General features: G+C 42.6%; 6 protein-coding genes across 8 annotated transcripts; 4 read left to right on the top strand and 2 right to left on the bottom strand.

Moving 5' to 3' along the window:
- Positions 1 to 12,285: 12,285 nt before the first annotated feature.
- Positions 12,286 to 17,181, top strand: LOC124005148 (histone H4 transcription factor). Its single transcript, XM_046314133.1, has 9 exons — positions 12,286 to 12,930; positions 13,151 to 13,377; positions 13,642 to 13,753; positions 14,000 to 14,152; positions 14,279 to 14,356; positions 14,473 to 14,593; positions 14,820 to 14,958; positions 15,192 to 15,316; positions 15,561 to 17,181. Exons 1-9 carry the CDS (start codon positions 12,765 to 12,767, stop codon positions 15,895 to 15,897), a joined length of 1,458 nt encoding a protein of 485 aa, XP_046170089.1. The 5' UTR covers positions 12,286 to 12,764; the 3' UTR covers positions 15,898 to 17,181.
- Positions 17,182 to 17,319: 138 nt separating this feature from the next.
- On the top strand, positions 17,320 to 22,461 carry si:ch211-117m20.4. 2 transcript variants are annotated; one of them, XM_046314153.1, is made up of 5 exons: positions 17,320 to 18,177; positions 18,415 to 18,579; positions 19,199 to 19,366; positions 19,691 to 19,894; positions 20,202 to 22,461. In XM_046314153.1, the coding sequence occupies exons 1-5, from the start codon at positions 18,093 to 18,095 to the stop codon at positions 20,213 to 20,215; spliced, it is 636 nt and encodes a 211-aa protein (XP_046170109.1). In that variant the 5' UTR covers positions 17,320 to 18,092; the 3' UTR covers positions 20,216 to 22,461. The 2 variants fall into 2 exon arrangements, with proteins under 2 accessions (XP_046170109.1, XP_046170102.1); XM_046314146.1 differs by having other exon boundaries at positions 17,320 to 18,183.
- Positions 22,462 to 29,249: 6,788 nt separating this feature from the next.
- On the top strand, positions 29,250 to 81,241 carry abcg4a (ATP-binding cassette, sub-family G (WHITE), member 4a). Of its 2 annotated transcripts, XM_046314071.1 has the most exons (15): positions 29,250 to 29,862; positions 35,964 to 36,210; positions 55,929 to 56,046; positions 56,271 to 56,403; positions 56,779 to 56,829; positions 73,073 to 73,218; positions 73,377 to 73,500; positions 74,631 to 74,745; positions 74,931 to 75,076; positions 75,298 to 75,405; positions 76,254 to 76,422; positions 76,654 to 76,754; positions 76,960 to 77,118; positions 77,314 to 77,432; positions 77,689 to 81,241. In XM_046314071.1, exons 1-15 carry the CDS (start codon positions 29,815 to 29,817, stop codon positions 77,912 to 77,914), a joined length of 2,010 nt encoding a protein of 669 aa, XP_046170027.1. In that variant the 5' UTR covers positions 29,250 to 29,814; the 3' UTR covers positions 77,915 to 81,241. The 2 variants fall into 2 exon arrangements, with proteins under 2 accessions (XP_046170027.1, XP_046170036.1); XM_046314080.1 differs by lacking the exon at positions 35,964 to 36,210.
- A 7,438-nt stretch (positions 81,242 to 88,679) lies between these two features.
- On the top strand, positions 88,680 to 91,377 carry atp5l (ATP synthase, H+ transporting, mitochondrial F0 complex, subunit g). The gene is made up of 3 exons (XM_046314121.1): positions 88,680 to 88,838; positions 90,748 to 90,908; positions 91,200 to 91,377. The coding sequence occupies exons 1-3, from the start codon at positions 88,787 to 88,789 to the stop codon at positions 91,296 to 91,298; spliced, it is 312 nt and encodes a 103-aa protein (XP_046170077.1). The 5' UTR covers positions 88,680 to 88,786; the 3' UTR covers positions 91,299 to 91,377.
- An 852-nt stretch (positions 91,378 to 92,229) lies between these two features.
- Positions 92,230 to 94,862, bottom strand: ift22 (intraflagellar transport 22 homolog (Chlamydomonas)). The gene is given in 6 exon segments (XM_046314108.1): positions 92,230 to 92,729; positions 93,306 to 93,508; positions 93,729 to 93,818; positions 93,944 to 93,972; positions 93,974 to 94,027; positions 94,319 to 94,862. Coding segments are annotated over 6 exon segments (564 nt in total). The 5' UTR covers positions 94,358 to 94,862; the 3' UTR covers positions 92,230 to 92,580.
- Positions 94,863 to 103,023: 8,161 nt separating this feature from the next.
- On the bottom strand, positions 103,024 to 110,275 carry ftr82 (finTRIM family, member 82). The gene is made up of 7 exons (XM_046314094.1): positions 109,427 to 110,275; positions 107,202 to 107,297; positions 106,663 to 106,896; positions 106,239 to 106,398; positions 104,340 to 104,390; positions 104,110 to 104,178; positions 103,024 to 103,921 (listed from the first exon to the last, which is right to left on the bottom strand). Exons 1-7 carry the CDS (start codon positions 110,018 to 110,020, stop codon positions 103,401 to 103,403), a joined length of 1,725 nt encoding a protein of 574 aa, XP_046170050.1. The 5' UTR covers positions 110,021 to 110,275; the 3' UTR covers positions 103,024 to 103,400.
- Between the last annotated feature and the right edge of the window lie 5,710 nt (positions 110,276 to 115,985).

Raw genomic sequence — 115,985 nt, 5'->3', positions numbered from 1 at the left:
GTAGAAGTCCGTGGCCTTGTTTGAGTGGTAAGCCTGAAGCAACCGACTGCAGATGAAAGTCAAGGAGTGAAGTTGGTGGAGATGCATCTACCACAGCCAAAAGTCATACTGTGGTTTTCCAACAGCAAGGCCCAGTGCAACATGGCAGTGTTGCTATTGTTTACACAAGTTTTTCTTTGTAATGTCTAAATAAAATAAGTCTCCAACCCCCATATCACACAGTCATAAACTGTAAATATACAGTGCATTAGGAAAGTGTTCAGGCACCTCAACTTTTTCCACATTTTGTTATGTTACGCCTTATTCTAAAATGGATTAAAATGTTTTTTTTCTCCCTCATCAATCTACACACAATACCCCATAATGACAAAGAAAAAATAATACATTTTTGCACACTTATTTAAAAAATATATATAATTAATCACATTTACATAAGTATTCAGATGCTTTACGCAATACTTTGTTGAGACAACTTTGGCAGTGATTACAGCCTCAAGTCTTCTTGGGTATGACGCTCTAGCTCTGCCAGGTTGGATGGGGAGTGTCGCTACGGAACTATTTTCAGGTCTTTCCATGTTCGATCGGGTTCAAGTCCGGGCTCTGGGTGGGCCACTCAAGGACGTTCGGAGACTTGTCCTGAAGCCACTTCTGTGTTCTGCGTTTCTCATGGTCTGAGAGTCCTTTAGGTGCCTTTTGGCACTAGTCCTGATTGATGGAGTGCTGCAGAGATGGTTGAAGGCTCTGTCATCTCCACAGATGAACTATTGAGCTCTGTCAGAGGGACCATCGGTTTTGATCATCTCCCTGACCAAATCAAATTTTATTGGTCACATACACATGGTTAGCAGATGTTATTGCGAGAGTACCAGAGTCGGCCCTAAGCAAAATTCTACTAAGAGGCCCTCCTACCTGACCCGGGAGCCATGTAAGCAATTTGCCATTGCCACACAGTCACACCTGACACCCCAGTGCTCCCTCCTTTAAAACAGTTTGCTCCATCTGTCGGTCTAAGAATAAGTAGACCTATACAGAACGAGTTATAAACAAACAATATTTATTGAATATAATATTTTCTATACTATCTTTAGATGTCAGCAGCTTACCAACCTGCATACCACTGCTGGCTTGCTTCTGAAGCTAAGCAGGGTTGATCCTGGTCAGTCCCTGGATGGGAGACCATGTGGTGTTGGAGGGCCGGTAGGCGGCACTCTTTCCTCTGGTCTAAATTCTTTTGATCCCAGGGCAGTGATTGGGGATGCTGTCCTATGAAGGGTGCAGTCTTTCAGATGGGATGTTAAAACAGGTGTCCTGACTCACTGAGGTCATTAAAGATCCCATGGCACTTATCGTAGGGGTGTTAACCCCGGTGTTCTGGCTAAATTCCCAATCTGGCCCTCAAACCATCACGGTCACCTAATAATCCCCAGTTTACAATTGGCTCATTCAACCCCCTCCTCTCCCCTGTAACTATTCCCCAGGTCGTTGCTGTAAATGAGGTGTTCTCAGTCAACTTACCTGGTAAAAAAATAAAGATAAGTGAATATTAACATAAATAAGAAATTGTAGAAAATGTAGAAAATAATTCAATGTACCACTGAGCTTTTGCCTGGTAATTAGTCCAGTCCTCATAATATTAGCTTTTACTATACAATGTAAAGATAAGCCTATAGGCTATGGCTGCAGCTAAATGTCTCAAAAAAGTCAAATCAAACCTATACAGCTGTGTGATTAACTTTGGTTCCCTCTACAGCCTAAGCATGATCAGCTTCAGCACGGGCACCAGTCTATCTGGACTGTCTGGAAGAAATTGAGAAAGTATGTCACATAGTTAAGCAGTCATTTACATAAATGCACTTCTGACATACAATCTTAAAATGTTACTAAGTGTGTAAACATTTGAATGTTTGAATTCAAATCTTACCATCAAAATATTTCTATTCTTTCTTGAGGTAAAATCATCAATGAAGTCATCATAGGACATGTGTTTCCCCACGTTCCTGTGACATGGAAGACCTCAGGTAGCTTTTGATGATCTTTCATTTGGAAAAGCTCCTCTCTGCCGATGCTACTGTTACTGGTAGGGTGACTGCAATTCTTAGGGCCCTCCAAAGGTTAGGATAGAGTTCCTCCAGGTTTTTCTCACAGAGAAAGGAAAGCAGCTCAAAGGCAGTCATCTTATCTGATGGCAGATCAGGTAAATTCTGAATCTCGTGTGCCAGATCCATTCCACTGATGTCACAGTCATTTCTGAAGGTTAGAGTGTTTTCAACTTCCATGCAGTGAGCCTTTAAAGATTCACTGGACATCTGAAGCAGTGCTGATGTTCAGCAGCACTCCGTATTTGGTTTTCTCCTGGTTGAATGTTTCAAATCTCTCATCCATGGATGTCACAGCAGAGTCGACAACAATGTTGAAGTACTTGACTTAATAAACGTTTTTCAGTGCGTCAGTCACTGGTTCATCATGAGCCTCTTGCTGTTTCTCAGTCTCTTCTCTTTCAGAACAGCCTCAACATTAATTTCTTCACAAATGCTTTTGGCTGTTGTCTGGGCCATACGTACCAGTTTCCTGGTATGTATGTAGTGAGGGAGACATTTGCATTTGAGATTAAATTCACTATGATATCTAACTGCATTGAGGCGGATTGGAGGAGCTTGTTCACCTTGTTTGTCATTGTCAGTATCTCACACCATAACGACACAGCAAATCAAGAAGCGGTAGGACCCAACTTCCTCTGCAAGTGCTTGTGCCTCCACTTTGGCCATAGGATCGTTGATCGTCTGTCTGGCTTCCAGTAATGCCTCCCGAACCTCAGAAGCCTGATACCTGATTGCATGAACACTTCGGAACCTACTCTCCCATCTTGTGTCACTCCATGACTTCACGGTTATGTTCAAGAGTTTCTTCAAAACACTCCATATTTGTGTGCCAGCTGAAAATAAGGTGAAGTGCTATGCACATGCCCAAAAAACCCAACTGCATCTTTTGAAGATTTGGCAGCATCTGAAATGACAAGGTTTAGAGTATACGCTCCACATGGGATGAACACAGCTCTGGGATTTTGTTTTTCAGCAGTCTGGCTTGTACTCCTTGTTCTTGCCCTTCATGCAGGCCCCATTATCATAAGATTACCCTCTGCAATCTTCAAATGGAATCTTCAGCTCGTTCAGCTTATCTAAGATGACAGTGAACAGATTCAGGCCTGTTGTAACCTCAACATTCACAAAGCCAAGGAAGTGCTCCTTGATCTCTGGCTTTCCCTTTAAAGCCACGCTTCTCAGAATAATGGACATTTGCTCCTGGTGACTAATGTCAGGTGTACAGTCCAAGATAATGGAGAAAAACTTTGAGTCACTATTGCTTCCAGAATCTTGTCACTCACAATCAGCTCATTCTGTGCACACTTCCCAAAGTAATGAGCATGTTTCTCACCATCTTTAATTTTGCTGAGATGATTTTCCATAACGGGGTAAAATTTTGCCAGTAATTCAACCACTTTTAGGAAGTTTCCATGATCTGGTTGGAAGAGTTTGTCTGATGAACCCCTGAATGCTAGGTTTCTTTCAGCCAGAGACTGGGTGATACTTATTAAACTTATTAAACATCCCGCCATCTCTTTCTTTCAGCCTCCAAAATTGTCATTTGTATCTGGACAAGAGCCTGTCCCCGACTTAGGTGCCAATCAAGTTTTCTCCACTTAATCATATTGTTTGTGTCTTCAGGACTACCCTCATGATGTTTCAGAATGCAGTTGATATTTGACCAGTCATTCACACCTTACTTTATTATTTTGTGGTCTTTTGTAGAAAAGAGCTTACAGCAAAAACGATACTCAGCGTTGTTTAGGATTGAGTATGAAAGCCAACTCCTGGTAATCTTTTCCCCATTTGACACCTGTCTCTGTAATAAGCCTGAAGGAAACCTCTTCTAGACTTGTCTTTCGGGTAAGAAAAATCCAGTCCTGGTTTGACTGGACCTCTGCGCACTAACTCAGTCCTCATAAAGTCTGTTAAGACTGGGGGCCAATCTGCTGAGTCATTTGGTGGAGCAGCAACTGTTATATTAGAGTCTGATCTACTTGTATCTGATGCTGGCTGTACACCTCTGGTTGTGCTAGTACTGGCTGAGGCTGCCTGTACTTCACCTGGGTCTGTGTTAGTACTTGCTGAATATGGCTGTATTGGGTCTGTGTTAGTATTTGCTGAAGCCAGCCATACTGGGTTTGTGTTAGTACTGGCTGAGGCTGATTGTGGATTAACTGAGTTTGTTCTCATACTGGCTGATGATCCAGCATCTCCTCTACTGACAAATTTAAGCATAGCACCTGTAAATTATAGACAACAATACTACTATTAATTCAATCAGCTGCATCAGACCCATTCAAACTGGCTCCACCAGATTTCCTTCTATACATTTTCAAATATAAAATACTATTTACACTATGGCTTAGCTGAATACTTGATGATTATTATTTACTGATAAATGTGCATCCATATTGCCCAGTATGCCCAGCGAATCAAGAAATTGAATTCAATGTATAAATCAATAGTCAATGTCAATCCATTGCTTTCCATCTTGCATTAGTTCGGAGCTGTAACTAAACCTTGAGTGAGAGACAAGATAATCATTGTCATGTTTTAAATTGATGTGCGCCTATGAGGAGTGCCATCTTTTCCGGAGCTGCAGTTTATAAAACACTGTTATCAAATGTAGGCACAAAGTCACAGAACACAGCCCTGGAAGTGGCTGGCAAGCAAGACAGACAGACCAATAGATGCACTGCCGAGCTAGGTTAGCAAGACAGACAGACAGACAGACAGACAGACAGACAGACAGACAGACAGACAGACAGACAGACAGACAGACAGACAGACAGACAGACAGACAGACAGACAGACAGACAGACAGACAGACAGACAGACAGACAGACAGACAGACAGACAGACAGACAGACAGACAGACAGACAGACAGACAGACAGACAGACAGACAGACAGACAGACAATACACTGCAAGCTAGCACATCAACTTAACGTTACTATTATTTGCTGATATCAAACTTGGAGAGGAGAGAACACAAGTTTAACTGATTGCTGTTCCCGCAATTCACTCATGTTTTTTTTCTCACTTTTTGTAACCAGAAGGATAGCTCCGCTTCATCCTCTCATCGAAGTTGTAAACATTGACTTGAGCGATGAAGACTGAGAATACAACCCTACAGCTACACTGTGAAGTACAAAGCCGGTAAAGACAACCCCTTCGACTACATGTCAAGGCATCCCATCGCAAAGGTAACCCCACAAAGAACCTCTCACATGGCAGGAATATGTGAACGTTATCATTGACAACACAGTTCCCAAAGTTATGACTTTAGAAAAGGTGAAAGAAGAAACAAAGAAAAGGCTTAGCTCACCACATGACACACAAGATGCTGATTTCCAAACATTAAAAGCACTCTTTCGCATGAAACATGAACTAACAATCAATACATAAGCAAACGTCATTCTGAGAGGAACACTGCTCGTTCTTCCAATCTCTCTCCAAGAAAAAACAATCAACCTAGCTCACACAGGACATCTAGGCATTGTCAAAACAAAACAGCTACTGAGAGAGAAGGTTTGGTTTCCAGTCATAGATGACATGTTGGAAAAAGCTATTCCACACTGCATTCCATGTCAAGCTGCCACTGTAGAAAAATCATATTGAACCACTGTCTATGTCAAAACTACCCAAAGGTCCATGGCTAGAAGTATCAGTCAATTTCTGCGGTCCTTTCCCATCCGGTGACTACCTACTTGTAGTTGTCGACGAATACTCAAGGTGTCTGGAAATTGAAATCGTAAAGTCCATATCTGCCAAACTTCCCAAACCTGACAAAGTTTTCTCCTCATTTGGTGTACCTGAGATTGTTAAAACGGACAATGGACCAACCTTCAATGGACAGTCTTTTCACCATCGTGAAGGCGCACACCTGTTACCATCTATGCATGTTCAGACTCACCTGGACTCCATCACCGCCTTGATTACCGTCCCTATATATGTCACTCCCTTTGGTTCTTTCCCCAGGCATTATTGTTTCTGTGTCTTGTCTGTGTACTGTTATTGTTTCTTGTTTTGCATTACGCTGTGTTTATTTATTAAAACAATCACTCCCTGAACTTGCTTCCCAATTCTCAGCGCACACGGTTACAGAATAACGCCTCACCTAAGAGAAGCATCAGGGGAGTGGTTTTTGTTGATATTGTGTCCATGGGAATGACTTCGGGTCCGGGAGCCACTAGAGGCTCCCCTGCCTCCACCAGCTAGTAAGGCTCTCATGCCTCACCCGGATCGCCAGGCTCCCCCGCCTCAGCCGGTCTGTCAGGTTCCTGCCCCCCAGCCGGCGACAGGTTCCCGCGCATTAGCAGGAGTGACCAATCCGCTCCTGATCCCCGGGATTGTCCCTTTGGTTGGAGTCCTGCGGCTGGAGCCAAACGCGGCATCTCAGCCGGATTGCTAAGTTTTCCGCACCTCAGCAAAGGTGACCGGTCCGCTCCTGATCCCTGGGATTGTCATTTTGGTCGGTGTCGGGCCTAGGTCACCAGGCTGCTCGTTATGGCGCACACCAGTCACCATCGTTAGACTCACCTGGACTCCATCACCTCTCTGATTACCTTCCCTATATACTGTATGTCACTCCCTTTGGTTTCTTTCCCAGGCATTATTGTTTGTGTTTCTTGTATGTGTGCTGTTAGTGTACCTTGTTTTGTATTATGTTGCGTTTATTTATTAAAACACTCACTCTCTGAACTTGTTTCCCGAGTCTCAGCGCACATCGTTACACATATCTGCCCACTCATTGGCTAGAATGGTCCTATCTGATCTCGTCTCTATCCTCCTTCCCGCCTGCCTTCCATAATTGAGGACATTTATTTCCATTGTAAGAGCGGTCACTTGACTATCTTGTCAATGTAATAGATCATCTTTGGTGACACTCCAGCTTAACTCATCCTCTACATTTACTGAATTGGTTGAACAGTGCAGAAGAGAATCTCCCCTGACAGTTCTTTTTCTCTAGTCAGGATCAGAAAGAAAGACGTGCTACGTTAGGTTAATTGGACAGAAAGCGCACTGGCAGAAAGTGATGTTGCCGGGTTTTCAGGGAAATAGTATTTTCAACTTCCGTTTTGGAACTCTGCTGAGACGTCTTTCTATGCCTGCTATGTTAGGTTACTGACTATGAACAGTACTGTCACAGAACAATGAGCCAGATATTTCAACGGATGTATAAGTGTGAAGCATCCAGTTGTTGTTTCCACTAACTACCAAATATGGTGATGAGAGGAAGCCCAGTGGCCGGCAGTGGGAGAAGATGGAGATTGATTTTGGTCAACTTTATGCAAATATTTTCATCAATGAAACATTTTATCTCAACACAGTTTTCTGTTCCCAAACTCAAATCGGTTACGAACAGAGTGGACAGTTCATAGATTTGACCTTTTTCCAAAGTTGTAAAAAACTACGTTGTTTAGGAATGCAAGGGCAAATTTAGTTATTGCACATGCTCACTTCACAGAGTAGGCGTTCCCTAACGACAATAAGGAAATACATGCTAGAACCGCCAATAGGATCTCGCTAGCTCGTGCTTGGCTCTGCCCCCCTCCTTGCTTGTTCTACCCAATATGAATCCATCTTGGGTTAGTTATAAAAATATTTGGTACTGTCTTTGGAAATACTGTATATAATGACGAGATGGTTTTGACTCTGCCCTAATATAGTTTGGGCTTTGGGACATTGGGAGTCATTGTCCGAAAGGCAGACAGGCAGGTGGTCCCAATAGGGTCTGTCTCCAGCAGATACGGTCTCATGCCACAGACACTGTGAGACATGAGCTCAGACAGGTCGAATTGTGCCAGAGAGGATGGCGCGTCACCGCCACCAACAGCATGGTTGGTGAAATTACATTTAGAATTAGAGTCTAAGTGATCTTGATTTGATGTATTAGAATCCCCATTAGAGACAGCTAGTCTTACTGGGGTCCGACACATAACGAAAATACTTTACAATTGGCCTATTTCAGAATGTTAAAATGTAGTGTGTGTGCATCTATCAATTACACATACATGTCAGTACATACAAACAACAAGTAGGTCACATGGGGGAGAGGAGTTGTGCCGTGAGGTGTTGCTTTATTTGTTTTTTTAAAACCAGGTTTGCTGTTCACTTGCACTACATAAGATGGAAAAGAGTTCCATGCACTCATGACTCTTTATAATACTGTACATTTCCTTGAATTTGTTCTGAACCTGAGGACTGTGAAAAGACCCCTGGTGGCCTGTCTGATAAAATATAAAACTAGAGTCTGCAGGACTTGCATTGTGGAGTGTGTGGAGTCAAAAAAGCAGAGCCTCTCTTTATTACCGACAGACCTCTCCCCATCTTTACAATCATTGAATCGACAGTATATGTTTTGACCATGACAGTTTTCAATCTAAGGTAAAACCAAGTAATTGAGTCTCCTCAACTTGTTCAACAACCACACCATTCATTACCAGATTCAGCTGAAGTCTAGAACTTAGGGATTGATTTGCTCTTAGTTTTAGAGATGTTCAGGACCAGTTTATTACTGGCCACCCATTCCAAAACAGCTTGCAACTCTTTGTTAAGGGTTTAAATGACTTCATTAGCTGTGGTTGCTGATGTGTATACGGTATACGGCATACATGAACACACATGCTATGTTTAATGCCAGTGGCAGGTCATTGGTTAAAAAAAAATAGAAAAGATTAGATGGCCTAGAGAGCTGCCATGCTACCGCATCACTCTTTACATGTTTGACATTAGAGAAGCTTCAATGAATGAAAACTGAGTTCTATTAGATAGATAGCTCTGAATCCACGATCTAACAGTACAGCTCCCACAATCTTCTTATTATCAAAATGTTCAACCAATCATCAGTCATTTGTGTCATTGCAGTACATGTTGAGTGCGCTTCTCTATAAGCATGCTGACTCTGTTGTTAATTTGTTTACAGAGAAATAGCATTGAATTTGGTCAAACACCATTTTTTCGAACATTTTGCTAAGCGCTGGCATCAAGCTGATATGTCCACTGTTAGAACCAGTAAAGGCCGCTTTAACACTTTTGTTGGGTAGCCAAATTACCTGCCTGGATATAGCCACTATATTGTGATCACTACATTCAATTTGTATGGATACAGCTTCAGAATAAAGTTCTACAGTACATGTGGATGATCTTGTTCCTGTAGTGTTGTAAACATCCTAGTTAGGTTTATTAATAACCTGAACCAGATTACAGGCACTGGTTACAGTGAGAAGCTTCCTCTTGAGTGCACAGCTTGATGAAAATCAGTCAATATTCAGGTTCGCAAGAAAGTAGACCTCCCTGTTTGCATCACATACACTATCAAACATTTCACACATATTATTTAGATGCTGACTGTTAGCACTTGGTATTCTATAGCAACATCCAAAAGCCAAGGCTTTCGATGTGCCAGGTGAACCTGAAAACAAGACTTCAATAATACTTGACATAAGATCTTCTCTAAGCATTACAGGGATATGGCTCTGAATATATATACAGCAACTCCTCCCCCATAAGCATTTCTGTCTCTTCTACAGAAGGGTTAGACAGGAATGTGTTACTACTGCTGTATTATCAAATGAATTATCAAAGTGAGTCTGAGAAATGGCAAATATATGAAGGATTTCATGAACCTTATTTCTAATGCTAAGTACAGTTAAAGGTGGTCTTCTTCGGCTTGCAAGCCTCCCCCTTTTTCCTCCAAACATAACAATGATCATTATGGCCAAACAGTTCTATTTCTGTTTCATCAGACCAGAGGACGATCTTTGTCCCCATGTGCAGTTGCTAACCGTAGTCTGGCTTTTCTATGGCGATTTTGAAGCAGTGGCTTCTTCCTTGCTGAGCGGCCTTTCAGGTTATGTGGATATAGGACTCGTTTTACTGTGGATATAGATACTTTTGTACCTGTTTCCTCCAGCATCTTCACAAGGTCTTTTGCTGTTGTAGGATTGATTTTCACTCATCTCTAGGAGACAGAACGCATCTCCTTCCTGAGCGGTATGACCGCTGCATTGTCCCGTAGTTTTTATACTTGCGTACTATTGTTTGTACAGATGAACGTGGTACCTTCAGGCGTTTGGAAATTGCTTCCAAGGATGAACCAGACTTGTGGAGGTCTACCATTTTTTTCTGTCTTGGCTGATTTATTTTGATTCCCCCATGATGTCAAGCAAAGAGGCACTGCGTTTGAAGGTAGGCCTTGAAATGCATCCACAGGTACACCTCCAATTGACTCAAATGATGTCAGAAACTTCTAAAGCCATGACATCATTTTCTGGAATTTTCCAATCTGTTTAAAGGCACAGTCAACTTAGTGTATGTAAACTTCTGACCTACTGGAATTGTGATACAGTGAATTATAAGTTAAATAATCTGTCTGTAAACAATTGTTGGAAAAATTACTTGTGTCATGCACAAAGTAGATGTCCAAAACTGTAGTTTGTTAACAAGAAATTGTGGTGAAAAACTAGTTTTACTGTCTCCAACCTAAGTGTATATAAAATTGCGACTTCAACTGTACATACATCCCTGGCAAAATTTCCACTGCATTTCAGCCCTGCCACAAAAGGACCAGCTGACATCATGTCAGGGATTCTCTCGTTAATACAGGTGTGAGTGTTGATGAGGACAAGGCTGGAGATCACTCTGTCATGCTGATTGAGTTCAAATAACAGACTGGAAGCTTAAAAAGGAGGGTGGTGCTTGGAATCATTGTTATTCCTCTGTCAATGATGGTTACCTGCAAGGAAACACGTACCGTCATCATTGCTTTGCACAAAAAGGGCTTCACAGGCAAGGATATTGCTGCCAGTTTGATTGCACCTAAATCAACCATTTATCGGATCATCAAGAACTTCAAGGAGAGTGGTTCAATTGTTGTGAAGAAGGCTTCAGGGCGCCCAAGAAAGTCCAGCAAGTGCCAGGACCGTCTGCGGGATCGGGGCACCACCAGTACAGAGCTTGCTCAGGAATGGCAGCAGGCAGGTGTGAGTGCATCGCAACGCACAGTGAGGTGAAGACTTTTGGAGGATGGCCTGGTGTCAAGAAGGGCTGCAAAGAAGCCACTTCTCTCCAGGAAAAACATCAGGGACAGACTGATATTCTGAAAAAGGTACAGGGATTGGACTGCTGAGGACTGGGGTAAAGTAATTTTCTCTGATGAATCCCCTTTCCAATTGTTTGGGGCATCCAGAAAAAAGCTTGTCCGTAGAAGACAAGGTGACTGCTACCATCAGTCCTGTGTCATGCCAACAGTAAAACATCCTGAGACCATTCATGTGTGGGGTTGCTTCTCAGCCAAGTGAGTGGGCTCACTCACAATTTTGCCTAAGAACACAGCCATGAATAAAGAATGGTACCAACACATCCTCTGAGAGCAACTTCACCCAACCATCCAGGAACAGTTTGTAGATGAATAATGCCTTTTCCAGCATGATGGAGCACCTTGCCATATGGCAAAAATGATAACTAAGTAGCTCGGCGAACGAAACATCGATATTTTGGGTCCATGGCCAGGAAACTCCCCAGACCTTAATCCCATTGAGAACTTGTGGTCAATCCTCAAGAGGCAGGTGGACAAACAAAACCCCACATATTCTGACAAACTCCAAGCATTGATTATGCAAGAATGGGCTGCCATCAGTCAGGATGTGGCCCAGAAGTTAATTGACAGCATGCCAGGGTGGATTGCAGAGGTCTTGAAAAAGAAGGGTCAACACTGCAATTATTGACTCGTTGCATCAACTTCATGTAATTGTCAATAAAAGCCTTTGACACTTATGAAATGTTTGTAATTATACTTCAGTATTCCATAGTAACACCTGACAAAATATCTAAAGATACTGAAGCAGCGCACTTTGTGGAAATTCATATTTGTAATAATTCTCAAAACTTTTGGCCACAACTGTAGTGTCCCCATGACACTGAGCACTGAGCCAATCATGGCGCAACGCTCCGTATTTTCTGCTGGCTTGCCCCACCACCACAGAAAGCACAGAGCTTGGCTGAAACACCTGCATTTTGGAGCTGCCTTACTCAAGAAAACAAAAATGGCTTTATTAACTCAATGAAATATATTATTTTTTACATGGTTTCCAAACTGATATGTGACATGTATTAATGGCCCCCCAAAATATTTTATTGCTTAAAATGACCTGCCCTGAATGATGGGTCGCCACTGAGTTGGGGAGGAAACGGGACTGAAGGGGTGTAGTGGAACAGAACTAATGAAGAGAATGTAATGTAGTTAGGCCTTGACTGGCCTTACACTCCAGTACAGTAGCTGGCGATGTATGCACCTTGAAGGTAGAATGCGACCCGCCAACCCAATTCCAACGAAGAAGAAGGTGAAGATTTCTGATAGGAGCTCATTGCGAAACATTTGTCCAACAACATCCAGGTTGGGTAGTTCAATTGTATATTTGGTTATTCTTTCTAGTCTAAATAATTGAGCAATTCTGTTTTCGATTTTTCATTAAAACATTTTCTTGCTAGCTACATTACTTTTCAACACGACATTATAACGTTGTTGTCACACGTGGATACTACTGCCGTGAGTTAGCTCATTTGCTAATTCCTAGCTTGGCTACCATTTGTTACCAAGGATATTTTCGTTTTCATAGAAGGTTAGCTTTTTGCGTTAGACACGATCGTTCATGTGAACGTATAGTGTGAGATTCGATGCCTCCTGCAAGCAAACGGGCGAGAAAAGAGGACTCACTGCTGGAGTTGGCGTGTGAGTGGGGGTCCTGCCAAGAGTCGTTCGATCGGATGCAGGAGTTCTGCGAGCATGTGGAGGGTCACCTCAAGGCGCTGGACATAGAGGACGGGGGAAATTACTCATTTGGTGAGCGGGCAAGGGGAGCATGGATTACTCTCTTTTCACAGCCACTCAGTACCTCCGACGTGGAGTGACGCTCTGTGTGAGAGATGCAATGCATAAGAGAGGAAAAGTCTAACCTTAATTTTTATTTGAGATAAAAGTAGCTATCAAAGGCTATTGTGGAACAATAGTTGTATGTTGTACAATGCCATATGCATGTATCTTGTTCGTTTTATGTCACTAGAGGAGCACAGCTGTCTATGGAAAGATTGTGGGTTCTGCTCTGTGGAGAGTGCCGAGGAGTTTAAGCGCCACGTCTATTTCCACTGTTACCACACCAAGCTGAAGCAGTGGGGTCAGGGGGTACTCAAGGCCCAGCCCAGCATCGGCACCTGCACCATTGGCCTCCACAACCGCAACATCGTGCCTGACATCACAGACAACTTCATCTGCCAGTGGGAGCAATGTGAGGTGAGACACTGTTAGTGTGGGTTATATCTAGCTTAGATGTGAAGCTTGTGGACAGACAGACATGGCATTAAGCCGGGCATAGACCAGGGACGTGAACAGTCGGGCACGAAACACACACTACTCTTTCATTTAGATGGGCTCAAATCTATTCAAGTGGACCGGTTTAAGCATATCAGTTTAAGTGGTGAAGTTTTCACACATTTGTTGGTCTTAATAAGTTCATTACTATGAGAGTAACATGTTTTTGTGTGTGTGCGTTTGCAGCAACCCTCCCTTGCCAACCCAGAGTGGTTCTACCGCCATGTGGAGATGCACAGTATGTGTATGGATGTACCCTCTACTGATAAGGAGCTCTTGGTGCACTGTGGCTGGAAGGGTGAGTCCACTGACCCCTGTAAAAATGGCAGCAGTGATTAACACAGGCTAGTTTCCAACTTTTCATGGAGAAGTAGAGGTGTTTGTGTGTTTCAGTTGAAGGATGTGGGGTTTTTGATTATTTTGGAATTGAGGGTGGATAAAATAGGTCAAATCAGGTTATTACTGATGTCATGTGACCTGGAACCAGAGTGTAACTGCTACTGAGAGTATCACCTGTACTTGTTTTCCCCTGACTTTTCTCCAGACTGCGAGGCCACTTTTAAAGGGCGTTTTAAGCTGCGGGAACACCTGCGGAGCCACACTGGGGAGAAGGTGGTGGCCTGCCCAATCTGTGGAGGGATGTTTGCCAACAACACCAAGTTCTTTGACCACATCAGACGGCAGACCACCATCGAGGGTGAGAGGGGAAGGTCAGGGGTGGATTGGATTAATGCCGTTGCTAACATTGTGGAGTATAACACAGTAACACATTTACTTAAGGACTGACTATAACTGTGTGTCTGTGGTCCCTTGTCTCTCCTAGGTCAGAGGTTCCAGTGCTCCCACTGCTCCAAACGCTTTGCAACAGAGAGACTACTGAGGGACCACATGAGGAATCATGGTCAGTCCCTTGAACCCCCTTTGTATTTCTATTACACGTTGCTGTCGTTTGATGCCCAGTAATACTGTGCTCTGATCTGTATCTTTTTTTCCTTCTCTCTCCTTCTCTGCTGTTAGTAAATCACTACAAGTGTCCATTGTGTGACATGACCTGCCCATCCCCCTCATCACTGCGGAACCACATAAAGTTCCGCCATAGCAACGAGAAGCCTTACAGCTGTGAATACTGCGAGTACAGGTAGGTTAATAAATTTGGCAAATAGTTAGGTAATGCCCAGGACTCCCGGTCAGTAATATAAGCCAACACCATCGATTTCTGACAGAGATCATGTCCATACTCAATCAATATTATGAAAGTGAATTATATCGAAGGAGTACCTGTTTAGTGTGTGCAAGTGTTAACGATAGTATGGGCAAAACCCATCCTAACCCGTCTTTCCTGTGGTGTGTGTATCTCTCCTCAGCTGTAAGAACCTGATCGACCTTCGTAAACACCTAGACACCCACAGCACTGAGCCGGCCTACCGCTGTGACTTCACCAACTGTGACTACACCACACGCTCACTGCACTCCATCAAGAACCACTACAAGAAAGTACATGAGGTGAGTTAGGGATATTTACAAATGTTTATCCTTTTTACACTGCTGCACTGTGCTGGGCTGGCCTGGTCATGCGTCCATCACAGTTGGTGGAAATGTGCTGAAAAGGACAATATGAAGCCAGCCCGGTACGGTTTGTGTCAGCCATGAAAAAACAACTCTATTAATTGTGATCCATTCCAAAACTATGCGTGACCTATTTTCTGAGATGTTTGCTTTTTGTGTTGACGACTCAGGGAGATTTTGTGGCTCGCTACAAGTGTCATGTCTGTGAGCAGTGCTTCACGAGGGGAAACAACCTCACTGCCCACCTCCGCAAGAAGCACCAGTTCAAATGGCCCCCTGGACACCCCCGATTCAGGTACCAACATAGCAAGCGTAACATTTATAGCCAGCATACTAGGACAACCAATTCTAAAGTGCATGTGGTTGAGATTGCATCTAACAGCATGTTTATGTGGAGGTGGTTTGTATTAACAAGGCCTCATTCAATGCAAGTAGTTTGACTCCAGAATCATTACTAGGTGAATGAGAAAGTCTTGAGCATCGTTTGGGCATCATTTTGGTCTTGTGGCTAACACCTCCGTCTTCCTTCTCTCTCCCAGGTATAGGGAGCATGAGGATGGCTTCATGCGTCTGCAGCTGATCCGCTATGAGAGTGTGGAGCTGACCGAGCAACTGATGAGAGAGAGACCGGAGGGCCACGAGGGGGAGGGGGAGGATGCTGCCCGGACAGATATCCTGGGGCCTGGGGAGGATGCCAGGGTAGTAGCACACTCCACGGAGGTACAGGTGGAGCTGAGAGGGGTGCTGTTGGAGGGGGAGCAGGAGGAGGGTGTGTTCTATGATTTGACTGGGGGGGACTCGTCTCAGGTAGGGGAGGACACTGTGATCCTGCAGCTACAGGACACTGCTCAGCAGCTGGTCATGCAGGTGGTATAACCACTACAACCCCTCACATAGACATGCTGCTCATCTAATCGCTTGTTCCTCTGAGATACTGAGCAGTGACACAGCACAGAGGCACCAGGACTAAGGGAAGGATGGGAGAGCTTTACCGTTTTTTTTAGCATGCCTGTCTACTGAGTATGAGGAGGGAGAACTCTTCAAGGATTCACATAGTATTGATTGAAGTGAACAGTGGCTCCTAAATATTGGAATTTAACCAGCAGGACTGGCCTTACCTGCCCTCACTGCAGGGCCCACACTCCTCATAGCACTCTGTCAGAAGATATGGAGTTGATATTGTGGATGTGATTTCTTGGACTGAAGAGTTGTTTTCCAACGTCTGATCCGCCATTGTTGGAGACCAGGACAGTTGCTATGTTTTGCATTATGAACAACTTTGAGCTGAGCTGAATGTACTTCATAGGTGTATACTATAAAGCAGGATCAATGAGTTAGCCAGCTGACTAAGTAGTCTTATATAACTTGTTATATTTTTGGGGGGTGTTGAAATGTGTTGGTCTAAAGAAGTCAGCATGCTTCAGTTCGGCTGGCACCTATGAGTGTGCTCGCATACACCCTTAAATGACCTTTGCTTGAAAAGTTAGAAAAAAAGCGACAATAGTACTGTTTGTCTAATCAGAATTAATCTAAGATGACTCAAGAAATCTGTAATTAATCTTGATGTTTTTGACGAAGATATCTTCGTCGTGCAATTTTATATCTAAGATATTTGGTGAAGTATTTTTCAAAGGAAAAAATGTACTTGAAAATGAGTCGTCTCTCGTTGAATGACAACAGACTATTCAAGAATCCATACTGTTGACCAGTCACAGACAAAGGGGTGTCAACTTCGGCTCCGAACTTCGGCTTGCCTCCAAAACGTCACAAAATGTCATCTTAATATATGCATAAACTCTGCCAAATTGTTTTGGCTGGGAAGCATGAGGACGCCTTTAATTCAGTGTTTTCCAACTCCAGTCCTCGAATACACCCAAACAACGCACAATTTTGTTGCTCTGGAGAATTTAATCTAATTCAACTCATTGAGGGTTTGATGATTAGTTGAATCGGGTGTGCTTGTCCAGGGCTACAACAAAAATGTGTTGAATACAATTGATTCAAGTTAAAAATAAAATAAGCAGAAAATGAATAGTTATTGCTGGTTGTTTATCTAAGTTAGCTGGCTAACTCATTGACCCTGATTTTATTATACCCCTCAGCTGTTTGATTTGACATTTTGTTTTTTGGTCCTGGGCAATAAACAGATTGTGCTTTTTATTGGCTTGTATCGTATTTTGCATTGCTGTCACTCACCTTTTTAGAGTGTGTATATTTAATTTGATGCACATTTCAGAACATTGCATGTAGATGTGAACTGATGATTCTCTATCAAGTGAAGCAGAACGTTGTGTATAATACTTATCTATATTTTTCACTTAATTATCCCACAGAAATGGATTTTCTGCGTGTGCGTGCCTGTGTGTGCATGGTGTGAAAGAGAGCATTCTCTGGCCTAGAATCTAATCCACTTAGTGGTGCTCTTTGCATCCGGCTTGTTGCCCGTCAGACACTTCCTCCAATGATGGACAAGACTGGCAGACACAGAGAGGCTACGTACAGGACTGAAATAGGATGTTGAGGCTCTTGATTGTTGCCACTATTCAATGGCAGAGCTGGAATCAATACTTTTTGCTCTAATCGTGCAGCTATTGCAATGCACTCAAGAAAGCCATTCTTATAACAATATCTTGTTATTTCTCGCCTCCTTTTCTTATACACTACAATTGCATATCCATGCAAAACTGTATAATGTACATGAATATATCTGCAACTCATTCTATGGCTCTGTGTAAGCACAGCACATAGTATTATATCTGTGGTAGTAGTGGATGGGTTGTTGTTAGCTGTGTTTAAAAGATTAACCAGTCCTAGGAGCTTAGTGTTAGCAGCACTCACTGTGCTCTGCTTCCTTACTCTGTCGCTATCTCTGGACCCTACTGTAGATAGAGTTCATGCAGAACACCTGAAGACTTCTTGGCATGCTTCTGTGCCTTTTTTATGGAGATTTAAATGGGAGTTTGAAGAGAAACTCCTTAACATCCATGCATGCTTTTTCTTTGGTTCAGAACTGAGGTGTTTACCTCTCCTGCTTGTAGAGACTGCTACTGAGGGACAGAAGACAGGCAACCATGAGACTGTACTCAATGCTGCTTCTGCTCCTGGGGTCCTCACACGGGGTATTCGCACAGCTGCCTGAGTTAATGGAGGAGGAAGGTAGCGGTAAGATAATTTACTAGAACAGTATTACTCGTGATGGTTATTGAATGAAAGTGCATAACTTTCGCGAGGTTTACCCTTGGTTCAGTACATTTGAGTCATTTAGCGGTTTGTCTTATCCAAAGTGACTTAAATCAGCTCCAGGATGTATGTAATCTGATGAAATTGAAATGATTCATTCAGATTTGACAGGCAACTTAGTGTATATTATCTGATGGAACTGATCTGATTCAGCTGTGACAGAGGTGGCTCCAGAGCCAGAACCTGTGGATGACACCTACTGGTCAGGCACAGCACCCATCTGTATGGGAGGTTGTAAGGGGAGACACCAGGAACTGAAGAAGGATCGCTGTGGGGACTCTGACTGCTGCTGGTTTGGCTATAAATCGCTCTGCAGAGGTACCACTCCCACATGTAACCTTTATCTGCTGTACCCTGCTCTCTCACTGTAGTGTAGCACATTCATCATAATTACATAAAAATGATATCAAATTGTATTTTCCTTAACAACAGGAAATTAATTAATTTGTCAGTACACTGAAATGTATCAAACTAAAATTGGAAATACATTGTACTATCTTTATCTTCTCATACAGTATATTAGTCATTATTCTCTACTTTGCGCATGTTCTGTTTGTCCTGTTTGCTCTTGTTCTATAGTGTTTGTCCTGTTTGCTCTTGTTCTATAGTGTTTGTCCTGTTTGCTCTTGTTCTATAGTGTTTGTCCTGTTTGCTCTTGTTCTATAGTGTTTGTCCTGTTTGCTCTTGTTCTATAGTGTTTGTCCTGTTTGCTCTTGTTCTATAGTGTTTGTCCTGTTTGCTCTTGTTCTATGGTGTTTGTCCTGTTTGCTCTTGTTCTATAGTGTTTGTCCTGTTTGCTCTTGTTCTATGGTGTTTGTCCTGTTTGCTCTTGTTCTATGGTGTTTGTCCTGTTTGCTCTTGTTCTATGGTGTTTGTCCTGTTTGTTTGTCCTGTTTGCTCTTGTTCTATGGTGTTTGTTCTGTCCTGTGTGATTCAGTGAACTGTGGGAGGCCTGATGTGGACTATAATGGGATGGTGTACGGGAACGACTGGTGGGTGGGCTCAGTTGTCCGGTATGCCTGTCGCTCTGGCTTCCTATTGGTGGGGGACCCTGCCCGAGCCTGCCAGTCCAATGGAGGCTGGACCCCCAAACCCTCCTGTCTCAGTGAGTTGCCCATTTTGTTCAATAGTGATCAAAGACCCAACTAATTTGTCACTACTCCCTGTAGGTGTAAAGAAGTAGCGTTCGATGTCATTGTGTGAATGTAGCCAGCTCACAGTAGTCTCAGTGAGTAGCCTGTTTGTTCATACAGGCTTATTGATCACCATTAATTTTGCCTTAACACCTCAGGGAACACATTTTAGTACACTCACTATCGTACTATATTAAGTCCTTTACCTTTCTTTCCTTCTCTCACATACGCCTCATGTCTCTGCTCCTCCACACCCCATCCCCTCTACCCCTGTCCCCCCTCTCTCCCTGGGCCAGGGGTGTGTCGTCAGGGCCGTGTGGAGATCACTGAGAAGGAGCTAGAAACAGCTACCTGCTCCTCCACCTGTCCTCTTAAGTCCTACATGGGGCCTCTTAAGCAGGGCTGCTATGGCATTGACAACTGCAGAAAGATGAATCCTGACTGGAAGCGCTGGTTCACCCGCTGTGACACGTGCCTGTGTGATTGTCACATCGCCTGTGGTAAGTAGTAAACTTTTACGCCCTTGAGTGGTACAGTCCATTGACTGATGATAGCTAAATAACTGGGTATGTCAACTAGCAGGCAATGAAGTTAAACCAGATTAGCTCGTTTCAATGAATGGGTGGAATGGGTGTGAGTTTGTTGAGTTCTTGAAAAATGTGTACTCTAGAGTGTGGTTAATAATTTGTTCACAACGTGTTTATTAAATTTGATATCCAACTGAAGGTAACCCATTCATATTTCACAAGTTCTAAAATCTTTGGCCCACACAACAAACACTTCCCCACAATGTATTTTATCTTTAAGTATCTTTAGGTTAAAAGACGGACAAATTCCACTATTGAGTGACTAGAATATGTATTCCAAAACCATCGCAAGGATATCGGTGAACAGCCTAACATCACAGATCCTCATTGGAATCTCAATCGGAATGCTTGAATCCTCGTCGGACTATTGCTGCTTCATCTGCTGTCAAAAAGAGGATCAAAGGGAAACCTAGCGAGACATCTCTGTGGAACTAACAACAGTCTGTTGTGAGAGACTGCGGTCCTAACCTCAACAACCTCATAGGGTTAACGTATAGAACACAGTGGAGGTAAAGACACTACTTTTCCTCAGTTTCCTAAATAAACTCCCTGACTACATAAAGTACTCATCATGCAGCGTATATTAACAGTTTTGACGATAGAGGGGGAGGCCTCTCCTAGTGTAGAGGTTCTGTTGGGATTAACAAGTTGTCCTTTAGCTCAACCTGCTCATTCAATCTGTCCTGGAACCTAGAATGAGCTAGTTGTTGAGCTGAGACCTTAATCTTGTTACCCACCGCAGCCCAGAGGAGAGTAGAGGTGTCGGTGGAAGTCAGAGAGGAGGACCAGGTTAACTATCTAACAGCATGTTTACTGTACTGCATGTGGGGATAGCTTGGAATAACATAATATGCAATGTGTATTTCTAAATGGATGGGGATATACAATATTAACGAAGTGTGTCTTCATTTATCCTTATGTTACAGCCATTGGATGGACTGTTGTATTGCTTAAGAGTTACCCAGATGTAGATGGTTGTCCAAAGTCAAAGGTGCTTCCTCACTAACAATGTTAGTTGTTGATGATTTGTCATTGTCTTATAAATCCAACTCTGTGTTTAGACCATAGGGATCTAGATTAATTCTATTTTGAATCCATTCTATTTAATTATATTTGTTTTAGATCAAGAGCTGAGCCTCAGGATATGTTTGTTTTCTTTGCGTTTGTAGCAGCCAACTCCTGCAATGAAATGAACATGACCAAGTCAAACATTATTTTGTCTTAGTAATGCTATTCTAACAACTGCTTATTACACACAGAATGGAATAGTGTTGTACATACTGGGAGAACAGAAGAATAAGAGATGATTCATAAGCACTGTTTTAGACCCGCAAGAACCTGCATCCATCCTGGTCTGAACCACAGAGGACTCTGACAGTAGCTCCCAGGAGGTCTGATTGGCCTCATTTCCAGCCACTCAATTCACACGCTTCCAGGTGCAGCCCAAAGTCTGGGTAACTGTTTCTCTGTGAACCTATTAAATGGAGAGCAACAAGTGTAAGTTCATCATGCACAACAAGGCAGGATAGGCTATGATGACTGACCATACCGTACAACATTTTGATAAGAGAAATTGACTTTGATTTCTGGAAGTATGTCATTGTAAAATGTATAGAATTAAGCCTGAAAATGTATGATTATACAAGAGATTACATAGACTTCTCTGTCAAATAAAATGTATTTAAATTTGTGTTTAGTGTTAATAATGATGCTAATACTGACCAATGTTCCTTACTTAAAGTCGTGGTCTGGGTCCTCCAGTCTCCTCATGGGCCCCAATAGTACTCCCCCTTCCACTACCGAGCTGGAGTAGACCTGACTGACCAACCAATTCTCCATTGGACAGCTCACTCTCACACAGACAGCCTGATAGGCACTGCCACCCTCACTGGACCTACAAGATGCAACAAGAACCCAAGATAATGAAGGCTTATTATGACCCTTCAAGCGGGTATGTACTCTCTTTAGTGTTCAATATGAAACTATGATAACCGTAAATTAAAAGACAGGTAATAGCATTATGTAGTATTAGTGACAGTTTAATGTGTACGCTGACATTTACTTTCATATTCAATCAACCGACATGAGCGATACTGTTTGCAGGCCATGACCTACAGCAACACAATATATAGATGTGAATGTGGCACTTTAGCTGTAATATGTCAGAGCACCCAATAAATATAATTGGAACTCACCTCCCTGTGCGAGTGTCCCCAGTATCAACAGCTGCAGAAGAGCCACAGAGAGGAGAGTTGTAAGTCCTGGTGCCATTATGATGATACTACCTGCGTCTCAAATCCAGGTGTCTCTTGCTCTGTCACACACACGAGCACTTCTTCAACTGTACTTCTTATTTATCCATTCAGCAAAAGGCATTGTGGAATAAGGTCAGCACGCTCTTTAAGAACTCACGCGTATGACAAATCAACACTGCACCTTTTTATTTATTTTACCAGGCAAGTCAGTTAAGAACAAATTCTTATTTTCAATGACTGCCTAGGAACAGTGGGTTAACTGCCTGTTCAGGGGCAGAACGACAGATTTGTACCTTTTCAGCTCGGGGGTTTGAACTTGCAACCTTCCGGTTACAAGTCGAATGCTCTAACCACTAGGCTACCCTGCCGCCTAAGAAAATGGCTTTTCTTTCAAATGTTCCCTTTTGCTCCATTTAAGAACTTTTTTCACAAGGCCAAGCATATTGTGAATAGAAAGTGATGTGTTAGCTTGTCATTGATATAATAAAGCAGAAAGCTGCATTGACGTTGAGTAATGATCTATCTTCGCCCTCTGACCCTGTGTTCCCTCAGGTGGCATGGTGAAATATGAGGTGAATACAATATAAAGAGCCTGGAGACAGTGGACACTAAGTGGACTTAATCCTTCCTCAGATATAACCTCGGGGAGCTTTATGCTCTATTCTAATGCATTAATATCCTTATTTAAATTAGCAGTTTTCTGAAGGCTTTGCAATGACTGTATTGTTGAAACATGTTTTTCTGCAGCTTTCCAGAATCCAGAGTTTCAATACTGGCCAAAACATGATATATTATTGTTAAAGGTTTTCCTAGCATTGCTGTGTTGTGCTCAATGTCAACCATCTCAAAATAACCCATGACTGTGTTAATATCTATAATAACCACATGGTGTTGCTGCAGTCCCAACACCAAAACATGAAATGCTTGGAAACTGGTGCAACACAGTTTCTTAGTTATTTTTTATCGCTTGGTACCATTTTCACAAGTATGTGGTGAATTTTCAAAACTCTTAGGACAAAACTCCAAACGTATAACATTTGTAACGCAGCCAGTCTTATGTTCAAAAGCTTTCATTGTGCATTCATTTTTGGGGGGAGACATACCACACAACCATTGAGCCACAATATAATCCTACTGTGAAATACATTGGTTTAATCACCAAAACACAACATAATGACTAATTATTTTAACAACCATTATGTAGTATGCTACAGTACTGTAAATTACACTACGTTACACTGTTTTCATATTAGGCAATGTACTTGCACTGCCCATTTTAAAATTGACTGAACATCACATTTCCATTTCTATCCCAGGGGTGATCATTGAAGACATCTTTCACAATGTAATCAAATGAAATACAATGTTTAGCAGGTGCTAGTTTGCATCAAACCTGTTTTGATCATCCTCATTTTTCATGCACCTGGGGAAAAACCTTTTGGCATGGTGACTCCAAGCCTCACATAGGTCTGGGTGAAAATCATTGCATGCCTCATCCATGGCCTGAAGGAGAGTGGTACGCTTATGGGGATGGCAGTCATATATCTATATTGTATTTTACATTATTGTATGGTACTTATGTATTGGGGTCACATACCAAAATGTGGAGTGTTGTCACTTTGGATAAAAGTGTCTGTTACGTAAATGGAATATATTGTATTATGGTATTCGAGTACTGTATTGGCCAATGCAATTTTAGTAAAGTGGTGTGACCCCCCCCCAATTAAAAAAAACACCCCATCAGCTTAATTTTGGATACATGAAAACCTATATGATATTGAGTTGCACCCCCTTTTGCCTTCAGAACAGTTTCAATCCTTTGGGCATGGACTCTACAAGGTGTCAAGCGTTCCACAGGGATGCCGGCCCATGTTGACTCCAATCCTTCCCACAGTTGTCAAGTTGGCTGCGTGTCCTTTGTGTGATGGACCATTCTTGATACACACAGGAAACTGTTGAGCGTGAATCCTAGCAGCGTTGCAGTTTTTGACATACTCCAAACCAGTGCGCCTGGTACTTACTACCATACCCCGTTCGAAGGCACTAAGTATCCAGACCCATTGAATTTTCCACATTTTCTTAAGTTACAGCCTTATTCCAAAATGTATTCTTTTTTTCGTCCTCAGCAATCTACACACAAGACCCCATTATGACAAAGTGAAAACAGGTTTTTAGACATTTTTGCTAAATTATTTTAAAAATGTAAATACCTTAAGTATTTAGACCCTTTGCTATGAGACTTAAAATTGAGCTCGGGTGCATCCTGTTTCCATTGATCATCCTTGATGTTTCTACAACTTGATTGGAGTCCACCTGTGGTAAATTCAATTGATTGGACATGGTTTTGAAAGGCACACATCTGTCTATAAGGTTGACTGTGCATGTCAGAGCAAAAACCAAGCCATGGGGTAGATGGAATTGTCTGTAGAGCACCAAGAAAGGATTGTGTCGAGGCACTTATCTGGGGAAGGGTACCAAAACATTTCTGTAGCATTGAATGTCCCCAAGAACAGTGGCATCCATCATTCTTAATTGGAAGAAGTTTTGAACCACCAAGACTCTTCCTAGAGCTAGCTGCCCAGCCAAACTGAGCAATCGGGAGAGACGGTCAGGGAGGACAAGCATCTCTGCATCACTCCACCAATCAGGCCTTTATGGTAGAGTGGCCAGACTGAAACCACTCCTCAGTAAAAGGCACGTGACAAACCGCTTGGAGTTTTCCAAAAGGCACCTAGACTCAGATCATGAGAAACAAGATTCTCTACTCTGATTGAACTCTTTGGCCTGAATTCCAAGCGTCACATCTGGAGGAAACCTGGCACCATCCCTACGGGGAAGTTTTTCAGGGACTGGGCGACTAGTCAGGATCGAAGAAAAGTTGAATGGAGCAAAGTACAGAGCGATCCTTGATGACAACCTGCTCCAAAGAGCTCAGGACCTCAGACTGGGGTGAAGGTTCACCTTCCAACAGGACAATGACGCTAAGCACACAGCCAAGACAACACAGGAGTGGCTGCGGGACAAGTCTCTGAATGTCCTTGAGTGGCCCAGCCAGAGCCCGGACTTGAACCCGATAGAACAGCTCTGTAGAGACCTGAAAATAGCTGTGCTTCAATGCTCCCCATCAAACCTGACAGAGCTTGAGAGGATCTGCAGAGAAGAATGGGAGAAACTCCCTCAAATACAGGTGTGCCAAGCTTGTAGTGTCATACCCAAGCACGAACCACTGCTTTTAATCAGGGCAAGGTGACCGGGAAACATGACCGAATACAAACAGTGTAACTATTCCCTCCGCAAGGCAATCAAACAAGCTAAGCGTCAGTATAGAGACAAAGTAGAGTCGCAATTCAACGGCTCAGACACGAGAGGTATGTGGCAGGGTCTACAGTCAATCACGGATTACAAAAAGAAAACCAGCCCAGGATGTCTTTCTCCCAGGCAGACTAAATCACTTTTTTCCCGCTTTGAAGACAATACAGTGCCCCTGACACGGCCCGCTACCAAAACATGCGGACTCTCCTTCACTGCAGCTGAAGTGAGTAAAACATTTAAACGTGTCAACCCTCGCAAGGCTGCAGGCCCAGACGGCATCCCCAGCCACGCCCTCAGAGCATGCGCAGACCAGCTGGCTGGTGTGTTTGCGGACATATTCAATCAATCCTTATCCCAGTCTGCTGTTCCCACATGCTTCAAGAGGGCCACCATTGTTCATGTTCCCAAGAAAGCTAAGGTAACTGAGCTAAACAACTTTTGCAAAATTTTGCACGCCCAATTTTTCAGTTTTTGATTTGTTTAAAAAGTTTGAAATATCCAATAAATGTCTTTCCACTTCATGATTGTGTCCCACTTGTTGTTGATTCTTCACAAAAAAATACAGTTTTATATCTTTGTTTGAAGCCTGAAATGTGGCAAAAGGTTGCAAAGTTCAAGGGGGCCGAATACTTTCGCAAGGCACTGTACCTGCCCTCCAGGACACCTACACCACCCGATGTTACAGGAAGGCCATAAAGATCATCAAGGACAACAACCACCCGAGCCACTGCCTGTTCACCCCGCTATCATCCAGAAGGTGAGGTCAGTACATGTGCATCAAAGCTGGGACCGAGAGACTGAAAAACAGCTTCTATCTCAAGGCCATCAGACTGTTAAACAGCCACCACTAACATTGAGTGGCTGCTGCCAACACACTGACTCAACTCCAGCCACTTTAATAATGGGAATTGATGGAAATTGATGTAAAATATATCACTAGCCACTTTAAACAATCCTACTTAATGTAATGTTTACATACCCTACATTATTCATCTCATATGTATATACTGTACTCTATCATCTACTGCATCTTTATGTAATACATGTATTACTAGCCACTTTAAACTGTCACTTTGTTTACATACCCTACATTACTCATCTCATATGTATATACTGTACTCGATACCATCTACTGCATCTTGCCTATGCCGTTCTGTACCATCACTCATTCATATATCTTTATGTACATATTCTTATCCCTTTACACTTGTGTGTATAAGGTAGTAGTTTTGTAATTGTTAGGTTAGATTACTCGTTGGTTATTACTGCATTGTCAGAACTAGAAGCACAAGCATTTCTCTACACTCGCATTAACATCTGCTAACCATGTGTATGTGACAATTTTTTTTTTTTTGACTCAAGGCTGTAATCGCTGGCAAAGTTGCTTCAACAAATTACTGAATAAAGGGTCTGAATACTTATGTAAATGTGATATTTACGTTTATTTCTTTATAAATTTGCAAAACAAAATTAATCCTGTTTTTCCTTTGTCATTATGGGATATTGTGTGTAGATTGAGGGGGAAAAAGACAATTTCATAAATTTTAGAACAAGGCTGTAACCTACCAAAATGTGGGAAAAGTCAAGGGGTTCGAATACTTTCCGAAGGCACTGTAAGTGTTTTGTCTTGCCCATTCAACCTCTGAGTAGCGCACATATGCAATCCATGTCTCCATTGTCTCCAGGTTTAAAAATCTTTATTTAACCGGTCTCCTTCCCTTCATCTACACTGATTTTTGAAGTGGATGTAGGTGACATCAATAAGGGATCATAGCTTTTACCTGATCAGTCATATAAATAACACTGTCTTTTGAACAGTGCAACTGCTGTAACATCAGCTAATCTGTGTACGCAACCAATAAACTTTTATTTGATTTGTTACATACAGTACATCTGTTGTATATAGTATATCTTGTCTATCAGTTTTTTTTTAACTTACTGTGAAGTAAAGTCATAATCATAGAAGTACATTCAAGTACGTGTATATATTTTTCATGTTTCTATGTCAGACATTTTCATTATTTAGCTCTCAATCTGTAGAAATATGTACATGTAAAATCTGTAGGTTTACCAAAAGTTTAAGTGATCATAATAATATATAATAATATATGCCATTTAGCAGACGCTTTTATCCAAAGCGACTTACAGTCATGTGTGCATACATTCTACGTATGGGTGGTCCCGGGGATCGAACCCACTAACCTGGCGTTACAAGCGCCATGCTCTACCAACTGAGCTACAGAAGGACCAGAAGGATCATCAATTAAGGGCAGTCAGATTAAGTAATGGTGAAATGTCTTAACAAAAGAGAGAATCATATCAAAAGTAATATGAGCATTGCATTGTGAAAGGCAATTACTTCATATTAACATGTATTGCAATATCAAACATGTATTTCTAGATAACACTGATTAGGTTTGGTGAAAAAAAACGGATTTAGTGTAATGTCCTTAGTCAATTTATACTGTCCTTCGTTTCAAAACAATTGCCTTTTTGATCATCTGTTTTGAGCTTTGTACTAAGAGTTTTGACAATGTACCACATACTTGTGAAAATTGCACCAACGCCATAAAAAAACGGTATTATGAAATCGTTCCTATGCTAATGTAAGGAGTGCATCTTTATAGGTCAGCTGTCCCATATGAATATATTCATCTTAGACCAATTACTGACTTTATCTATGATGCACAAAGTCACAGCAAATTACACCAGAAGAGGGCCTAGTATTTTCTTCAACAGAAATGTCTAGAATGGTTATTCATTGTATTTATATTTTCTTATTTAATTATAGGGCTATTGTACGGAATAACTGCAATTGCAGCCATTACTCTTATAATTGGACTTAGTGGACCATCACAATTATCATTGTGTAACTATCTTTTTAAACAGGCTAACCATTTAAAGACGAATAAGACCGTATCTTTGCAAGCATCCACACGCGTAAAGTACTTTATCCCCGCTCAAGACGAGCATGACATAATTGCTTATTTATGGTACTTTATGAGGTAGGCTAATATTCAACGTTGGCTGGCGAAAAATAAACAGACCAAATATGTTTTGGTTTCTTCCCACGGAGTGATTTTTAGGGCGTTATTTGAACGGGAGTAACCCCGACTGTTTCACCGAAAATAACCCGGGCACTGCAGCATCAGCACCAGACAGATGCGCAGGTGCGGTCTTTAAAGAGACCGCGCGCGGATAAATTCACATCGGTGGGTGCATTCGATAGCCTACAACCTACGTTTGTATTGCTTACATCACTAAGATGAAATAAACAAACAATGGATTGGTGTATCGACTTTTCAATCTGATTTTTTTTGTAGCTATGGGCATAGGCTACGACGTGGTCGTCAATGCTTACAGGCTTTGTGCCAAATCATTGCAAATCGTTATGCCCAATAAGGAATAGTAAAAATAGTGCGATACATTTTTGTAATTGCACAAATATTCAAGTATTATTGTGCTGTGTAATATGTTAATCGCATTTCTAAACTACTGTTGGCACCCCATAATACAACTTTGTGTGGGGTTTATCAAAGCTTTTTGATTTCATTCAGGTGAAAACCCATAAGCCCGATCCATATGTGTCCTACACATCAAACACAATAATCACATCATCATGGCTCTTTAATGCATTCAGCCTGGGCTTCCTATGGACTATCTCCTCGCAAAACCTGCCAGTAAACGCCCTGAAACACAGACCGACGGGCGTGCCAGAGAGGCACTGACCGGCAAGATAACGGTACTGCGTGCTATTGAGCTACTGCAGCAAGCCAGAAGAGGACGTGGAGACTAGACGGAGGAAAGACAATATAATCAACACCGCGGCAAGGACGTTTGTGAAATAGGTATTCTGGATACGGGAATTAACTAAGTAAAACGCATCTGATTTAGCCTATAATCTGTCAGAAATCGAACGCACTCCTGACTGATTGACTAAAGATGTTGAATTATTAATCTCTGACAATCATCATACCACACTTGTTCCGGCCAGAAGGGGGATTTGATCATTTCGACAATAATTGCGGTAGATATTGTGTGCAGGACGTTATGTAGCCTAGCAAGCACCTAGTGATCTTTTTTTGGGTGGGAAAACATCGTTTCCTCATCATTCTCCATCGCGCCGTAACCGAACCGAACATTCATGGAGCCTGGCACACAGTGACGATCTTTGCCTGGCACGGGACTGACTCGTTGGGCACCATCTCTTGTTGCTGGGTCTGCTGTTTCATTGTAAAGGGATGAACTGAGCAGTGCTCTTCATAAATGGGAACGGAGTGCTCTATTGTTGGTCAAGTCAACACTCAAGAAAAAGTATGTTGGATTAATTAATGCATCATTTGTAAATGTTTCATAATGTGAAGAATTTAAAATGAGCTGTTTATATTTGTGTTTATTGTGTTTATGCTTGCATGTAGGCCTGTGTGTGTTCGTGGCATAGCAATCTATTTCAGATAATGCATGTATTAGTGATGTAATGCATGGAACAGCATGGGACAACCTCTCTTCTTTCACTCCATCCACCCTCCTGCCAAACACCTCAGGATTGTACAGTATGTTCATATTAGCCCATGTACAGCACAACCATATTTAGGTTTAGCCTTTTGTTCTTGTGGAGAGGTAGAGAGCTCAAAGAACACAGATTCAATAGATGGTTTAATGTTTACATCATCATGGGGAACATAGTAACAGGTGCCTCTGAAAGAGAGAACCTGTGCCACTTCTCTAGGCTAATACCAAGTAATTACTCATTAGGACAGACAAGCACTGGATTCCTTACTGCCAGCAATGTATCAGCTAAGGCTACAGACGAAAGACATTAACCATATGTCTTTAGATGTGACACCTTATTACCTCCCGATTCCATCACGTGGCCAGGCGGCAGGGCAATGCATGAGAGAGGTAAGAACAGGGCAGCCTTAATCTCACAGAGAGAGACCCCATTATGGTCTGCCAGGCTGCGTCCATAATGGCACCCTATTCCTTTTATAGTGCACTACTTGGGAAAGGGTGCCATTTGGGATAAACAGGTTCTGTTGGGATGAACCCGTTATGGTTCGTTGGGGTTCTGCAGAGCATAATGTGATAATAGGGTTCTGATTTTTAAAAAAGTTGTACACTATATAGGAAACATGGATACAAATTGTTTTGTAAAAATGCTGAGTCCATTGGTTTGTCAGGGATCTGTATAGGTCTTAAAGCAGTGTGCTAGTGGTCGGTCGGCTTCTAGGGCCTGAAGCAGTGTTCTAATGGTTGGTCGAGTTCTAGGGCTTAAAGCAGGGTTCTGTCGGTTGGGTTCTAGTGCTTAAAGCAGCGTGTTAATGGTCAGTCGGGTTCTAGGGCTTAAAGCAGTGTTCTACTGGTCGGTCGAGTTCTAGGGCTTAAAGCAGTGTTCTAATGGTCGGTGGAGTTCTAGGGCTTAAAGCAGTGTGCTAGTGGTCGGACGGGTTATAGTGCTTAAAGCAGTGTGCTAATTGAAGTTCACTAATGGAATGTCAATCAATAGAGGCCATGGTCAGTTCGTTTTCTCCTTTTCCTCAATCTAGGATGTAAGGTTTGAGCCATGCCAAACATAATTGATACTTTACAGTAGGCCTATAACAGCACCACACAATGCAGATTGGAGTTTTCTTTATTCCATCTGTTTTAAGGGCAACTCTACCTTCAGGGAAGAAACTGATGTGATACAGTGTTGATTCCTTGCAGTTTTGCTGTGAGATATGTTAGCTTTAATTAGACTTGGTCTATGTAGCTGATGCTACATCGTATCATTGTACACTGCTGCACTGCTGTGTATCATTTCAACTACAGTTGAAGTCGGATGTTTACATACACTTAGGTTGGAGTCATTAAAACTTTAAAACTCCACAAATTTCTTGTTAAACTATAGTTTTGGCAAGTCGGTTAGGACATCCACTTTGTGCATGACAGAAGTAATTTTTCCAACAATTGTTTACAGACAGATTATTTCATTTATAATTCACTGTATCACAATTCCAGTGGGTCAGAAGTTTACATACACTAAGTGGACTGTGCCTTTAAACAGCTTGGAAAATTCCAGAAAAAGATAGGCTTTAGAAGCTTATGATAGGCTAATTGACATAATGTGAGTCAATTTGGGGTTTACCTGTGGATGTATTTCAAGGTCTACCTTCAAACTCAGTGCCTCTTTGCGTGACATCATGGGAAAATCAAAAGAAATCAGCAAAGACCACAGAAAAAACATTGTAGACCTCCACAAGTCTGGATCATTCTTGGGAGCAATTTCCAAACACCTGAAGGTACACATTCATCTGTACAAACAATAGTACACAAGTATAAACACCATGGTGCGAAAAGTGCAAATCAATTCCAGAACAACAGCAAAGGACCTTGTGAAGATGCTGGAGGAAACAGGTACAAAAGTATCTACAGACTTCAACTCTATGTGGCAGCTTAGGCCTATGCGACTTTCTATTGACTTGATACAAAATAACACACTTCAAACTACCTCTAATATCTTGACAAGTATACGTCCATTGCTTGTAATTGTGCTTTCTCCCACTGCTACTTATTATAAAGCTCTTTGTGGATAAATCAAGCTGTCTGAAGCTAGGCAGTCATAAGGGGCTGAAGCCAGCCGCACCTACAGTATACTCTGATGACTCACTGACTGGGCCTTTACATATTGTAACAGGACTAGGTGTTGAGCAAAAAATTGCTGCATTTCTACCTCCTAACCCATTGAGACAGAAACCTGAACCTGCAGAAAGACGGTACTTTACAGGTAAAGCCCCATGTCTGCATTCGGAAAGTATTCTGCATTCGGAAAGACTCCTTGACTTTTTCCAACTTTTGTTATGTTACAGCCTTATTCTAAAATTAATAAAATATTTTTTACCCCTCATCAATCAATACACAATACCCCATAATGACAAAGCGAAAATTGATTTTTTTATTTTTTTTTGCAAATTTATTAAAAATAAAAAACCTTATTTACATAACTATTCAGACACTTTGCTATGAGACTCGAAATTGAGTTCAGGTGCATCCTGTTTCTTTTGATCATCTTTGACATGTTTCTACAACGTGATTGGAGTCCACCTGTGGTAAATTAAATTGATTGGGCATGATTTGGAAAGGCTGTCGATATAAGGTCCCACAGTTGACAGTGCACGTCAGAGCTAAAACCGAGCCATGAATTCAAAGGAATTGCCCATAGCTCTCCAACACATTATTGCATCGAGGCCCAGATCTGGGGAAGGGTACCAAAACATTTCTGCAGCATTGAACGTCCCCAAGAACACAGTGGCCTCCATCATTCTTAAATGGAAGAAGTTTGGAACCACCAATACTCTTCCTAGAGCTGACTGCCTGGCCAAACTGAGCAATCGTTGAAGAAGGGCCTAGGTCAGGGAGTTGACCAAGAACCCAATGGTCACTCTGACAGAACTCCAGAGCTCCTCTGTGGAGATGGGAGAAACTTCCCGAAGGACAACCATCTCTGCAGCACTCCACCAATCAGACCTTTATGGTAGAGTGACCAGATGGAAGCCACTCCTCAGTAAAAGGCACATGACAGCCGGCTTGGAGTTTGCCAAAAGGCACCGAAAGGACTGTCGGACCATGAGAAACAAGATTCTCTGGTTTGATGAAACCAAGATTGAACTCTTTCGCCTGAATGTGAAGCGTCACATCTGGAGGAAACCTGGCACCATCCCTACGGTGAAGCATGGTGGTGGCAGCATCATGTTGTGGGGATTTTTTTTGACGGCAGGGATTGGGAGACTAGTCAGGATCGAGTGAAAGATGAACGGAGCAAAGTACAGAGAGATACTTTATGAAAACCTTCACCAGAGAGCTCAGGACCTCAGACTGGGGTGAAGGTTCACCTTCCAACAGGGCAACGATCCTAAGCACACGGTCAAGGCAACGCAGGAGTGGCTTTGGGACAAGTCTCAATGTCCTTGAATGGCCAAGCACGAGCCTGGACTTGAACTTGAGCGAACATCTCTGGAGAGACTTGAAAATAGCTGTGCAGCGACGCTCCCCATCCAACCTGACATATTTTGAGAGGATCTGCAGAGAAGAACGGGAGAAACTCCCCAAATACAAGCTTGTAGCGTCATACCCAAGAAGACACAAGGCTGTAATCGCTGCCAAAGGGGCTTCAAAAAAGTACTAAGTAAAGGGTCTGAATACTTATGTAAATGTGATATTTCCACTTTTATTAGTAATACAGTTTAAACATTTCAAAAAGCCTGTTTTTGAGTCGTCATTATGGGGTATTGTGTGTAGATTGATGAGGGGGAAAAAACGATTTAATCCATTTTAGAATAAGCCTGTAACATAAATTGTGGAAACAGTCAAGGGGTCTGAGTACTTTCCGAATGCACTGTAGTGTACTGTATATTATGACTGCCTAGCTATGAGCTTCAGACAGCTTGAGTAGAACGTTCAGTCAGGAGTCAGTCTTCCAAAAAAACATTAACAAAAATATTGTGACAATGTGCAACCCATATATAGTGTTGGTGTTGCTCTGCCTGCCTGCCTTTCATGCTGTAGTAGGGAAACCAAGTCCCCCCTAGAATAATTAATTGGAGCTAGAATCAATAGAGCAGGTTTGATATGCGAGTTGCAAAACAAGGGAAGCAGAACAAAACAGACAGGTGTCGTGTTCCAACCAACCTTCGATAGGAAGGACTCAGATTTTGTACCCCAGAAAAGTTTTATTTTTGTGGTGTGGTAAGCGTAGGTGTACAGGTAGTATAAAGTGTGTGTGTGAAAGCTAATGTGAAATATTGGTGTATTTCCTCTTAATTGGCTTGTGTGGTGCTACGTGTCTCCTCCACGTTGCCCAGGCCAGAGTGAGTGGGGAGTCAGGATTTGAGCAGTGGGGGAGGGGGGATACTCCATGTAGGCCAGGAGGTTTCTCGTGAATTAGCCATTTCAGCACTATAAGGCTCTGCTAGTCTGTAACCAAATCCTCCACTCCTCGTACCGTCCGGGAATAAGATCCCCCCATATCCAGCCTGTCTATGCTGTAGACCTAATAAAACCTCTTACAACGTTATACAACTAGACCAAATCTGTGTCCCAAATGGACCCCTATTCCCTATAGGCCTCTGGTAAAAGTAGTGCACTATATAGGGAATAGGGTGTGATTTGGGACGTCTATAGCCCTAATCACATTAACACCGCCAAAACCGTCGGACCTCTAAGAGCTTGTCTAGCATGTCTGCAATCACTACAACACTGTTTCCACTGTCTCATCATCGCTGTTCACAGCTTTATATAGAGCAACACCATCCCTACATTACAAACTGATTGTCCAGGTCATGTCCTTATGGAGTAGGCCTGGCAGAGTTTGTTTTTGACAGTCAATCAATGTCAGTTTGTCACGTCATCATTCACTCAATTGCTTGATAATCTATCCCTTTCATTACATTTCAATACTCAAACCTCCAAGCCCATGGCAGAGAATTGGGTTTATTTATATCCCATGGTATGATAACATAACATGGATCTATTCTGCCCCATTTGCTTTGGGATTTAACAGAATATCCAGCAAACCAAAATTGTTTCTGTGAAAGTTCACAGAACATTTGGTAGGTCGCAGCAAATGTTCTCATAACACATATACTGTCCTGTCATGCTTATGACTATAGACTATTAGTATAGAACATTTGTCTGGTGTTGCAAGAACTTTCCTAGAACCCATTTAATCTGTTCTTTAAAGGTTACCAGAATGTTTCATTAGGTTGTTGGAACAGTCTGGTGAGAACATTGTGGGGACATCCTTGAAGGCATGTTCCCAAAATACAAATACTGTCCAGTTGTGTGGATGATTCTACATTGTTTCTTCTATAGTGTAAAAAATAGTCACCTGATGTTGCAAGAACATTCCTGGAACACATTTCTTCTGTCTTTTGTGTTTTTGGAACATATATTTTGGGATCTCCATTCTGGGAATGTTCTTGCAACAAGAGATGAATGTTTTATACAAACGTTGTATAATCATCAGCATGACTGGATAGTTTTTGGTTTAAGAGAACATTTTCCGCAACCTCACAAATGTTCTGGGAACTTTCACAGAACCAATTTTGGTTTGCTGAGGAAACATGACTGTTACTATATTTTCTGGAAACCTAATAGCTTTTGGGGAATGTTCTGTGGTGGTTGTTACAGATGTTGTGCACAACATTTTAGTGAATGTTAGGAGAATATTCCAAGAATATTTCCTAATGTTAGATAAAACTCTAACTAGAACTTAATGGGAATTTTAGGCAATGTTCTGGGAATGTTCCCAGTTTGCTGGGTAACCTACTTGTAGAATCTCATCTCATATACACACTCATCACAATAATAACATGTGTAATAATTACATGATATCTGTAGTATTAAAGTAACTGACAGTTCCACCCCCTTTTTTCCAGTCTGTTAGTATGGCTGAGAGGACGTTAGAGACGTCTGTCTCTGTCAGCATCCCCATGGAGGAGACCAAACTCCCTGGGGGTGTGGGTGTGCCCACGGAGGCCCCGCTGCTCACCCACCTAAAGAAAGTGGAGAACCACATTACGGAGGCCCAGCGATTCTCCCACCTGCCTCGGCGCTCTGCTGTGGACATAGAGTTCACTGAGCTGTCGTACACCATCAGAGAGGGCCCCTGCTGGAGGAGGAGAGGTACTGCAGCCCACACACCACCCAGACATTATGCACCACCCCTACACCACACATACTAAAGATAGATAGGTAGCTGAGCTATACATCCACCCATACACCACCCCTACAAAAACAATACAACAGGGTCATATTTGTTAGGGCGCACTGTAGCAAAATGTCTTCCAGACTCTTATTGGACAAATTCAGATAGTCCCTCCCTGTTTCAGTTAGTTTTCTTTCATTTGATCCCTAATGAACATGACCCTGATAACATCACAGAGCATGATGGCCAAGTAATGAGAATATTTATTTGGTGATGGCTGTATATATCATATAGATTAATTTATGTATCTACAGTTGAAGTCTAAAGTCTAAAAGTCTAAAGATTGCATACACTTTAGCTTAATACATTTAAACTCAGTTTTTCACAATTCCTGACATTTAATCCTAGTGAAAAATCTATTTTATGTCAGTTAGGATCACCACTTTATTTTAAGAATGTCAGAATAATAGTAGAGAGATTTTTTTATTTCAGCTTTCATCACATTCCCAGTGGGTCAAAAGTTTACATACACTCAATTAGCATTTGGTAGCATTATCTTTAAATTGTTTAATGTGGGTCAAACGTTTTGGTGTAGCCTTCCACAAGCTTCCCACAATAAGTTGGGTGAATTTTGGCTCATTCTTCCTGACAGAGCTGGTGTAATTGAGTCAGGTTTGTAGACCTCCTTGCTCACACACGCCTTTTCAGTTCTGCCCACAAATGTTCTTTGGGATTGAGGTCAGGTCTTTGTGATGGCCACTCCAATACCTTGACTTTGTTGTCCTTAAGCCATTTTGCCACAACTTTGGAAGTATGCTTGGGGTCATTGTCCATCTGGAAGACCCATTTGCGACCAAGCTTTAACTTCCTGACTCTTGAGATGTTGCTTCAATTTTCCTGCCTCATGATACCATCTATTTTGTGAAGTGCACCAGCCCCTCCTGCAGCAATGCACCCCCACAACATGATGCTGCCACCCCCATGCTTCACGGTTGGGATGGTGTTCTTCGGCTTGCAAGCCTACCCATTTTCCCCCCAAACATAACGATGGTCATTATGGCCAAACAGGTCTATTTTTGTTTCATCTGACCAGAGGACATTTCTCCAAAAAGTACGATCTTTGTCCCCATGTGCAGTTGCAAACCTTAGTCTGGCTTTTTTATGACAGTTTTGGAGCAGTGGCTTCTTCCTTGCTGAGCGGCCTTTCAGGTTATGTCGATATAGGACTCGTTTTTACTGTGGATATGGATAACTTTGTACCTGTTTCCTCCAGCATCTTCACAAGGTCCTTAGCTGTTGTTCTGGGATTGATTTGCACTTTTCACAACAAAGTATGTTCATCTCTAGGGACAGAACGTGTCTCCTTCCTGAGCGGTATGACGGCTGCGTGGTCCCATGGTGTTTATACTTGCGTACTGTTTGTACAGATGAACGTGGTACCTTCAGGCGTTTGGAAATTACTCCCAAGGATGAACTTGTAGAGGTCAACAATTTTTTTCGAGTTCTTTGCTGATTTCTTTTGATTTCCCCATGATGTCAAGCAAAGAGTCACTGAGTTTGAAGGTAGGCCTTGAAATGCATCCACAGGTACACCTTCAATTGACTGAAATTATGTCAATTAGAATATCAGAAGCTTTTAAAGACATGACATAATTTTCTGGAATTTTCCAAGCTGTTTAAAGGCACATTCAACTTAGTGTATGTAAACTTCTGACCCCCTGGAATTGTGGTACAGTGAATTATAAGACCTTACCATACCTATCTTGGTAGATTTTCTTACTCCTTGAACTCTTCTTATTCTCTCTGTGTGTCTGGAGTATCCAGCTTGAAGGACCAATTGCCAGGCTGTATATTTGTGCTGTGTTCAGCAAAGTTTAGACACAATAAATAATTTACACTAGCAGCCTGCCCTCCAACCCATCTCACGATGTACGATACACCCAGGTTATGGGCTACACCAGGCAGACAGACAGGCCCAATATACGATTGATCTGCTCATTAAATATTAATGGCATTTAAACCCACCAGCCTGATTAATGAGCAACTTCGGAGCCTTGGAGTCTCCAGAATGACACAAAATGGTTCTGGTTGGCCATACCTCTCTGTCACGACAACGTCCTCCTTAGACCACACCCCTACACCATGTCTTTGTGTCCTCTACAGGTTCTTCATTTATGGGCTACATGGCGCATAATAATACAGTATGTCTGATTCTGTCATACATCCTATCTTTCTACTGTTCTTTATCTCATGTTCTATTGATGTCCATTATGGGTGTTGGGTAGATGTGTATTCCACTGTGTTTGTAGAGGGGCTCTGTGCATTCCACTCGTAGATAGCACAACCACAATCATTGAACATGAAGCATGGTGTTGCAGTAAGTCAGATCCACATTCCATCACTGCTGTTGTTGGTCTTATGTTATTGATGTCCATTAGGGACATTGTGGTGGAAGTGGTCCAGTACCTTCATGTCTAGTAGTAATGATAGTAGAGACAAAAGGGGCAGACAGTAATGGAAATACATGGTCAGACTGGGAGACAGTATGTGTATGCGTGTGTGTGCGTATGTATGTATAGAGCCTGCATGTGCACATTCGAATGAGCATGTGTGCGTATGCGCCTGTGTCTGGGTCCAAATGGGAAATGGGGTAGAGAGAGAGATTCCTGACTGAAGGCTGGTCTGATCGATAACTAACCCCTTTGTTCATGCATTGAATTGAAATGTTGTTACATCAGCATTCTCTATTCAATCAGTGTTTTTTACCCACTGTTTTGTTGTTCAACTCTGCATGTAGCTAACCTCTCCTAGCCTTTCCCTGTTATCCATATACACATGTAAAGGTATGTCTGTGGTCTGTGCCCTTATTTATATGTGTAGCTACATGTATTGTAGCCTGTCCCAGTATTGTATGAAGAAGTGGTGTCTGTCTCCCATAGAGGCTGTTATTCAGTTCATTGAGAGACTATTTACCCCTTCAGTAACATAGATATGCATAGATATAGATATGCATAGGTGGATGCCTAAGATAAGATCATGACTGTGTTGTCCCTGTGGGGAAATACAGGAGGGTGTGCATACATAATCAAAACACAATCAAGCATAGACAAGGATATATACAGGCAATACATACAGGTTGAAAATGTGCAGTTCACGAGCGATCAATGATTAATCTGTAAATGTTTTACACTATACACATCAGTACATGCCACAAAAGCAACTGAAGGCCAGCCAACTGGTTCTACTAGTGGTTTTTAATATAGGATTGTACAGTATTGTATGGAGAAGCTGAGTCTCTCATATAAAAGCTGAATACTGTACGTTATTCAGTTCACACAGAGACTATTTTGAGTCTGACTGACTGAAACCTTCCTGGCATTAGCCCTATTTAACCCTTCACTGCCTCGTATCTCTCTCACAGACTCACTGCATCCCTAGAAGGCTCTAATAACAGATGACTTCTGAGATTCAGCTGAGAGAGAACTCGGAACATGAAGGTTGAAAAGGAGCCGTAATATCTGATGTTTTTTGTAGTTCACATGAAGAGGAACAGGATGCATAAGGAGAGTCAATCAGTGAGTGCAACATTGCTTTGATTGGTCGGCTCTCGCATGGAGTAAAGACCCAGAGATGTGAGGGTCAGGTGGGGCATGGCAGCCACCCCTTCTCATTCATTTTCATAGTCGCCATCCCTGTGATGCCCATTTATGCCTGGGAGGATGGATGAGGATAAATAAGATTACGGATGACGTAACGTCAGTTCAGGCACAGTGTGTGTGTGTGAGAGTCATTTCAAGCTGAGGAGAGGGGGTGGATGGCGTTCTGAACAGGAGAGCCTAGAATGGGTCCTGTCCCCCCCCCCAGGTGTCTGGAGCTCTTCCTTCTGTCATTTCCTGCTATCTGGTCCACACACGCATACACACACCTGGTCATTTCTACACTCCTCACATCCCACAACGGCTCTGCTTCATTCACAAGGCGTGTGGAATTTCAGCTTGTAGGTAACTACTGGCACTAAATCATCTAGACATATTGAGTACGGTTACATGCACACAATAATACTATTATTAGTCAGATTAATATAATAGTTTTGTTTCAAACAGTTAAATGCTTTGCAACGAGAACGACTTCCCTAATAATCCTGTTTACAGTATATGGACACCTCTGAAATCAGGCTTGCTTGGACTGAAGACTGTGATGCACTATGATCTCCTGTGCTGTACCACAGAGAGACTGAAAGTTCCAGACTACCCTGAGCCCATAGCCACATGAGAGCAGTGTAAGGGAGGCAGAAGAAGGGTGTGTGGGTGCGTATGTGCCCACGCATGTGTCTGTGTTTGTGCATGTGTCTGTGTCTCTGTGTCTTGCTGCGTGAATGGGCAAGAGTCTTACCGTATGTGACATAAACAATATGGAGGAAAGTTCTCACCTCTTTCTATGACACAGCAGACAATGTCAGGGTGAATAACCACATCAGTATGCGACATCAGCAACACAGAGTTAGACACTCCACCCGCAGCAGTAGGCTAGATCATTAGTATGCGCTACACGCAGAGGAAGAGCTATTTTTCTGACAGGGGGCTGCTCCCCTGTCTGTCTGTGGTGTATCCAATGGATGTAATACACTGCAGGGGAGGGGGAGGAGGGGTGAGGATGGGTATGGCAGCCATTAGACATCAGGAGGAATGAAGGGGGGATGAAGAAGTGTGTGTGTGTGTGTATGTATGTATGTGGTGAAGGTGACCTGTAATATTGCCAGAGGGTTTCAGTCACAGTCAGACTCTAAATAATCTCTGTGAACTGAATAACCTATTCAGCTTCTAAATGAGAGACACAGCTTCTCCATACAATACTGGGATACAATACTATACAATACTATACAATACTGTATTAAAAGACAGCAGGCTGGTATTCAGTTGATATTGTAGTTGACAGAGTGTACTGATGTTTACTGTATAGTGTACAGATTAATTGTTGATTATGAACTGCCCTTTTTCTACCTGTATGTATTGGCTGTATACAGTGCACTTGGAAAGTATTCAGACCCCTTCACTTTTTCCACATATTGTTTTGTTACAGCCTTATTCTAAAATGGATTAATGTAACGTTGATGCAGGGAGTCAGGAAGCAGGTGCAGTTAGTGAGTTTAATATTAACGAACATAGAACGATAGAAAACAAGAGAAACATCTGACAGGAAACAACCAATAGTGCCTGATAACTGATAACAAAAGAGTGCTCTATAAAGGGTAAGTAATGAGGGAGTAATGAAGTCCAGGTGTGACTGGTGATGAGACGCAGGTGTGCGTAAAGATGGATGGCCAGGACCGGTGGTTAGTAGACCGGCGACGTCGAGAGGGAGAGCAGGAGTAGATGGCGAAGGTGGAATTCTCGGATGATGTTGGGATCTAGAATGTCGTCCACCGGAACTCAGCACCCCTCCCACGACATTGGGAGTCCAGGAGTGATCTGACAGCAGAGGCAGGGCTCCCCTTGATGTCCAAGGGAAGCGGAGGGGTGTCGTGGGGGACGGCATCAGCCAGGACACCAGGAACCACTGGCTTAAGGAGGGAAACATGAAAAGATCCGGTAGTTAGTGGGGAGTTGTAATCTGTAAATTACCTCGTTGACCCTCCGGAGGACCTTGAAAGGCCCCGGGGACTCTGCCCCGCTTCTTACAGGACACGCGGAGCGGGAGGTTCCTGGACAACAACCACCTGAGCTACTGCCTGTTCACACCGCTATCATCCAGAAGGCAAGATCAGTACAGGTGCATCAAAGCTGGGACTGAGAGAAAGAGAAACAGCTTCTATCTCAAGGCCATCAAACTGCTAAACAGCAATCATTAACTCAGAGAGGCTGCTGCCCACATGGAGACCCAATCACTGGGCTCTTTAATAAATGGATCATTAGTCACTTTAAACAATGCCACTCTAAATAATGCCACTTTAATAATGTCTACATATCTTACATTACTCATATCACATGTGCAGTGGGGCAAATAAGTATTTAGTCAGCCACCAATTGTGCAAGTTCTCCCACTTAAAAAGATGAGAGAGGCCTGTAATTTTCATCATTGGTACAGTTCAACTATGACAGACAAAATGAGAAACAAAATCCAGAAGATCACATTGTAGAATTTGTTATGAATTTATTTGCAAATTATGGTGGAAAATAAGTATTTGGTCACCTACAAACAAGCAAGATTTCTGGCTCTCACAGACCTGTAACTTCTTATTTAAGAGGCTCCCCTGTCCTCCACTCGTTACCTGTATTAATGGCACCTGTTTGAACTTGTTATCAGTATAAAAGACACCTGTCCACAACCTCAAACAGTCACACTCCAAACTCCACTATGGCCAAGACCAAAGAGCTGTCAAAGGATACCAGAAACAAAATTGTAGACCTGCACCAGGCTGGGAAGAGTGAATATGCTATAGGTAAGCAGCTTGGTTTGAAGAAATCAATTGTGGGAGCTATTATTAGGAAATGGAAGACATACAAGACCACTGATAATCAGAAAATCAAGACCGCTGATAATCTCCCTCGATCTGGGGCTCCAAGCAAGATCTCACCCCGTGGGGTCAAAATGATCACAAGAACGGTGAGCAAAAATCCCAGAACCACATGGGGGGACCTAGTGAATGACCTGCAGAGAGCTGGGACTAAAGTCACAAAGCTTACCATCAGTAACACACTACGCCGCCAGGGACTCAAATCCTGCAGTGCCAGATGTGTCCCCCTGCTTAAGCCAGTACATATCCAGGCCAGTCTGAAGTTTGCTAGAGAGCATTTGGATGATCCAGAAGAAGATTGGGAGAATGTCATATAGCTTTGGGGCTGTTATTCTGCAAAGGGACCAGGATGACTGATCCGTGTAAAGGAAAGAATGAATGGGGCCATGTATCGTGAGATTTTGAGTGAAAACCTCCTTCCATCAGCAAGGGCATTGAAGATGAAACATGGCTGGGTCTTTCAGCATGACAGCATGACAGCATGACAGTGAACCCTTGATGGCGTAGCAGTAAGACGTCTTGTCGTGTCGTGTCCCTTGTATATATCGTTTTTTCCATTTTTACATATTTTTCTTCGCATATCTTTTAAAACATTTTGCTAAACCTCAACTTCTAAATACTCTCCTGCAACCTGCCTCACCCAATGTAGCTATTTTTCCTAAAGTATTTATATTTACTTCGGATCCGGAACCCCTCAACTGAAGCTAGCCAGCTAACTACCAGCTATCAGTCAGCAAAACATTGCTAGCAGTCTTCAGCTAACCGGTCATCAGCTAACCTTTAGCTCGGAAAGCTCTCGCCAGTTCAAACAACACGACTCTAACCAGAGCATAACGGAACATTTTCAGCTGGATCTTCACAACTAGCTATCTAGCTAACCGCAACCCCGGATGATTACTCCTGGCTAGCGTTTCCACCCATTTAGCTTGAAGCTAGCCCGGCCAGAGCTCCTGTGCTACCACCGTAGCATACTCCTGGGCTACAATATCCGGACCCAAGACCGGTCTATCGATGTCACCGCATGAAGAGGAATAAACAGACTCACCCCATCGCGACGTCCCCCAAAGGCTAACTCTCTAGCCCTTGCTATCTCCTTGCCTGCTAATTCGGCCTGCTAACTGCTAGCTTGTTTAGCCCCGGTCCGCTAACTGCTACCTTGTTTAGCCCCGGCCTACTAACTGTTAGCTTGTTAGCACAGGCCTGCTAACCGTCTGAATCGCCGCGTCCCAAACACTCACTCATATTTACTTTCTATCTCTTTTCGATTTTTAATTTGTTTATACCTTCCGGTAACCTGCCTCACCCAATGGGATACGGAATCGCTATTATTTTTAATTTTTAGAACACACGCAAGAACCTCCAGAAGCTAACTAGCTACAAGCTATTTAGTCATTGTTCGTTTTTTTTAACCTGGATAACACTCGCCAGTCCAGCTTCCCTGCCCCATCCACCGCTGCCCCCTGGACACTGATCACTTGGCTACATAGCTGATGCATGCTGGACTGTCCATTAATCACTTTATACCATTCTGCTTGTTTATGTTTTATCTGTCGGCCCCAGCCGCACTCAGGCTCTGTGTGTAGTTAATCCGACCCTCCCTGCCTAGTCAACGCCATTTTACCTGCTGTTGTTGTGCTAGCTGATTAGCTGTTGTTGTCTCACCTACTGTTTTAGCTAGCTCTCCCAATTCAACACCTGTGATTACTGTATGCCTCGCTGTATGTCTCTCTCAAATGTCAATATGCCTTGTATACTGTTGTTCAGGTTAGTTATCATTGTTTTAGTTTACAACGGAGCCCCTAGTTCCACTCTTCATACCCCTGATACCTCCTTTGTCCCAACTCCCACACATGCGGTGACCTCACCCATTACAACCAGCATGTCCAGAGATACAACCTCTCTCATCATCACCCAGTGCCTGGGCTTACCTCCCCTGTACCCGCACCCCACCATACCCCTGTCTGCGCATTATGCCCTGAATATATTCTACCATGCCCTGAAACCTGGTCCTCTTATTCTCTGTCCCCAACTCTCTAGGCGACCAGTTTTGATAGCCTTTAGCCGCACCCTCATACTACTCCTCCTCTGTTCCGCGGGTGATGTGGAGGTAAACCCAGGCCCTGCATGTCCCCAGGCACCCTCATTTGTTGACTTCTGTGATCGAAAAAGCCTTGGTTTCATGCATGTCAACATCAGAAGCCTCCTCCCTAAGTTTGTTTTACTCACTGCTTTAGCACACTCTGCTAACCCTGATGAGATTTCCATACCCAACTATAACATCTTCCGTCAAGATAGAACTGCCAAAGGGGGAGGAGTTGCAGTCTACTGCAGAGATAGCCTGCAAAGTAATGTCATACTTTCCAGGTCCATACCCAAACAGTTCGAACTACTAATTTTGAAAATGACTCTCTCCAGAAATAAGTCTCTCACTGTTGCCGCCTGCTACCGACCCCCCTCAGCTCCCAGCTGTGCCCTGGACACCATTTGTGAATTGATCGCCCCCCATCTAGCTTCAGAGTTTGTTCTGTTAGGTGACCTAAACTGGGATATGCTTAACACCCCGGCAGTCCTACAATCTAAGCTAGATGCCCTCAATCTCACACAAATCATCAAGGAACCCACCAGGTACAACCCTAAATCTGTAAACAAGGGCACCCTCATAGACGTCATCCTGACCAACTGGCCCTCCAAATACACCTCCGCTGTCTTCAACCAGGATCTCAGTGACCTCATCCCGTCAGTTGAAGATGCCTGGTCATTCTTTAAAAGTAACTTCCTCACCATTTTAGATAAGCATGCTCCGTTCAAAAAATGCAGAACAGATATAGCCCTTGGTTCACTCCAGACCTGACTGCCCTCGACCAGCACAAAAACATCCTGTGGCGGACTGCAATAGCATCGAATAGTCCCCGCGATATGCAACTGTTCAGGGAAGTCAGGAACCAATACACGCAGTCAGTCAGGAAAGCTAAGGCCAGCTTCTTCAGGCAGAAGTTTGCATCCTGTAGCTCCAACTCCAAAAAGTTCTGGGACACTGTGAAGTCCATGGAGAACAAGAGCACCTCCTCCCAGCTGCCCACTGCACTGAGGCTAGGTAACACGGTCACCACTGATAAATCCATGATTATTGAAAACTTCAACAAGCATTTCTCAACGGCTGGCCATGCCTTCCACCTGGCTACTCCAACCTCGGCCAACAGCTCCGCCCCCCCCGCAGCTACTCGCCCAAGCCTCTCCAGGTTCTCCTTTACCCAAATCCAGATAGCTGATGTTCTGATAGAGCTGCAAAACCTGGACCCGTACAAATCAGCTGGGCTTGACAATCTGGACCCTCTATTTCTGAAACTATCCGCCGCCATTGCCGCAACCCATATTACCAGCCTGTTCAACCTCTCTTTCATATCGTCTGAGATCCCCAAGGATTGGAAAGCTGCCGCAGTCATACCCCTCTTCAAAGGGGGAGACACCCTGGACCCAAACTGTTACAGACCTATATCCATCCTGCCCTGCCTATCTAAGGTCTTCGAAAGCCAAGTCAACAAACAGGTCACTGACCATCTCGAATCCCACCCCACCTTCTCCGCTGTGCAATCTGGTTTCTGAGCCGGTCACGGGTGCACCTCAGCCACGCTCAAGGTACTAAACGATATCATAACCGCCATCGATAAAAGACAGTACTGTGCAGCCGTCTTCATCGACCTTGCCAAGGCTATCGACTCTGTCAATCACCATATTCTTATTGGCAGACTCAGTAGCCTCGGTTTTTCGGATGACTGCCTTGCCTGGTTCACCAATTACTTTGCAGACAGAGTTCAGTGTGTCAAATCGTAGGGCATGCTGTCCGGTCCTCTGGCAGTCTCCATGGGGGTGCCACAGGGTTCAATTCTCAGGCCGACTCTTTTCTCTGTATATATCAATGATGTTGCTCTTGCTGCGGGCGATTCCCTGATCCACCTCTACGCAGACGACACCATTCTATATACTTCCGGCCCGTCCTTGGACACTGTGCTATCTAACCTCCAAACGAGCTTCAATGCCATACAACACTCCTCCCATGGCCTCCAACTGCTCTTAAACGCTAGTAAAACCAAATGCATGCTTTTCAACCGTTTGTTGCCTGCACCCGCATGCCTGACCAGCATCACCACCCTGGATGGTTCCGACCTTGAATATGTGGACATCTATAAGTACCTAGGTGTCTGGCTAGACTGTAAACTTTCCTTCCAGACTCATATCAAACATCTCCAATCGAAAATCAAGAGTCGGCTTTCTATTCCGCAACAAAGCCTCTTTCACTCACGCCGCCAAACTTACCCTAGTAAAACTGACTATCCTACCGATCCCCGACTTCGGCGATGTCATCTACAAAATTGCTTCCAACACTCTACTCAGCAAACTGGATGCAGTTTATCACAGTGCCATCCGTTCTGTCACTAAAGCACCTTATACCACCCACCACTGCGACTTGTATGCTCTAGTCGGCTGGCCGTTGCTACATATTCGTCGCCAGACCCACTGGCTCCATGTCATCTACAAGTCCATGCTAGGTAAAGCTCCGCCTTATCTCAGTTCAATGGTCACGATCGCAACACCCATCCGTAGCACGCGCTCCAGCAGGTGTATCTCACTGATCATCCCTAAAGCCAACACCTCATTTGGCCGCCTCTCGTTCCAGTTCTCTGCTGCCTGTGACTGGAACGAATTGCAAAAATCACTGAAGTTGGAGACTTTTATCTCCCTCACCAACTTCAAATATCTGCTATTTGAGCAGCTTACCGATCGCTGCAGCTGTACATAGTCTATTGGTAAATAGCCCACCCATTTTCACCTACCTCATCCCCATACTGTTTTTATTTATTTACTTTTCTGCTCTTTTGCACACCAATATCTCTACCTGTACATGACCATCTGATCATTTATCACTCCAGTGTTAATCTGCAAAATTGTAATTATTCACCTACCTCCTCATGCCTTTTGCACACAATGTATATAGACTCCCCTTTTTTTATCTTTTTTTTCCTACTGTGTTATTGACTTGTTAATTGTTTACTCCATTTGTAACTGTGTTGTCTGTTCACACTGCTATGCTTTATCTTGGCCAGGTCGCAGTTGCAAATGCGAACTTGTTCTCAACTAGCCTACCTGGTTAAATAAAGGTGAAATAAAAAAATGACAATGATCCCAAACACACCACCCGGGTAACGAAGGAGTGGCCTCGTAAGAAGCATTTCAAGGTCCTGGAGTGGCCTAGCCAGTCTCCAGATCTCAACCCCATAGAAAATCTTTCGAGGGAGTTGAAAGTCCGTGTTGCCCAGCAACAGAGATCTGCATGGAGGAATGGGCTAAAATACCAGCAACAGTGTGTGAAAGCCTTGTGAAGACTTACAGAAAACCTTTGACCTCTGTTATTGCCAACAAAGGGAATATAACAAAGTATTCAGATAAACTTTTGTTATTGACCAAATGCTTATTTTCCACCATAATTTGCAAATAAATTCATTAAAAATCCTACAATGTGATTTTCTGGAGAAAAAAAAATCTCATTTTGTCTGTCATAGTTGAAGTGTACCTATGATGAAAATTACAGGCCTCTCTCATCTTTTTAAGTGGGAGAATTGCACAATTGGTGGCTGACTAAATACTTTTTTGCCCCACTGTATATACTGTATTTTATACCATCTACTGCACCTTGCCTATGCCACTCAACCATCGCTCATCTATATACTTATATGTACATATTCTCATTCACCCCTTTCGATTTGTGTGTATTAGATAGTTGTTGGGAATTGTTAGATATTACTGCACTGTTGGAACTAGAAGCACCAGCATTTTGCTACACTCGCATTAACATCTGATAACCATGTGTAGTTGACCAATAGAATTGTGTTTTATTTGGTGGAGAGCCAGACGCGATCACCAGGATGGAACCAGGGAGCCTCACTGTGGTGGTGATCCCTTGCTCTTTCTGATGGAGGACGGCATGCTGTCTCACGTGGGCACTGTTCCATACCTCTTCTGCATGCCATAACCACTCGTCCACCGCAGGAACTTCGGTCTGGCTCGGAGTCCACGGAGCCAGGGCTGGCTGATAACCCAGAACACACTGGAAAGGAGTCAGCCCGGTGGAGGAATGTTATAATTAATTCAAATCAAACCAAATCAAATGTATTTATATAGCCCTTCGTACATCAGCTGATATCTCAAAGTGCTGTACAGAAACCCAGCCTAAAACCCCAAACAGCAGGCAGTGCAGGTGACTAGGAAAAACTCCCTAGAAAAGGCCAAAACCTAGGAAGAAACCTAGAGAGGAACCAGGCTATGTGGGGTGGCCAGTCAAATCAAATCAAATCAAATTTATTTATATAGCCCTTCGTACATCAGCTGATATCTCAAAGTGCTGTACAGAAACCCAGCCTAAAACCCCAAACAGCAAACAATGCAGGTGTAAAAGCACGGTGGCTAGGAAAAACTCCCTAGAAAGGCCAAAACCTAGGAAGAAACCTAGAGAGGAACCGGGCTATGTGGGGTGGCCAGTCCTCTTCTGGCTGTGCCGGGTAGAGATTATAACAGAACATGACCAAGATGTTCAAATGTTCATAAATGACCAGCATGGTCAAATAATAATAAGGCAGAACAGTTGAAACTGGAGCAGCAGCACAGTCAGGTGGACTGGGGACAGCAAGGAGCCATCATGTCAGGTAGTCCTGGGGCACGGTCCTAGGGCTCAGGTCCTCCGAGAGAGAGAAAGAAAGAGAGAATTAGAGAGAGCATATGTGGGGTGGCCAGTCCTCTTCTGGCTGTGCCGGGTGGAGATTATAACAGAACGTGGCCAAGATGTTCAAATGTTCATAAATGACCAGCATGGTTGAATAATAGTAAGGCAGAACAGTTGAAACTGGAGCAGGAGCATGGCCAGGTGGACTGGGGACAGCAAGGAGTCCTCATGTCAGGTAGTCCTGGGACATGGTCCTAGGGCCCAGGCCAGTTGAAACTGGAGCAGCAGCATGGCCAGGTGGACTGGGGACAGCAAGGAGTCATCATGTCAGGTAGTCCTGGGGCATGGTTCTAGGGCTCAGGTCCTCCGAGAGAGAGAAAGAAAGAGAGAAGGAGAGAATTAGAGAACGCACACTTAGATTTACACAGGACACCGAATAGGACAGGAGAAGTACTCCAGATAAACAAACTGACCCTAGCCCCCCGACACATAAACTACTGCAGCATAAATACTGGAGGCTGAGACAGGAGGGGTCAGGAGACACTGTGGCCCCATCCGAGGACACCCCGGACAGGGCCAAACAGGAAGGATATAACCCCACCCACTTTGCCAAAGCACAGCCCCCACACCACTAGAGGGAAATCTTCAACCACCAACTTACCATCCTGAGACAAGGCCGAGTATAGCCCACAAAGATCTCCGACACGGTACAACCCAAGGGGGGAACCCAGACAGGCCGACCACAACAGTGAATCAACCCACCCAGGTGACGCATCCCCCCAGGGACGGCACGAGAGAGCCCCAGCAAGCCAGTGACTCAGCCCCGTAACAGGGTTAGAGGCAGAGAATCCCAGTGGAAAAAGGGGAACCGGCCAGGCAGAGACAGCAAGGGCGGTTCGTTGCTCCAGAGCCTTTCCGTTCACCTTCCCACTCCTGGGCCAGACTACACTCAATCATATGACCCACTGAAGAGATGAGTCTTCAGTAAAGACTTAAAGGTTGAGACCGAGTTTGCGTCTCTGACATGGGTAGGCAGACCGTTCCATAAAAATGGAGCTCTATAGGAGAAAGCCCTGCCTCCAGCTGTTTGCTTAGAAATTCTAGGGACAATTAGGAGGCCTGCGTCTTGTGACCGTAGCGTACGTATAGGTATGTACGGCAGGACCAAATCAGAGAGGTAGGTAGGAGCAAGCCCATGTAATGCTTTGTAGGTTAGCAGTAAAACCTTGAAATCAGCCCTTGCTTTGACAGGAAGCCAGTGTAGAGAGGCTAGCACTGGAGTAATATGATCAAATTTTTTGGTTCTAGTCAGGATTCTAGCAGCCGTATTTAGCACTAACTGAAGTTTATTTAGTGCTTTATCCGGGTAGCCGGAAAATAGAGCATTGCAGTAGTCTAACCTAGAAGTGACAAAAGCATGGATTAATTTTTCTGCATCATTTTTGGACAGAAAGTTTCTGATTTTTGCAATGTTACGTAGATGGAAAAAAGCTGTCCTCGAAATGGTCTTGATATGTTCTTCAAAAGAGAGATCAGGGTCCAGAGTAACGCCGAGGTCCTTCACAGTTTTATTTGAGACGACTGTACAACCATTAAGATTAATTGTCAGATTCAACAGAAGATCTCTTTGTTTCTTGGGACCTAGAACAAGCATCTCTGTCCTGGCTGTGCTGGGTGGAGATTATAACAGAACATGGCCAAGATGTTCAAATGTTCATAAATTACTAGCATGGTCAAATAATAATAAGGCAGAACAGTTGAAACTGGAGCAGCAGCACGGCCAGGTGGACTGAGGACAGCAAGGAGTCATCATGTCAGGTAGTCCTGAGGCATGGTCCTAGGGCTCAGGTCCTCCGAGAGAGAGAAAGAGAAAGCGAGAAAGAGAGAATTAGAGAGAGCACACTTAAATTCACACAGGACACCGAATAGGACAGGAGAAGGACTCCAGATATAACAAACTGACCCTAGCCCCCCGACACATAAACTACTGCAGCATAAATACTGGAGGCTGAGACAGGAGGGGTCAGGAGACACTGTGGACCCATCCGAGGACACCCCCGGACAGGGCCAAACAGGAAGGACATAACCGCACCCACTTTGCCAAAGCACAGCCCCCACACCACTAGAGGGATATCTTCAACCACCAACTTACCATCCTGAGTCAAGGCCGAGTATAGCCCACAAAGATCTCCTCCACGGCACAACCCAAGGGGTTAAATTCTGGGCGTATCATTCCAAGCAAGGAACGGGCCCACTCCTACTGCTGGTCCTGGCAGTGAATCATCAGGAACCTCCCCAGCTCCTGGTTAATCCGCTCCATCTGCCCATTAGATTGAGACCGGTACCCGGAGGTGAGGCTGACCGTGACCCCCAGCTTCTCCATGAAAGCACTCCATACATGGGATGTGAATTGAGGGCCATGATTGAAGACGATATTCCCCGGAAGGCCATAGTGCTGGAAGACCTGCTGGAACAGTGCCTTGACGACCTAGAGAGTGGTAGGGTGACCAGAGAGAGGGATGAAACGGCATGATTTTGAGAATCTGTCCATAACCACCAAAATGAGGAGAGGAGGGGAGATCAGTGACAAAATAGAAAGATGAGACCAGGGAAGGTGAAAGACTTTACCTGCTGAAGCGTGCCAAGGAGATTTAAATTGTGTACACACTGAACATGAGTTGACACAGCATCGTCCTGCGCCAAAGTGGGCCACCAGTATTTCTTAGAAAGGTATTGAGTGGTGCTGGTGATACCTGGGTGTCCAATGGTGAGGGATATGTGTGTCGATCTCTGACCCCAATGGGGGCGTAGATGCGCTCTGGAAGGCAGGTGGCAGGAGTGGGTTCCCTCTCCAGAGGCTGTTGAATGTCCATATCTACGTCCCAAAACACGTGGCCATTGATACGGGAGGATTGATTGATGGGCTGGCAGACACTCATAGGGCCCTCCACCGACGTTGAACCACAGAGTGCGGAAAAGCAGGTCCTCCGGCATCCTGGACCCCAGGCGTCAATCCTCCTCTCTGACCAGGAGAGGGTGGGATTATGGAGTTGGATCCACGGAAGGCGAAGGATGACGTTGTGCACAGGTGCGGAGGTGATGAGGAAAGAAAGGCTTTCCTGGTGCTTGGGTCTCACTGTGAGGGTGAGTGAAGCTGTGATGTGCGTAATAGTGTTGGGTCCCAATGGTCGCATGTCCAACGCTTGGACTGGAAATGGAAAGGAGACCTTGTATCAGGTGTTGTGCAGGTAGGAGGCAAGGGCCTGGTCAATAAAATTCCCTGCTGCATGGGAATGTACTAGAGCTGAAGAAACAATAGAGGAGGGACAGCCAGCTAGTGAAATTGATACAAAAAAAGGTTTGCCGCAAAGTGATGGAGTACTCATGCCTAACCCAGGAGACGGATAATCACAGGGCCGTCCCTCTGCTCTCGTGGATTCCGGGTTGAGACGTACCGGACACCGTAGAAGCTGGTTCCCCTCCTGGCCACAATAAGGACATAACCCTAAATGTCTCTGATGGCGTTGCTCAGCCGCGGGGAGGCGTGTGGCCCCTACCTACATGGGTTCAGGCTCTGACTCCGAACGGTCAACGAAGGAGGGAGAGAGGCGATGGGGGTGCCAACGCTCGCGAAGAAGGTTAGTTTGTCGTCTTAGCCCGCCAAATTCGTCTGGACCTCTTCATGCAATCCTCTTCTGAATTGGGTGCAGAGCGCTGGCTCATTCTATGCGCTGCATGCTGCCACTGTCCAAAAGGTGAGCATGTACTGCGCTGTGGTCATCCTGCTGTAGTTAGCATAGGTGCTCCCCCTCCTCTCTGCCCTCCAGTGGATGGTCGAAGACCCCCTGTGAACAGAGCCATGAACCCCTCTTAGGATCCCAGCTCCTCCTTTCTCCCAGATGGCCATAGTCCACTCCAATGTCTGTCCGGTCAGCAGGAAAATAACCGTGGCAACCTTGGACCTCTCCGTGGTGGGGGCTCCCATCTGATGAGTGGAATAGAGGGAAGGGACAAACGGGCATCGCTGACCTGGGCGGACTGTTGGATGGGCTGGGGTGCAGGCTCACTGGGTCGACTTGTCCTCCGCTTGTTTGAGGTGGCGCCCCTAGTGAATTGTCGAGACGTTGAAGAATGTGCAGGACCTCATCCAGTTGTGCCAGCTGGTCATGATGTTGGTAAAGTAGGTGTCCCTGTTCGCTGACCATTTGGGAGATGTCGTCATTAACTGCTGCTTCCATTTGGTGAGGCATTATTCTGTAATGTTGACGCAGGGAGTCAGGAATCAGGTGCAGTTAGTGAGTTTAATATTAACGAACATAGAACGATACAAGACAAACATCCGACAAAAAAACATAATCAATACTGCCTAACCAAAACTGATAACAAAAGAGAGCTATATAAAGGATAAGTAATCAGGGAGTAATGAAGTCCAGGTGGACTTTTTTAACTAAGTATGTGACTTCTGAAAGTAATTGGTTGCACCAGATCTTATTTAGGGGCTTCATAGCAAAGGGGGGGTGAATACATATGCATGCACCACTTTTCAGTTGTTGTTTTTTTTTTGTATTTTGTGAAACAATTTTTTTTTTTTTTCACTTCACAAATTTGGACTATCTTGTGTATGTTCATTACATGGAATCCAAATAAAAATCTTTTTAAATTACAGGTTGTAAATGCAACAAAATCGGAAAAACGCCAAGGGGGATGAATACTTTTGCAAGGCACTGTGTATTTAATAAACGACAATAAAAGGCGATCATAGCTTTCGCCTAGATTCATTTGGTCAGTCTGTCATGGAAAGAGCAGGTGTTCTTTAGCTATTTGGGTCAGGGTTTTATCACTACTTTTCCATCAGAGCAAGGAATGCATATTGCATCTATGCCAATGTATTGTGCTGATATGTAACTCTTCCCCAGCAAGAAAAAAACGAATTGTCGCTCAAACAGAAAGGGGAACTAACAGAGTCACTGAAAACAACCAAAACAAAACAGGTGGGGTTTTAGGAGGGGTTCTAAAAGACACTCACAGGGGTGTCCACTGAAAGTTGACTAGCAACAACAACTGGGACCAGAAAGACACCCACCATTAGCACCCACTAAATTTGACCAAGAAGAGGCAAACAAAACAAAAAAAACACATCAAACTTAAGACAGGAAGCAAACCAAAAAGTGGAGCAAAACAGAAACAGGGAAGATCAGACAAAGGATTGTCTGTCTAGAAATCAATTAGGGAGAGCAAACTAAAAGGTGTTAAACCTCCACATCTCTCAAGACAACAGGAGCCCTGGGACAGCACAGGTAAAACACCTTCCCACTAATGAGATGACAAACGAGCGCCGGTGTAACACATACTGACTAACGAGGTGAAACCAATCTGTGTGCCCCATGTGCTAACGTCCAACCTCTAAATATAAATGGAAAAACTGTAACTGTGACCAATGTTATGTGAACAAGCACTCTGTATATTGTATTTTGTTGTGTTTTTGTTATAGATGCTCAGTGTGAGAGGGCTCCACAATGCTGTATAGACTGATGACAGACATACCTTGTGTACTACTGTTGCTCTCTGAATTAATGTAATGCTCTCTCAATGTATGTTGCTAGTGAGAGAGTTCCAGAACAGTATAGGCAGTGAAACTGACAGACAGCCATATACCTGCTTTAATGCACTCTGTGGCACCGTTGGCCAAAGCTCTGGGGATGTAATATTCCTCGCTCTTCATCGATCCATCTCTCTATCCCCCCTTTCAATCTCCCTGTCTGTTCCAGTCTTAATCCTGATGTCTCCTCCCATACCTCTCCTTATTGGTTTTAATCACCCTCTGTCTCCCTCCCCTCCTTTTCTATCCCCTTATCCCTTTTACATTTCACTGTTTCCATCCCTCCCTCTCAACCTTTCACTTGTTTACCATCTGATCACCTCTCTTTTATTAAACCCCATGCCCTCGGGTGTGTATGAACATTTCTAAAGCATAAATCACAGTCCACAGAATGCTGAGACGGGAGAGTTTGGGATGCACAGCCCGAACGCGCGCCTTCCCAATTTTCCCAACCAACGCGGTTCCGTGTATGCATCCTCTATTCATTGGAATGTGTTGACAGTTTAAGAAATAGGTTGGGCAACGCTGAGAATTCGAAAGTATGAAAGCCAACGGTCCAACATTCTAGAACATTGACGTGCGTAGGCGTACACAATTTGGACTGATTGACACTCATGGTAGAACTTCGATCCCTCAACACAGATACACATGAGAAGGATAGTTTTAAACAAGCTTTATCCTGTGAGTTTCCAATCCTGACAGACTGCGAATGTGTGGATCATCCCAGACCTGCGGTTAAGAGTCGGTATGGATTGTGAGAGTGTTGCATAGTGTTGCTTTGTTTCTTGTCCCTCAGGTTGCAAAAGCCCTGCTCAAGTGTTTGGAGCCTGTTGTTGTTGTTTACTGACTGTTGTGTTTCCCGTCCCAGGTTACAAGGCCCTGTTAAAGTGTCTGTCAGGAAGGTTCTGTAGCAGGGAGCTCATCGGCATCATGGGGCCGTCAGGGGCTGGCAAGTCCACTCTGATGAACATCCTGGCTGGGTACAGGTGAGACGGGTCAGAATGGGCTTGGTCCAGGTGAGAACAGATGGGGGGGAACTGTTACATAGCAGTCCTACACTACTGTACTGAGATAGGAAACCATGGACTTTCTCTGATCTGAGAAAGTGGCCAAGATGCAGGAAGACCATATTGAATAAAACAGTCTCTGATCACTCAGATCAGATGCCAGTGTCACTCATTTACTGTCTGTTTCTATGTTTGTGTAACAGAGAGACGGGGATGAAGGGTCAGATCCTGGTGAACGGGCGGCCGAGGGATTTGCGTAGCTTCAGGAAGATGTCTTGTTACATCATGCAGGACGACATGCTGCTGCCAAACCTCACCACGCGGGAGGCCATGATGGTGAGGTCACCTTGCTTGTTAGACATGTTGATGGTGAGATCACCACAGAGATGATGGTGAGGTCATAGTTAGTTATGCTGCTGCCATACCTCACCACACAGGAGGTCATGATGGTGAGCTCACCCTTCTGTTAGACATGTAGGCCATGATGGTGATGTCACCTCACATATGTAGGCTATGATGATGAGATCACAGTTAAACATGCTGCTGCCATGCCACACCACGCGGGAGGCCATGATGGTGAGTTAACCTTATTAATTCCATGGAGACCATGATGGTGAGGTCACTGTTAGATGAATAGATAATGTTGTTGGATAAGGTGGTTGGCATGGACCTGACCCTTCATTTTCTCATGTTATGTCTCTCTTATATTAGGTGGCTGCCAATCTGAAGATGAAAGAGAGCATGGAAGTGAAAAAGGAATTGGTGAGTTTGACTTAATATACTGTAGTGGGATAATATTTGATATATAATATTATAAATACCTCACATCAAATAAAATGTTGTCACATGCGCCGAATACAACAGCTGTAGACCTTACCGTGAAATGCTTACTTACAAGCCCTTAACCAACAATACAGTTCAAGAAATAGAGTTAAGAAAATATTTACTAAATAAACTAATGTAAAAAATAAAATAAAAAGTAACACAATAAGATAACAATACCGAGGCTATATACAGGGTGTACCGGTACTGAGCCAGTGCGCGGGGGTACAGGTTAGTCGAGGTAATTTAGGTAGGGGTAAAGTAACTATGGATAGATAATCAACAGCAAGTAGCAGCTGTGTAAAAACAAAGGGGGAGGTCAATGTAAATAATCTGGGTGGCCATTCGATTTATTGTTCAGCAGGCTTATGGCTGTTAAAACCTTTCTAGGGCAGCTCGACAACATTCCGCTGAAAAGGAGAAATTATTATTCTTTTTTTTTTAAATATGTACCTTTCACACATTAACAAGTCCAATGCAGCAAATGAAAGATAAACATCTTGTTAATCTACCCATCACGATTTCAAAAATGCTTCACAGCGAAAGCACAACATATGATTATGTTAGGTCATAGCCAAGTCAAAAAAACCCACAGCCATTTTTCCAGCCAAAGATAGGAGTCACAAAAAGCAGAATGTAGATAAAATGCATCACTAACCTTTGATGATCTTCACCAGATGACACTCATAGGACATCATGTTACAGAATACATGTATGTTTTGTTCGATAATGTGCATATTTATATCCAAAAATCTCAGTTTACATTGGCGCGTTACGTACAGTAATGTTTTGATAACAAAACATCCAGTGATTTTGCAGAAATACTCATAATAAACATTGATAAAAGATACAACTGTTATTCACAGAATTAAAGTTAGACTTCTCCTTAATGCAACCTCTGTGTCAGATTTTTAAAAAACTTTATGGAAAAAGCATAATCTAAGAACGGCGCTCAAACGGCGCTCAAAACAGCCAGAGGAATATCCGTCATTTTGGAGTCAACAAAGTTAGAAATAACACCATAAATATTAAATTACCTTTGATGATCAGAAGGCACTCCCAGGAATCCCAGTTCGACAATAAATGACATCATTTATGTCCAAATAGCCACTTGTTGTTAACGCGTTCAGCCCAGTAATCCATCTTCATGAGGCGCAGACAATTCGTCCAGACAAAAACTTGAAAAGTTCCGTTTACAGTCCTTTAGAAACATGTCAAACGATATATGGAATCAATCTTTAGGATGTTTTTAACATCTTTAGGATGTTTTTAACATAAGAGGTAACTCTGTCGGGAGCGTGCGTCATGAGACCAAGGCACTCTGCCAGACCACTAACTCAAAGAGGTCTCATGAGCCCCTCCTTTAAAGTAGAATCCTCATTCAAGTTTCTAAAGACGGTTGACATCTAGTGGAAGCCATAGGAAGTGCAACTTTATCCATATCTCAATGTGTACTCGGTAGGCCAAGCTTTGAAAAACTACAAACCTCAGATGTCCCACTTCCTGGTTGGATTTTTCTCAGGTTTTCTCCTGCCATATGAGTTATCTTATACTCACATACATCATTCAAACAGTTTTTGAAACTTCAGAGTGATTTCTATCCAATACCAACAATAATATGCATATGTTAGCATCTGGAACAGAGTAGGAGGCAGTTCACTCTGGGCATGCTATTCATCCAAAAGTGAAAATGCTGCCCCCTATCCCAAAAAGGTTTTAAAGAGCCTTTTGGACCTAGACTTGATGGTCTGGTGAAATTTAGGTCCTGGATGGCAGGAAACTTGGCCCCAGTGATGTACTGGGGCTTACGCACTACCCTCTGTAGCGCCTTACGGTCGGATACTGAACAGTTGCCATACCAGACGGTGATGCAACCGGTCAGGATGCTCTCGATGGTGCAGCTGTACAACTTTTTGAGGATCTGGGGTACCATGCCAAACCTTTTTACAACTGTCTTGGTGTGTTTGGACCATGATAATTTGTTGGTGATTTCATCATGTGACTCATGATAAGACTGTGCAATTGTCCTATTAAAAGGTGTATCTGACTCCATAAAGATTATTTAACAATATGCAAGAGACAATAGCTGAGTTGCAGTAACAGAAAGGTCAATAAATGTATTTAATTACTTTGTAAAAGGGATGATAACATTATACAAAGCATAAGATTAAGTCACAAAGCATTAACAAGCATTACAAGGCATTATTCTAGACATGATCAGAGAGATAGGGAGAAATAAACAAAGAAACCATGTCTTGTGCCATTGCCGAGAGAGAGAGAAATTCACCACAGATGGTCAGGAACAAATAAGAGAGACAGACAATGAATCTAAAATATTTTATAAGCATCTGAGTTGTTAGGATTCAAAAATGGAGTTATAAAATGGAGTTTGTTGATCAATAGTATTACTGCAAAGTTAAACTCCAAAGATATCAGACCTACAGGATGCAACCTCTGCTTCTCAGAGATGAGACAATAGGGGTTGGAGAGATAACGAGGCACCCTTAACCTGTTAGAGACACCAGTTCCCATTTGGACACGGGCCCCCACCCCCCCAGCTGGAATGTGGCGCAGGGAACGCAGGAAATATTCCTAAAAATATTTAACCTCCACACATTAACAAGTAAAATAGCTCAAATGAAAGATAAACGAGTTGTTTATCTAGCCAGCAAGTCAGATTTCTAAAATGTTTTACAGCGAAAACATAGCACATATTTATGTCAAACCACCACCGCAGACATAGCTCATTAGCATAGCCAAGTAGGAAAAAATATGCAATCAACAAACGCAGGATTAAAAGAAAAATCATTTCACTAACCTTTTGAAATCTTCATCAGATGACAGTAATATAACATGTTACACAGTACATTCATTTTCAATAAATTGCTATATATATCCATAAATCTCTGTTTACAATGATGCATCGTTCAAAAAAATGCTACCCAAATGTCCTGAGAAATGACGATAGCCCCGGCAGATAACGTCAGCTAACAAGGAATACACATCATAAACTTTGACTAAATATGCATGTTTTACATATGTATAGCAAGATACACTTCTTCTAAATGCAATTGCATTGTTACATTTCATTTTAACGTTACATTTTGCATTCACTAGACTATAATATGGAGTCGGCGCTCCCACAGTAGCATCATGACTCCTTTATCTTGGAGTCGACAGAAACCCAAAATTAATACATTAAATATTCCCTTACCTTTGTTGTTCTTCCATCAAACGACCTGGAAGGGATTATACTTACCAAACCAGCATTTAGTTTTCAAGTCTACGTCTTTCGGTTCTCAAAATACCCACATTTCGGTCGAAATTTACACAAAATTGATGTAGTTGCGCACCAAAACGTTGAAATTATATATTATATGTCTAGTTAACTTGTCAAACTAACTTCATAATCAAGCTTTAACATGTTATAAAGGTGTACAGCAATTTTGAGAACAAACAGAAACACAGGCACCGTTCAATCGATCTTGGAAGAAAGAGAGCACTTTACCACTAAGCACAGAAAAGTGACAGCTGTTTTTGATTGACTGGGAGCATACCGCGTGCTCAAACTCTCGCGAGCGGGCGATTCTCACAATGACAAGCCCCATTGAAAGCTGAGATCACGCTGAACACGTGGAGACTGTTCTGGGAGCGGTAACTGTTTGTGGAGGGTGTCTGTGATGACGTGAAAGGTGGCATAAGTTTTCTGATGAGAAGAGATAGTTTGGGAGAATGCATATTTTGAGAGTTCTGCTTTACACAGAGACACAATTTAAACGGTTTTAAAAGCTTTAGAGTGTTTTCTATTCAATAATATTTTTTATTTGCATATATTAGCAACTTTTGACAAAAAAAATTATGTTTACCATGGGCACGCAATTACTCCAGCGGGGGCAGTAGACAGCCCTATCCCTAAGAGGTTTTAAGACAACACAGAGGAAATTCTTGTCTATAGTTGATAAGAAGAGCCACTACGGGGGCTGGGCTGCCCTACATAATGTAGTTAGGTAACACCTTTCCTGCAAGCAAGCTAGAAAGTGTTATTCTTTGAAAGATCAAAACACAGAAATGAAGGTACATCACAGATTAATCCACATAATCCAAATTAACATAAGAGTCTTTATCTGTTTGGATTGGTCAATAGAAAATGCAGATGTATTTTTATCAAATCAGTCAGATTAATATAAAATATATCAAAGATCACTGTATCATAAAATACAGTATTTTAAATTAAAACACTCAAATTCTCCTCCCTTTGTGAGAAAATAGATTCACCTTGAAAATGAGAAAATAAACAATAGAACCATAATTTTCAAATAATCAAGAACAATTATTGAAGTTAAATCAAGACAACTGTCAAGCAACTGGTTTCACAAACAATTTGTGACCGACTGGCTCGATTTGGTCTTATGTAGCAAAATTTGAAATAGTGTTTTCTTTACATTGGATAAAAGTAGAGACTCAGAGCTAGAAAATGTTATATCATACACTACCGTTGAGGAACAATGGGTAAGTCATTCTGCTTTGAAAGTTGATCAACTTGTAACCTCACTTTTGAGAAAATGGCCTTTGAACGTTTTGGTACCGACTGGAGAGCTCTTATTTGTCTACACCCATTCAGCATCACACCCTTTTAAGCTTTAGCCCCACCCATCCATCTCTTTTAAGGGGGCGGCAGGATAGCCTAGTGGTTAGAGCGTTGGACTAGTAACCGGAAGGTTGCAAGTTCAAATCCCCGAGCTGACAAGGTACAAATCTGTCGGTCTGCCCCTGAACAGGCAGTTGACCCACTGTTCCTAGGCTGTCATTGAAAAAATATAATTTATTCTTAACTGACTTGCCTAGTTAACCTCTAGCGACGAGCAATCCCGTATCCGGGAGCGTAATCATAGCCATAACGCATAGCACATTAATTACCATAACGCAATGAAAATCGCAAATGAAATGAAATAAATATATTCAAACACAAGCTTAGCCTTTTGTTAACTGTCATCTCAGATTTTCAAAATATGCGTTACAGCCAACGCTAGACAAGAATTTGTGTAAGTTTAGCATGGCATAATGCTGTGCTGGCAGCAGGCAACATTTTCACAAAAATAAGAAAAGCAACCAAATTAAATCATTTACCTTTGAAGAACTTCAAATGCTTTCACTCAGGAGACTCCCAGTTAGATAGCAAATGTTCCTTTTGTCCAAAAAGAATATTTTTGTAGGCGAAAAACGTCACGTTTGTTCATCCTGCTTGGGTGAGAAATTGACAGAAAAATATTTCAACTATAATGCATTAGCATAACGCAACTTTTTCTATTCATGAAAATCGCAAATGAAATGAAATAAATATATTGAAACACAAGCTTAGCCTTTTGTTAACAACACTGTCATCAGATTTTCAAAATATGCTTTTCAACCAAAGCTACACAATCATTTGTGTAAGAGTATTGATAGCCTAGCATAGCATTAAGCCTAGCATTCAGCAGGCAATAGTTTCACAAAAACAAGAAAAGCATTCAAATAAAATCATTTACCTTTGAAGAACTTCGGATGATTTCAATGACGAGACTCAGTTAGATAGCAAATGTTCATTTTTTCCAAAAAGATTGTCTGTGTTGGCGAAATAGCTCCGTTTTGTTCATCACGTTTGGCTAAGAAAAAGACCGGAAAATGCAGTCACTACAACGCCAAACTTTTTTCCAAATTAGCTCCATAATATCGTCAGAAACATGGCAAACGTTGTTTAGAATCAACCCTCAAGGTGTTTTTCACATATCTATTCGATAATATATCGGTTGTGACAGTTGGTTTCTCAGAAGCGAACGGAAAAATACTGCAGCTGGAGATTACGCAATAATTACAATGGAGGACACCAAGCGACCACCTGGTAGATGTAGTCTCTTTTGGTCAGTCTTCCAATGATATGCCTATAAATATGTCACAATGCTGTCGACACCTTGGGGAAGCGACAGAAAGCCTAAGCTCATTCGTGGCCCATTCACAGCCATATAAGGAGTCATTGGCATGAGGTGGTTTCAAAAAATGCGGCACTTCCTGATTGGATTTTTATCTGGGTTTCGCCTGTAACATCAGTTCTGTAGCACTCACAGACAATATCTTTGCAGTTTTGGAAACGTCAGAGTGTTTTCTTTCCAAAGCTGTCAATTATATGCATAGTCGAGCATCTTTTCGTGACAAAATATCTTGTTTAAAACGGGAACGTTTTTCATCCAAAAATTAAAATAGCGCCCCCTATATCCAAGAAGTTAAATAAAGATAAAAAATACAATTAAGGATTCATATGTGAGGCTTCACTAAAGAAACAAAGATTTTAAGACTAAAGGCTGGTTCATACTACGGGTACCTACGGAGCTGTGAGGGGAACGGCACCTCAGTACCTCCAGGCTCTGATCAGGCCCTACACCCAAACAAGGGCACTGCGTTCATCCACCTCTGGCCTGCTCGCCTCCCTACCACTGAGGAAGTACAGTTCCCGCTCAGCCCAGTCAAAACTGTTCGCTGCTCTGGCCCCCCAATGGTGGAACAAACTCCCTCACGACGCCAGGACAGCGGAGTCAATCACCACCTTCCGGAGACACCTGAAACCCCACCTCTTTAAGGAATACCTAGGATAGGATAAAGTAATCCTTCTCACCCCCCCTCCCCTTAAAAGATTTAGATGCACTATTGTAAAGTGGCTGTTCCACTGGATGTCATAAGGTGAATGCACCAATTTGTAAGTCGCTCTGGATAAGAGCATCTGCTAAATGACTTAAATGTAAATGTAAATGGGTAAATTGAATCTGGAGTGCCTGTGTGAGCTCTGGGCTTTTGTAAATTCAGAGCGTTTCGCTCTCGGGGAGCACACTGAACGCTCTGGCCGAAAAGTAGGGTTGATCCAAGCGATCTGACCTAACAGCAGTCAAGTACCCAAGCTAAATGGCTAACATTGGTTGGCTTGCGAACTACAAATGAGAGGACAGCTCACACTGACCATTTCACTCACCCTAGCAGAGCTGGTTAGGCTGTTATTTTGTTATTCAGAGTGTTGGTGACTGTAACTGTGCTGCTGGCAACAATATAATTAAGCTTTTTTTGCCAATGTTTACAGACACCGGCCAAATTCAACGGGTGTTTAGCCTTCGTAAATTCTTCAGTTATTCTGCACCATGGCTCACTCAGACGAGAATACTCTGAAATCAGAGTAGATAGCCAGAGCAAATTTACCAGCTATGTCTATCAACATTTGACACAGTGACATCATAAACATTCTATTGAAATAGTTACTTGCATAGAGAAGTCTTTTTTTTGTAGTCTGCTTGCTAAACAATGAACCATAATCCCAACTCATAACGTACTACCCTGCATGGATCTGCAGGTAGCTAACCAACCAGATTCAATGTTAGCTAGCTAATGGCTCTGCGATATGTCTCTGCGATATGAATCATATTACTACACATGTTATGCAGGTGAATGAGGACCCAAAAGCGACTTGGCGAAAACAGAGTTTTTAATCCAGTAAAGTTACTTTACAAACAAAAGGCATAATACTACTCGTAATGACGAGAACAGACTGGAGACTTGATCAAGAACTGCAGGTTGCCTCGGGAAGGCACTTGAACGTAGCAGACTCAGACACCTGCTCACCACGCAGCATCTGAGGGAAACACGACACGACAGGGCAATACATAGACACAGCACGGTGAATAATAGACAAGGATCCGACAGGACAGGAACGGAAAACAAGGGAAGAAATAGGGACTCTAATCAGGGGAAAAGATAAGGAACAGGTGTGGGAAGACTAAATGATTGATTAGGGGAATAGGAACAGCTGGGAGCAGGAACGGAACGATAGAGAGAAGAGAGAGCGAGAGAGTGAGAGAGGGAGAGTGTCATGTTTTGTCATTTATTATCTTGTCTTGTCCCTGTGCTTCCCATTCTATTCGTTTCCCTCTGCTGGTCTTATTAGGTTCTTTCCCTCTTTCTATCCCTCTCTCTCCCCTCCCTCTCTCACTCTCTCGCTCTCTCTTCTCTCTATCGTTCCGTTCCTGCTCCCAGCTGTTCCTATTCCCCTAATCAATCATTTAGTCTTCCCACACCTGTTCCCGATCCTTTCCCCTGATTAGAGTCCCTATTTCTTCCTTTGTGTTCCGTTCCTGTCCTGTCGGTTCCTTGTCTAGAATTCACCGTGCTGTGTTTGTGTATCGCCCTGTCGTGTCGTGTTTTCCTCAGATGCTGCGTGGTGAGCAGGTGTCTGAGTCTGTCTGGTTCAAGTGCCTTCCCGAGGCAACCTGCTGTTCACCTGCTGTTCAAGATCGAGTCTCCAGTTTGTCCTCGTCATTTCGAGTGAAAGTTGTGTTTTTTTGTTTGTAATTACTTTACTGGATTAAAGACTCTGTTTTCGCCAAGTCGCTTTTGGGTCCTCTTTCACCTGCATGACAGAGAGGGAGAGAGAGGGATAGAAAGAGGGAAAGAACCTAATAAGACCAGCAGAGGGAAACGAATAGAAGGGGAAGCACAGGGACAAGACATGATAATCAATGACAAAACATGACAGTACCCCCACTCACCGAGCGCCTCCTGGCGCACTCGAGGAGGAATCCTGGCGGCAACGGAGGAAATCATCAATAAGTGAACGGTCCAGCACGTCCCGAGACGGAACCCAACTCCTCTCCTCAGGACCGTAACCCTCCCAATCCACTAAGTATTGGTGACCCCGTCCCGAGAACGCATGTCCATGATCTTACGTACCTTGTAAATAGGTGCGCTCGACAAGGACGGGGGAGGGGGAGGGAAGACGAACGGGGGTGCGAAGAAAGGGCTTGACACAGGAGACATGGAAGACAGGATGGACGCGACGAAGATGTCGCGGAAGAAGCAGTCGCACAGCGACAGGATTGACGACCTGGAAGACACGGAACGGACCAATGAACCGCGGAGTCAACTTACGAGAAGCTGTCGTAAGAGGAAGGTTGCGAGTGGAAAGCCACACTCTCTGGCCGCAACAATACCTTGGACTCTTAATCCTGCGTTTATTGGCGGCTCTCACAGTCTGTGCCCTGTAACGGCAAAGTGCAGACCTCACCCTCCTCCAGGTGCGCTCACAACGTTGGACAAACGCTTGAGCGGAGGAACGCTGGACTCGGCAAGCTGGGATGAGAACAGAGGAGGCTGGTAACCCAGACTACTCTGAAACGGAGATAACCCGGTAGCAGACGAAGGAAGCGAGTTGTGAGCGTATTCTGCCCAGGGGAGCTGTTCTGCCCAAGACGCAGGGTTTCTGAAAGAAAGGCTGCGTAGTATGCGACCAATCGTCTGATTGGCCCTCTCTGCTTGACCGTTAGACTGGGGATGAAACCCGGAAGAGAGACTGACGGACGCACCAATCAAACGACAGAACTCCCTCCAAAACTGTGACGTGAATTGCGGGCCTCTGTCTGAAACGGCGTCTAACGGGAGGCCATGAATTCTGAACACATTCTCGATGATGATTTGTGCCGTCTCCTTAGCGGAAGGAAGTTTAGCGAGGGAATGAAATGTGCCGCCTTAGAGAACCTATCGACAACCGTAAGAATCACAGTCTTCCCCGCAGACAAAGGCAGACCGGTAATGAAGTCTAGGGCGATGTGAGACCATGGTCGAGAAGGAATGGGAGCGGTCTGAGACGACCGGCAGGAGGAGAGTTACCCGACTTAGTCTGCGCGCAGTCCGAACAAGCAGCCACGAAACGGCGCGTGTCACGCTCCTGAGTCGGCCACCAAAGCGCTGGCGAATAGACGCAAGAGTGCCTCGAACACCGGGATGACCAGCTAACTTGGCAGAGTGAGCCCACTGAAGAACAGCCAGACGAGTGGAAACAGGAACGAAAAGGAGGTTACTAGGACAAGCGCGGCGACGCAGTGTGCGTGAGTGCTTGCTTAACCTGTCTTTCAATTCCCCAGACTGTCAACCCGACAACACGCCCATAAGGAAGAATCCCCTCGGGATCAGTAGAAGCCACAGAAGAACTAAACAGACGGGATAAGGCATCAGGCTTGGTGTTTTTGCTACCCGGACGGTAAGAAATCACAAACTCGAAACGAGCGAAAAACAACGCCCAACGAGCTTGACGGGCATTAAGTCGTTTGGCAGAACGGATGTACTCAAGGTTCTTATGGTCTGTCCAAACGACAAAAGGAACGGTCGCCCCCTCCAACCACTGTCGCCATTCGCCTAGGGCTAAGCGGATGGCGAGCAGTTCACGGTTACCCACATCATAGTTGCGCTCAGATGGCGACAGGCGATGAGAAAAATAAGCGCAAGGATGAACCTTATCGTCAGACTGGAAGCGCTGGGATAGAATGGCTCCCACGCCTACCTCTGAAGCGTCAACCTCGACAATGAATTGTCTAGTGACGTCAGGAGTAACGAGGATAGGAGCGGACGTAAAACGTTCTTTTAGAAGATCAAAAGCTCCCTGGGCGGAACCGGACCACTTAAAACACGTCTTGACAGAAGTAAGAGCTGTGAGAGGGGCAGCAACTTGACCGAAATTACGAATGAAACGCCGATAGAAATTAGCGAAACCTAAAAAGCGCTGCAACTCGACACGTGACCTTGGAACGGGCCAATCACTGACAGCTTGGACCTTAGCGGAATCCATCTGAATGCCTTCAGCGGAAATAACGGAACCGAGAAAAGTAACGGAGGAGACATGAAAAGAGCACTTCTCAGCCTTTACGTAGAGACAATTCTCTAAAAGGCGCTGTAGAACACGTCGAACGTGCTGAACATGAATCTCGAGTGACGGTGAAAAAATCAGGATATCGTCAAGATAGACAAAAACAAAGATGTTCAGCATGTCTCTCAGAACATCATTAACTAATGCCTGAAAAACAGCTGGCGCATTGGCGAGACCAAACGGCAGAACCCGGTACTCAAAATGCCCTAACGGAGTGTTAAACGCCGTTTTCCACTCGTCCCCCTCTCTGATGCGCACGAGATGGTAAGCGTTACGAAGGTCCAACTTAGTAAAGCACCTGGCTCCCTGCAGAATCTCGAAGGCTGATGACATAAGGGAAGCGGATAACGATTCTTAACCGTTATGTCATTCAGCCCTCGATAATCCACGCAGGGGCGCAGAGTACCGTCCTTCTTCTTAACAAAAAGAACCCCGCCCCGGCCGGAGAGGAAGAAGGCACTATGGTACCGGCGTCAAGAGACACAGATAAATAATCCTCGAGAGCCTTACGTTCGGGAGCCGACAGAGAGTATAGTCTACCCCGAGGAGGAGTGGACCCCGGAAGGAGATCAATACTACAATCGTACGACCGGTGAGGAGGAAGGGAGTTGGCTCGGGACCGACTGAAGACCGTGCGCAGATCATGATATTCCTCCGGCACTCCTGTCAAATCGCCAGGTTCCTCCTGAGAAGTGGGGACAGAAGAAATGGGAGGGATGGCAGACATTAAACACTTCACATGACAAGAAACGTTCCAGGATAGGATAGAATTACTAGACCAATTAATAGAAGGATTATGACATACTAGCCAGGGATGACCCAAAACAACAGGTGTAAAAGGTGAACGAAAAATCAAAAAAGAAATAGTCTCACTGTGGTTACCAGATACTGTGAGAGTTAAAGGTAGTGTCTCAAATCTGATACTGGGAAGATGACTACCATCTAAGGCAAACATGGGCGTAGGCTTGTCTAACTGTCTGAAAGGAATGTCATGTTTCCGAGCCCATGCTTCGTCCATGAAACAACCCTCAGCCCCAGAGTCAATCAAGGCACTGCATGTAGCACCCGAACCGGTCCAGCGTAGATGGACCGACATAGTAGTACAGGATCTAGATGAAGAGACCTGAGTAGTAGCGCTCACCAGTAGCCCTCCGCTTACTGATGAGCTCTGGCCTTTACTGGACATGAATTGACAAAATGTCCATCAAATCCGCAATAGAGGCACAGGCGGTTGGTGATCCTCCGTTCCCTCTCCTTGGTCGAGATGCGAATACCTCCCAGCTGCATGGGCTCAGTCTCTGAGCCAGAGGAGGGAGATGGTTGCGATGCGGAGCAGGAAACACCGTTGACGCGAGCTCTCTTCCACGAGCTTGGTGACGAAGATCTACCCGTCGTTCTATGCGGATGGCGAGAGCAATCAAAGAGTCCACACTGGAAGGAACCTCCCGAGAGAGAATCTCATCTTTGACCACTGCGTGGAGTCCCTCCAGAAAACGAGCGAGCAGCGCCGGCTCGTTCCAGTCACTAGAGGCAGCAAGAGTGCGAAACTCTATAGAGTAATCCGTTATGGATCGATCACCTTGGCATAGGGAAGCCAGGGCCCTAGAAGCCTCCCTACCAAAAACTGAACGGTCAAAAACCCGAATCATCTCCTCTTTAAAGTTCTGGTAATTGTTAGAACAATCAGCCCTTGCCTCCCAGATAGCTGTGCCCCACTCTCGAGCCCGGCCAGTAAGGAGTGAAATGACGTAAGCAACCCGAGCTCTCTCGCTAGAGTATGTGTTGGGTTGGAGAGAGAACACAATATCACACTGGGTGAGAAAGGAGCGGCACTCCGTGGGCTGCCCGGAGTAGCAAGGTGGGTTATTAACCCTAGGTTCCGGAGGCTCGGCAGGCAAGGAAGTAACAGGTGGCACGAGACGAAGACTCTGGAACTGTCCAGAGAGGTCGGAAACCTGAGCGGCCAGGTTCTCCACGGCATGGCGAGCAGCAGACAATTCCTGCTCGTGTCTGCCGAGCATGGCTCCTTGGATCTCGACGGCAGTGTTACGAGCATCTGTAGTCGCTGGGTCCATTCCTTGGTCGGATCCTTCTGTTATGCAGGTGAATGAGGACCCAAAAGCGACTTGGCGAAAACAGAGTTTTTAATCCAGTAAAGTTACTTTACAAACAAAAGGCATAATACTACTCGTAATGACGAGAACAGACTGGAGACTTGATCAAGAACTGCAGGTTGCCTCGGGAAGGCACTTGAACGTAGCAGACTCAGACACCTGCTCACCACGCAGCATCTGAGGGAAACACGACACGACAGGGCAATACATAGACACAGCACGGTGAATAATAGACAAGGATCCGACAGGACAGGAACGGAAAACAAGGGAAGAAATAGGGACTCTAATCAGGGGAAAAGATAAGGAACAGGTGTGGGAAGACTAAATGATTGATTAGGGGAATAGGAACAGCTGGGAGCAGGAACGGAACGATAGAGAGAAGAGAGAGCGAGAGAGTGAGAGAGGGAGGGGGAGAGAGAGGGATAGAAAGAGGGAAAGAACCTAATAAGACCAGCAGAGGGAAACGAATAGAAGGGGAAGCACAGGGACAAGACATGATAATCAATGACAAAACATGACAACACAGATCAAACATGTAAAGTTAGCTAGCCAGCCAGCTAACGTACGCTTGCTAGCTAACAGTACACATTAGCTTGAAATGAAAATGAATTTCTGACAAAATTAGAAATGGGTAATATCTAAAAATGCTATCTGAAAATAGCTAGCTAGACTCTCTTTACCTGTTTACATGTATGGACACTTCTCCCTCTCTGTCACGGATTCCATGGTTGCCCTTAGTTTGAAGATGTAATCTGGAGCCTTCTATGTGTTCTCTTTTCGACTCTGTCTGCATATTTGCAATCAAACGGCAGAATTTTCTCCGTCTCCTTAGCTATCATGCTCTAATTCCACTGACTTCAAAACTCAGTTCTCCAGAAAGTGGAGAGCAACACTTATGCAGTTCTACTATATGATATATATATTTTTAAAGCAGTGTTACAAAGGATTACCTACACGTACTGACCAGCTCATATAATACACAGAAGCGTGCTACATGGCAGACTCATCTGGGGGCATTTCCAGCCCACTCATTATCTCAGCCAATCATGGCTAGCAGGAAGGTTGCTGAATTTTGCCATGGCTAAACCAACTAGGCTCGTAATTTAACTGATTTATTCGTATTTACAGATGTTATATAAGTTAGTTTTTAAGGCACATGAAAGTTCACATGTTCCAAAAGGCATTTCTGCCAAAAAAAAACATTTACGTTCAAATGGTGCTCCTGTGAAGTAGTGACACGTGCCTAGTTTCACATTTAGAGTCACATTTGAAAATTAAATGTGTTAACATCTCAGTTTATAGCACCCAACATTAGCATACCAATGGTGAAATTTCTAAGGCCATTTTGTGAGAAACAAAGCAATGACTTTTCATCGCACACACACATAACGCATAGGAAAACAAACTAAAACAAACTATTCTTTGGGTCTTAACAGTAGCCATTACATTTTGTCTATCACTCTGTATACATCAAATAAAGCAGATTCACAAAAGTAACCTTTATATCCATCTCAAATGGATATAGAAATGATTGAGTTGCAAAGGAAGATATTATTAACACATCATCGTCAAATAATCAGCATCCAACATTTTACGAGAAAGCTCCAAATCTAACCTATGCTGAAAGTAGAATCTAGATGGTCTACCAAACCCCAAATCCCAACATTTCTGCATCGTATTACTACTTCTGTGACAAGAGTTACAAAACCTAACACAGCATTGGGCCAGTAACCGAAATGATGCTGGAACGAGTCCCCGAGCTGATAAGGTAAAAATATGTTCTGTCCCTGAGCAAGGCAGTTAACCCACTGTTCCCCGGGCATCGAAGACGTGGATGTTGATTAAGGCAGCCCCCCGCACTTCTCTGATTCAGAGGGGTTGGGTTAAATGCAGAAGACACATTTCAGTTGAATACATTGTTGGACAACTGACTAGGTATCTCCCTTTCCCTAGTTGGTACTACTCTGAGGGCCGGCAGGCTGTCTAAAATGTGCAGGAGGATTTCCTCTGCCTACGTTCCAACAGCACCTGACCATACGCCCTTCCCTTTTACAGAAATCACAATAAAACTTTGTGGGCTGTTTAGGATTAACCTCTGTACCTGTCCCAGTTACTGCAGTGGAAGATATTTAAGTAGCTTGGTCCCCTCACACACCAGAGAGCAGCATGGATGCACACACCACACCCGTAGGTTGGACTGTATCCGAAACAGGCAAATCACTTAGGTGCCTATTGTGCTCTGTTATAATGAATCTCTCTGTATGTCAAGTAGAAATTACATGCCTGGAGTTCTGATTGCAAGTGCTCTATTTTGAGCTCTTATGTCCTCTGGGACTTCACAGTGGTATCATAGTTTGCTGTTTTCCCAAGTAAAAATTCAACAAGCTCTAGAATTAACATCTTAGATTTGTTCTTATTTATGCCAATATATTTCATGTTTTTCATGGTTCGGGCTAGGCCCCTGGGTTCCAGGGAAGGGAAATCTTAACACTACAGCATACACTTACATTTTAGACGATTCTGTGCTTCCAACTTTGTGGTAACAGTTTGGGGAAGGCCCTTTCCTGTTTCAGCAGGACAATGCCCCTGTGCACAAAGCGAGGTCCATAAAGAAATAGTTTCTCGAGATCGTTGTGGAAGAACTTGACAGGCCTGCACAGACGCCAACCTCATCGAACAACTTTGGGATGAATTGGAACGCCGACTGCGAGCCAGGCCTAATCGCACAACAATGCCCGACCTTATGAATGCTCTTGTGGCTGAATAGAAGCAAGTCCCAGCAGCAATGTTCCAACATCTAGTGGAAAGCCTTTCCAGAAGAGTGGAGGCTTATATCAGCCCATGATTTTGGAATGAGAAGTTTGATGAGCAGGTGTCCACACACATGTCACCATTTACTGTAGTGGGGTAATATTGTGTGTGTTTTTAATTACTTTGGAAAAGGAATTATAACATTATTCTAGGCATGATCAGAGAGTGAGGGAGAAATAATGCCATGGCCCGTAGCTCATGGAAGAGACATAGAGAGAGAGAGAATGTGTGTGTCACCACAGTTGGTCTGGAACAAATAAGAGAGACAGACAATGAATGAGTTGTTGACCAATACTATTACTTAAACTCCAATCAGATATCAGACCTACAGGATGCAACTCCTGCTTCTCAGAGGTGAGACAATGGGTTGATAAGAAGAGTCACTTTGGGGGCCGGGCTGCTCTACAATACTGTATATACTGTACATATAACATCCCAGGTTTACAGGGCAACACCATATCAACTAGAAAGACATTGCCTGGAAATCATAACGTTCAAATGTTTATAGTAGTGTATGTTTATGTGTCTCTCTGTGTCTGGCCACCAGGTAGACGAGATCCTGACGGCCCTGGGACTGCAGGAGTGTGCCCAGACCCGCACCATCTCTCTGTCTGGTGGGCAGTGCAAGAGACTGGCCATTGCCCAAGAGCTGGTCAACAATCCCCCTGTCATGTTCTTTGATGAGCCTACCAGGTAGGTACACACCTGGTATACTGACACACCTGGTACACACAGACACAGAGGAAATACTGCCTAACAATGATGTTGGGTGGGAATCTGCTTTGTTGCTGTGCTGCGTAAAAGGAATAGTCACCAAGCACAAGCTAACGTTTGTCATCTCTCTCTCTCAGTGGTCTGGACAGCGCATCCTGTTTCCAGGTGGTCTCTCTCATGAAGTCCTTGGCTCAGGGAGGGAGGACAATCATCTGCACCATCCACCAGCCCAGCGCCAAGCTCTTTGAGATGTTTGATAAGGTAACTAAATTCAAGCTTTTATGCCATTTAACAGTATGTATGGTATTGTACAGTATCTAGGACTGACTGTCATTAGCCTAATCATTATTTTAACTGTCGTAATGAAAGTGAGGTCTATACTGTTGGTTATGATGTCCGTAGCCTGCTGGTTTTCTGTTCTACCTGATAATTAATTGCACACACCTGGTGTCCCAGGTCTAAATCAGTCTCTGATTAGAGGGGAACAATGAAAAAAAAATGCAGTGGAGCTGGCTTCAAGGTCTAGAGTTGAGTTTGAAGGCTCTAGACCATATTTCGAGCTCAGTTGTTATGTCAAAGCATTAGCATGCATAATACATATAATATAGTTCCTGTAGGTTCATGCTCTACAACATCCGCAGAGTACGACCCTGCCTCACACAGGAAGCGGCGCAGGTCCTAATCCAGGCACTTGTCATCTCCCGTCTGGATTACTGCAACTCGCTGTTGGCTGGGCTCCCTGCCTGTGCCATTAAACCCCTACAACTCATCCAGAACGCCACAGCCCGACTAGTGTTCAACCTTCCCAAGTTCTCTCACGTCACCCCGCTCCTCCGCTCTCTCCACTGGCTTCCAGTTGAAGCTCGCATCCGCTACAAGACCATGGTGCTTGCCTACGGAGCTGTGAGGGGAACGGCACCTCAGTACCTCCAGGCTCTGATCAGGCCCTACACCCAAATAAGGGCACTGCGTTCATCCACCTCTGGCCTGCTCGCTCCCTACCACTGAGGAAGTACAGTTCCCGCTCAGCTCAGTCAAAACTGTTCGCTGCTCTGGCTCCCCAATGGTGGAACAAACTCCCTCATGACTCAATCACCACCTTCCGGAGACACCTGAAACCCCACCTCTTTAAGGAATACCTAGGATAGGATAAAGTAATCCTTCAAAATATTTAGATCTATTGTAAAGTGGTTGTTCCACTGGATGTCATAAGGTGAATGCACCAATTTGTAAGTCGCTCTGGATAAGAGCGTCTGCTAAATGACTTAAATGTAATGTAAATGTAAATGTAATACATAAAGGCATTAGCCATGTATAATTCAGAGACTGATATTACATCAGGCAAAGATATGTAAATAATACTGTGAATGTCTCTGTGTTTGCTTCTTTAGCTTTACATCCTCAGTCAGGGCCAGTGTATATACCATGGCACTGTCCCTTACCTCATCCCTTACCTGAAGAACCTGGGCCTTCACTGTCCTACCTACCACAACCCTGCAGACTTCAGTAAGTCAGCATAAGATCCTGTGTGTGTGTGTGCGTGCGTGCGTGCGTGCATCCTTGCGTGCGTGCATGAGTGTGACAATGCAAATATTTTTCAAGGTCCTTTTTAGTGGATCAAGGTTCTTCTTCTTAGTTCACTAACTCTGTCCTTTGTTCTTTGTTTTTCCCTCTGTGTCCCCTGTCTCTAGTTATTGAGGTGGCCTCTGGGGAGTATGGGGACCTGAACTCGGTGCTATTTGAGGCTGTGCAGGGAGGACTCTGCTCAGAAGAGGGCAAGAAGAACTCCAGCGACAAGAGTGACCCAGCCTCATCTGGCCACTCTAACAGTCACAGTGTGAGTGTGGCACAACTGACCGATATGAATCACTCACCATCACAGTCCCACACTGGCCTGCAGCACACAGTCATGCAGCGTGATGAGATCACTCAGGAGTCACTCACTCAGTCAATACCCATACGTTTTTACCTATTCACTCATTGCATGTCTTTTCAACTCCAACTGTGTAAGGGATCTAATTGTGTCCTATGTCCTGTCCTCTCTATGTCTGTCCACAGGATACACAGTACACAGGAACGATGGAGAAACACAGCTTTGCCACCAGTACCTGGTCACAGTTCTGCGTTCTGTTCAGAAGAACACTATTAACGATATGCAGGGATACGGTAAACAATTCACATAATAATAATAATAATAATCTTAATATTGACTTGCATTGTGTGTGTCTGAAATGAATTAGTAAACTTAAAAATAAAATGAACGGGTGAATCAATACATTGTGTGGGTGAGTGAACAGCAAGTACAAGTAGGCCATAATGATCATCAAGGACAACAACCACCCGAGCCACTGCCTGTTCACCCCGCTATCATCCAGAAGGCGAGGTCAGTACAGGTGCATCAAAGCAGCGACTGAGAGACTGAAAAGGCCATCACTGTTAAACATCCACCACTAACATTGAGTGGCTGCTGCCAACATACTGACTCAACTCCAGCCACTTTAGTAATGGAAAAATGGATGTAAAAAATGTATCACTAGCCACTTTAAACAATGCCACTTAATATAATGTTTACATACCCTACATTACTCATCTCATATACTGTACTCTATACCATCTACTGCATCTTGCCATCTTTATGTAATACATGTACCACTAGCCACTTTAAACAATACCACTTTTATATGTTTACATATCCTACATTACTCATCTCATATGTATATACTGTACTCAATACCATCTACTGCATCTTGCCTATGCCGTTCTGTACCATCACTCATTCATATATCTTTATGTACATATTGTTCATCCCTTTACCCTTGTGTGTATAAGGTAGTTGTTGTGAAATTGTTAGGTTAGATTACTCGTTGGTTATTATTGCATTGTCGGAACTAGAAGCACAAGCATTTCGCTACACTCGCATTAACATCTGCTAACCATGTGTATGTGACAAATAACATTTGATTTGATTATGTTGCGTACTAAATTGAGGCATGCTTTTCTGTGTGTGTTCGCAGGTGTTAACCCACCTCAGAGTGATGTCCCACATATGTATAGGAATTCTGATTGGTCTGCTCTATCTCAACATTGGCAATGATGCCAGCAAGGTCTTCAACAACACGGGCTTCCTCTTCTTCTCCATGCTCTTCCTCATGTTCGCTGCCCTGATGCCCACCGTCCTCACCTGTAAGAGACAGCGAGAACATAGGGAGGGTGGAACAATGTTACCTTGTGAACATGTTCTTGCAATCTGGTCTCAGATCTGTTTGTGCTGTCTTGCCTAATGTTCCCATGGTCTACTTTATGATGTGTCCATATGAGTTGGTAAGACAGCACAAACAGATCTGAGACCACACTAGTTGTTGTACTGTTAACAAGAAATGTATTGTACTCATACGCGGTTTATGTGTTTCACAGTTCCTCTGGAGATGTCAGTGTTTCTGAGGGAACATCTCAACTACTGGTACAGCCTGAAAGCCTACTTCCTGGCCAAAACCATGGCGGACATACCCTTCCAGGTGAGCTGTGTGGCTAAGTTGACTTTGATTTATTTTTCTTTACAAAACAGCAAGAGAAAAGACTACTATATGGTCGCTTCCTTAGGGCATGAGACAACTACATTCAATCTATCTCTGTATGTGTATCTCTCTTGCTCCCTCACTCTCTTTACCACTCTCCCCTCCCTGCCTTTGTTTTTATGTCTCCCCTCTCCCTTCCCCCCAGGTGATCTGTCCCATCATGTACTGCAGTATAGTGTACTGGATGACAGAGCAGCCTCCTGAGGCAGTGCGGTACCTGCTCTTCATGGCCTTGTCCACCTCTACAGCCCTGGTAGCCCAGTCCCTAGGCCTCCTCATTGGGGCCGCCTCCACCTCCTTACAGGTACTGTGGGTCAGCCGTTTACAGACCGGTACTACCACGCACAACCAATTGGCCTGCGCAGCACAGCAGATATCCCTGTTTTATCATTTCAAAATGATATAGCAGTCTGCTCCTGCACACTGACTCACTCACTTTCCCACTCTTCAGAGGAGTTGTGGTGTTGTTTTGTGAATAACTGAACTTCCCTCTCTCCAGGTGGCGACCTTTGTGGGCCCAGTCACAGCCATCCCAGTGCTCCTGTTCTCTGGATTCTTTGTCAACTTTGACACCATCCCCAAGTACCTGCAATGGAGCTCCTATGTGTCCTATGTCAGGTGAGTCTGCTTTGTTGGAGCTATAAAATCCTTTGCATCCTTTAATTTGCTACCTTCGTGCTCAAGTGCAGGACATTCAATTAACCGATTAGAGAATATCATAATGTGTTGAGAGGATATTATGCTGTGTCTTCCAGCTTGGGTTATGTGGAATGCTCCCCAACAATCTGGTAAACCTGCTCATTATGTTACTCTGTGCAAGGTGTAAGTGTTTGTATTACTCATCCAACTTCTCCTTCTCCACTTCTCCTACCAGGTATGGCTTTGAGGGGGTGATTCTGTCCATCTATGGGATGAATCGTTCGGAGCTGGAGTGTCCTGGGGTGGTGTGTAAGTTCCAGAAGCCCGAGGAGGTTCTACAGCTACTGGACGTGGAGGATGCTAAGCTCTATGTGGACTTCCTGGTTCTGGGTGTGTTCTTCCTGGTCCTTAGACTGGCTACATACCTGGTGCTCAAATACAAAGTCATAGCAGAGCGATAAGACACATTACATTACATTTTTTTTGGAAGGTTTTATCTTTTTATTAAAAAAGGACAATAACTTAAGACCACAAATTATAGTTTCCCCTCCCTTACTATAAGTCATTTTAGTTTAAAATGTCCTTACAGTAATCCAATTTGTTTACAGTATTTAACCTTTATTATCCAACAATACTGTGTAAAAGAACTATACACAAACAAACAGATACCCAATATAGTAACTACAGTATAAAGCATGTGTCTCTATGGAATGAAGAGGAGATGTACAGTAGCTGGTGGGGGACAATCCCAACAGCCCACACTGCACTGCATCCAAGAGCTCAACTCCTGTCCTATTTACGAAGGATAAGGATACACAAACCTCTTGGTCTGAGATGGGACAGGACTGTGTCAGTTTGTTTCCACCCACAAGGCTACACTTCTCCTGTCCTTATACATTTCTACTGAAACCCAAAGACATAATATATGACATCCCAAAGGACAATTGCACAAATACTGTGCCCGGACAAAAAGGTTGAAATATGGACATGTGGTGAACATGAGACATGAGAAGAGGACTTCAGGGCTGGGGGAGGTCTGGACTAAAGAAACTTCTCTGAAAATATCCCTCCCTCTCCTTTGGCTGTTTGCAATGGAACTGAGTCCCACTGGATCACAGAATTGGTCTTGGAATAGAGTTCCAGGGGTTTCAAATCACTGGAAAGTGTTCTCTCTAAAAGAGTATACACCAGAGATGGCGGAAAGACAGCCAGATCCATAACAATATGTCGTCATTTGTCTCCATTTCCTGTGATGTCATAGTCTTCCCATGATCTTTTGGGTAAGCCCACCACCCTGACTATTCTGGATGTGGACCACAGAATATGGCAGGTTTCATTTGGTCAATTAAATCAAAGATGGATGGACATAAGTGGACTTGAGAATGTGAACTCCCTGACAGGGTAGTATGCAAGACTGTGCACACTTTTGGAGAAGTGGTGAGATTCTGGACACAGACCCATAATCAGAATGCATTTCAGATGAGGAGAGTGAGAGAGGGTGTGGGTCTACTTCCCAAACATTGACACTCAACATTATGTTTCTATTGTAACCATGCTGTGTTGTAGTTGATTGGGAGAACATTCCAGAACTGGACTCTAAAACATAGTGGATCTTCACAGACATTTTACTGGACTGCAGCCCCCTCAATAGAAGATAATACAGTGTTTTTCTTGACATGAGGGGGACTTGATGGCTGAACTTAAGGAGTGACTTATTTTTTGTTTGTTTGTGTAATTGCAATAGCCAACTCTGTGGTAGACAATGTGTGCTTTCCTGCAAATCAAATGGTGTCACCATTTGGACCCAAGACAAAAAGTGTAAACTGCTTGTTTTTGCTTGTTAAAAAGAATGTCGAATCCTTCTCTTCTAGAGAAATTCAATTACTGTTCTATTCTGTTGTTTTGCATTCTGGCAGTCTGACAGGCACATGTGTGTTGTGAAAACCATTGTTGCTAGGTACTTGAGATAATGGCTGGGCAGTTTTTGTGCCTCTGCACTGGAATGGTCTGAGCTCTGTTCGCTTCAATGCACATTATTTGCACATAGACCATGTGCTAACACTCATACACAGACATAGATACACACACACACATGCACAACCATACACACAGCTATGTTTAGCCAAGCTTCTCTGTGTCACAAGGCAATGCAAATCTTTTTTTCCAATAGACTATATTGCTATGGAAAGATTTCTGACTCAAACTATGCTACGTCGTAATCCTCATTATAATTGGCACAATGGATTTATAACACCACCATGTCCTGTGTATTCAGAACTTGTAATAATAATGTCAGTATATAATCAAATGATTGTACAGTGAGTATGTTATGCTGTAAAGAAAATGTACAAATGCACTTTTTGATGTATGTTTATTGCTTCTTTTTTTGTATTTTATTTTATTTTTATATATCCATGTGAAAAGTGCTGCTTGAAGGGGTCAGCAACTAATTGTTGCATGATGATTTGTGGAAGGAAATAATGAACTATAAAATTTGAAACATTATATAGAGGAATGGTGACCCACTAAAGTATTATCTTATTCCCTCCCCAAATATTTACCCAAGTTGGTACCAGAGTTTTACTTGTTCTTTCTTTTTGACATTTACTCTGGATACCCATGATTCCTTGACAGTGATGGTGTACATTCTAAAGCAGGGATACAAAGATGTGAACTAGACAGCAGACACAGAAGTCTGAGGCTGTCTGAATAGTACTTACCGATATTGTAATTTCTGTTTAAAAAAAATACCAGGATGTTATTATACCTAGTTTCAAGTCCATTGTGCAGTATTCTATTATAGAGGGAGAGCCAGTTGAATAGAAATGTATGTGCTGTAACCAACTCTTCAATCATTGCCATGCGATGATACATTATGTTTGGCATGACAAGAAAGAAGAGTTGGCTACCTCACATACAGTATGGGACCAGGCTACAAGTGTGGTTGGGGAGCTGTATGTGAATTCAGCCTTAAAACAGGATTAGAATGATAATGTATATTTAGTCTCTGTTCCTGTGGCTTAGTCTTAGTCTCTTAATAAAGGAAGACAACAGAACAGATTGTCTTGAATCTCTTACAAATAGCAATAGTCTCTCTGCTTTGTCAGTCTTACCTAATTCCAATCAAATCAAATTTTATTTGTCACATACACACAATTTCTCCTCCTCAGATATTTTTTAGTGCTCATGTTATGTCTCTGACCTGCTTAGTTGTTTTTCTGTATGGAAAAAGATGCACATCCAACGTCTTTGTACAAGAGCTGGATATCCCCCCCCAAAATATGTTCTGCAAATGATAGAGAATTCTTTGCTGTAGCCTATCCATGCTATGTGTGCAATACCCATCCAAGGGCATTTTATCTCTTTGCAGACTGATTTTAGGGCGAGAAGAATGTGACGTGCCACTGTGGCTCAGCCAGAAAATCTATCATGTTATGTTTGCATTGTGTTAAGCTCCGCATATGACACGTTTTGGGAAATGCCAGTCAGTGCAGAACTTTGCACTGTATTCATGCATGGCTAATGATGATCATTGATTATCCTTCGGAGTGTTGCACTAGTATGATGGGCAATGATGCTGCTGGATATTGATTATTTATAGTGGAATAACAGACCGTTTACACCACCAAAACTTATTTTTGTCTTACTATAATGTCTTATCTTGTGTTTATTTGGTTTGTTTATCATTCTGTGATGTAATTGTTCTATCAACTTCAACAATGCAAGTTCTGTGTACTGAACGCAGTTCAGAAGATTACAATAAAGACAATTATTTATAACCTGTTCCAAGATAAGATTTGTTTGAATATTAATGTTTTGGTGAGTTGTTTTTTAATTTTTTATCAGAGGATATATATAAATGTCCGATCTAATATAGGAAAGAAAATGTGACGCCATTCTTTCACAAGAAATTCCATAATTTGGTATTTTGTTGATGGTAGTAGAAAACGCTATCTGAGGCACCGCACCAGAATCTCCCAATCGGGTTCAGATCTGGTGACTGACAAACACACACCGTCACACAACCCTTTACACACTCTATGTCCCTTTGAGACCCTTCTTTCAAAGTGGCTGAGATCTCTTATTCTATCCATGGTAGCCAAAATAATGGGAAACTGGGCCTTTCTATACATGACCCTAAGCATGATGGAATGTTAATTGCTTAATTAACTCAAACCACACCTGTGTGGAAGCACCTGCTTTCAGTATACTTTGTATCCTTAAATTTACTCAACTGTTTCCTTTATTTTGGCAGATGCCGGTATGTCTTTGAACTACTGATGTCATCATCCTCAGCATCAGACGACAGCAGTTTGTGGGTAAGGGAGCCCCCTGCTGCCACCGGAAATGTATTTCAAGCAACAACCTTGTCTGATCAACAGCTGTTGATGGAACACTAGCCTATATACAGTTGAAGTTCGAAGTTTACATACACTTAGGTTGGAGTCATAAAATCTTGTTTTTCAACCACTCCAAAAATGTCTTGTTAACAAACTACAGTTTTGGCAAGTCGGTTAGGACATCTACTTTGTGCATGACACAAGTAATGTTTCCAACAATTATTTACAGATTATTTCACTTATAATTCACTGTATCACAATTCCAGAGGGTCAGAAGATTACATACACTATGTTGACTGTGCCTTTAAACAGCTTGGAAAAATCCAGAAAATTATGTCATGGCTTTAAAGCTTGTGTTAGGCTAATTGACATCATTTGAGTCAATTGGAGGTGTACCTGTGGATGTATTTCAAGGCCTACCTTCGAACTCAGTGCCTCTTTACTTGACATCATGGGAAAATCAAAAGAAATCAGCCAAGACCTCAGAAAAAAATTGTAGACCTCCACAAGTCTGGTTCATCCTTGGGAGCAATTTCCAAACACCTGAAGGTACCACGCTCATCTGTACAAACAATAGTACGCAAGTATAAACACCATGGGACCACACCGCTCAGGAAGGAGACACGTTCTGTCTCCTAGAGATTAATGTACTTTGGTGCGAAAAGTGCAAATCAATCCCAGAACAGCAGGACCTTGTGAAGATATCCTTCCTGTTTGGCCCTGTCCGGGGGTGTCCCCGGATGGGGCCACAGTGTCTCCTGACCCCTCCTGTCTCAGCCTCCAGTATTTATGCTGCAGTAGTTTATGTGTCGGGGGGCTAGGGTCAGTTTGTTTATCTGGAGTACTTCTCCTGTCCTATTCGGTGTCCTGTGTGAATCTAAGTGTGCGTTCTCTAATTCTCTCCTTCTCTCTTTCTTTCTCTCTCTCGGAGGACCTGAGCCCTAGGACCATGCCCCAGGACTACCTGACATGATGACTCCTTGCTGTCCCCAGTCCACCTGGCCATGCTGCTGCTCCAGTTTCAACTGGCCTGGGCCCTAGGACCATGTCCCAGGACTACCTGACATGAGGACTCCTTGCTGTCCCCAGTCCACCTGGCCATGCTCCTGCTCCAGTTTCAACTGTTCTGCCTTACTATTATTCAACCATGCTGGTCATTTATGAACATTTGAACATCTTGGCCACGTTCTGTTATAATCTCCACCCGGCACAGCCAGAAGAGGACTGGCCACCCCACATATGCTCTCTCTAATTCTCTCTTTCTTTCTCTCTCTCGGAGGACCTGAGCCCTAGGACCGTGCCCCAGGACTACCTGACATGATGGCTCCTTGCTGTCCCCAGTCCACCTGACTGTGCTGCTGCTCCAGTTTCAACTGTTCTGCCTTATTATTATTTGACCATGCTGGTCATTTATGAACATTTGAACATCTTGGTCATGTTCTGTTATAATCTCTACCCGGCACAGCCAGAAGAGGACTGGCCACCCCACATAGCCCGGTTCCTCTCTAGGTTTCTTCCTAGGTTTTGGCCTTTCTAGGGAGTTTTTCCTAGCCACCGTGCTTTTACACCTGCATTGTTTGCTGTTTGGGGTTTTAGGCTGGGTTTCTGTACAGCACTTTGAGATATCAGCTGATGTACGAAGGGCTATATAAATAAATTTGATTTGATTTGATTTGAAGATGCTCGAGGAAACCGGTACAAAAGTATCTACATCCACAGTTAAACAAGTCCTATAGCGACATAACCTGAAAGGCCGCTCAGCAAGGAAGAAGCCACTGCTCCAAAACCGCCATAAAAAAGCCAGACTACGGTTTGCCACTGCACATGGGGACTATTACGAATCCCTTTGGTCCGGCAGTCTAAGGTGGATGGTAACGAGACCCATAACATAACTCATATAGTAGTGAAAAAGTACAGTGCCTTGCGAAAGTATTCGGCCCCCTTGAAATTTGCGACCTTTTACCACATTTCAGGCTTCAAACATAAATATATAAAACTGTATTTTTTTGTGAAGAATCAGCAACAAGTGGGACACAATCATGAAGTGGAACGACATTTATTGGATATTTCAAACTTTTTTAACAAATCAAAAACTGAAAAATTGGGCGTGCAAATTTATTCAGCCCCTTTACTTTCAGTGCAGCAAACTCTCTCCAGAAGTTCAGTGAGGATCTCTGAATGACCTAAATGACTAATGATGATAAATACAATCCACCTGTGTGTAATCAAGTCTCCATATAAATGCACCTGCACTGTGGTAGTCTCAGAGGTCCGTTAAAAGCGCAGAGAGCATCATGAAGAACAAGGAACACACCAGGCAGGTCCGAGATACTGTTGTGAAGAAGTTTAAAGCCGGATTTGGATACAAAAAGATTTCCCAAGCTTTAAACATCCCAAGGAGCACTGTGCAGGCGATAATATTGAAATGGAAGGAGTATCAGACCACTGCAAATCTACCAAGACCTGGCCGTCCCTCTAAACTTTCAGCTCATACAAGGAGAAGACTGATCAGAGATGCAGCCAAGAGGCCCATGATCACTCTGGATGAACTGCAGAGATCTACAGCTGAGGTGGGAGACTCTGTCCATAGGACAACAATCAGTCGTATATTGCACAAATCTGGCCTTCATGGAAGAGTGGCAAGAAGAAAGCCATTTCTTAAAGATATCCATAAAAAGTGTTGTTTAAAGTTTGCCACAAGCCACCTGGGAGACACACCAAACATGTGGAAGAAGGTGCTCTGGTCAGATGAAACCAAAATTGAACTTTTTGGCAACAATGCAAAACGTTATGTTTGGTGTAAAAGCAACACAGCTCATCACCCTGAACCTACCATCCCCACTGTCAAACATGGTGGTGGCAGCATCATGGTTTGGGCCTGCTTTTCTTCAGCAGGGACAGGGAAGATGGTTAAAATTGATGGGAAGATGGATGGAGCCAAATACAGGACCATTCTGGAAGAAAACCTGATGGAGTCTGCAAAAGACCTGAGACTGGGACGGAGATTTGTCTTCCAACAAGACAATGATCCAAAACATAAAGCAAAATCTACAATGGAATGGTTCAAAAATAAACATATCCAGGTGTTAGAATGGCCAAGTCAAAGTCCAGACCTGAATCCAATCGAGAATCTGTGGAAAGAACTGAAAACTGCTGTTCACAAATGCTCTCCATCCAACCTCACTGAGCTCGAGCTGTTTTGCAAGGAGGAATGGGAAACAATGTCAGTCTCTCGATGTGCAAAACTGATAGACATACCCCAAGCGACTTACAGCTGTAATCGCAGCAAAAGGTGGCGCTACAAAGTATTAACTTAAGGGGGCTGAATAATTTTGCACGCCCAATTTTTCAGTTCTTGATTTGTTAAAAAGTTTGAAATATCCAATAAATGTCGTTCCACTTCATGATTGTGTCCCACTTGTTGTTGATTCTTCACAAAAAAATACAGTTTTATATCTTTATGTTTGAAGCCTGAAATGTGGCAAAAGGTCGCAAAGTTCAAGGGGACCGAATACTTTCGCAAGGCACTGTATGTGAGAATGAAAAACCACAGACAACTAAATTACAGTCAGACACTCATGGTTTATTTTTAAACACATAGTAAATGGGAGCTGGAAACGGGGCTAAGCTGGACCCAAGGAAAGAAATAAGTATTCAAAAACACCCCTAAGCTAGTCTACCTGCTTCAACAACAGCTAGCTAACTAACCAAAAATACAGTGGGTGGTCCACCTAGTTCTAACTAGTGTATTTAGACAAAGTTTACCTACGGGTAGTGTGTGCCCATGGGCAACTTGTCTTGGTACCCCCTTTCCCACCATCAAACAAACACCAACACTCACAGGATACGTAGAATGTATGCACGCATGACTGTAAGTCGCTTTGGATAAAAGCGTCTGCTAAATGGCATATATTATTATTATTATTATTATAACAGGCTAAGTGAAATGTAGTTGTAAAAACCAAAAGCAAGACATTTACATTTACTCTGCATACAAATAGAGAGGGAGGGAGAGAACAAGCTCTGGAGAAAACAACTGAATGGGTTTTTTAAACCAAGGGAAAGGGGATGTGATTGGGTAATGAAACAGGAGGAGGTGTGTCTTCTGATTGGGGAATGAGGATTGCCACCTGTGAGGAGGGGAGAAGGAGAGAAAAGAAATACACACACAGGATACACACACACAGGATGCCTGTATCCGTAACACTGCCACCCTTATTAAAAGAGCAACCCATGGGGATTGCGACCACAGCATTTACAAAACATACCAAAAATTGTCGTATTTACACACGAGACAAAGCATCTGCCAATACATTATCAGAACCCTTTTTGTGGCGAATCTCCAAATTATAATTTTGCACAATAAGCGCCCAATTCATAAGGCGCTGGTTCTGGTTGTACATCCAGAGGAGAAACACTAAGGGGTTATGATCAGTATATACAATCACTGGTAGGGCACTGGAACTAATATATACTTCAAAGTATTGCAGAGATAACAACAAAGCTTGAGCTTCTTGTTCGATAGTTGCATAATTTTTCTGACATTTGTTAAAATTTTGTGAAAAATAGCAAACAGGAAGATCCACTCCACTCTTGTCCTGCTGAAGTAGAACAGCACCAGCACCTCTGGCACTAGCATCTACCTCAAGTTTAATTAAACTGTTGTTCAAAATCCGTACAGGGGTATTACATAAGAGTGTTTTCGCAGTATCAAAAGCTACCTTACAATCAGAAGACCACTCAAACGATCTTGCCGGACTGAATAAATCGGTCAATGGAGCAACTACTGCAGAGACGTTTTTACAGAACCTACGGTAGTAGCCAACCATCCCCAAAAAGCGGCGTAGCTCTCATCTGGTGGTAGGTGCGGGGAATGCAGTTATAGCCAAGACCTTGGCATCAACAGGGCGCACCTGTCCATGGCCGACCTCTTTGCCGAGATAGGTAACAGTAGCCTTCCCAAACTCACACTGCCAAGTTCAGGGTTAGGAGAAGCAGTTGCCAAATGTTCACATACTACCCTTAGAGAGTCAACATGATCTGACCACTCAGACGAATGAATCACTAGATCATCAAGGTAGGCACTGCAATTGGGAACGCCAGCTAATACAGCGTTAACCAGTCGTTGGAAAGTAGCTGGTGCATTCCGCATCCCAAAAGCCATGACAGAGTATTGTAGGAAGTTGTCTGGGGTCACAAAGGCAGAAATCTCAGAAGCACGTGAGGTTAACGGAACCTGCCAGTAACCTTTTTTAAGAGGTCCAACTTAGCTACATAATTAGCAGCACCAACAGTGTTGATACAGTAGCCCAGTCTGGGTAACGGGAACGAATCTGGCATTGTGACAGAATTTACCTTTCGATAATCTGTACATAACCTGGACGTACCATCAGGTTTAGGAACCAGAATGCAAGGAGAACTCCAAGGGCTTGAACTTGGCGTAGCCAGGTCATTCTCCAACAAATATCTCACCTCATCCATCATTATCTTCCTCTTAGAAGCGTTGACACGATATGGGTGTTGCTTGATAGGGGCAGCATTTCCAACAATAATGTCATGTTCCAACATGCTTGTGCGAGAAGGAACATCATTAAAGAGACATGGAAAACTGTGTAGTAGCCTCACAATATCGTCGGCCTGAGAGAGAGCAGCATTTCCGAGTTGGGAAATCTAACGCGCTGCTGAGTATTGTGCAACTCTAATCCGTCTCCATCAACATCATCAATATGACAGCCCACTATCATAGCAGCAGAAGCAGAGACAGTAGTACCTTCCGTTGTTTTTGAACTATCTGACTCGGTGATGGGTCGGGTGTGGTATGCCTTCAACATGTTAATGTGGCACACACGAGATTGGTGTTTTCTATCAGGAGTTTGAAGCACATAATCAGTTTCACTTAATTTATTTTCAATTAAATAAGGACCAGAGAAACGAGCTGACAGTGAAGATCCTGGATCAGGCAATAACACCAGTACTTGGTCACCTGGCTGTAGTGGACGAGAAACAGCCTGTTTATCATAGTGTCTTTTTACACTCCTCTGTGAGGAACACAGAGCTTCCTTTGTGAGAGCACAGGCTTGGTGTAGGCGCTCACGAAGGTGACTAACGTAGTCCAACACATTCTAAATCAAATCAAATTTTATTTGTCACATACACATGGTTAGCAGATGTTAATGCGAGTGTAGCGAAATGCTTGTGCTTCTAGTTCCGACAATGCAGTAATAACCAACGAGTAATCTAACCTAACAATTCCAAAACTACTACCTTATACACACAAGTGTAAAGGGATAAAGAATATGTACATGAAGCTATATGAATGAGTGATGGAACAGAACGGCATAGGCAAGATGCAGTAGATGGTATCGAGTACCGTATATACAGTATATCACAAAAGTGAGTTCACCCCTCACATTTTTGTAAATATTTGAGTATATCTTTTCATGTGACAACACTGAAGAAATGGCACTTTGCTACAATGTAAAGTAGTGAGTGTACAGCTTGTATAACAGTGTAAATTTGCTGTCCCCTGAAAATAACTCAACACACAGCCATTAATGTCTAAACCGCTGGCAACAAAAGTGAGTACACCCCCTATGTGAAAATGTCCAAATTAAATCGGTGAAAGCAATATGGCAGAAGTCTGCTATATTATATGTGTACCTATCCAGTGCTTTTTCAGATCAGATATAGTGGAAAGAAAGTGAGGAGATTTACCGACACTTGGTTCAATTTGTTACAGTCTGTTGTTGCCATAAAAAAAACAGATTGTTCACCTTTGAGAATGATTACGTGGGGGAAAAGAATAACAAGCACACACTAGTTTACATCCATTCAGTGTCCACGCGTTACATGAGGCAGCGCTGCAGCTATTTCTGTTCAGGCAATTCATAGGGCAGCCCCACTTGAAGGGACCTTCTAGCTGGAGGTGACATTCGCAGTTGCAGCAGACAAGCCGGTAAGAGAAGTCGTGAAAATTACTCAAAATAAAGCATCATGGCACAGGCAGTCCAGAAACTGGTGGCCAAAGTACCTACTTTGATCGGAGGTAAGTCTAATTATTTCGTTTGGACATTGGCTAAATCTTGACGCTTTTAAACATGCATGTTATTGCAGTCCAACTGACAGTCAAGCTTGCATGGCCTGGTTCTGCTGTCAATGTTAACTACGTTAGCACATTCTCCCGACTGCAACTAACTACTCAAACTTGATAACTAGCTAACTAACAAGCCGTCCCCCCTTAATCATGAATAAAAATGTCTCCAAATGAACATTAGCTATATAAGGTTACTCATTTTAGTACTGTAGTTAGTAACTACGTTAGCCAGCTAGATAACAAGCTAACGGTACAGTAAATAACTTAAGTTACCTAAGTAGCCTCAGATTTAATATTTGATGTAGGCAGTTAGCTAAATGTCAACCTCAGGTGTTCTGACAATCTGAGTCACCTAGCTCTCAACTGTAGTCTGATTTAATCATGCTTTAATACCAAATGTAATTGGTATATACAGCCTGAAGCTAATTCCTGCAAAATTCGTGTAAATGGACGGCAGGTAGCCAGGAGGTTAGTGTTGGGCCAGTATCTGAAAGGTCGCTGGTTCGAACACCCTAACCGACAAGATAAAAACGGTGTTGCTATGCCCTTCAGCAATTTACGTAACCCTAATGTGCTCCACGGGCGCCATACTACTATGGCTGACCCTGTAAAAGAACACATTTTACTGGATGGTGTATGTGACAATATATAGTACCAGTCAAAATAATTATACCAGGGTTTTAATTGATTTAAACAACAACAAAAAATCTTCAACTTTGTAGAATAGTGAAGACATCAATTGAAATAACACATGAGCTCATGTTGTACACTTTTTTTTGGTTACGACAAATCCAAATATATTTTATATTCTTCAAAGTAGCCTCCTTTACCTTGACAGCTTGGTTCATTCTTGGCATTCTCTCAACCAGCTTCACCTGGAATGCTTTTCCAAAAGTCTTGAAGGAGTTCCTACATGCTGAGTACTCGTTGGCTGCATTTCCTTCACTCTGTGGTCTAACTCATCGCAAACCATCTCAATTGGATTGAGGTCTGGTGATTGTGTCGGCCAGGTCTTGGTCAAATAGCCCTTACACAGCCTGGAGATGTTGGGTCATTGTTCTGTTGAAAAACAAATGATAGCCCCACTAAGAGCAAACCAGATGGGATGGTGTATCACTGCAGAATGCCATGCCTGGAATTCTAAATAAAATCCTTGAATGAGTAGCCCTAATAAATGCTAAACTATTCCTTACAAGTACAGGTTGTCTGTGCGGTTTGTCCTTAAACAGCTCGAAATATGGTTTGGTTTGCCACTGAGGTAAAGTTAGTTTAATATTTGGTGCTCTTGTCAATAGCTATTGAACAAAGCATGCCATGAAATTGTATTTTGAATCGGGAGGATGGTGAACAATCAACACTTGTTACCTTTTTAAAAATTCTGATTTCAATCTTCAATCTAAAATGTTTTTGAAATGTGGAATGTTCTCCACTGATTCCGAATATACAATTTTCATTGTCATAGCATACTTGGTTCAATAACTATTGACAAGAACCAAATGTCCAGGAAGACTTACTTTACCTCTGTGCCAACCCATGTAAAACTGACCCATATACCTACCGGCTCTCTAAAGGGTTGGGTAAACGATACTTTCCTGTGGATATTTTATCCAGCAGCTGATAGACAAACCTCAGACAACCAGTAGAGTACTTTTGTCTTTTAATTAATTTTTTACATGTAATGTTATAACATTCTGTCTTTTAAGGAACATTTACACATTTTTGCAGGCATTGGCTTCAGGTTGTATATACCAATTTGTGTATCTCACCTGTAAACTCTTATGCTAGCTATGTTTCTTGTCTAGCTTGACCCAAGTGTTCAGCAGAGGACACATTTCATAACATGTATATTATGTTATTTCAGCCGCTGCTACCTACTCCAAGCCCCGTCTAGCGACCTTCTGGCACTATGCTAAAGTCGAGCTCGTGCCCCCTTCCCCTGCCGAGATTCCCCAGGCCATTATTGGGATCAAAAACATTGTCACCGGTGTCAACAGTGGACGCCTTGGACAGACCACAGTGAAGGTGAAAACTGGGAAGATTGTTTGAATAATTGCAATACTGTATAAGTAGCTAGCTATTTCTTTATTTTACCTATTGGATTCTGACTGTGGGTGTTTAACAAGTAGTTCCTTCATAAACAAAATAAGTGCTTCTTAAGATTGACGTAAGCCACAATCCACTAGAGTAGACGTTAGGTCTACACCGTAACCACTTGGGAAATATGGAATTGTCTCTGAATAGATTCACGTTTTTAATTAAGGTGTGACTTGCTGGTATTTGTGTGGCATTCATCTCAATATGCTTTTGTTACAGGATGCATTCAGAAATGGATTGGTGTGCACTGAAGTGTTGATGTGGTTCTACATTGGAGAGTGCATCGGGAAAGGAGGCATTGTTGGATACGCTGTATAAATCGAACTGTCTGGTTGCTCTGCTCTTAACTTCCACCTCAACTGGAAATCCAATTAATAAATGTATATTGTTTAAAGAACTTTAGCACTGTAACATTTACAACTATCATGACAGCTATCAAATATATTGGAGTTGCCAACTTTCTTCTGAAACATTTTAGTGGGAAATATACTGAACAAAAATAGACTCAAGATTTTACTGAGTTCGAGGAAATCAGTTAATTTAAATGTGTTAGGCCCTAATCTATGGATTTCACATGACTGGGAATACAGGTAAGCATCTGTTCAGATACCTTAAAATGGGCCTCACGATCTTGTCATGTTATTTGTGTATTCAAGTTGCCAATGGATAAAATTGCAACTGTTCGTTGTCCGTACCTTATGCCTGCCATAACCCCACCATGGGCCACTTTTAAATAAGTTGACAGCAAACTGCTCAACCGTCTGTGGTTGGATGGACTGCCATATTCTAAAACGAGTTTTCTCCAACTTATGGAAGGGAAATGAACATTAAATTCTCTGCCAACAGCTCGTGGACATTTCTGCAAGTCAGCATGCCAATTGCATGCTCTCTTAACATCTGTGGCATTGAGACAACTGCACATTGGAGTGGCCTTATTGTCTCCAGCACAATGAAGGCCTAGCAACCTGTTTTTACTTAACCTTAACTAGGCAAGTCTTAAGAATGTTCTTAACCCACTGTTCCTAGGCCATTAACTGCCTTGTTCAGGGGCAGAACAACAGATGTTTACCTTGTCAGCTTGGGGATTTGATCTAGTTGGTTACTAGGCTACCTGCCGGCCCAGGTGTAATGTAATGATTGTGCTGTTTAGTCAGCTTTTATATGCCACACCTGGATGGATTTTCTTGACAAAGGAGAAATGCTCAATAACAGGGATATAAACATGAGAGCAATAAGCTTTGTGCATATGGAACATTTCTGGGATATTTTATTTCAGCTCACGAAACATGACCAACACATTACATGTTGCATTTATTTTTCAGAATTTATAAAAGTAGACAATTTTAAGCATTTGTCTGCACACAATATCCAAGTGCAGTTGAAAGATTTAATTTCTGGTTAGTTTTGCCACCAACTTTGGAAATAGGGTGGAATTATGTTTTGGAAAAGCACAAGTGCAGCTGATTCATTAAAGTTAGAAATACCTGTGTGTTTAAAAAAAAAAAAAAAAAAGTCAGTGTTTGCAGAGCCTTTGACTGCAGAGTATCTAGTGGAGTCTAAATCCAACCTTCGATAGATGAAGCTTTGGTTCGGGATGATCTTAAGTAATGATAGACATCTCCTCCCTCTCCCGGCTCTCTGACAGTGTTTGCACAATGTTCTCCAAGTACCTGCGGAACCCCTGCCGCACATCCTCAGGATCTTCCTCCAGGTTAGAGTGACTCAATGGTAACCTGTTCAAATGCGAAGCTACACACACGACAACATGTCAAAGAAATGCAACTGATAGTCCTCATTAGGTATAAATTGAAAAGCAGTGGTGTATGGCCTGTCTGAAGGCCCAGTGCAGTCAAATGTGATTGGGTTGGAAAACAGAAACATTTAGTTTTAGTGTAAGGGTTGTTTGAAAAGAGCCTGAAATGTCCACCTGTTTTGGTGGGATGGAGTTTTGGCCTTCCTGGTGACATCACCGGGTGGTATAAGTTAATATACCAATAGGATTTTCAAACCTCTCAATAACAGCTAGTTCGGGTTACATATCACTCCCATTAGGCTCATCCAATTAGGTCCCTCAGACCACTCCTACACAGCCCTAGCAAATGTCTTGCTTGAGCATTAGCTATTTGTTAAGAAGCTACTTTTACCATTTTATTTGGAAAAACAGTAAGGTACTTAATTGTTGGGCCTTAAATGGCATGTACTCACATAAGGTTGCTTTAGCAGCGGGGGCATTGGAAATATTGAAATGTCATTCAAAGGAAAGATGCTCCTACAGTGCACAAGAAAAAGATACAATGTAACAAGCTTGTTGATAATTAGTCCTACCTAGGTTGGGTCGTCCATTATCTACTCCACTGCCAGGCTTGTGGTGTGCCATCAGTAGACACTGCCTGTCCTGTAGCCCCTGTGAGGAGATGAACATGGAGTACCATGTCTCTACTTCCGTTAGGTGGCGTGGCATGTCTGGGTTGAACACTATCACCACACCATTGGAGTCTTTTATCAATGCTGGCCAGCACGACTCAAACCTGCATCGGAAATGACAATTTGGAAGAATTGTAGCTTTGATTAGATTGACATAACTGCAATGCAGTACTCATTGCTGTGAATGGTGATGGACAGAATAGTAAATTACACTACTGAAATGGTTATTTGACTAATTCTGTTGAGCAAATTTCTGTGTTCGGTGTACAGTTCAGCTGTGAAATTAGTTTGAAACATGTTTGAAAAATCACTATTGGTCCTTACTTGAAATCTCCAGCACAGTCCCAAAGTTCCACCTCACATGTCAAGGATTTGTCCCCACTTCCCTCATACTGAGATTCAAACTCCAGTATCCTTGGAACAACATAATGGTTAAATGGTGCACAAGCCATCATTTGGAGTTGTAGACATCCGCTACTAAGCTTTTGCTGATTGACAAATCTGATGCTGGAACTGGGAGATATGAGTCCTCAATTTACCTGACACCTTGAGTAGGACAGTATTCCCCTTCCTACTGTCTCCACGGTGTCGGAGAGAAAGTTGGCTAGAACTGTTTTTCCAGACTGAAACACAACGGAAGATCTGTTTCATCAATTTTCACTGGAGAGATAAATGCCAATATCTTTCATTTACAACCCATCTGATCTAGCCTGGTCTCACATCTGTTTGTACTCTTGCCAACTCCATTGCTGTAAATGCCAAGTGAGTGTTTGGAATGCAAATTCCATAAGGAGTAGTCAAAGAGCAGAAACAGACACCATGATACATATCGTACCCAATGAATCCAAACAATTAATCATTGCTAGCCAGCCGCAAAATAAATAACTAATGTGTAAATAGCTCTTTCGTCTTACCTCACTTGGTCCAATTAAAAGCAGTTTTGCTTTGAACATCTCCCCTTCACTTGTGTTGATAGCTTGTCCAGATTAACGTTAGCTAGCTGCTAGGCGTTGCTGGCTGAACAAATCTGCTAACGTTAGCTAATTATCAGTACCAAGTTGCTAAATGCAAGCTACTCAACAATGAAAAAGGTATATAACTATATTTTAAAACAATAACCTAACTTTCTTCTGATTCCAATACTTTATAGTTCTAGCACAATATATAGCTAACACATGCAACGTAAAACATCCCTTGCTAAATAGCTAGTGATGACGTGTGTAAACATATTCGTCATCTCTATGGTTTCCAAGGCAGACGGGTGGCCCCAGGGTTGCCAGGTAATAAGAGCAACGACCACTCAAAACCAGCGAACAAATCCTGAATCTAGCACTTTTTTCTGGAGCAAGAGTAGATGACACATTTATCCAATAAACCTTTTTCCATAACGTTATCGAGCGACGTAATATCGACGTAATTTGTAACGACGTCTCCGTCAAATAATTATTATTGCCAGTTAAACATGAAATTAAAGGAATTTGTCTATGCCACAAGACAATAAGATCATTCAACCTTATTACTCCCCAGACCATTTTCCATTAATGGATGTCGATTTAAAGTGGAATTGACAGCGTTTCAGCACATGAAATCTGACCATATACACCCCCGGGAATAATATGCCACTTTTCTTTTTCTATTTTTCTGACAAGCAGTCTTTTTTATTGTCATAAATTCATAGAATCAAATCAAATTGTATTGTTCTAATGTGCCGAATACAACAGGTGTAGGCTTTACAGTGAAATCCATTAACTAACAATGCAGTTTTAAGAAAAAAAAGTATTAAGAATGTGTTTACTAAATAAACTGAAGTAAACAATAAATAAACACAAATACAATTTAAAAGAATAAAATAGAATGTTTGGGAATTACGTATTCTATTTTAGAACCACTTCATATAGGGTCTATGTTTTCTTTTTTTTTGTCTTTAAAAAAATCAATATACAGATCAACATTTTACATTCTTACATCATACAAAACAGAATGCAGGTATTAACGAGAAAATACTGGAACAAAAAAATAATATAAAAAAAGAAAACAATTCTAGTGCAATTGTAATCACTCTGAAAAAATCTTATTGTCGTGATTTGGGAAAATGTTATTCTTGCTATTGTTCACTAGGGTTAATGTTTTAATAAAATGGTTAAATTACATTTTTTAAATTGTAATTTTGATATAGAATGTTGGGTTTTTTGTTTGTGTATGAAGTATTTGTCAACAAGAATAAAAAAATTCACAATAATTTCAGTGGTCTTGTTATCATTGAAATAGTAACATATTATATATTTTTATATCTTACAAGCATTTCACTACACTCGCATTAACATCTGCTAACCATCTGTATGTGACAAATAAAATTTGATTTGATGTCAAAAACATAGGTAGTGTTCATAATGGTAAATAAGTACTTTGCAAGGTTTCCCCAAAATCCTGACACAAATTTACATTCAAAGAACAATTGAGACAGATTCTCACCTTCTTTTTCACAGAAAATGCAGATATCATTCATAGGCACAAATTTGGAAATCATATGGATATATGGATATATCGTATGTAAAATTTTGAAGTGCACTTCCTTAACTTTGTTTGGTATACAATATTTGTAAGGCCTTAACCATGCATTTTTCCAGACAATGTCAGTAATGAGTATGTTCCAGAAAAACTTTCCTCTCGGTGTAAGTTGGTTTTGTGAATGAAGAATTTGTCTTATATATTTATTACAACAAGATTTCTCAAGTAAGCCTACGCCTTCCGATCTGAGTTCTGGATAAAATTTGTGATCATTACCAAAGCTAAGATGAGTTTTCATTAGTGTAGTTAGAACACTGGGTACGGCTTTGATCACAGAAATAAACTATCCGAAAGGTATTGGAAACTCTTTCAATGCTATAAATTGTTCATATGTGAGAATATTACCCTTGTTGTCGAAAACATCAAGAACAAAGTTAATATTCCTCTCATGCCAGCTGTGGTAGAACAATGACTTACTCCTTACAGTTATGTCTGAATTATTCCATAACAGAGCTTTATGTGGGGAAGAATTTTGCAGGAAACTTTAATGGCCTGAAAATTTTCCAGGCCATTAAAGCTTGTTGGTGAAACCTAGCCAATTTAGCAGGTAATCTTTCAGGAATATAATTACATTCCAGTAAAAATTTAAGACCTCCCAACTTATTAAACACATTATTTGTAATGAAATACCATATTGAATCAGTATTGATCAAACATCTTTTTCAACCTTTATCTTGAAAGTGTTATGTATGTCAACAAAATCCAACACTTCTAGACCGCCTTCAGCTCTTTTGTTAGAAAGGACTGACTTTTCAGTTTGTGAGACTTATTTTTCAAAATGAAGTCAAGAAAGGTCTTACTGATCTTTTTTACAAGTAGCAGTATTTACCCATAACGATAATGAGGGGTACACAAAACGAGACAGTAGTACTCTCCAAGTGTAGAAAGATCTCTTTGTAGCCAATAGTATCATCAGCCAGTTTCTTTGTTAAAAATGGTTAAGCCATACAAATTTGCATTATTCAGAATATCTAGAGATAGAAGTTCCATAACCAAAATGAATAAAAATGGCGAAATTGGGCATCCCCTGTCGTACACTTCTGTTGATACTGAATATTTTGGAAGTATTAAGGTTTAGTAACACAGAACTATTTATTTCTTTGTAAAACATGCAAATTACATTGATAAAATGTTCAACAAATCCAAAAAGTTTGAGACCTAAAGAGAAATTCATGTTCAATTGTGTCAAAGGCTTTACAGGAGTCCAAAAATAAGACAACCACATCTGAGTCAATTGCATCTGAATAATCTATAAGGTCCAAGACTAAACGAATGTTTGAGCTTATGTGACGGCCCTTCATAAATCCTGTTTGAGTCTAATTTATAATGGTATCTATTTCTTTCTTTAATCTTTTGGCATAAACTAGAGCAATCAATGTGTAATCAATATGTAATATAGTAATTGGTCTTCAATTGTCAATGAGAGAAGGGTCTTTATCGGGCTTCAGAATCAATGAAATAAGGCCCTGTTTCATAGTGGAGACAATTTTCCTGCTTTTAATGCAATCTTGAAACATATAAAAAATCGGGTCTTGTAGTAAAAAAAAAAATGTCACCTTTTATTTAACCAGGTAGGCTAGTTGAGAACAAGTTCTCATTTGCAACTGCGACCTGCACAAGATAAAGCAAAGCAAACATACAATCAATAATACAGTAGAAAAATCTATATACAGCATGTGCAAATGAGGTAGGATAAGATGCAATGGATAAGATGCAATAGAACTCCCAAAACTGTCCATAGAATTCAGAGCCTCTCTAATTTCTTCAATTGACACAGGTGAATCGCAAACTGAGTGGAAATCATCCTCAATTAAAGGGACATAATTCTGAATGTGGCAAATATAGCTTTCACAACCATCTTCCTGAAATTGAGAGCTGTAAAGTTTTTTATAAAAGGAATTGACAAATGATGATATTGTAATGGGATCTTTGCATAAAACATCGTTAATTTTGAGTGCAGTTATAGATTTTCTTTTGTAGTTTTCTCTTTTCAAGTGCAAAAAAGTAACTAGTGTTTCTTTCCCCCTCTTCAGTCCATTTAGCTCTTGACCTTACAAAGGCACCCTTTGCCAGATCCGTGTAAAGCTGTTCTAATTCTAGTTGTAAAGACTTGAATACAGACTCCTCTTCTTCAGATAGATTATCTTTATTTAGAAAACTACCAAGCTTGCTCATTTTCTCCTTGTCTCCAAGGTTCTTTAATTGCATCAGCTCTTTGGCGCATTTAATGGCTACCACTCTGACTTTATATATGAAAAATTCCCATCTACTTACATGACCCAAGTATTTTCTTCCAAAAATATCTTTAGCTAATGATTTGATGTTTTCAATGAGAGTAGTATCTTTAAGAAGTGTGTTTAATTTCCAATATCCTCGAGTACCTTTTGATTTTTTAGTATCTTGTAAATTCTAGGAAATCAAGTGACGATCAGAAAAGGGAGCCAACTGATGAGCTACATCTATAACAAAGGGGAAATTAGGAATACATCTATTCTATATTTACGTGACATAGATTTGTTGGTCCAGGTATAACCCTGTGCATCCGGATTGAAATAATGCCAGGCATCCTTAACACAGAGATCCTTGCATGATGTAGTGATAATATTGCTATTCTGAGGGCTTTGACTCGTTCTAGGAGGAAAATGATCAGCAGATGCATCAGGTGTTTCGTTAAAATCCCCTGAAATAATTAGAAAAGCCTCTGAGTATTTGTTGCTTAAATCCTGTACTTTCTTGGTAAAATTGGTCTTATTGGGAGCATGTGAGCTATGACCGTATACATTACAAATGATAAAAACAGCATTGTCAAGTTTAACAGTTACTATGACCCATCTCCGGTCTTGTGAAGATGTAGATTCTAGAACGTCACCATTAAAATTGTGAATAAGTATCAAAACACCAGCAGATTTTTTTCATTTTACCAGGCAAGTCAGTTAAGAACAAATTCTTATTTTCAATGACGACCTAGGAACAGTGGGTTAACTGCCTATTCAGGAGCAGAAAGACAGATTTGTACCTTGTCCGCTTGGGGATTTGAACTTGCAACCTTTTGGTTACTAGTCCAACGCTCTAGGCTACCCTGCCGACCCAGAATGATTTGATCCATGACTGAAATAGACCATATCTTCCCATGTAAGGTCTATGTTTCGTGTAGACGTACCCTAAGTGTGACGTTTTGATAACAGCGCAAATCTATCTCGGACAAATTAACTTGTGTCAACATATTTTCCTATAAATAACGTTAGACTTGAGTGAGCTAGCCAGCTCCACTTTCAAGTGGTGACATGCTAGCTAGCATTAGCCCACCAGAGATGCATTTAATTTGCTTAGATAGATAACTCACCGTTCGTGTAGTTAGACTTGATTAACTAACATTAGGCCAGCACCATGGCAAGGATAGTTGGTTAGCTAGCATGTCACCACTTAGAAAAGGCTGACTACACAAACAGTGAGGTAATGTTAACTGCCTGGCTAAATATCGCCTTGTAGTTAGGAACCTTGGTTGGCTAGTTAGCCACATTAGCTAAAGTTGGCTAGCTAGTTTACAAAACTACGTAATGTTTTTACAAAATAGAAATGGTTGTACATGACTTGTAGCCTGGTGGTTAGAGTGTTGGACTAGTAACCGGAAGGTTGCAAGTTCAAACCCTCGAGCTGACGTTCTGCCCCTGAACAGGCAGTCACTGAAAATAAGAATTTGTTCATAACTGATTTGCCCAGTTAAATAAAGATAAAATAAAAAATGGCCTGTGAAGTCAGTTAGAAATGTCAGCAGAGATGGAAATTAAGCTAGCCCAAGGCTAGTACTTTTCAGATTCTGCTAGTAGATAATGTGACACACTAACCTGACACAGCAGTGACATTTTGCCTTTACAAACCACAGATTAGGACCTGAATGTAGAAATCGTCTGCTGGCCATTGCCCAAAATCCTTATTTACTACATCCCTGCATGTCGATTGCTTTCAGACGATCCCCCTTCTTAACTGACTTGCCTAGTTAAATAAAGGTAAAATAAACTGTTGATCTCCAATGACCTTAAGGCTGAGGGTTTTAACTTTCGTCTTGAGAATTAGAATCAGAAGTACAGTCATATAGCTCATCACAATACTTTGCCTCTTCAGACAATTAGTACCCTAGACTGTCCTGATCTAGTTGATCATCCCAGATAATTCCTCCAGCCCAGTAGAAATGTCCCATCCACATAGTAGGATTTTAGATCTGCAGATAGACAAAAGCCCAGTCTATTTTTACCCTTACTATAGGCAAGTCTGTGTGTTATGGTATTTTAATATAGATGTTACCATTTAGGTAATCAACTTTTGCTAGCAAAGTTTTTTTTTTTTTTCATCTTTCAGATGGGAAGACCGGAAACCCAGTGACAACACTCGGGTCTGGCCCTCTATTTTCTAGAAAATGTAGCTCATCCACCATGGCAGAAGAGGAAGATTCAGACTGTTGATTGGGGAAACGAGAACAGACGATGAAAGTTGAGTGTTGAGGGACCACTTGAATTTTTAGATGCATTGACATTTTGACTTTGTCCTTTTCCCATGTTTTAAACATGAGGCGTGACATGCAGAACAGGCTCACCCCACGAGAAGCTGTGCATGATTAATTCCACCCTCAGCAAGGAGACCTGAGGGTACTCTCACTCTGGGGGTAAGACAACATTTAAGCATCACAGATATACATTTCCACTGTGCCCATGATGAAATGCACTGTGAATTGTGTTGTAGTACTGAATGAAACTGAGGAGATGCACTCAAACCAGACTTTGTGATTGAACTTACGTTAACTACATTTCTTTAGTTGGCTGCTTTGAGTAACAATCTTCATTCATTATTGACTTGTTTTTCAACAATGTCAGGTACAGGCAGAGGTGACTGGGTCCTTAAGCAAGTAAGACACGGGTAAGAAATAATTTGAACATCACAGTTATAAATGTTCACCGTGCCCATGATCAAGTTAACTACATTACTTTAGTTGGCTGCTTTGGGCAAAACGTGCTTGTAATATAACCTATTCTGTGAGCCTAGTGTGTGTATATGAACTATGTGGAATATTTTTGGACCATTAAAACAGGTACTGTCAGGAGGAGGAGTCTGTCAGAGGTTGTCACACTGGATGGGGATGAGAAGAAGCAGACACAAATAGGTGTTGTCAGCCACAAAACTTTAACAAAGAAGAAGAAGCCTATGAGCAGAGAACACTTGACAAACATTTGTCTTGAAGTAGAGTTACATAAATCATTGTGGTGTTAAAACTAAACTTGAAGCTGCTTCATTGGGCATGTTGTTTATATGGATTAAACATATGTTTGAGTTGATAAATACACAGGAATATGAAGCAAATACACTGGAATGAAGCAAATAATCTCCTAGTTGACTTAAACAGGCCATGTTAGCATTAAGTCCTTAAACAGCTTATGTAACTTTAACATCAAACAGATTCTCCTCAAGAAAAATGCCTCATTTGATTTGACAGCTCACAAACTAATCAGTCATTTAATGTAAAATAATGATGATGATAATATAAACAATTTGTACTATAATTAGCCACAACTGAAGTTCCCCTTGGGGAAAAAATGTCATTATTCTATTAAATAAAAAATTAAGGGTACACTCAGCCTTGGGTTTGCCTTGAAAATAAATTGCAAGTTGATTACATCTTAGACAGATTAGGTCAAAGGCACACAAATATCAAGTCAAAGTTTATTGGTCATGTACACACATTTACAGATGTTATCGCAGGAACAGCGAAATGTTTCTAGCTTTAACAGTGCAGTAATACCCACATCAATAAAAACATTTAAACCCAATACACACATAATCACAAAAAATAATATAGAAATTAAGAAATATCAGAATGAGCAATGTCAGAGACCGGAAAATACTGCATATGGTATATATATATATATATATGCAGTATATATGCTATATATATATAAAAGAATCATGAGTGTCATCCCCATCGAACACCTTTGGGATGAATTGGAATGCAGCAATATTCCAACATCTAGTGGAAAGCCTTCCCAGAAGAGTGGAGGCTGTTAAAGCAGCAACTACATATTAATGCCCATGATTTTGGAATGAGATGTTCGACGAGCATGTGTCCACATACTATTGGTCAGCGTTGTGCAGGCCAGTGAAGTTCTTCCACACCGATCTCGACAAACCATTTCTGTAAGGACCTCGCTTTGTGCACGGAGTGCATTGTCATCCTGAAACAGGAAAGGGCCTTCTCCAAACTGTTGCTGCAAAGTTGGAAGCACAGAATCATCTAGAATGGCATTGTTTGCTGTAGCGTTAAGATTTCCCTTCACTGGAACTAAAGGGCCTAGCCCCAACCATGAAAAACAGCCCCAGACTATTATTCCTCCTCCACCAAACTTTACAGCTGGCACTATGACTTGGGGCAGGTATCGTTCTCCTGGCATCCGCCAAACCCAAATTAGTCTGTTGGACTGCCAGATGGTGAAGCGTGATTCATCACTCCAGAGAATGCGTTTCCACTGCTCCAAAGTCCAATGGCGGCAAGCTTTACACCACTCCAGCTGATGCTTGGCATTGCGCATCATGATTTTAGGCTGCTTGGCCATGAAAACCAATTCACGAAGCTCCTGACAAACAGTTCTTGTGCTGACTTTGCTTCCAGAGGCAGTTTGGAACTTCAGCAATTGAGTGTTGCAACTGAGGACAGACGTTTTTTTACGCACTACGCGCTTCAGCACTCGGTCCCATTCTGTGAGCTTGTGTGGCCTACCACTTTGCGGCTGAGCCCTTGTTGCTTCTAGATGTTTCCACTTCACAATAGCACCACTTAGCGTTGACCGGGGCAGCTCTAGCAGTGCATACATTTGACAAACTGACTTACAAAGGTGGCATCCTTTGACGGTGCCACGTTGAAAGTCACTGAACTCTTCAGTTCTATTCTACTGCCAATGTTTGTTTATGGTGGAGAATGCATGGCTGTGTACTCAATTTTATACACCTGTCAGCAACAAGTGTGGCTGAAATAGCCTAATCTACAAATGTTGAACTTTTGTGTGTGTGTATGAGTAGTCATTTCATCTTTATTAAAAATAGTTATTCTTGTCATAAAAAGCTAACTGTAACATACAGTACAAACACATTTAGTTGGCCATGTAGATACTAGTTTTTCAAAATACCATTAGATAAGGAATACTTGGTCAGAAAGGTTATATGTTTACATACAATGTAATTATTACGACCTCTGCTCATTCAAATGTTTAGAAAATTCATAAAATAGAACTCTTGGATAGAGCAATGTGGCACAGTCAGTCTCAAAGAAAAACAAAAACAAATGACAAATGATGCTTAGCGAACGGTGTGAAAAATAAACCAAAACGTCCTTTAAAAAACTGTGATTATATTTTTCACCAAGGAATAAGAGGCACATGTCAGTGTTCATTTGAGTTGACAGATCTTGACCGAGGTTCCAACTCCAAAGCCGGGATAGAGGGGCTCCACAAACATGGTTTCGAACCTGTGCAGGAGAGTCATGTGGTTGCCTATACTGAAGAAGGCCAGGACCCCTGCCGAGTGGTCTAGGTAGACCCCTATCCTCGGTGAATGGGGAGCATTGATGGCTTTATCTGCCCTGTTGTGCCAGGCTGAGTACCCTGTATCAGAACACAGCAGGCTCCAAGACTTATCATTATAGCCCAGCAGACACAGTGATCCTTTCCCCTTGCGGCTGATTCCCTTATAGGCCACCCCCATGGAGAACTCCCCGCTCCACTCGATCTCCCAGTAGAAGCGGCCACCAGACAGGGCCTCACGGCACAGCACTTGCGCGAAGCTGTCAAACCTTTCCGGGGTGTCAGAGTAGGGCTGGAGGTCCCTGGTTCGGATCACCTTTCTGCTGCTCTCCGACAGGTGTAGTTCCTTGTAGGCTGTGCTGGGGTCCAGTCTCAGCTGGCAGAAGTCTGGGGGAGGGGTGTGAAATGGGTCAACATTAGTGTTGTTCTGTGATACAGGTTTGAGTCAACAGGCTTAAACCTGGTTTGTACTATCTTGCCAACTCCTATGGTCATTGTAGGCGTTGGTAAGAAAGCACAAACATATCTGGAAACAGGTTTGAAAGTAGGTGTTAATTGAACATATATGTACTTACATTTCAGAAACTCTGATCTGGTCTTGGGCTCTGGTGGAGGAGGGCTGTCCACTGTTATGACGTCTATGACTAGAAGGTGAAAATAGAAGACAATGTCTCAATGTCTATTCAAATCCACAGCACTGAATTTCTTCATAGGCCTTCACCTCCCAAACTATTACATTTTTTGTTATCTAACTTTACACAACGAACAAACATCATATATACAGTACACTGATCACAAGACTCACCTCTGCTGCTTTTCTCTCTCTTTTCTGTCGTATAAACAGGGACCTCGTTCACTGTGAGGGGCAATATAAAAAGGTAGTCAGCAAAACATTGTGTCTTGGCTACTGTTAACAGAATTTCAGATATGCTGTGTATTGTTTTTAGATATAAAACAAATGATGGTCAGTTAGATACTGGTTGTACAGTGCCTTGCGAAAGTATTCGGCCCCCTTGAACTTTGCGACCTTTTGCCACATTTCAGGCTTCAAACAGATATAAAACTGTATTTTTTTGTGAAGAATCAACAACAAGTGGGACACAATCATGAAGTGGAGCGACATTTATTGGATATTTCAATCTTTTTTTTCAAACTTTAACAAATCAAAAACTTAAAAATTGGACGTGCAAAATTATTCAGCCCCTTAAGTTAATACTTTGTAGCGCCACCCACCCTGCGATTACAGCTGTAAGTCGCTTGGGGTATGTCTATCACTTTTGCATGTCGAGAGACTGACATTGTTTCCCATTCCTCCTTGCAAAACAGCTCGAGCTCAGTGAGGTTGGATGGAGAGCATTTGTGAACAGCAGTTTTCAGTTCTTTCCACAGATTCTCGATTGGATTCAGGTCTGGACTTTGACTTGGCCATTCTAACACCTGGATATGTTTATTTTTTAACCATTCCATTGTAGATTTTGCTTTATGTTTTGGATCATTGTCTTGTTGGAAGACAAATCTCAGTCCCAGTCTCAGGTCTTTTGCAGACTCCATCAGGTTTTCTTCCAGAATGGTCCTGTATTTGGCTCCATCCATCTTCTTATCAATTTGAACCATCTTCCCTGTCCCTGATGAAGAAAAGCAGGCCCAAACCATGATGCTGCCACCACCATGTTTGACAGTGGGGATGGTGTGTTTAGGGTGATGAGCTGTGTTGCTTTTACGCCAAAACATAACGTTTTGCATTGTTGCCAAAAAGTTCAATTTTGGTTTCATCTGAACAGAGCACCTTCTTCCACATGTTTGGTATGTCTCCCAGGTGGCTTGTGGCAAACTTTAAACGACACTTTTTATGGATATCTTTAAGAAATGGCTTTCTTCTTGCCACTCTTCCATAAAGGCCAGATGTGTGCAATATACGACCGATTGTTGTCCTATGGACAGAGTCTCCCACCTCAGCTGTAGATCTCTGCAGTCCATCCAGAGTGGTCATGGGCCTCTTGGCTGCATCTCTGATCAGTCTTCTCCTTGTATGAGCTGAAAGTTTAGAGGGACGGCCAGGTCTTGGTAGATTTGCAGTGGTCTGATACTCCTTCCATTTCAATATTATCACTTGCACAGTGCTCCTTGGGATGTTTAAAGCTTGGGAAATCTTTTTGTATCCAAATCCGGCTTTAAACTTCTTCACAACAGTATCTCTGACCTGCCTGGTGTGTTCCTTGTTCTTCATGATGTTCTCTGCGCTTTTAACGGACCTCTGAGACTATCACAGTGCAGGTGCATTTATATGGAGACTTGATTACACACAGGTGGATTGTATTTATCATCATTAGTCATTTAGGTCGACATTGGATCATTCAGAGATCCTCACTGAACTTCTGGAGAGAGTTTTCTGCCTGAAAGTAAAGGGGCTGAAAAGTTTTGCACACCCAATTTTTCAGTTTTTGATTTGTTAAAAAAGTTTGAAATATCCAATAAATGTCGTTCCACTTCATGATTGTGTCCCACTTGTTGTGGATTCTTCACAAAAAAATACAGTTTTATATCTTTGTTTGAAGCCTGAAATGTGGCAAAAGGTCCCAAAGTTCAAGGGGGACGAATACTTTCGCAAGGCACTGTATATGTTCTAGTCTCACAGGTCAGACAATTGCTTCTGAAATAGGACACGGGAAAGACTGGAAACGGGGGCTATGTATGTTGTTTTGACCTGACTTGGAGATCTTCACAAGTTCCTCTCTACCCAGCTCCTCCAGACGATCCTTGATCTCTGCCACGGCTTTCCTGGCTGCGCTGAACGAGAAGTCTGGGTTCACCGACACTCTGGGGATAAAGCCATCATCCGTGGGAGTACACAGATAGTTGAAGTTCTGTATAAAAATAATAATGAGTGTCATCAAATAAGCATGTTCAAGGACCAACAATGAACGAGCAGCAGAGGAACATATTGTAGAGATCCATGACTTTGATTGCTGCTTAATATCATTGCAACATTGAACCATTTATAGATTGAATTTTCTTGCACTTTACAATTTAGTGGACATCCACTGACCACTATAAGTGAATGTACTGTATGTACTACAGAATATTCAGAACATACCGTATGTAATTGTATATAGTCCTCTCAGTCTCACCTGTAGGAAGTGGATGTGGTCCTCAGTGCTGTACAGCTGTTTGAGTCCAGTCTCCTTCTTCTTCAGCTCATCTATCTCCTGCTCCAGCCTCTCCACCAGCCCCTCAGCCTGGTTGAATGCAGCCTTCTCGTTGATGCCAATCATTTTTGTCACCTCTGACCTCATTCTCTCGATGGAGCGGATCATATCCTCAAACATCTTCTCACTCTCCGCCATGGCCCTCCGGGCTGAGCTCTGGACAACAAAGTTAATGATTAATTTATCTCAGGTCAAGAGGCCTATACACATAAGTTAGTTGTACATTTCTAGACAAGACACAGTCATCATTGATACATCGTGAGTTACAGGCTGCCATGCAGAAGGTCATCGCACATTAATTTGATCTACATTTCTCTGCTTTAATTGGGAATCAGGAATGTAGTTTAACAAGAAAATTATATCTAACATTATTTTAAACATTGAACATGACAGAGCAGTTATGAGTTAGTGTATGAAATAGACAATCCCCAGACAATGTTTTCAAGACATTTTCTCCTTACCTTTAGTGAGTCCACTGCTGTTCTCAGTTCCTCCAGCTCCTTCACCCTGTCCTGACATTTCTGTCTGATCTCAGCTTGAGCAACTCCCAGGAGTTTCTGTTGAGGTGACACCACAGAATCATCAACACAATGCCTCTTACAAGTGAGTCACAAGCGGCACCTTAATTGGGGAGGACAGGCTCATAGTAATGGCTGGAACGGAATCAATGGAATGGTATCGAACACACACGTTTTTCATGTGTTTGTTACCATTCCATTTACTCCATTCCAGGCATCATTATGAGCCCGTCCTCCATTCAGCAGCCTCCTGTGAGTGAATATTTAAGGGCCTTGCATGTCATTCAGTTCACGATTAGTATCATTAGATTTGTTATGCCTTCCAACTTGGCATTGATTATGTAATGTCACTGAATGGTTTATTTGTGGTTAACAGTGACAGTGTACAGCGTTATCTTGAGGGGCATTGCATGTGTTTATGTTATACTCTGCAATTAAAATCGAATGCTTATTTCTTATACTGTTATTAGTTAATAGGTCGTTTGTGTTTCTTTATGAAGTTAAAAAATGTATATTATGTGACAAAGATGCGATTATACTATGAGAGTAATAGTGCCTTTTTCCCATAATAAGCTTAGCTCTAAAGATCTACTTCAGAATGGGCGGCTTTACCTCCGAAGGAGGGGGAAAAAAATAACCTTGTGGAATCCTGACCATGCCAGGAATGTGAAACTACTGCTGTATGCCTGAGCCTGACTTCTAAAGAGATGTTTTAAGGTGCACACATACTGGCCTATACAGTAATGGAGGAGAGAGAGAGCTAATTCAGCCTTTACTCAAAACCTACCAGCCCATTCTTCAAGATAAGCTCAAGGAATGTGGGGAATCTGGGGAGAGGGGATAGGGGGAAGAGAGGCAGGGGAGTGTGAAAGAGAAGGAGTGAAGCCATGGGAGAGGAGAGTCAGGTTGTAAATCTGGGGATGAGAGGAACCAGTCTCCCCATTTAGCAAACAGAAAGGCTGAATTATGGCCTTTGTAAAAATCTTTTCTTCACAGTATTACGATGATGTCATAAATATTGGTGATACTAATGTAAAAGTAACACACTGTATATTAGTGTGATGTGGCCCAACTGTGGCTGTTTTAAAAACTGTAGCTTTTGACTGCCAATTCTGGCAGTCCATTCGAATAGAGACTGATTTGGACGCAGTGGCTGGTCATGGTCAGGTCAATGGTTTGTTGATCATAAATAGGACATGCGGTTAGACAAGGCCTTGATTCAGTCTCTGCATTCTGGTACAACTGCATTCCATTATCACCATCCCCACTACCAGGCTTAAACCCAGCCCCTTCCCATAGGTGGGTTTCAAAGTTCAGTCCAGGAAACTAGAGTCTCTAGTTTCTGTAATAAAATAGCCCCAAATACACCAGGCTAGAAACCCTGGGTCTGCCCTTGGTGTATTTGGGTCTTCCTGGGACTTGAGACCCCTGTTTGTAAGCCGGGAACATGGCTATCAGATTGGGAACACTGTCTCATCAAGCACAGCTGGAACACCACAAACCTTTACCACATATCAAGAACACATTCCTCGATCAAACTCACAGCTTAACAGAGAGTTGTACTTGTTTTGGATGTGTGAGTGTGCTTGCCTGACCTGCAGGAGTGGGTGGTAACGCTGGCTGGTTGGTGAGCTAGCTGGGTCAAAGTACAAACGTTGCAGAGGTGGTGGCAGTGGGTGGAGGAGTGGGGGTGGGGGTTGGGAATACTACGCGTCTGCCTAACCCCACATTCCTGTATCATCAACACGCACCACCATAATCCACTGGCCACTCACTCACATCCCTGTCCCGTATTTCCCCTCTGACTAACTACCTAGTTCTGTTCGCTCACTCCTTCTTTAGGAGGGAAGGAGGTGTTGGTGAATAAACCATTAGTCAGTTAACCTTTGAGTCAGTTCTAGAACACTCCCCTTAAAAGTGACTCACCTTCTGTGAGTACTGATTTCTGCCATATGACCGACTGAACAAGTTATTTACATTGTATGTAAAGTATCCAGATATCCTCACATCACACTTGATTTCAGTTTAAATTATTCATATTTTGATTTCAAAATACAAATCATTCTGTGAAAAATTGTAAACCTACAAGTCAAGGTCTGGGCTACTCCCATAAAACTCACAGTTAAGCCTGACACTTGGATAGAAAGAAACATGTCTCTTCTCCTTACCTGTTTCTCACTCCTCTCTGCCTCGGCTGAGACGATGTCATGTCCCTTGTGTTCGCTGACAGTACAGATGGCACAGATACACATCTGGTCAGTCCGGCAAAACAGCTCCAGGGACTTCTGGTGCTGGGGGCAGATCTTTCTGTCCAGGTTCCCCAGCTCGTCCACCAGCTTGTGCCTTTTGAATGTGGCTGACTCATAGTGGGGCTTCAGGTGCTTCTCACAGTATGAGGCCAGGCAGTTCAAGCAGGACTTAACAGCCTTGAGCTTCTTACCAGAGCAGTAGTCACAGGGCACGTCGGCAGGCCCAGCAAAGGTGTTCCCTGGGGGTGTGAGGTTCAGGTTGAGGTTGGCACCAGTCTTCTTGATCTTCTCTGCCACCTTAGTGAGCATAGTGTTGGGCCTGAGCACAGGCCTCTGGGTGAAGGTGATCTTACACTGGGGGCAGATGTAGATCCCTGTGTAGTCTGCCTCATTCCAGTAGCCGCTGATGCAGTCCATGCAGAAACTGTGTCCGCAGGGGATAGCCACGGGGTCCCTCAGCAGCCCCACACACAGTGGGCAGCTGAAGTAATCCGAAGACGTGGGATCAGCCATCGTCGCTACTCACTACACTACACAAACACTCCTCAGAACTGTAGAGAGAGAGAGAGAAAGGCAGACAGACAGAGGAATCCACAGAGGGATCTAACCAGTGCACTAGGGAGTCCGCCGTCCACAAGAGTGTGGCAGAGCCTGCCAGAGACAGGACCTACTTGTATTTCTGAATTCCAGAGGTTATTGATTGAAAGCAGGCTCTACCCCTGTGCTGCCTGAGAGAGTATGTGGAGCTCAGCCCAGTTCAGATAAACAGGTTGAGCAAAGGCTGTAGGAGACTTAAAGGGAGGGGGAGAGAGCGAGGGGGCGGGCTGAAAGGAGATTTAAAAAATAAAAAAAATGGGATAGGCTGAGGCAGGGAAAATGAATTAATTGTATCACACAGGGAGGCACTAACTGCTGCTAAATATGCCTGCATTTTTGGGGGGTTTCAGTGTTTGGTCTGATTCTATTTTTTTAACTGTATTTGACTTGATAGTGTACAAACTACACTGTAGGCTGGATCAGTTAATCATTGTTTTGTGTGCTGATCAGAGACTACGATACAGAGATAGAGATACAGCATTGTTTTCAAATATAAACATTTTTCCCATTTTCACCCTCAAACTCAACTGGACAAGTGAACAGAATTTCAGATGTCATAGGCCCTACATTAGATGCAGTTGAATAGACATAAATGCACATTTTGTGGAAGATCAGGTTTTGAAGGGGCTGGAGTCCACCCACTAAACAAACAAACCTGCTCCCACCACAAACAGGATAGGATACATTTCAAATTTCAGAGGGGATCTTTTTCTATCTTTTGTGACCCAAAACAAACAGCGGTACCTGTCACTGTTTGAACTACCTGCCACAGGTGTTTTGACAAAGAGCAGTTAGAGTTCAGGACAGAAGTTATTGTATATATTTAAACATCAGCCTGTTGAACTAGTCTAACTGCCCAACAGATGCATCCCAGGAGGTTGGTGGCACCTTAATTGGGGAGGTAGGCCTCGTGGTAATAGCTGGAACGGAATACGTATAATGGTTTCAAATACAGCAAGCACATGGTTCCAATGTGTTGGATGCCATTCCATTTGCTCCGTTCCAGCCATTATTGTGAGCAGCCTCCACCAGAGGTGCATGGAGTAGTAAAAGTAGATATGGTGTGTGTTAAACAGAGAGAGAAAAAAATGCTCATTTGAGGCAGCCAAAAGAGAACCTTGCAATCACAGAAACATGTTTGACAAAACATTCCTATCTCTTACAGGTTTATCTGTCTGATGTCGATCTGAATGCTTCACATATTTTTAAGATATTGTACCATGTAAAAATGCACATCTAGCCCATGACTTAAGTCCCCTTGTTACTTTAGTATTTGGTATGTACAGGATAAACATATCCTGTGTCTTTATTAGCTATAGTCTAAAACCAGCAGAGTCCATCTTTCAAGAAACACACCTTGGTTTCTATATTGCCAAGTGTCATCCTATCCTCTTTCTCCCATGACAGGCTTATTTAGTAATATTACAGTAATATTACAAAGGCTTTAAAGAGTAAGCCTTTAAAGGGGCAATCTGCAGTTGCTACATACATTTTTGTAATTAAAAATTAATTATATGTACCCATTGATACTTGAAGAATATAACTTGTGAGCTTATTTCAAGTGTCATACCCAATCAGAACCCCAAATATAAGCTTGTTGTACTACAATGTTTGTAAACAAAGTAAATGTAAACTAACACTATATAGCTTCAAAACATGGTAAAACTATTTTTGATATCATGGATGGTCAGTCCTTGCATTCATAGCTTTGTTTATTAATTTGTCTATGACCTGACGAAGATCAAACTCGGATCAAAACGTTGTCTTTTTTTGTGTGTCTGATTAATTCACCATGGGAGCATACCAGAGTTGCTGACATTTCTTTGATACATTTCTCCAGGCCCATCCCTCAGCTTTCTATGGAAACAGGGACCGGGAGGATGCTTTGTTAATGTTTCAACTGCTGGTTTCGCTTTAAAGACCCATCCCACTGGGCACACACTGGTTGAATAAACATTGTTTCAATGAAACCAACATGGAATAGACATTGAATTAACGTGTGTGCCCAGTGGGATGGCCCATTCTCACCCTAGAATTCTGGATCAATTCTGACATCATGAACTAATTATCTCATTTGCATTTCAATTTACACCTGGGTTTCCTATTGGGCCAAGGATGTTGCCATACTGTAGTACACATTTCTCTCTCTCACTAGTTCACTAAAGAGGACCTAAATGAGAAGCCATTACCCTGTAGCCACAAGGTAATGTGTGAGGTAGTGGACCTTAGAGATAAAATGGTTTGCTGAATTATCTTATTCCAGAAGAGTTGATAGGCATACTAAATGTACAATTATTTAAATTACAGGACCACCGAAACAACCGGTTGCGTAAGGCCGTGTACGCAACTCCTCCCTCATTGCATATCTTACATCATTGCACTTTAGAGATAGTTTCGCCTCTCTCCATATTTGGTCAGGTTTCTGATAAGCCAGTTTCTCTTCCTCTTTTTTTGTGTGGATCAGATACCAGGAAAGTAGACCAATCCAGAGTAAAAGCAGCCCTCTGTTTTCCTTATTGATTAACGAGAGAGAGAGAGAGAGAGAGAGAGAGAGAGAGAGAGAGAGAGAGAGAGAGAGAGAGAGAGAGAGAGAGAGAGAGAGAGAGAGAGAGAGAGAGAGAGAGAGAGAGAGAGAGAGAGAGAGAGAGAGAGAGAGAGAGAGAGAGAGAGAGAGAGAGAGAGACAGACAGACTATGATGGAAAGGGTCATACACTGCCAAATGCATGGTCTTGATTTATGTGAAAAAAAATAATCTAGTTATACAGTAACAACACACAGGTATACAAGTTAGGCTCATCTGATTAGGTACAGACACTTCCCATTTTTATGAAAAGCAATGCACAAGGCCTGCAATGTCTTGCAATGTACTTAATAAACTCAAAGACTAATGCCCATCACTCAAAGTTATTGGGTGAGGAAGCAGTTCGGTTGTCATAAATGCATAAACATGTCCTAGTTATGTCTTTTGATCAGTCAGGCATAAAACCCTACGGTTTACAAGGTGAAAGGTCAACATTCATTAAACCAAACATTCTCTTGCATCAGGTGTAGTGAGGGGTAACCGGGGGTAACCAGGAGATTTCAGTCAGGGGATGTTGTTGTGGAGAGTCAGTGAGTAAGAAATTACAAAATGGCTGTGTGAGTGTAGGATTACTTCCTAAATGGCTCCCTAATACCTTTATAGTGCACTAGGGCTCATAGGTTACTGGTCAAGGTAGTGAACTGTGTAGGGAATTGGGTGCCATTTGATACGCAACCTAGAAGTCAAAGACCCAGCTGTGTCTGTGTGTGATTGGTCAGAATATGGAGAGAGACAAAGTATTTACAAGTGTTGCCTTGGAACAATGGTTACCTTTGTTAGTGCTGGCTGGCAGATACACAGGGCTGGCGAGGAGGAGTCTGGACAGGGGCCAGATCACAGGGAACATGTTGTTGCTGCACACTGCAGAACAGCCCTCCACAACAAATAGGGGCAAAAAGGGACAATTGTTGATGTGGATTAAATATATATTTTTTATGACATTTGTGTGGTACTTTGGACAGTTCACTTGGAAAAGTACCTGGAAAACAGAAATGTATTATGCAAATGTAGGTTGTAGATTTAACATTGGCTCTGCATGGAAATGTATGAAAGCAACCAGTGAATCCATTGAGACAATGTAAGACATGGATTGTGTATGTGTACCATTCAGAGGGTGAATGAGCAAGACAAAAGATGCCTTTGAACTGGGTATGGTAATAGGTGTCAAGTGCACCGGTTTGTGTCAAGAACTGCAATGCTGCTGTTTTGTTTTATGCTCAACAGTTTCCCGTGTGTATCAAGAATGGTCCACCACCCAAAGGACATCCAACCAACTTAACACAACTGTGGGAAGCATTGGAGTCAACATGGGCCAGCATCCCTGTGGAACGCTTTCGAAAACCTTGTAGTAGAGTCTATGCCCTGACAAATTGAGACTGTTCTGAGGGCAAAAGGGGGTGAGGGGGTGTTCCTAATGTTTGGTATACCCAAACAAAGTACAGAGTCAATCCAACCAATAAATAAAGCATTGCTGTCTTCTGTTTTGTGTGTGCAAGATTCACAGATTTACAAACTGGATAATTGTAACAGCACTACTGCTGTGAGTGAGCCAGCTATAAAAATATCAAGGCTTCTCCTAAAACTGTCAGACACTGAAACCCCAAACTTAGAATTAGAGAGTTGTAAAGAAACTGTTTTTTAAATATCTAGAACTAATAAGATGAATTGCTTGGCAAATGTTGATCATGTTATAATTTCCCTGGCCCTGGGGCAATTTCAGGTTAAACCTAGATTTCAATCTCTACCTACATTCTACAACACACAAAACTGACCAGATCACCTCATGTGCAATAATCTCTTGCAACCATCTCGTCAAACATGACACTGGACATTTTGTGAGTAGCATGTCAGCTACAGTACTTGTTCAGAATGACTTGCAGACCCTATAACAATGACATTTGGTGTGTAGAATATAGCCACTATGCTCTGACTAACACAATGTACTTTTTTTAAAGCAGTTTTCTTTACACTGGTGTTATCTGGGCCATCTAGCCTGGTCACATTACATTCTTCATTTTTAACAACCCTGAAACTCCACAGAGCTAACAAGCTGACAGCCATCTTTGAATGGACAGAGGAATGTTTAGGCTGATGTGTAGAGGAGAAATGTGGAGAAAAAATAAAATCCAATTAGAATCAGGATTTGGATTGAGGGGAAATGAGTGGAAGGGAAATGGGAAATAAACAGTTGATAATTAACTGCTCTCAATCGCATAGCAGGGTGATGAACACCTATTGCAAGTCACTTCCTGTTGCTCAAGCCAGATTCCAACCAGCCAACTTAACTTATAGCGGAAGGGCAAGGGGATTCGTTTTGTCATTAGTCACTCTAAAGAAAAGTCCACAAAAAATGTCTTCTTTACCCTCCCCTCTTTGATTTGCAACCAGGCTTTAGCTCTCCAAGTACCAAGAGGTCAGTGTGTACCTGGACCTGAGTGGACATCCATCATATCACTCTTCCCCACAGCCATGCCCTCACTACAAGCTGGAGGCTATCAACCAGCAGCAATACTCTGAAGCCAAACTCCTGAACTAGGGGCCACATTTATCAGTGACAATGTTAACAGATTCAGATTCATCTCGCTATGGACAATTCTTACATGCAAAAACATGCCCCCTCCCTATGCCTCCTGAGAAAAAAAATATGTATTCCCCATGGCATTTGAGATATATGGTCATTGATCTTTTTTGTTTCCATGAACTGACAGAGAGTACATTTAAAATTAGAATGCATTTTAGAAGAATGTGTTTAATGTTTAAAATATTGTAATAGATCGGGCATTGTCAGGGGTCTACCAATAAGTGGCAGTAATGAGGGAAATGGAATCAGCCATCTTGAAAGCCATCTTACCTGAGATTATGTTGGCCATGTGTTTGTTTGTCACGCTGAAGGTAGACCTTAACTGATCTGCAAATCTACTTGTTTGATGGAATTGTGTATACAATGTATCTAACATGTTTTGTCATTGTCTAGGTGTTGATGGATTCATCGAAGCATCGGGCCAGACTTTAGAACTAGTGTGAAAGATGCCCTATTTGTAAGTTTGTTTAAAAATAAATTAAAGTAACCTCTGAAAACTGTATTGTGATTTAATGGTAAAGATTCTAATGGCATATTTAGTAATTGTGCTGTTGATAAAAAGGCAACTCCAACCAGTTTTTTTTTGTCCTTGGTTTTTAGTATTGAAACATGGCAGAATTTTAAAAGATTAGACAAACCACAAACCACTTCTTGTCATTTAGTGGGTTAGACTAATAGTTTACCCTTTTGTAGTGTGACTTATCAAAGAAACGTATCA

Source organism: Oncorhynchus gorbuscha, linkage group LG02 (assembly GCF_021184085.1).
Source record: "Oncorhynchus gorbuscha isolate QuinsamMale2020 ecotype Even-year linkage group LG02, OgorEven_v1.0, whole genome shotgun sequence".
In the NCBI taxonomy this organism is placed as follows: domain Eukaryota; kingdom Metazoa; phylum Chordata; class Actinopteri; order Salmoniformes; family Salmonidae; genus Oncorhynchus; species Oncorhynchus gorbuscha.
This window is presented reverse-complemented; position numbering and strand designations above follow the sequence as displayed.

Bases quoted from the DNA above. Each gene is read 5' to 3' on its own strand.
- LOC124005148 (XM_046314133.1), top strand. From the start codon at position 12,765: ATGCCTCCTGCAAGCAAACGGGCGAGAAAAGAGGACTCACTGCTGGAG. The intron at 13,754-13,999 runs GTGAGTCCACTG...ACTTTTCTCCAG, and splicing joins GGTGCACTGTGGCTGGAAGG to ACTGCGAGGCCACTTTTAAA. The intron at 14,357-14,472 runs GTCAGTCCCTTG...CTCTGCTGTTAG, and splicing joins GGACCACATGAGGAATCATG to TAAATCACTACAAGTGTCCA.
- si:ch211-117m20.4 (XM_046314146.1), top strand. From the start codon at position 18,093: ATGAGACTGTACTCAATGCTGCTTCTGCTCCTGGGGTCCTCACACGGG. The intron at 18,184-18,414 runs GTAAGATAATTT...GATCTGATTCAG, and splicing joins AATGGAGGAGGAAGGTAGCG to CTGTGACAGAGGTGGCTCCA. The intron at 18,580-19,198 runs GTACCACTCCCA...TGTGTGATTCAG, and splicing joins CTATAAATCGCTCTGCAGAG to TGAACTGTGGGAGGCCTGAT.
- abcg4a (XM_046314071.1), top strand. From the start codon at position 29,815: ATGGGAACGGAGTGCTCTATTGTTGGTCAAGTCAACACTCAAGAAAAA. The intron at 56,404-56,778 runs GTGAGGTCACCT...CTCTTATATTAG, and splicing joins CCACGCGGGAGGCCATGATG to GTGGCTGCCAATCTGAAGAT. The intron at 75,077-75,297 runs GTGAGTGTGGCA...GTCTGTCCACAG, and splicing joins GCCACTCTAACAGTCACAGT to GATACACAGTACACAGGAAC.
- atp5l (XM_046314121.1), top strand. From the start codon at position 88,787: ATGGCACAGGCAGTCCAGAAACTGGTGGCCAAAGTACCTACTTTGATC. The intron at 88,839-90,747 runs GTAAGTCTAATT...ATGTTATTTCAG, and splicing joins AGTACCTACTTTGATCGGAG to CCGCTGCTACCTACTCCAAG. The intron at 90,909-91,199 runs GTGAAAACTGGG...CTTTTGTTACAG, and splicing joins TTGGACAGACCACAGTGAAG to GATGCATTCAGAAATGGATT.
- ftr82 (XM_046314094.1), bottom strand. From the start codon at position 110,020: ATGGCTGATCCCACGTCTTCGGATTACTTCAGCTGCCCACTGTGTGTG. The intron at 104,179-104,339 runs GTGAGTCTTGTG...TTCACCTTCTAG, and splicing joins GAGAGAGAAAAGCAGCAGAG to TCATAGACGTCATAACAGTG. The intron at 103,922-104,109 runs GTAAGTACATAT...CCCCTCCCCCAG, and splicing joins CAGATCAGAGTTTCTGAAAT to ACTTCTGCCAGCTGAGACTG.